Genomic DNA, 120,906 nt, shown 5'->3' on the forward strand with positions numbered 1-120,906 from the left:
AGGAATAATACCGTGTGGAATGGCGGTGCAGGAGCAATGCCACGTGGAATGGCGGTGCAGGGGTGATGCCACATGGCGGTGCAGGAGCAATACCGTGTGGAATGGCGGTGCAGGAGCGATGCCAAAGGGTGCGGTGATGCAGGAGTGATGCCACGTGGAATGGCGGTGCGGGAACAATACCGTGTGGAATGGCGGTGCAGGAGCGATGCCAAAGGGTGCGGTGATGCAGGAGTGATGCCACGTGGAATGGCGGTGCAGGAGTGATGCCAAAGGGTGCGGTGATGCAGGAGTGATGCCACGTGGAATGGCGGTGCAGGAGTGATGCCAAAGGGTGCAGTGATGCAGGATTGATGCCACGTGGAATGGTGGTGCAGGAGCGATGCCAAAGGGTGCAGTGATGCAGGATTGATGCCACGTGGAATGTCTGTGCAGGAACGATGCCAAAGGTTGCGGTGATGCAGGAGTGATGCCACGTGGAATGGCGGTGCAGGGGTGATGCCACGTGGAATGGTGGTGCATGAGCGATGCCACGTGCAATGTCTGTGCAGGAACGATAGCGTGTGGAATGGCGGTGCAGGAGCGATGCCAAAGGGTGCGGTGATGCAGGAGTGATGCCACGTGGAATGGCGGTGCAGGAGCGATGCCAAAGGGTGCGGTGATGCAGGAGTGATGCCACGTGGAATGGCGGTGCAGGGGTGATGCCACGTGGAATGGTGGTGCATGAGCGATGCCACGTGCAATGTCTGTGCAGGAACGATAGCGTGTGGAATGGCGGTGCAGGAGCGATGCCAAAGGGTGCGGTGATGCAGGAGTGATGCCACGTGGAATGGTGGTGCAGGAGCGATGCCCTATGAGTGGTACCATGTAGAATGGTAGCTCAGGAGCGACGTCCAGCACCCTGGGTAGCAATGTTAGTCTTTATAACTATATGGCGAAGCTCTCAGCCTTTCTGGCTGCCACCTTCTTCATCGAACACATCGTACAGAACTTTTTGAATATTAACTCCCCTTCCTTCGACCTTGATCTACTTGTAATTCAGTTTGCTGAACTTTGCATATCTATTTTTAATTAAAGCTATGCCTGAGATAAGAGACCTTTGTGTAGGCAAATGCCATGGTGTCAGCCTGCACCAAATCAAGAGCTGCAGACACTGCAGGAAGATGACAATCCTAACATTTCTGAACAAATCATTGACCTGCAATTGGAGGGCAGCAAAGGGGCTGCTATCACTCTGGAGGCTGCAGGAAGCACGCAGCATAATCTCTGAAGGATTCACTGGCGTAACAGCCCCTCTATTTGTCATGGGAGAAACTAGAACTAAAGTCACTGTGCAACTCCTGCGTTTATTGCCTAAAAGATCAGAAAATCCATCAAGCACTGATACAGCGTTCACTGCAGTGTGCAAAGCTTCAAGGTCCTGTTAGTGCCCCTACTTGCTTTTCAAAGGGGCCCAGAGTTAGACAACCCATAGGCTTTGAAAACTGACCCCATCGCATTTTAAGTGTCCCCACCCTAAAGAGCTTGAAGTCCACTTTTGAGCTGAGGGGATTTTAATGACATGGAGGTCACAATGAGCAAAGGGACTTAAATCTGATTTCAGGTTTCTAGCTTTGTGCTGTAAACAACATGAGGATGCACACACTATTGGCTCAGTTTCAGGATGGGCTTTTCTCCTGAGCCCTGGCTACTTCTGCTAGGACTATGTGCATCATGAAGACACAAAAGCGTGCGAGTTGTATGGCCAAACTCTCACTGAAAGGAGAGAAGAGAGAATCCAGAGACTGTTTCTCTGTTAAGAGCTCACACCTGCCACGCTCCAGACCAGAAAGGTGAGTTTACTATCTGGGAAGAATCAGAACGTAAATGGCAGTATGTAAATAAATGTGAAAGGCCGAAGACAGAAAAACAGTGACATTAAAGGGGGTGCTGGCTGAGAAGCTGCCCCCTAGCATCCTAAACTGCTGTGTATGCAGCAAGCTGGGCACCAGAGTCCCCAAGGTCAGGTAGGAATTGTTTCATACACACAATACACATTTCTAGTTGCGGTACTAGCAGTCCTTAGAATATTAAATGGTAGAGCTGCTGATGCTGGCAGTGGCCAGGGACGGATTTAGGGTTTTTTGCTGCCCCTAGGCACTTTTGGCGGTCAGCCTACTACCTCCTCTAGTAGGAGGCTACTGAATAAAATTCAGCAGAGGTGGAAGGCTGAAAATCTTCAGCCTAATGTGTGTCTATGGAGAAATCCAGGCTGGCAGTGGCTCCGATAACACAACGGACTGTAAGCTCTTTGGCAGAGGGTCTCCCCTTACGCCTGTCGTTCGTTTTCCTCTAGCGGTTCCTCACCACCACCAGCAGCAATCTTGTCAGTCAAGGACAATTGTCCTGTTTTTGGATATTTATTTTGTGTAGATTTAGCTCATGCCTTTTTCATTGGTAACTCAAGGCAAGTTACATTCAGGCACTGTAGATATTACCCAGTTCCCCGAGGGCAAAAGCACAGAAGGGCAGAAAGGAGGTGGTAAATCAGACCTAGGGTGAAGTGACTTGCCCAAGGTCACAAGGAGCGGCAGCAGGATTTGAAGCCTGCAGGCCATGCCTCTGCTTCAGAGCAGGATGGGTGGTCCTGCCAGGCTGATCGAGGCCTCTCTTTCTCGCCCCATGCATGCACGCCAGGATGGGTGGTCCTGCCAGGCTGACCGAGGCCTCTCTTTCTCGCCCCATGCATGCACGCCAGGATGGGTGGTCCTGCCAGGCTGACCGAGGCCTCTCTTTCTCGCCCCATGCATGCACGCCAGGATGGGTGGTCCTGCCAGGCTGATCCAGGCCTCGCTTTCTCGCCCCATGCATGCACGCCAGGATGGGTGGTCCTGCCAGGCTGATCCAGGCCTCGCTTTCTCGCCCCATGCATGCACGCCAGGATGGGTGGTCCTGCCAGGCTGACCGAGGCCTCTCTTTCTCGCCCCATGCATGCACGCCAGGATGGGTGGTCCTGCCAGGCTGACCGAGGCCTCTCTTTCTCGCCCCATGCATGCACGCCAGGATGGGTGGTCCTGCCAGGCTGATCGAGGCCTCGCTTTCTCGCCCCATGCATGCACGCCGCAGGAAGCTCCTGTTTTTTTGTACTAGCAGGCTTTGAACTCCTGGCTGGAAGCGCTGCCATAAATAAACCAAGCCTACACGTCTGTGCATGCGCTGGGGCAAACTCAGGCCTGGCTTAAACCTAGGTGAGGCGGTGATGCAGGGGGCCCTCGGTACCTACGTCCCTACTTGCACTTTATTCCCCTATTTTTGGTTCTTATAGTTCACTTCCTGCCATTATAAACTCGCATTTCGGCTTCCATAATAAGGAGCCTGTATCACACTCTCGAGGCAGGGCCTGAACGACTTTCTAGAGCCCAAAGTGCGTTTTTTGAGCGACATGGCCTTAACCCAATGAGAAGGGCCGAACTTTGATAGATATGGTATTGCACCAATCGCTGCGGCCGCGCTGGGCGGGCGAGTGAACCCCCTGGAGAAAGGCTGTCCCCGAGAAGACGGGCAAGGCCCAGAGCCAATAGACACGGGGGCCGCCGGAAGGACAGGGCAGCAGCCCTACCGCGCGAGGGAAAATGGGCGGGGCGTCCCGCCCACCGCCCAATCAGGAGGTGCACTCCCGGGCTGACGAGGTGGGTGGGTAGCAACAGTTGCCCAGGTGAGGACGGAGCGCCATAGCCACGGTAGTCCTGGCGACAAGAACCCGGCAACGAGAGTCAACAACAACAACAACCGAGCGACCGAGCCGCCAGCCCGCGAGCCGGGCGGGGGCGGCGAGCGGCGGGACCCCCCGGGGCGGGGGCGTCGGCCGTGCCGGCGCCGACAGCAGGTGACGCGGCTTTCGCCGAGGGGCGCGGGGCGGGCAACAGGAGAACTGGGCGCCGCTCTCTGGCCCGGCCCGCGCTTTCCGATTCCCGCCGCCTTCAGGCCGGTTGTTATGGCGATGGCGAATGGGTGACAGGCTTTCAAAATGGCGGGCGGGGAAAGGCCCGTCCCGCGGGCTACAGGCCGGAGGTCGCCGTGGGAACCGGAGGCTTGGAAGGGGAGGGGGGGTGGAAGGGGCGGTGCCAAGCCCAGCTGGGGAGGGAGCCGCCCGGCCAGACCCTGTTATGCAAATGAAGGGGCGGGGTCGGCCGGCCTACCAGCGCGAGGCCGCCAACGGCCGAGGGGGTGTGGTTATCCTGTGCTTGCCGGTGAGAGGGGGGGGGAGGGTGTGATGTCACCGTTCCTGCCTGACGTCATCGATCAGCGATGACGTGTGCGGGAGGCCGGGGCTGGCTCCACCCTCCTTCCCCTGCTGGACGCAGGCGCCTGATAGCAGCGTCAGCACGCAGAGAGGAGCAGCCCCCCAAAGAGTTTCCCTGTGCCTGTTGCACCCCGCGAGCGCCAGAAGGAGGCGCTGCACCCCCCCTGGCTCATGAGTTGGGACCTTCGTTCTCAGTTTTTATATCTCCTGGGAGCGAAATTTGCAGGGAGACCCTTTCCTAGGCCCCACTCTCTTACTTCCTGTCCCTTAATCTCCAGCTCCATCCGTGCATCTGGGGCGGCTCTGCAGGGCTGCTGCTGCTCTATGTGATTCGCCCAGATACCTCAGTGTCCTACCTACTGATTTATGGGTTGTTTTTATGAAACCCCCCCCCCCCCCCTTTTTCCTATTTTGATCTGTTTTCACCAGCCCCTAAAATCTTGCCCGGCTTCATGTTTGGAAGAGGTGTTGCTGGATATGAATGTGCTCTGATAGAAACATTTTATTTTATTTATTTGCGTTTTTTCTATACCGGCATTCATGGTTAGAAACCACATCATGCCGGTTTACATGCAACAAGGGGTGAGAACAAAGAACGGAACATAAACAAGTGCAAGGAGATCAAAAGTTACATTACAACAAACATAAGACTGCGGCGCCCGCCTCTTCTGGATGCCACTGCTGCATCCCCCCCCCCCCCCCCATGCTTAAAAAAAAAAAAAGCCAACCTGCCAGCCGGTGCAAAATATGCTTTCCAGGTCACAGGCGTTTTTCCTTCCGGCTGGGAGAGGGCTTGCGACGTGCCCAGTGCTGCCGCGTGGTGCTGGGCGGCACAGGCACTACCACGGAGCTGTGCGGGAAGGGTTGGGACTCCTGCTGTCATTTTAGGGGGGGGGGGGGGAGAGGGAAAAGATGGCTAGGGAAGAGGCCAGAAGGGTGGGGGGGTTGTACAGTTATATTTACATGAAAAGAGGCATTAGAAGCAGAATTCCCAGTTACCCCGGCATCGGGATTGCAGCACAGGAAACCCCATTTGGGAATAGCGTGAAGGCCTGTGGCGTGTAACAGTCCCTGTTGGAGTTCAGGAAGTTGGGCCGAAGATGTGGGTCTTAGGGGAAGGCCTGGCAGAAAAGCCGCGCCTTGGGTTTTTTTTTTTCTTTCCTGAGCTTAAGGTAGGGCGCAGGGGTAGTGGGGCTTTGTTCCGCCGAGATTCAGGTCATTATGAGATCAATGATCTGGTCCTGGATTTCTAATGCCCACGGTGTGGGACAGAAATCGCAAGACTGATTTGGGAAGAGCATTAAAACAATCTCCTGATATTTGCTTGGCAGCCCTGAGAGCTGAGCCTTCTGTGTCTGAGCTTTGCCACGGTTGTATGATTTCGGCTTTTTTCTTCTGTCAGTCGCTGTTGCAAAACATTGCGTCACTAACATCCACCCTGCTTCGTAAAGCATTTGGAAATGGGAGCTCTTTCCTCTCGCTAATTCATCGCCGTTTAAACGTCAAGAAGGCTTCAATTGCTGAAACACCCAAGAGACTTCAAACATAGTTTGGATTGTTTTATACAGGGAGATTCACTCAAAACAGGCCCCAAATATTCTGTTGTAACTTCTGTTAGGACGAAGCAATCTGAACCAAAAAAAACCCCACCTTGACGTATGCGTACGTGCGATGCTGGAAGTGATTGCCGTTTTCCGCCAGACGCGTTTCGACGAGGCGCTGCGTGTTCCTGAACCTGTCTGCGAGCATGTCGGGGGGGGGTGGGGGGGGGAATAGCAGCAATTTCACGCTGGATGTTTCCCTTCCCATAGACCTTTCCTTCCAGGATGACCCGAAAGCCACAAGCCTGGTGCTGTCGGATCCCGGTGACCGTGCTGGCCAAAGCCCCTTTGAAATTAACCCCGTTGCTCCGCTGTTTGCCGACGCGCGACGCGTTGCTCCATCTTGCAAACGGAGGTTAAACGTCGCGACGGCCGCCCGGCACCTGCCTCACCTCTCCCACGCGGGGGGGGGGGGGGCGTCCTGGCTTGTTGGAAGCTCCATAGACCGAGGAGCACATTGCGCGTCGTTTCGTTCAGACTGCTTCATCCTAGAGAGTTAATTACAGAATATCCGGGGCCTCTTTCCAGTGAATCTCCCCGCGCGCAGTCCCGGAGACCGTATCACAAACTAAATAGAGATAGGATGGAAACGCGTCCAGAGAAAGACAAATGCTGGGCTCTGCACTGGAAGGCATAGATGAGACGAAGTATGTGGTACAGACTTCTTTAAATGCCTGAAAGGTATTAATAACATACATTACCCAGATCAGTCCAGACCAGTGGGTTTATTTATTTATTTATTTAGTTAGTTAGTCACTTATTCATCCCTTCCAGCAGATGGCGTCAGAACAAAACTTGGAGGCCCTGCTTCTTCACTGAGGGCGCCACCTGCAGGACCTCAGTATTTCTCTGACACCAGAAGATGCTAGAGCTGCACCTGCAGGCTCTTAGTTAAAAGGAAAAAGAGAGACTTTTTTTTTTTTTTGGTTTTACAATAGTTTTAGGTTCCAGATCATGGTGCTAGGCATCTTCGTGGGCCGTCCCTCAGGTGGAACCGGGCTGCCGCGGGGGGTTGGATACCCCTGACTGGGTTCGCCCGCAGCGTATCGGACGGTCCGATAGCCAGGGGTCCTGGCTCCCTCGACCTTCCGAGGCAACCTCTCGCCCTTCTTCCTCTGGACAGGGAAGTACCCACTTAAAGTTTCTTTGTTTAAAAAAATAAAAGAAGCATACAAGAAGCAGAAGAGCAGAGCTTAGCAGGGACTTCAGGAGGGAGGGTCTAGTCAGCGGGAGCTGTCAGCCAGGGCCTGGAGGTGCAGGACTGAGCGGTAGTTGACTGGCTGATAACCCGGAGGACCGGGGGTTCGCAGTCGATTGTGACACTAGTGCCGGGAAGGAACCACAGTGCCTCATTTCTTGTGTAGTCCTGTGCTCTGGTGGGGGCCAACTGTCAGCGGGAGACCTCACGGGGGAGCGCCGCAGGGCGCGAGCGGGAGACATGGCGCTAAAAACTAAAATGGCCGCCTGCCGAGTGTGCAGGAAATCGCAGCAGGAGGTCAGCAGGGTCTGTTCCTCTTGCTGCGGTGGAGGCAGTGCAGAAGACCGCAGGGCGATCAGGTGATTCTCCCCAGCTCGTTCCCCGGTCAGGCAGGATGCCTCAGAAGGAGAGGGTGAGGTGGCTGACAGTTCCCCGGGATCAGGGGACTTTCCCCCAGATTTTATTCTCCATAAGGCCTACCTGGCTAAGAGAAGTGGAGGAAGAATGCGGGCAGGGCAGTCTAAAGTGGCTTTTCGGTGGACTGGCGATTTATTCTTATTTTTATTTATTTATTTTATTTAGAAACTTTTATATACCGGTATTAGTGGGGACATCATACCGGTTTACATTTGAACAAAAAGGCTTGAAAATACATGTTAACAGGGAAAGCGAACTGGGAAGGGGATAACGAGGAGCAGCGTGGAAAGAAAGATTAACATAACAGCAACAAAGCATAAGTTAACAGTATAATTAGTTCCTTAATATAAGGAGGTTGTGATCACCATGAGGCGGTGCAGGGTTGGGGTGGATGGGGGATCTATCTATTCTTCAGCGCTGTGTGGCTGCAGAGGCTGGTCCCAGAGGCACTGAGGAGTCAGATCAGTCCCAATTAGACCCCCTCGATGCATGAGCTGACCCGGATGCGCCGCCGACCCCTGACGCAGATGGGGCAAAAGATGACCCTGATCCTGATGAGTTCCCGTTCCCAGAGGGAGACGATCAGTGGGTAGTGCATCTGGGGATGAACTGTGCCCCCTCATCCCACAGGTGCTGGAGGAATTAGGAGTGAAGGTCACTCAGGAAGAGTTGGATAATGAGGGTGTTAACCCAATCCTGGATGGGCTGAGGGGACCCACTAACGCTTTTCCGTTGCCCAAGAACATAAGAAAGCTGGTGAACCAGGAGTGGGACTCCCTGGATGCTGGCTTGAAGGTGGGCAGAGCAATGGCCAAGCTTTACCCCTTAATGGAGGACTTCCTGGAATTGCTGAGGATCCCGAAGGTGGACGCGGCTGTCTCGGCGGTAACCAAGAAGACTATGATCCCGATGGCCGGGGCAGCGGCCCTGAAGAATGTCCAGGATTGTAACTGGAGGTGCAATTCAAATGGATGCTTGAGATCTCAGCTTTGAGTCTGTGCCAGTTTAGTGCAAAGGGCCTTTCTCTGTTGGGTTCAGAAGGGCCTGGTGCATACGTCCATGGCGGACTGCGGCACGTTGCAGGCCACATGTCTGGAGGCAGGCATAGCCTATGTGGCAGATGCTTTGTATGATTTGGTGTGTACGTCAGCTCGCTGCATGGTCTCCTCGGTAGCAGCTCATAGGCTGTGGTAGGTATGTAACTGGTCAGCTCATTTATCGTCCAAGGTCCGGCTCTGTAATCTTCCCTTTAAGGGAAAGCTGTTATTTGGAGAGGACTTGGATTAGCTGATGAAGGTCCTGGGAGAGACCAAGGGGAATAGATTGCCGGAGGACAGGAAGCCCAGTAAAAAGGTATTTCCTTCTCGAGCTCGTTTTGAGGATTCCCATCTGTTTCATTCCGGCAAGTCCTCGTCTGTTTCCGTCTTGAAACAGGGCAGCGGGTGCCAACACTCCTTTCATGGAGTACAGAGGGTGGTCAGAGACAGCGTCGGGCAGGGCACTGGGAGCGGAAAATCAGCCCAATGAAGTCAGTGGTCCCCTCTCCTCCATAGAAGCTATAGGAGGCAGATTGTCCAGCTTCTACGAAGAGTGGGAAAAGATTACTTCGGACCGTTGTGTGCTGGAGGTGATATGAGAGGGCTGCCTGCCTTGGGAGACCTTTGTGGGGTGTGATCTCTCGCATCAGGCAGGAGGCAGTGTTGGGGACTCTGCAAAGGCTGCTTGCCCTAAAGGCCATTGTTCCCGTCCCTCTGGAGGAGCAGGGTCAGGGAAGGTATTAGGTTTACTTTCTGGTGCCAAAAAAGGAGGGCTCCTTTCGGCCCATTCTCGATTTGCAGAAGGTGAATCGGTTCCTTCAGGTTCCGCGCTTTCGCATGGAGATGCTGCGTACCATGATGGCAGCTGTGCACAAAGGAGAATTTCTCGCCTCCCTAGACCTGATGGAAATGTACCTGCACATCCCCATTCTACAGGAACATCAGAAATTTCTTTGCTTTGAAAGTGTTGAGTCAACATTTTCAGTTCAGAGCCCTCCTGTTCGGCTTGGCGATGGCCACACATTCACCAAGGTGTGATGGTGGTGGTGGCTGTGGCTCTTCTCTGGGAGGGAATTTTGGTCCACCTGTATCTGGACGATTGGTTGATTCGAGCGAAGTCCAGGGTGGAATGCGAGAAGTCCATCCAAACAGTGATGTCCACCTTACAGTCTCTCGGTTGGGTTATCAATGTGCACAAGATCAGTTGGAGCTGACTAAGTCGCAGGTTTACTTAGGGGCTCCCTTCGACACTCAGTGAGGCAGGGTTTTCCTGGCAGTGGATCGTGTGTCAATGTTGGAGTCTCAGGTCAAGCATCTTCTTTGTCTTGAGGTGCTCAAAATGTGGGATTATTTACAGGTCCTGGGGTCCATGGCATGCACATTGGATTTGGTCCCATGGGTGTTGGTGCCCATGAGACCACTGCAACATGCGCTATTGTCCAGGTGGAGTCCCTGCTTGGAGGAGTTTCATCTTCCCTTGCCTCTGCTTTGGAAGTCCAGGTTCATTTGCTCGTGGTGGCTGTCTCATCCCAGTTTAGAGAAGGGGATGGATCTGGAGCCTTCGGACTGGGTGGTGGTCTCCAGGGACCAAGCCTCTCCAGCTGGGGAGCAATGTGCTTGGGCCGGTTGGTGCAAGGTCTGTGGCGACCGGAGAAGTTCTGGTCCATCAAGCACCTCGAGACGAGGGCGGTCTGTCGAGCCCTGGAGGTTTTTCTGCCCCTAGTTTGGGGGTCGCATGGTTCGAGTGTATTCAGGCAACGCAACGGCTATTGCATACATCAAATGGCAGGGTGGCACAAGGAGTCATGCAGTGGCATTTGGAGGCCCGGAGATTATTTGCCTGGGCAGAGCATCATCTCGAAGGCCTAGCCGTATCGCACGTAGTGGGAGTAGACAACATGCAGACGGACTTCCTCAGCAGGCAGCAAATGGATTCTGGGGAGTGGGAGTTGTCCCCAGAGGCGTGGAACCACATCTGTGTGAGGTGGGGCACTCCTCAATTAGATCTTATGGCAACGCAGCTCAACTCCAAGACAGAGATTTTCCAGTCGCTGAAAGGAACTTGGTCTGGTGGGCCTCAATGCTCTGGTGTGCCCTTGGCCGATGGGAATTCTTCTGTACATCTTTCCTCCTTGGTCCCTCATAGGTTGGGTCCTCGGGTGCATAGAATCACACCCCGGGACCGTGGTTCTAGTGGCACTGGAGTGGCTGCAGAGACCGTGGTTTGCAGATCTGGTGCAGCTTGCAGTGGAAGGTCCTCTGTCTGACTCATCTTCCAGACTTGTTGTGTCAGGGTCCCATATTTTCGGATCGGGAGGATCGCTTTTGTCTCGCAGTTTGGCTTTTGAGAGGCGGCGACTTTGATTGAAGGGTTACTCCGAACAGGTCATCTCCACTCTTCTTCAGTCCAGAAGACTGGTGACCTCTATGGCATATATTAGGGTCTGGAAACTGAAGCTTGGTGTCTTCAGAGTCGTCTAGATCCTCTGGTGGTGGAGGTGTTGCATGTGCTGGTTTTCCTGCAGCAGGGGTTGTTCAAGGGTTTGGCTTACAACTTGCTTCGTGAGCAGGTGGCTGCCTTGGATGCGCTTTGAGGCAGGTTTCAGGGTAAAACTCTCTGTTCATCCAGTTGCTGTTACGTCCTCCGGTGCAAAAGATCTGCCTGGATTGGAGTCTCAACCTAGTACTTCGTGTCCTTTGCAGATCCCCCTTTGAACCCTTGAGAAGGGCCACCCTGAAGGATTTGACTCTGAAAGCGGTCTTTTTGGTAGCTATTTGTTCAGCTCGAATGATTTCGGAACTTCAGACTCTGTCATGTAGGGATCTGTTCCAAGAATGGAGAACAGTGCCTTCCTTTGTTCCTAAGGTGGTGTCTGCCTTTCATGTTAATCAGGCGGTAGATCTTCTGGATTTTCCAGAGTAGTCAAAAGATGCTCTCCTCAGGATAGAGAATTACATTTTCGGATGTACGGCGGACACTACTTCGCTATTTGTAGGTTACTGATGCTTTTCATCTCTCAGATCATCTGTTTGTCCTCTTCAGTGGACTGAAGAAAGGGGACAAAGCCTCTAAGGCTGCCATATCTCGTTGGCTTAGGGAGGCCATTTGCTCGGCTTACGTCTGTAAGGGACGACAAATTCCTGTTGGTTTGCGGGCGCATTCCACTAGGGTACAGGCTGCTTCCTGGGCTGAGTGTCAACCTCTGTTGCCACAGGAGATTTGTAGGGCAGCGGTGTGGTCCTCACTTTATCATCTGGGTGTTAGGGCACAGGATGAGCCATCTTTCGGAGAGTGTCCTGCGTGTGGGGTCTTTTGGGGGCCCGCCCGGTTTAGGGGTGCTTGGGGTCATCCCACTGGTCTGGACTGATCTGTGTACGTTCATGAGAGGAAACTTGGTTCTTACCTGCTAATTTTCGTTCCTGTAATAGCACAGATCAGTCCAGAGGCCCTCCCGTTTGATGCCGGAAGACTGATTTCCTGCCAAGTTTTGCTGCTTAGCACAGAATTTTCTGTTTTCTCTTAGAGGGCAGTTACGGGATTCACTTCCTTGTCTTGTTTTGTTCTTGACTAACAAGGTTTATAGTTCAGGGGTCTCCACCCTTTAGTTCCCTCTCTCTGTGTGAAGGGATTTCTAAAGTATCTTGGCTTGGCTACAGGTCAATAGTGAGGGACTGCAGGTGCGCACTCTCAGTTAAGAAGCAGGGCCTCAAAAGTTTTGTTCTCTGACTCCATCTGCTGGAAGGGATGAATAACCCACTGTGATCTGTGGTATTACAGGAACGAAAATTAGCAGGTAAGAACCACATTTCCTATAATCAAACCTTTTTCCAATGGAAAGGAAGCCATGACTTAAGCTCCCAGGGGGGAGAACCAGGAACAATGTCAGAAAATATTTTTCCATGGAAAGGGTGGTGGATGCCTGAAATGCCCTCCCGGAGGAGGTGATGAAGACAAAGTCTGTAATAGGATTGAAAAGGCTATGGAATAAACCCAGGAGCCCTAGTGGCAAGAGGATGGAAGGGAAGCCCTTGGATAACGTAACTTTTCCGTACTGGGGAGAGCCCGCAGGGCAGGGCGTGGCACATTGCTGGGCAGACTGCTCTTTATGTGCTGCTACTACACTTTAGCATATTCTGTCCAGGATTGCTCTCTCTGTGCTCTTAAGTGATGTCTTTTTGTAAAACCTGTGAGACAGCACAAAGAAGATTGCTGTTCTAGGAAGACCCTGTAGAGCTGGGCGATTTGGGTTTTATGCATATTTTGTTCCAATCCTCGCTGGACAGAAGGGATTCTTTGGAATATAAAATTGTATAAAGAAATGAAGAGGGAAGCCCTGGTTACAGAGATCTCAGTGCCACATAAGTCCCAGATACAGGAAGCTTTGTGTGGGCTTAGACCGCAAGGTATCGGCTGGGAGGTAAGAGTCGGAGAACGACTGGCAGCTCACAACTGCTTTAACCCAGCCGCTCCCATGAGCAGGCAGTGTCTTGGTGGGTCCCAAAAAAGGTGTCGCATGCTTCAGCAGTTTGTGGAAGGAGCCTGTGTCCCGGCTCTAAGGCTCTAGAGCTTCACTGCTGTTTGTATCTGATGTCACTGCAGACATCACAGTCCCCATTCTCAGAAGGAAGCTTGCATCCTGCTGCCAGATGAGATTTAAAAGTGAGTGGCATTTCTGGAAGCGCTCTCCTGTCATGCGCTGCACCAGGACAGACGGCTTGTGCTTCTCCCCAGCACACCAGTAGTGGCTGCAGGTCTGTTAGCAAGCTTCAGGAAAGCTCTGCATTTTGCACTTTGCATGCGAGGGCAGCAGTAGAGATGGGGATGGTGGGGAGCCAGAATACTGGTAGACAACCAAATGCAGCTGAAAATGTCCCTACATTTAGATGATCACAAGTTGGCTGCCCAAGTGAGGCACTGAGTGCTCTTTGAAAATTGATCCCTAGGCAGCTGAAAATCTGGGCAGTCTTGGGTTTGGGAAGCCTAGGATTAAATTTTGCCACAAGCTACCTGACCGTTCTGGGTTCATTCTGCGCGGGGGCCTGCACTGGAAGTTACCTGAGGAGCCTGTCACCTGCATGACACAGGACTTAGCCAATGTAAACGCACTCTGAGTCAGCGCGTCTCACTTAGACGCCTTTAGCAATAAGAGCATAGAGCAGACAATAAACAAAACCAGACCATACAGAAGATTACAACCGCTAAAGGGGTCTGGAAGTCTTCCTCTCTCGGAGTTTGGTATCCGTTACTTGCTTTTTAGCATTTCACAGTGCAGAGCTGTAAATATGAGTTCACAGAGGTCTGAGTGAACTTCCATTACACTGCCCCAGTGGCCCCTCCATCCCCTCTCCCACCTGCCCCTGAGAACCTCTCATCCTCCCTTTCCAGTTCCCAGTGCTGACTGGCCTGGGATCCAGCATTCCTCTGATAACGGTGTCACTGGGTGACTTTTGGGGGCACTGGGAGGGGAGGATGGAGGAAATTGGGCAGATGGTGGTGGTGGGGATTGTGAGCTGTTGCTTCAGACTCTTTACATTTAAGACTGGGTGAGAGGGAAGGGGGATCAACAACTTTGGAGTGGTGGTTTAGCTGGCTAGCAGTGATTTTCAGAGCTGGCTGGCTCCCACTTCAGACTGGCCTGACTAGATTTAGGCCGATTGTCAGCCAAACACCTTGGTGGCTTAAGTTAGTCGATTACCTGGGGCCACCGTGCAGGGTAGGCTGTCCCCTGGTCAGCTTCATTGTTTCTGCCGAATGTTTTATACCATGTTTGGGCTCGTTTCTTTATGTATGTGCATTTACTTCTCCTTCATATGTAAGATGTCACCATTGGGCCTTTTGTTTTATAAAAAAAAGCCATTCAGAATCTAGCTGGAGCTTTCTGCAAACCGACCCTGCTGTGAGCAGGAATTTGGGGGCTAAAGCTGCCTGCTGCTTTCCGCTTCTGCAGTGTATGCAGCACTTTATTTATTCAGTTTATATTCTGCCTTTCGGCCACTTCAGAGCGGACTGTAGGTATGCAGAGGGTCCCTGCTCCATGGAGCTTACTACAGTCTGCACGAGCCACATTACATTTCTGTTCATCACTTAAGTAGTCCGGGAAAGCTGAGGGGTTTTAGATTTAAGAGCAATCTCAGAGGTGGGTTTCTACGATGGACTTGAGTACTGCCAAAGAGGAAGGCTGTTTTAGGTGCCCGGAGCTGGCACAGATTGGATGTAGGGGCAGTGTGAAGCTGCAGAGTGACTGCACTTAAGGAGCCAGTACGGAGCTGGAGAAGAGGGGTAACCTATAATTGGAAGAAGAAGAGAAGCTTATGCAGCAGGAGCAGGATCATAGCAGTGCGTTCACAAAGGAAGCGATGAATTTTGGGGAAGTTATAAAGCAAGAAATGAGACGTTTTGGGACCAAGGCTGCGGTGCTGGACAGCTGCGGGACTCGTCCTTCCTTCCTAAGAGGATCTTTTCCGCCTCAACTTGCCTGACGAGAGAAGCAGGGAGTGGACGTCCCTTCCAGCTGCCCTGAACCCTTTTCGGCACACGTTATTGCCTTCTGCTCTCCATCCAGCACTAGTGTAGGCTTCCTTTCCTTGAACAGACTCAGATCAGTGCTTTCCGTCCACATTGGAAGTACAGGGGTGGGTAGAGAGAGGATGCTGTTGATGCCCTGCTGGTCAGATCCCAGGCATGAGAATGTGACAGGAAGTACCTCCACCCTCAGGAGCAGAAGTGGTGAATTTCACATCGCTTAGTGTGGGAACCGGGCTCATTCTTTCTCTGAGGACTTGCAGATTGTATGAAAGATACTAAACCATCTCTGGGCAGAGATCAGCAGATCCAAGATTTCTTCCCTTCAGAATAGCTGAATGAGAAGTCTGATTACCAAATCTGAATCTACTGAATTTGTTTTGCAATCTGTTACTGTTCAATAAAGATTTTCAAATATAAAAAGGAGATCCCAGGAGATGATGCTACTGTTTTGATGCAAAGCAGCATTAAAACCAGATCATTAAGCAAAGGGCAGCGTTTGTGGTTTGGGATAAGGAAAAATGGAGGTTCCCTGTACGTACCAGGATCAGTCCAGACTGCTGGGTTATGCCTCCCCTCCAGCAGATAAAAACAGACAAGTTATTTTCAGCTCCACTTTGTTTATGAAATAAAGAAGTACCTTAGGAGCTGTCCAAGCACGGCTGGTGCTCACATGCTGTGTACTGCCCCCGTGCTCAATGCCTGTTCCCTCTACCTGCAGGAGCTGTCGGAGCATGACTGGTGCTCACATGCTGTGTACTGCCCTCCTCCCCCCCCCCCCCCCCCCCCCCCCCCCCCCCGTGCTCAGTGCCTGTTCCCTCTACCTGCAGGAGCTGTCAGAGCATGGCAGGTACTCACAGGATGTGTACTGCCCTCCTCCCCCCGTGCTCAGTGCCTGTTCCCTCTACCTGCAGGAGCTGTCAGAGCATGGCAGGTACTCACAGGATGTGTACTGCCCCCGTGCTCAATGCCTGCTCCCCCTACCTGCAGGAGCTGTCAGAGCATGGCTGGTGCTCACAGGATGTGTACTGCCCCCGTGCTCAATGCCTGCTCCCCCTACCTGCAGGAGCTGTCAGAGCACGGCTGGTGCTCACAGGATGTGTACTGCCCCCATACACAGTGCCTGCTCCCTCTACCTGCAGGAGCTGTCAGAGCATGGGTGGTGTTCACAGGATGTGTACTGCCCCCATACACAGTGCCTGTTCCCTCTATCTGCAGGAGCTGTCAGAGCATGGCTGGTGCTCACAGGATGTGTACTGCCCTCGTGCTCAGTGCCTGCTCCCCCTACCTGCAGGAGCTGTCAGAGCATGGCTGGTGATCACAGGATGTGTACTGTCCCCGTGCTCAGTGCCTGCTCCCCCTACCTGCAGGAGCTGTCAGAGCATGGCTGGTGCTCACAGGATGTGTACTGCCCCCGTGCTGAGTGCCTGCTCCCCCTACCTGCAGGAGCTGTCAGAGCATGGCTGGTGCTCACAGGATGTGTACTGCCCCCGTGCTCAATGCCTGCTCCCCCTACCTGCAGGAGCTGTCAGAGCACGGCTGGTGCTCACATGCTATGTACTGCCCCCCTCCCCTGTGCTCAGTGCCTGCTCCCCCTACCTGCAGGAGCTGTCCAAGCATGACTGGTGCTCACATGCTGTGTACTGCCCCGTGCTCAATGCCTGCTCCCCCTACCTGCAGGAGCTGTCGGAGCATGGCAGGTACTCACAGGATGTGTACTGCCCCCGTGCTCAATGCCTGCTCCCCCTACCTGCAGGAGCTGTCGGAGCATGGCAGGTACTCACAGGATGTGTACTGCCCCCCTCCCCTGTGCTCAGTGCCTGTTCCCTCTACCTGCAGGAGCTGTCAGAGCATGGCAGGTACTCACAGGATGTGTACTGCCCCCCTCCCCCGTGCTCAGTGCCTGCTCCCCCTACCTGCAGGAGCTGTCCGAGCATGGCTGGTGCTCACATGCTGTGTACTGCCCCCCTCCCCCATGCTCAATGCCTGTTCCCTAAACCTGCAGGAGCTGTCCGAGCATGGCTGATGCTCACATGCTGTGTACTGCCCCCCTCCCCCATGCTCAATGCCTGTTCCCTAAACCTGCAGGAGCTGTCAGAGCACGGCTGGTGCTCACATGCTGTGTACTGCCCCCCTCCCCCGTGCTCAGTGCCTGTTCTCCCTACCTAGAGGAGCTGTCAGAGCATGACTGGTGTTCACAGGATGTGTACTGCCCCCGTGCTCAATGTCTGCTCCCCCTACCTGCAGGAGCTGTCAGAGCATGGCTGGTGCTCACAGGATGTGTACTGCCCCCATACACAGTGCCTGCTCCCTCTACCTGCAGGAGCTGTCAGAGCATGGGTGGTGTTCACAGGATGTGTACTGCCCCCGTGCTCAATGCCTGCTCCCCCTACCTGCAGGAGCTGTCAGAGCATGGCTGGTGCTCACAGGATGTGTACTGCCCCCATGCTCAATGCCTGCTCCCCCTACCTGCAGGAGCTGTCAGAGCACGGCTGGTGCTCACAGGATGTGTACTGCCCCCATGCTCAGTGCCTGCTCCCTCTACCTGCAGGAGCTGTCAGAGCATGGCTGGTGCTCACAGGATGTGTACTGCCCCCGTGCTGAGTGCCTGCTCCCTCTACCTGCAGGAGCTGTCAGAGCATGGCTGGTGCTCACAGGATGTGTACTGCCCCCGTGCTGAGTGCCTGCTCCCCCTACCTGCAGGAGCTGTCAGAGCATGGCTGGTGCTCACAGGATGTGTACTGCCCCCGTGCTGAGTGCCTGCTCCCCCTACCTGCAGGAGCTGTCAGAGCATGGCTGGTGCTCACAGGATGTGTACTGCCCCCGTGCTGAGTGCCTGCTCCCTCTACCTGCAGGAGCTGTCAGAGCATGGCTGGTGCTCACAGGATGTGTACTGCCCCCGTGCTGAGTGCCTGCTCCCCCTACCTGCAGGAGCTGTCAGAGCACGGCTGGTGCTCACAGGATGTGTACTGCCCCCGTGCTCAATGCCTGCTCCCCCAACCTGCAGGAGCTGTCAGAGCACGGCTGGTGCTCACACGCTGTGTACTGCCCCCGTGCTCAATGCCTGCTCCCCCTATCTACAGGAGCTGTCAGAGCACGGCTGGTGCTCACACGCTGTGTACTGCCCCCGTGCTCAATGCCTGCTCCCCCTATCTACAGGAGCTGTCAGAGCACGGCTGGTGCTCACACGCTGTGTACTGCCCCCGTGCTCAATACCTGCTCCGCCTACTTGCAGGAGCTTTCAGAACATGATTGGTGCTCACATGCTGTATACTGCCTGCATGAGCTGTCAGAGCATGGCTGGTGCTCACAGGATGTGTATTTTTATTTATTTTATTTATTTTTTATTTAAAAATATTTCTATACCGTCTTTTCAAACTAGTTTGATCAAGACGGTTTACAGATTTCGATTATATAGAGCCATTAACCAAAGAAAAAAAAAAACAAAAATAAAAAGTAAAATAAAATAAAACATCAAATTTAAAAAGTATAGATAAGAAATAGAAAGAATAAAATACATTATATTGTCATAATCCCTACTCATAAAATAGATATACTAATTTTTTAACAAAAATAGTCAAAGATAGAAAGGAAATAATAAATCTAAAAATATAACTCATATAAACCATATTCCTTCAAAATGTGTAATTGAATAGTAGATTGCTACAAAAAATGTGGCTTAAAAAAGTGAATTAGTCAATTTTCAAGATGAGCATATGCAATCTTAAATAAATAAGTTTTAACTGCCTTCTTAAATTCACTATGACTAATAATTTGCCTTAAGGTGTTAGGGAGAGAATTCCACAACAGCGGTCCTGCCACTGAAAAGGCCCTCTCCCTGGTCATATTGAGTCTTGCTATTCTAACTGTGGGAACATCGAGCAAATACTGAGATGTTGATCGAAGGTGTCTCATTGGTTTATACAACCGTAAAGATGTACAGAGCCATGTGGAATCATGGTCATGAATTAGTGAATGAATTATAGAGAGAACCTTATATTTTACTCGATATTTAATTGGGAGCCAATGAAGTTTATATAAGATAGGGGAAATATGATATCTCATAGGTAGTCCTACTAAGAGACGAGCGGCTGAATTCTGTATTTGCTGCAATGGTTTTATCGCAGAGTCTGGAAGACCCAGAAACAAACTGTTACAATAGTCTAAACCTGAGAACAGGAGAGACTGAAGTACAGTTTGAAAATCATTTTTGAAAAGTAAAGGTTTTAGTCGTTTCAAAGTGTGCAATTTAAAGAATGAATTTTTTACCAGATTAGAAACATGATAGGATAAAGATAGATTTGTATCCATTTGAATTCCCAAATTGCGGGTAACTTTCTTAACTTTGATTATCTCATTACCCAGGGTGATCAATGAAGGAGGACCATTTAGAGAGTCATCTAGAACACTCAGATAGAGAAGTTCTGTTTTTTTTGTATTAAGTTTAAGTCGGCTATGACTTAGCCACTGTTTAATTGTATTAACATACAAGTTGCATAATGAAATTGTATCAGCCCAGGAAGATTTATAGGGGACATAAATTTGGATATCATCCGCATAAATCTTAAAATGAACATCTAGTGCAGCTAGAATCTGACATAGTGGGAGAAGGTAAATGTTAAACAGTACTGGTGACAAGGATGAACCTTGCGGAACCCCTGTATTTTGCGTGTAAATTGTCGAGGATTTGCCCTCGTGCTCAGTGCCTGCTCCCCCTACCTGCAGGAGCTGTCCAAGCATGACTGGTGCTCACAGGATGTGTACTGCCCCCGTGCTCAGTGCCTGCTCCCCCTACCTGCAGGAGCTGTCAGAGCATGGCTGGTGCTCACAGGATGTGTACTGCCCTCGTGCTCAGTGCCTGCTCCCCCTACCTGCAGGAGCTGTCCAAGCATGACTGGTGCTCACAGGATGTGTACTGCCCCCGTGCTCAGTGCCTGCTCCCCCTACCTGCAGGAGCTGTCAGAGCATGACTGGTGCTCACAGGATTGTACTGCCCCCGTGCTCAATGCCTGCTCCCCCTACCTGCATGAGCTGTCAGAGCATGGCTGGTGCTCACAGGATGTGTACTGCCCTCGTGCTCAATGCCTGCTCCCCCTACCTGCAGGAGCTGTCCGAGCATGGCAGGTGCTCACAGGATGTGTACTGTCCCCGTGCTCAATGCCTGCTCCCCCTACCTGCAGGAGCTGTCCGAGCATGGCAGGTGCTCACAGGATGTGTACTGTCCCCGTGCTCAATGCCTGCTCCCCCTACCTGCAGGAGCTGTCAGAGCATGGCAGGTGCTCACAGGATGTGTACTGCCCCCATACACAGTGCCTGCTCCCCCTACCTGCAGGAGCTGTCAGAGCATGGCTGGTGCTTACAGGATGTGTACTGCCCCCGTGCTCAATGCCTGCTCCCCCTACCTGCAGGAGCTGTCAGAGCATGGCAGGTGCTCACAGGATGTGTACTGCCCCCGTGCTCAATGCCTGCTCCGCCTACCTGCAGGAGCTGTCAGAGCATGGCTGGTGCTCACAGGATGTGTACTGCCCCCGTGCTCAATGCCTGCTCTTCCTACCTGCAGGAGCTGTCAGAGCATGGCTGGTGATCACAGGATGTGTACTGCCCCCGTGCTCAATGCCTGCTCCCCCTACCTGCAGGAGCTGTCAGAGCATGGCAGGTGCTCACAGGATGTGTACTGCCCCCGTGCTCAATGCCTGCTCCCCCTACCTGCAGGAGCTGTCAGAGCATGGCTGGTGATCACAGGATGTGTACTGCCCCCGTGCTCAATGCCTGCTCCCCCTACCTGCAGGAGCTGTCAGAGCATGGCTGGTGATCACAGGATGTGTACTGCCCCCGTGCTCAATGCCTGCTCCCCCTACCTGCAGGAGCTGTCAGAGCATGGCTGGTGCTCACAGGATGTGTACTGCCCCCATACACAGTGCCTGCTCCCTCTACCTGCAGGAGCTGTCAGAGCATGGCTGGTGATCACAGGATGTGTACTGCCCCCGTGCTCAATGCCTGCTCCCCCTACCTGCAGGAGCTGTCAGAGCATGGCAGGTGCTCACAGGATGTGTACTGCCCCCGTGCTCAATGCCTGCTCCCCCTACCTGCAGGAGCTGTCAGAGCATGGCTGGTGATCACAGGATGTGTACTGCCCCCGTGCTCAATGCCTGCTCCCCCTACCTGCAGGAGCTGTCAGAGCATGGCTGGTGCTCACAGGATGTGTACTGCCCCCATACACAGTGCCTGCTCCCTCTACCTGCAGGAGCTGTCAGAGCATGGCTGGTGCTCACAGGATGTGTACTGCCCCCATACACAGTGCCTGCTCCCTCTACCTGCAGGAGCTGTCAGAGCATGGCTGGTGCTCACAGGATGTGTACTGCCCCCATGCTCAATGCCTGCTCCCCCTACCTGCAGGAGCTGTCAGAGCACGGCTGGTGCTCACAGGATGTGTACTGCCCCCATGCTCAATGCCTGCTCCCCCTACCTGCAGGAGCTGTCAGAGCATGGCAGGTGCTCACAGGATGTGTACTGCCCCCATACACAGTGCCTGTTCCCTCTATCTGCAGGAGCTGTCAGAGCATGGCTGGTGCTCACAGGATGTGTACTGCCCCCATACACAGTGCCTGTTCCCTCTATCTGCAGGAGCTGTCAGAGCATGGCTGGTGCTCACAGGATGTGTACTGCCCCCATACACAGTGCCTGTTCCCTCTATCTGCAGGAGCTGTCAGAGCATGGCTGGTGCTCACAGGATGTGTACTGCCCCCGTGCTCAGGGCCTGCTCCCCCTACCTGCAGCATTGGAGTCAAGAGGCAGGAAACTTCCTCAAATTAAATTCTCTGGAAGATTTTTACTTGAGAGAATCTGAATGAAGGACTTTTCTTCATCTTAGTTCAGATTTTGCAAGCAAGGATGGTAACAGTGCCATTTCCCCTTTTTACCTGCAGAACTGACCCACTCCGTAAGTGCAAATGTCAGCATTGCAGGTATTTTTCCCCGCATTTCTTCAGATGAATTCCCAGGGTGTGGCTTGGTTTGGGGAAACATATATGGATGGTTTTGAATGATCAAAATGAACCCCCTGCCTTAAAAACGTACCCATGTAAATGGCAGGGGACTATTTGTATGGGTATTTTTCACGACAACCCACAGAAGTGCGGGCAGTTTGATTGCCTCCAGGTAAATGTTTCCTCCTGGGTCAGGAGGCGGGAGGGTGGCCAGGGTGTGCGCTGCTGCCCTTCCCTCCCTGACAGCCCAGGAGAGCCTGTAGTGGTCTGAAGCCGTGAGCAGAAGTAGTGCTCATATGTAGCACATTGCGCTGGCCGCAAGGTTTCTCTGCACTCTCCGTTACTTTATAGTTAAAATGATTTCTGTTGCATGGTTTTCAGATGTTTTCCAGACTTTTTCTGTGCATCTCCTTTTCTTTTCTACGTTTCTTCCTCTGTTTTTAAGCTATCTTTTCTTTCTCTTTCCATTTTTTTTTTTACAATTTCATTCCTCTTCCTTTCCTTTCTCTCCCTGTCAGACCCTGATGCAGCAAGGAGTTAGTTCTGTGTGCACAGGTTAGCACGCCTCCATTTAAATTGCATGTTCATGTACGGAATGAGCTCTTGCTCGCCAGTGCAAAGAGGTGGGTAGGATTAATGCTGGAAATGTTTGGTGCTGCAATCCTGTACTAAATCGCAGATTGCATATAAAGCATGTTGTATGCGCAGATTGTTTTATGTGGAGAAGATACTTTTGTGCACACAAAATATATTTTCTAGAGCAGTTTCTGCCCCCATCAGCTGGAAGGGAACATAATCCCAATGTCCTGGACAGGTGTAGCAGGAATAAAGGAAAGGAATAAGTAACTCTGCATTTCTCCTTTCTGTGCACTTGTTTGGCTTTTTGAAACTCTGGATGTCTTATTGTAGCATTTGGTTTACTCTCTCTCTCGCCCCCACCCATTTTCCATCGCGCACACTATTCTTGCACCAGTGAGTCTGTGTGACTGCCCCACAGCTGAGCCGTATGGGCAGCAGTGGTGCTGGCAGTGTCTGGCCATAGAGCTGCTTCACTAGGCCTCCCATACAGACTCAAATACTGAGATGGCGATAAGGTATGGCTTCCATCGGATAAGTGTGCCAAAGATTAGAAGAAATGAGTGAGAACCTGGGGAAGATGTAACAGATAAAACTCTTTAAAGAGCTGGACCAGCAGAGAAGAGAAAGCAAGTGGCAAGGGAAACATAAAAACGTTAACTTCAGTGAGCCCCTGACCAAGGAATGGCTAAACGTAAAGGAGAGATCCAAGAGACGCAATGGGAGAGAAGAAAGGTTCCTGTGCATTGGGCAGCACCGGCCTGATTAAAAAGCATCTCCTGTCCATATTACATCCTAGGAACGCCAGAAGGAAGCTTGCTTTGCTACGTGCACGTAGTAAGTTTGAGATTAGAAGCAACATAGCCTGACTTAAGCCTGAGGTCCATGTCTCTCATGGGATTGATACTAACCCTACAGAGCAGGGGGATGGTTGGGTGGGTGGGTCTGTATGAATTATTGGAACAGTAGCAGGCAGCTGAACAATTTCTTTCCTGCAATTCTGTGGCAAGTGTTAATACACAAAATTGTCTATACGGCTGGGTGCTACTTTACATCTGTACATTCCCCTGCGCTCTCTGCGTTAAGCTAATAGTGGCCTTCCTCACTTAGGGCAGGCCTGGGGCCGGGAAATACTTTGCACCTTTAAAGAGGCATTCAAAACGTGGCTCTTTAAAACTGCACTACAGCGATAGACACCAAATTCAACACTTTCGTTGCTTCTAAATGGGAATCTGCTGACATTTTATAACGAGGGGATGGTGTTTCTCCTGTTGAGTTGGTCAGATGATGTAGCAGCAGATTGTGACTCAGACTACATACGTGTGCTATTTCTGCATGAATTGTCATTTTGGTTATGTACGTTCTGTTGTGTGGCTAAGGAAGTCTTTTAAATGAATGAGGCCTAGAATCTGTGTCCAGAGTAGGATCCAGCAGCTCGCACCTGGAGTCACAGGATTTGTTAGAGCAGCAGTTGGCGCTGGGTCAGTCGCTAGTGGTATGTTTTTGTGTTAGCTTGGGGAGGAGATAGAGTGACTCAGTGCTGCCATGTGCTTACCATAAAACGTCAGGGACATTGGGATTAACATAAATGGCCAAAAGGTTTTGTCTGGCTTTAGGCTGCCATCCATTAAGGGCCGTGTTCTGCTGAGCTCATGATGCTTCTGGAAACGATAGCTATCATGGCAGATAAGGAAGGACAAAGAATCTGACCAGGAGCAGAAAGGAGAATCGCTGTGGCCTTCTGCTGAGAGCCTTTAATGGAATTAATTGCAGAGGGGCTTTAGAGAAGGAGAAAACAGCCGGAGAGGTGTTCTTCCTGCCTCTGCATCTCTGTCTGTCTGCTTCAGATTTCCAAATGCAGGATGAAGTTATCAAGAGCTCCTGTAACATTGGTAACTAATCCAAAAATGGTAAAGTCAGATCCTTCCATCACTGCAAACTCTTTCCCCCTATATAGTCAGCTGGATCCTGCCATCTGGAGCTCTCGGACAAAGGAAACTTCCTTTTCTTACCCCAAAATTGATGGCGCTTAAGGACCAGATGAAGAAACCATTTTCCCTTTAGAAGATTAGGCCCTAAGAGATCCCTGATGTAAGGCAATGATGTGACTCTCTTTTCTCTCATTGTTGAGGTAGAAGAGGGTGGTGGAGGTGGCCGGTCAGGGGTGCAAATGTGCGGGAACACCTCCTTTTAATCCTAGCTAAAAGGATGATCACGGAGGAAGCCCCCATGCGCTTTTAGCTGGATTGAGGAAGATGGTTCTGAGTCAGGCCACTTTACCTGGGGTGAAGGACTCAATATGATTTCTAAAAATGGAATTGCACAATACTGAGAAAAGCAGTGGGGAGTAATCTACGGATTCAGTAGTTCAGAGGTAGCTGCTCCGTGGCGCATAAAGTTATCTGCTTAACTTTCACCCCAGCCTGACTTGTCTGCCTATCTTTAGCCAGAGTGTGCTGAAAACCAGTGCTCTCCGCTAACCCTGCCTCCTCTTATGCGATTACATTTTTGTGTAGGCAGTAATTTGCTTGGACGATATTTACCTGCCCAGAAGACAGATGGGTGGCATATACATTATTTTTAAATAAGAGATAAGATGTATCCAGGTAGCTCGTGAACTTACTCTGACAAACCTTTTGAATATAGACCTCGGATTGGGGCCTTCCATTGAATGTGTAGAAGTAAGGCTCGATGCCAAGTTGCAGACTGTTTAGGCCAGACCTTTTTACTGGACTAACAGTCCATCTGTGATGAGCTTTCTAGAGCAGAGGCCCGGATGAATGCATTAGCCCAGTAGTAAGATCTCGCCTTCTTCCAGGGCCGAGTTTAAATGATGCCCTGTCACTGGTTTTCATCCTAGAGGTTTTGTAATATTCTGTGCACAATTTCCAAACTGTCCGCTTTAATGTAAAGTCTGTGGACTCTGCATTGGATTTACTTGTGTACTTTCCCAATGCTGCTTTAAGTTTTGCACCTGGAAAATCGCGCACGAGGATTTTAAAATACAGCCTATGCAGGTGATCTTCCGAACGCACCCCAAACTGTCGCATAAGCCCGTATGGACATTCAGCTGGATTGAGGGAGAGCGATGTTCACCGTGTAAATGGCTTTGAAGATTGTATGAGGTCCTTTTTACTGCACACATTTTCTAGCCACTTTTGCAAAGCAAAACTACTTGGTTTCCCTTCAAACATTTACAAGTGAAAAGGACGCACGCTCAAGCCCCCATATAGATGCCAAGTTTGCCTGCTGTTGTGTTCCCCCTCTGGAGCGTCCCCTCTTTAATGCAGCTGACAGTTTGTGCATTGTGAACCCTGTGCATACCTTTTATCCACTCTGAGGAGGTGAATCGCTTTTCACCCATATAAATGGTTAAAATTGTCCGTACTAGAGGTGATTATTTTGCTTTGGACTTTTTGCCTTATGCTTTGTGGTATGCGTTGCTATTTCTGAAAGAATAATGCCTGTATGTAGTGCCAGTGTATACCCTTTCCTGCTTTTCCCAGGCACGATGCCTTGTCTACATGTTTCAGGCATGCTATAATGGATTCATTCTTGTTTCTTCTGTCTCCTTCTCTTTTTGCCACTAAAGGAAGCAGATCACCATCTCCCCCACTGCTGACATGGCAACACAGGCTTATGTCACAGAACTACAGGCTGCTCCGCCACCACCACCACAGGCAGCGCCACAGCAGTATGGAGCAGAACTGCAAAGCGCCTCCCAGCAGCCACCACCACCACAGTCCTCTCAGAAGCAGTACGTGGCAGAGATCCAGTCCCCCCCAGCCTCAGCCATCGCCAGCAGTTGCGGCACCTCAGCAGTACATTGTGGTAACAGTGTCCGGTGAGCACTGGCAGGCCTACTGTCTGTCTCTTTCTGTATGCTTTAGAGAAGGTGCCCAAGCTGTCCCTGTCACTGCTGCTGACCAGACCTGAGACACCCAGATTTCCTGTCTAGCATAGGCTTGCTTAGTATGGTAGAAAAGACAGGTTAAGGATTCTGGGGCAGGTCTGTTACTGATGCTGGAAGTCTTCTGAGTTTGCAAGGATTCCGCCTCAGGACAGACACTGCCCTCAACTGAAGGCGGATGCTTCAGATTGATTTGTGGAGCTTCTTTTATTTTTTTTTATTTTCAGTTTACTTACGTTTCTTCCTCCCAGATTCATTTATTGTATATGCAAAGGAACCCCGACCTTTCCTTTCACATCCAGGCCCCAAATTGAGCTGCGGGACATTGTAGTCTTTCTGTGTCCTTTCCTTGTGCCATGGATGAAACAAGCAGCTGTAAGAAATCTGTTTAAAGAGAGATCAGGCTTTTCTAATTAGCTTTATGGAGAGAAACAGTGAGGCAAAGTGACTTATGTAAAATGTTTACAAGGCTTTGGAAAGCATGAAATTTCAGCATGCTTTGGAAAGCAGGAAAGCTCAGTAACTGTGATAGTAATCTGGTACCTGCCTTCCACAACGTCAGAAGCCAATGGACTCTGGCAGTCTCTGTTTCTCCACTTGAAAGGGTATTATAGGGCCTGGTATCCTATTCCTTCATTTCTATCCAGCTGGTGGCAAAAGCAGTGCATCCTGATGTGGGCACTAGTAAACACCGAATACCAACAGCCCAAATATTTTTCTGTTTTATTGTAAGATATCTCATAATAGGAGCATAGTGTAGCTTACCAAACAATGCAAAGTAAACCCCTAGCTCAGATTTCCCAAGCCATTCCAATCAGTTAAAATGTCACCTCCCCTAAACTTACTCCCTAATGGTTTAGTTTGTTTGCATAACATTTTCCAACTGTTTGGCATTATACTTTTATCTCATATATGTTAATAAGGCTGGATTTTTGTAAGTCATATAATTTCTTGTAAATTGAGCCCAGAAGGCAGAAATGAAGTTAGCGCTGACCTTTAGCATACTTTTTAGCCTTTCGATGGACTTGAATAGTTTACAAGTCTGATCAGTGTAATTTCATTGTGCTGTAATTATCTTCATTCTTTACTGCCACCAAATTAGTCTGACTTCATAGAAAACCTTCTCAAAGCACCCTTACAATCTGATCATGGAAACGTGAGGCGCTCCCAAATACTGCCTGCACACATGCTTCCCAGTAAAACACTCGCACTAACACTGCATCCCTTCCTGGGGATGTAAGATGCTTCCCTACACTGCTGGGGAAACGAGCATGCATGTAAATGTGAAGGACCTGGGCAGGCCAAAGCCTCAGAGGCATTCCCGAGGACAAGGCTTGGCTTTTTACCAGGCCAGCTTGGAGATTCCAGAAGGTACAGGGTATGGGAAGTAGTTGACTTTCCAACCATTCAGGTTCAAGGGAGGGAACCAGTCCTTGGGCAGGGGGGGGGGGGGGGGGGGGGGCTAGAAAATCAAGACCCGAGACAGCTGATTCAGCAGGGGCGAGTTGTGCTCTCCAGTGAAAAATGGCAGGTTCCCTTCTTGGTGCATAAGCTCAGACTAGTGGGTTTTCGAAATTGCACAGTATGGTTATACCCTGGAACTTGTCCTCCAGTACCACTTTTCCCTTTATCAGGGGAAGAAACTGGAAAAGAGCTAGCCTTATCACCCTGATCTCCAATCTGTTGATGGACCAAGAAGCCTCCTCCTGAGACCTTAGGCCTTGAGCTACCTACAGAGTCTAGCACCAGAGGGTACCCAAAATCCTGCAATGACCCAGAGGTATGCTGCTTGGAGGGGCTCAAAATGGCGGCCTTCCCCACCAAGAACTGCACCTCTGAGGCCTCACCTAATCTGCCTTCAAAATGCGATGACACGAGTACTGCTGTTAATTCAGGTAGCTGCCCAAAAACCTTTGAAGTCTCCCCCAGGAACATCTGCGTTGCAGATATAAGCATCATATAGGAGACGGGAGGCCTTCGCAGATCACTTTACATCCGCAGGTCCTGCAGCCTGATTTCTCTGTGCATGCCTTGAAGAAACCAAACAAATCCTCCTCTGGAGATGTGAGGCCTGAAAAGTCCTGCACTGCATTTAGCGGAGTTCTTCCTTGCTGGCAAACAAATCGCCTCTGCTCTATCAGTGCTCCAAGAAAGAAGCTGGTCTTCAAATTGTACTTTCTTTTAAAGCACCTCACAACATGGACCAGGAGCAAGGGGAGGGCCGAACAGACACAGAAAAACTTTTCCTCAAAAGTGAAGTTTGTTGGTACTAGATTCTTTTTTTTTAAGTGCCTAGAAGGAGGACCATCCCCAGGCTCAGCCGAAACCTCACTGAGTCTGGGAAGCACAAAATGGGCTCGCTAACCTGGGAGAACCAGCTGCCTAGTCTTTTTATGCAAGCCAATGCCTAAATCCCTACAGTGGGAGCCAAGCCGAAAAGAAATCCTGTTGCATAACCAGTTGGCCTACCATTTTTTTTGGAAGCAGAGAATGCTGGGTTTCTCTGTGCTATACTACCTCTATATATTGGCGATGATGTCATGGAGAAAGCTATGTATGTGTTCTGTCTCCTCCTGCTGGTAGAGGGACAATCTTATCTATCTGGACTGGTGTGCCAGGATGAAATGGAAACTAGCTTTGTTTTGGGCTGCACCACATGAACATAGTAGTGATGATGTCACAGAGAAAATTGTGCCCTCTGTCTCCATCTGCTGGTAGGGGGAAATAACCCATTTGTCTAGATTGGCATGGCAGGGATTTAATAAAAGGAAATTATCAGAAGCATACATTTCTCCATAAACACTATGGCTGTCCAACCATGGGAGTATGGTAGGCTCCCAAACACTATGTCTAGTTTAACCAGGATTTAATAATATGCCATGTTCTTAATGGCATGGTGTCGGAAATTATATGCCAAGGTGGGATCTTGCTGGTGTTCTTGGCGGTGGATGTAAACTCCTGTGTGGCCAATCCTGTGTCATTAGAAGTTTACCGTCCCCAGAAGCTGGCTGTATCATCAGAGGGGTCACCCTTCCCCCAGGTCAATTGCAATTTCAAAAGAGAGGATTCCCATCTGCTTAGGGTGCCATTTATCCCAGTGACTAAGTACACTGTTAGCTTTCCCGGTCGATTTCTTACATTCACTGGTGATCATCTTAGGTGATTACTCCTGGATATCTTTCTTGTTTCCCCTTTTCCAGTTCTTGTCCTAGTTCTTGGACAGCAGCAGCCTAGCTAGTTTTGGCAGCTGTTTAGATCATTATAAAGCTTGAAGATGAGTCATGGAGGGGGGGGTGGTCTGTCCGGTGTTGGATTAAGTATGGGATCTCGTATGCTCTTCTGCTCAAGATGATAGAGAACCTGTGAGAAAGACAATAAAAGCTATACTGAAATAGGAGAGAGATCCTACAAGTGGTCCCATTCTATGGCTGGCAACTGGTATATATCCTTTCAGTACGGGCAGGAATGACTGGGGAGGCCAATGGGTTTCTTCCTGCCATCATCTTCTATATGTTACTGTATTTAATAATGACTGATACTGCTTTAATTAGCATCAGTGCTTGTATAACTAGCACTGGTTCTACTGTAATTAGTACTGATATATTTATGTATCTCTAGCTAGAATTGATATATCTGTACTTAGTACTGGTATAGCTATAACTAGTATTCATATTGTTATAACTAGCACAAATGCTTCTTTAACTAGTAGTACTAGCACTGTAGTTGGCACTGGTGCTATTACTAGCACTGGTGCTGCTCTAACTAGTGCAGTTAGCACTGTAGCTGGCGCTGGTACTGCTATAACTAGCAGGGTGCTGCTCTAGCTAGCAGTATTAGCATTGTAGTTAGCACTGGTGCTATTACTAGCACAGGTACTGCTCTAACTAGTGCAGCTAGCACTGTAACTGGTGCTGGTACTTATGTAACTTACAGGGTGCTGCTCTAGTTAGCACTGCTAGCACTGGTACTGCTATAACTAGCAGGGTACTGCTCTAACTTGCACTGTTAGCACTGGTACTGCTATAACTAGCAGGTGCTGCCCTAGCTAGCACTGCTAGCACTGGTACTGCTATAACTAGCAGGGTGCTGCTCTAGCTAGCACTGCTAGCACTGGTACTGCTATAACTAGCAGGGTGCTGCCCTAGCTAGCAGTATTAGCACTGTAGTTAGCACTAGTGCTATTACTAGCACTGGTGCTGCTCTAGCTACTGCAGCTAGCACTGTAGCTGGCACTTCTGTAACTTACAAGGTGCTGCTCTAGCTAGCACTTCTAGCACTGGTACTACTATAATTAGCACTGCTATCACTGGTAGTTTATAGTTTATTATTCTTTATATACCAACATATCAGGGTTCCATCATATTGGTTTACAATAAATAAACATAAGAAGCAAAAACAACACACACATTAATTTAAAAATTAAAAATACAAATCAGCACAGTAAAATAACAATAAATAAGTACTAAAATTCTAATGCTAAAACTATAATAAGTACTTACAATAATTAACACTATAACTAGCAGGGTGCTGCTCTAACTAGCACTGCTAGCACTGGTACTGCTGTAACTAGCAGGGTACTGCTCTAACTAGCTCTGGTACTGCTGTAACTAGCAGGGTGCAGCTCTAACTAGCACTGCTAGCACTGGTACTGCTGTAACTAGCAGGGTGGTGCTCTAACTAGCACTGGTAATGCTGTAACTAGCAGGGTGCTGCTCTAACTAGCACTGGTACTGCTGTAACTAGCAGGGTGCTGCCCTAGGTAGCACTGCTAGCACTGGTACTGCTGTAACTAGCAGGGTGCTGCTCTAACTAGCTCTGGTACTGCTGTAACTAGCAGGGTGCTGCTCTAACTAGCACTGCTAGCACTGGTACTGCTGTAACTAGCAGAGTGCTGCTCTAACTAGCACTGCTAGCACTGGTACTGCTATAATTAGCAGGGTGCTGCTCTAACTAGCACTGGTACTGCTGTAACTAGCAGGGTGCTGCTCTAACTAGCACTGCTAGCACTGGTACTGCTCTAAGTAGCAGGGTGTTGCTCTAACTAGCAATGCTAGCACTGGTACTGCTCTAACTAGCACTGGTACTGCTGTAACTAGCACTGCTAGCACTGGTACTGCTATAATTAGCAGGGTACTGCTCTAACTAGCACTGGTACTGCTGTTACTAGCAGGGTGCTGCTCTAACTAGCACTGCTAGCACTGGTACTGCTCTAACTAGCACTGGTACTTCTGTAACTAGCAGGGTGCTGCTCTAACTAGCACTGCTAGCACTGGTACTGCTATAATTAGCAGGGGTACTGCTCTAACTAGCACTGGTGCTGCTGTAACTAGCAGGGTGCTGCTCTAACTAGCACTGCTAGCACTGGTACTGCTCTAACTAGCACTGGTACTTCTGTAACTAGCAGGGTGCTGCTCTAGCTATCTCTGCTGCTGCTTCTGATGGGAAGGGAAGCCGTAGCCTCTGATCCTGAATGACTGCAGCCTTTCGCCTGCCCCTGCCTGCTGTGTGCAGGTGTCTTGCTTCTAGCCTGCATTTGTTGGGGGATTAGCTCTCCAAGGTCCCCAGGTATAAAGGGAGCAGCCTCTGCTAGCCGCTCAGTGCCAGCACCATGTTTTATGATTGTCTTTTCACTGCTTCCTATCATCGTAAGTATGTTTTGTGTTTTATCAGGGATCGCATGTTGCAGAGATTCTCCTCGTTTAAGTCCAGTTTTCTCTTTCTTTTGGCTGCAGTTATAGATTTGTCTTTCTTTTGGTTTTGGTTTTTTGAAATGTCACTTGTGATTATAGAAATCGTCTGTCTCACTGTAAACAGTTCTAATCTCTTGCTTTAAATGAGAACTTTGTCTGCTATTCCACGGATATCTGAGATCGTTTTTCCCTACTGAACCTTTACGAGGTGGTTTGGGGGTCTCTTGGTGGTTGCAAGTTAACCAGCCTGTCTTTGCTTTCTATATCCTGCACATAAGTAGCAGGTGGGCTATTCCAGAAGACCTGCAGACTTACTGGCTGCCAAATTATTTTTACTTTTCTTCAAAGAGTGAGAGAAGGCGTTAGGGTCTGACTGACTAAGCTTTTCCTCTGTAGATGGAGAGTGGGAGAAAAGCTTTCAGAAGCTTCAACTGGCTTAACTTCTGGTTAAACATCTGCCTTTAAAACCTTCCTAGATTCACAAGAGACGGCTCCAAGGGCCTGATTTATAACCTCTCCAACTGAAAGCCTAAAGTGATGATCTCACCCCCTCGGCAGATCTTTCCGAACTGGCTCTTAATCTTCACTGGGATCTAGTTGCCTCATGAGGGAGTTGGATGGCCAGATCTCACAGGAGATACATTTTCCCTCTCGCAGCAGCCAAATTTAGCAACTGAAAAGATAGCCAGCCCCTGCTGTGTTCCCGGGGTAGGCAGAGATTTAGCTGTCCAGCAGGGATTTTCAGCTACAGCTCGCTGTTTTGGCTGCCTGCAGTTAGGGTTATTCTCAGCTGCAATTTTGTATGGCTCAGAATGAGCCTAGGATCTCCGCCTAGGTTTCAGCTGCTGATCTTAAGTGCTCGGGGGCCACCTGAAGATCAGCTTCTTTGTATTTTACCTTCGCTCACGTGCTTCAACAAAAATCTGATCTCATTATGCTGCCATGGGCCCCTTCTCTGGAAGAATTCTCTAACCTGCTTTTCCCAGAACAACATAAACTCACGAGAAACCAACGGCGAGTGCACTGTGCCCAGCCCGCAGTAAGCGGGGGTAGACCTCACGCTATCTGCCACGTCCCTGGCATTGCTCAGACACTTCCTTCTCTTCCATCACTCACTATTTTAGAAAAATATTGCCCGGTCTGCTGTTTCTCCAAAGCGGGGCCCAGTTCAGGAATTCTTTGTAATGTCTCCCCGCAGGTCCAGCCTAGGCCGAGGCATTGCATTATCCAACAAGGGCAGGGCATTGAAACTGCCCGGGGTTTACTTCTTGTAACTGGGGCTGTGATGAGCTCTCATTTCTCCAGTCACACAGATGCTGTGATTTCCACTACGGGACAAGAAAGCAGAATGGCCGATAAATCATTTCACTGCTTTTCAGCCCCAGGGGCTAGACAGCTCCTTCGACAGACAGACGCACATTTTTGTCTTTCCGAAACATCCTAATCGTGACGAAGGGAACGTGATCAGTGATTTGGCACAGGTCCGGGAAGTTCCCAAGCAGGAGGCCCTTAAGCTGCCTCAGCTCCTGTTCTCACAGATTTGTTCTCTGTTACAGTTCCTGTTCCCAAAGGAAGAAGTGATTGGGCGATCAGATCACCTGCGGTAGCAGCTCTGCACACACCATGTGATCAAGCACCTCAGTGGGGTGCGCTCACGCGGCCCTCTGGGGTCTGCAGAGGGCCTGAACACGTGACGTTGCTAATTTTATTTAAATATTTATTTACTTGCATTTATAAATCAAAGCTTTGTCCAGAGTTTTAAATGCAAGTAACAAAGAAATAGAATATATCAGAAACGATATATAATCACCACATATATTGGTAATCATTACAAAATAAGAAAAAGTGGAAGGAAGCAAAGAAAAATGAGGAGAGTATAAAGCAGCTGTAAAGAAAAGGCCACAGCACAGAATTATTCTCCTGCCTAAACAATATGCAAGCTTTACTGATCCACTCAGGTCAGGACATTGCTGATTGTTGGGCTGGGCTTTCCCCAGTCACCAATCACCGAGCCAAGGTGGAAGATTGGACACATTTTGAATGATTTGTGTTTGATCTAGTAATGAGTGCATGCATGTATTCCAGTGTCGGATAAGATCTGGTGAGATGCTGAAACCACTTTTCATGTCCTTTCTGCTTTCACCCTCTGTCTAGATGGTCCCTTGAGACCTAGCGATTCGGTCTCAGAGTCCAGCCCAGGTCCGACAGCTGCACAGGTTGGTGTGCCAACACAGGTCGTTCAACAAGTCCAGGCCGCACAACAGGTACGCTCTGTCTACAACTTGTGGCTGCAGGAGAAGGGTACTAGAATAGCACGGGGTGCTGCAGGGCAGGAGGGGAGGTGCATTGGCAGAGCTGTGTGTGAGGGTCTCAGTACTAGAATAGCACGGGGTGCTGCAGGGCAAGAGTGAGGTGCATTGGCAGAGCTGTGTGTGAGGGTCTCAGTACTGGAATAGCAGGGGGTGCTGCTGGGCAGGTGCATTGGCAGAGCTGTGTGTGTGTGAGGGTCTCAGTACTGGAATAGCAGGAGGTGGTGCAGGGCAGGTGCATTGGCAGAGCTGTGTGTGAGGGTCTCAGTACTGGAATAGCAGGAGGTGGTGCAGGGCAGGAGTGAGGTGCATTGGCAGAGCTGTGTGTGTGTGAGGGTCTCAGTACTGGAATAGCAGGGGGTGCTGCAGGGCAGGAGTGAGGTGCATTGGCAGAGCTGTGTGTGTGTGAGGGTCTCAGTACTGGAATAGCAGGAGGTGCTGCAGGGCAGGAGTGAGGTGCATTGGCAGAGCTGTGTGTGAGGGTCTCAGTACTGGAATAGCAGGAGGTGCTGCAGGGCAGGAGTGAGGTGCATTGGCAGAGCTGTGTGTGTGTGTGAGGGTCTCAGTACTGGAATAGCAGGAGGTGCTGCAGGGCAGGAGTGAGGTGCATTGGCAGAGCTCTGTGTGTGTGAGGGTCTCAGTACTGGAATAGCAGGAGGTGCTGCAGGGCAGGAGTGAGGTGCATTGGTAGAGCTGTATGTGAGGGTCTCAGTACTGGAATAGCAGGGGGTGCTGCAGGGCAGGAGTGAGGTGCATTGGCAGAGCTGTGTGTGAGGGTCTCAGTACTGGAATAGCAGGAGGTGCTGCAGGGCAGGAGTGAGGTGCATTGGCAGAGCTGTGTGTGAGGGTCTCAGTACTGGAATAGCAGGGGGTGCTGCAGGGCAAGAGTGAGGTGCATTGGCAGAGCTGTGTGTGTGTGTGAGGGTCTCAGTACTGGAATAGCAGGAGGTGGTGCAGGGCAGGTGCATTGGCAGAGCTGTGTGTGTGTGAGGGTCTCAGTACTGGAATAGCAGGAGGTGCTGCAGGGCAGGAGTGAGGTGCATTGGCAGAGCTGTGTGTGTGTGAGGGTCTCAGTACTGGAATAGCAGGGGGTGCTGCAGGGAAGGAGTGAGGTGCATTGGTAGAGCTGTGTGTGAGGGTCTCAGTACTGGAATAGCAGGAGGTGGTGCAGGGCAGGAGTGAGGTGCATTGGCAGAGCTGTGTGTGAGGGTCTCAGTACTGGAATAGCAGGGGGTGCTGCAGGGCAGGAGTGAGGTGCATTGGCAGAGCTGTGTGTGAGGGTCTCAGTACTGGAATAGCAGGGGGTGCTGCAGGGCAGGAGTGAGGTGCATTGGCAGAGTGTGTGTGTGAGGGTCTCAGTACTGGAATAGCAGGGGGTGCTGCTGGGCAGGAGTGAGGTGCATTGGCAGAGCTGTGTGTGAGGGTCTCAGTACTGGAATAGCAGGGAGTGCTGCAGGGCAGGAGTGAGGTGCATTGGCAGAGCTGTGTGTGAGGGTCTCAGTACTGGAATAGCAGGGGGTGCTGCAGGGCAGGAGTGAGGTGCATTGGCAGAGCTGTGTGTGTGTGAGGGTCTCAGTACTGGAATAGCAGGGAGTGCTGCAGGGCAGGAGTGAGGTGCATTGGCAGAGCTGTGTGTGAGGGTCTCAGTACTGGAATAGCAGGAGGTGCTGCAGGGCAGGAGTGAGGAGCATTGGCAGAGCTGTGTGTGTGAGGGTCTCAGTACTGGAATAGCAGGGAGTGCTGCAGGGCAGGAGTGAGGTGCATTGGCAGAGCTGTGTGTGAGGGTCTCAGTACTGGAATAGCAGGGGGTGCTGCAGGGCAGGAGTGAGGTGCATTGGCAGAGCTGTGTGTGTGTGAGGGTCTCAGTACTGGAATAGCAGGGGGTGCTGCAGGGCAGGAGTGAGGTGCATTGGTAGAGCTGTGTGTGAGGGTCTCAGTACTGGAATAGCAGGAGGTGCTGCAGGGCAGGAGTGAGGAGCATTGGCAGAGCTGTGTGTGTGAGGGTCTCAGTACTGGAATAGCAGGATGTGCTGCAGGGCAGGAGTGAGGTGCATTGGCAGAGCTGTGTGTGAGGGTCTCAGTACTGGAATAGCAGGGGGTGCTGCAGGGCAGGAGTGAGATGCATTGGCAGAGCTGTGTGTGAGGGTCTCAGTACTGGAATAGCAGGAGGTGCTGCAGGGCGGGAGTGAGGTGCATTGGCAGAGCTGTGTGTGTGTGAGGGTCTCAGTACTGGAATAGCAGGAGGTGGTGCAGGGCAGGAGTGAGGTGCATTGGCAGAGCTGGGTGGGGGTGGAGGGAGGGTGCATGAGATCAGAGTTCAATTTCTCAGCCTGGCTTCTGTTTTCTGGGCTGGTCAGGAGAAAGTAGGGTGTGGAGGTGGTCTTCACAGGGCCCGTGTCAGCCACTGTGAATATAGTGCCAGGCTTGGGGAGGGAGCTGCAGTATCTGGCCCCTGGCAAGACAGACTGTCACTGGGTAACTAGGGAGGGGGACGGTATGAAACCAGGCTTATAGTGGTTGGTTCCAGTTAAGCTGGAAGAGAACTGTCAGCATTTCTCCTTTCCTTTCCCATGCACCATTGCTCTCACATATGGCAGCTGGTGCTCATGCTTCTGTAACTCAGATTTCCCTGTACGTACCAGGATCAGTCCAGGACACCTGGGTTGTGACTCCGCACCAGTAGATGGAGACAGACTAAAACTTGTGGGCGGAGCCATATATAAGCCCCTGTGTCAGTCACAGCCCCTCAGTCTTACTCTGTCTCCAGTAGGTGGTGCAGGTCCGGTCACAGCCTCTGCCTGCACTGATTCTGGTAGTTAGTCAGGTTTTCTGGAATTTTTCCTTCTTTATTTTGGTTTTGGGCAATTTTTTTCTTCTAAGTAAAGAAGAATTTAGTTTTGGCCTTTGTTCATCTGAAGAAAGAAGACTCCCTCGTCCTGAGAGCCTCCCAGGGGGGTTGGGAGGTTCTGAGGGGACCATCCCCCCCTGGTAGAGGCCGCTGCTGAGGGTCGAGGACCTGGCCCTTGCTGGCAGCAGCGTCGGGGGTGACACCGGGGAGCCCGGTTCACTCACCCCCGCTGGAGCAGGCAGGTCAGGACCAGGGACAGCGTCCAAGCGGCAATCGCAAGTAGTAAAAAAAAAAAAAAAAAAAAAAAAAAAAGAAAAAGGTCTGTTTTGTTTTGTTGTGCGGCTTCTTCGCCTCGCCGGCTCTCCGTCCTTCGCGGCTTCGTTCCGGGGGGGGGGTTGACTTTAGTGGAGATCCCTGGGCACTTGCCGGTCGCGGGGGGGATGCCACGTGGAGCCTCCTGCCGCGCACGCCTGTATAGGGGCGGTCAGAGTCAGGTCGGGGTACCTTGTTTGCGGTCAGCGTCGGGGCCGCCCTGCAACGAGCAGGCAGGGATAGCGCTGCTGTTCCGTGCGCGGGAACGGCGGCCATTTTAGCTGCAGTTTGTCCAGACCACGAGACAGGTCTTAGCAAATGGAGGTCTCCCTCCGGCGTTTTTCCCGCAGCAGCGAGCCCCCGGGGGGGCCTCCCCGGGGTGGAGGGGCTGCTTCTCTGGTTGAGGTCAGTGCGGAGGGGGCCTCCTATGTTTCGGAGGCCTTCTTTCTTCGGTTTTCGCGTTCCTTTTACGGACGGTCCTGAAGGGCAAAAGATCTAGGCAGCAGAGGGGGAAAGCTGGAAAAGGATCTGGGAAGCCCTCCGATCCTCCAAAGCAGTAATGTCCGGTGCGGGGCAGACCGCAGGAGACGGACTCAGGAGCCCTCCGACCCTCCAAAGCTGAAGTGCCCGGTACGGGGCAGACCGCAGGAGACGGACTCAGGAGCCCTCCGACCCTCCAAAGCAGAAGTGCCCGGTGCGGAGCAGACCGCAGGAGAAGGACTCCGGGTCCTTCTGTTCGGAGGACACAGCCCCGGACGCAGCCCCGGCTGGGGGGGCGCTGATGAGCCGGAGGTAGAGGGGTCAGGCCTGCCAGGTACCAGCACAGGTACAGCAGTGGATGGAGATGACCCCAGGGTAGTCCGCTCGTTCCGGAGGGAGGCGTTGGCTCCCCTTATTCGGGCCATCCTGCAGGAATTGGGAGTGGAGGCCCCACAGGTGGAGTCTAGACCGGGAGCCAGGCTGGATCCGGTCTTTTCCAGCTCTCCGGCCCAGCGGTGGCCTTCCCGTTCCTCTGTTCGGCTGCGGATATATTTTCCGGGAAGGGGATTCCCCGGAGCTGGACCTGAAAGTGAGTAAAGCCGTGGACAAGTTGTATCCATTGCCAGAAGATACCCTGGAGCTTCTTCGGGTTCCCAGGGTGGATGCAGTGGTGTCGGCGGAACCTGAAAGGTCAATGGTCCCGGTTACAGGAGCGACCGCTCTCACGGATATCCAGGATAGGAGGAGGGAACTCCAGCTGGAGCAAGTGTTTTCAGGGGTCGGCCTTGATTTGTAGTCGCTTGCGCTGCGTGTTGGGTTCCGTGGGGCTCGGGTGTTCCAGGCCATCGCGGATCGGTCGGAGGAGAAGGCGCGGCAGGCGGATTGCCGCAGATGCTTTCTATGACTTGCTCCGGGCGGCCGCCAGAGCTATGATCTCGCCAGGGTCAGCGAGGCGCCTCCGACAATCGTATAGGTCTTCCTCCTTCCGTACCCCGCAGTGGCAGCGGCAGTTCCTTTCGGGGGAAGCGTTTCGGAAGACAAGGCGATCACAGGGGCCAAGTCTTCGCAATGAAAGCTGGTCGGCCCACCTCCCACCGCGGCCTCAGCTCGCCGTCCCCAACGTCGGGGCGCGGTTGCTGTCATTTTTACGGGAGATGGGCCGGTGTAACGTCGGACCGGTGGGTCCTCAATGTGATAAGACACGGCTACGCGTTAGATTTGGCTCGTACCCCAGTGGACAAGTTCCTTGTCTCACCCTGCAAGGCCCCAAAAAGAAGGCGACGGTGCTAGACACCATCCAACGCTTGGAAAGCTTGGGTGCTATTTCCCCCGGCCCGGTCAGCCAACACGAGGGGCGTTACTCCATTTACTTCATCGTCCCAAAGAAAGACGGCACGTCCGGACCAATTTTGGATCTCTAAGGGGTAAACCGCTGTTTTCGCGTTCCTCACTTCGAACTGGAGACGATTCGTTCAGTCATCGCCGTGGTACGGCCCGGCGAGTTCCTAGCCTCCCTGGACCTCTCGGAGGCGTATCTTCTCATAGGCAGTCTGCCGTCGTTCCAACGCTTTCTCCGGTTCTGCATTCTAGGATGGCATTTTCAGTTCGAGCACTCCCGTTTGGGCTCGCGACGGCCCCCCGTACATTCCCGAAGGTAATGGTCGTGGTGGCGGCGCAGCTGCGCCGGGAAGGTCTCCTGGTCCATCCGTGCCTGGACGACTGGTTGGTTTGGGCGCAGTCCGAGGATCAGTGTCAGGTGGTAGTGGCCAGGGTCCTACTTCTTCTGCAGTCCCTAGGATGGGTGGTCAACTTCAGCAAGAGTCATCTGACACCCACGCAGACCTTGGAATATCTGGGAGCTGTTTTCGACACGAAGCAGGGCACGGTGTTCCTATCGCACGACCGGGTGTGCAAACTGCAAGCCCAAGTACGGCGCTTATTGTCTCTCCGCCAACCGCGGTCTGCGACTACCTTACGGTCCTAGGGCCTATGGCTTCAACGCTGGCGCTGCCTCCCTGGGCATTCGCTCATCTGCGACCTTTACAGTCATCCTTACTATCCCGCTGGAAGCCGGTCTCGGAGGGATTCCATCTACCGCTTCCTCTAGCGGGCCACGCGAGGTCCAGCCTGCTCTGGTGGCTGGATCCCAGTCGTCTGTCCTCTGGAGTCTCTCTTCGGGTGCACAATTGGACAGTGGTGACCACGGATGCCAGCCTTTCCGGTTGGGGAGCGGTCTGCCTGCGGAGCTCGGTCCAAGGCCTATGGTCAGCGTTGCAAGCCCAGTGGTCTATCAATCGCCTAGAGACCAGAGCGGTCCATCTGGCCCTGCAAGCCTTCCTACCGTTGCTGCGGGGAAAGGCAGTCCGAGTGCTATCGGACAATGCGACCACCGTGGCCTACATCAACCGCCAGGGCGGGACCAGGAGCCCCCAGGTGGCGGAAGAAGCTCAGCGCTTGATGGCCTGGTCGGAGCAACATCTCAGCAACCTCGCAGCGTTTCACATTGCGGGAGTCGACAACGTGCATCTCAGCAACCTCGCTGCGTCTCACACTGCGGGAGTCGACAACGTGCAGGCGGACTATCTCAGCCGTCATCGTCTGGATCCCGGAGAGTGGGAGCTGGGGGACGAAGCGTTTCTTCTCATTTGCGAAACGTGGGGTGTGCCCCACATGGATCTGATGGCCACGTGGCACAACGCGAAGGCCCCGCGATTTTACAGTCGACGTCGAGAGCGGGGGGCAGAAGGCGTCGATGCGTTGGTGCTTCCCTGGCCGACGGATGTGCTGCTCTACGTGTTTCCCCCGTGGCCGATGATCGGCAAGATTCTACGGCGCATAGAGTTACATCCGGCCAACTTGATCTTGGTGGCACCGGAGTGGCCTCGCCGGCCGTGGTTCGCAGACCTCGTACAACTGGCAGTAGCGGCACCCCTTCGGTTCCAGGGAAGGGCGGCCCTGCTCCATCAGGGCCCCGTCTGTTTGGAGGATGCGGATCACTTCTGTCTCGCGGCATGGCTTTTGAGAGGAATCGACTGAAGAGAAAAGGTTATTCAGATGCGGTGGTGGCCACGCTACTGCGTTCCAGGACGCAGTCGACGTCCTTGGCCTACGTCCGTGTCTGGGTGGTCTTTGAGAACTGGTGCGTGCAGCGTGGGGTGGACCCCACTTCGGCTTCCGTCTCTGATGTTCTGGCGTTCCTCCAGGCGGGTCTGGCCAAAGGTCTGGCATGCAGTTCCCTACGGGTCCAAGTGGCGGCGCTGGGGTGTTTGCGAGGTAAGGTCCGTGGTACGTCTCTGGCGCTTCACCCGGATATTGCTCGTTTCCTTCGGGGTGCTAAGCACCTTCGCCCCCCGTTACGTCTTCCTTGTCCGGCTTGGAACCTCAATTGGGTTCTCTCCGCTCTATGCACGGCGCCGTTTGAGCCCTTGAAACGCGCAACTCTTAAGGATCTCACTTTAAAAACGGCATTCTTGGTGGCGATTGCCTCGGCACGGCGTGTTTCCGAGTTACAGGCCCTGTCCTGTAACTTCCTTGCGTATCTCTGATTCGGGGGTTTCCTTACGGACGGTTCCTTCCTTTCTTCCGAAAGTGGTCTCGTCGTCTCACGTAAATCAATCGGTGGAGTTGCCCGCTTTTGCGTGCAGAGAGTCCTCTGTTCCAGAAGAGAGGGAGTTACGGAAGCTTGACGTACGGAGATCCCTTCTCCGATATCGGGAGGTCACTAATCCGTTTCGGGTCACAGATCATCTGTTTGTCCTGTTCTCTGGACCAAAGAAAGGAGCTGCAGCGTCCCGCACAACGATCGCTCGTTGGCTCAAGGAGGCCATCAGTTCGGCGTACTTGGTGCGGGGGAAAACCTCTTCCCGTGGGGCTGCGGGCTCACTCGACTCGATCTCAAGCAGCGTCTTGGGCGGAAGCTTCTCAGGTGTCGCCTCAAGAGATTTGCAGGGCGGCTGCCTGGAAGTCGTTGCATGCCTTTATCAGGCATTGCCGGTTGGATGTCCGGGCTACCGAATCCGGAGGGTTTGGAGAGAGGGTACTCCGAGCGGGACTCTCTGCTTCCCACCCTCAGTAGGTTGCTCTGGTACATCCCAGGTGTCCTGGACTGATCCTGGTACGTACAGGGAAAGGAAAATTAGTTTCTTACCTGATAATTTTCGTTCCTGTAGTACCAAGGATCAGTCCAGGATCCCGCCCGCAGTGCTGCGCTGAAGTAATGGAGAGTCCGCTCTTTGTTCTGAATTACTCTGTTCCGCTTGTTTGGCTCTCTCGATTGGAGAGTCCGTTTCCAGGAGGGGTATTTCTTTCCCCGTTCTATTAGCGGTTTATAGATAGTTTAGTTCTCTGGTTGTGTTCTACTTTGACATTCCGTATGACTGAGGGGCTGTGACTGACACAGGGGCATATATGGCTCCGCCCACAAGTTTTAGTCTGTCTCCATCTACTGGTGCGGAGTCACAACCCAGGTGTCCTGGACTGATCCTTGGTACTACAGGAACGAAAATTATCAGGTAAGAAACTAATTTTCCTTTTGGTGTTTCGGTGCACAGAGGCTGTTGGTCCAGGCTAGTGTCCAGCCTAAAGGAACTATAGTGTCCCCTCTGCAGCTCACAGGAGTGCAAGTACCTCACCAAGTATGTGTGTGTCTGCTGTGTCCCAGGAGGAGCCTGGGTTCTTGTCCATGTTCCCATTAGATCACTCTGTGTAGTTGCTGTGCATGACTCTTTTGCATGTGTATGTAATGTCATCATCTTGTCTTCATGTTTACGATAGCAGAGCAGGGGCTGCCGGCCCAGTCCCTGCAGTCTGCAAACTTAGATTTCATCAGCATGAGAATCTGCCATGTGTCTGCTCTCCCAGAGCTGGAGCAGGTTACAGTAGGGGGCAGGATCCTGCCACACTCTGGCAAGCATTGCTGAGGGAGCATCAGTATGTGGGAGCACACCTGGGTAAGCTCAGCATCGCTGGCCATCTCAGTACAGCACTGGGATGCATGGGGATCAACAAAATGGAACCCGATTTCTTAGGAATTATTATTTTTTTAATGATAGAACTAAAAGCTGTTTGATTCAAGTGAGCCTGTGGCTTGACATGGGGCAGAACCTGCCCAGGAGCTGCATTTTCTGTGGCCAGTTGCAAGCAAACTCTGCAGCATCACCCGAGACTGAATTACTGAGGACGTGTTTTTCCTCTGCTGTGTGGCCCGAGCTCTCCCTGCATGGTTTCTGCAACAAAGCTTTAGAAAAAGAAAGATTCTGGACTGCTTTTATTGTACAGAAACGAATTTGTTGCTATTGGTTAGGAATTTTGTTGATCCCTGTGTATGAATGAGGATGGATTAGTAGGGTCAGTGAACCACGTCTGTTCCTACTCTACTGTGTCCAGGTGCTTAGGGGGGCCTCCTTGGTTAATAAGCTGTGCATGGTGTTTTCTGTGTTTTGCAGCGTCTAGTGGTGCAGAGCACATCCCAGGCTGGGAAGGGAGCACAGCTGGCTCTAACAGTGCATGCCCTGCCACAGCAAGTTCATTCTCCTCCTGAGGTGGGTGGCTTCAGCGTCACGTCTTGCATAGCTCTTCAGCACAGTACTCACTGCGGCCCTGGGCCCTGAGCAGCCTCAGGATGCTGGAGCTCCACCAGGGTACTTAGAGCTGCCATTTTGAAAGAAGATGTGTTGTGCACTGAACTCTGGTGAAGAGGGTCTGTTCTCCATTCCTAAGAGCAGGTTCAGGCTGTCCCCAGACGGAAGGCTCTGTGTAATAGGAGAAACAGCGTCTTAGCTTGCTGTGCAGACGACCTGCCCTTCTCTTTCTCCTTCCCAGACACTGAAGGACCCTCTTGTTGTTTCAGAGATCCCCTGTTCAGACCAATAGCACAGCCCCGAAAGCAGGACAAGTCCAGGGGCTGCAGATGCATGGAGACCAGCAGGTGCCCGTTGTTCTCACGGGTCGGGTATGGCTCAGCCTGTGCAGGCCTTAGCCCAGTGCGCTTTACCCGGTGAGGGATAGGGTACCTGGTTACATGAGAGGAGAAGGACCCCCTTACTTCAGGCAGATTATGTAGCTTTCCTTTCATCCAGCCAGACCAGTTCAGACCATTGGATTTTGCCCACTGACCAGCAGGTGGAGACAGAGAGTGGCAGATTTGTTGATGGCTCCCCTTATAAGCATCAAGCCCGCGGGTGTTCTCTGTATGCAGCAGATGGTAGACGAGTATCCTGTGCTGTGTGCTAAGGCCTGCTTAGACTAGGTGAATTGCACCTTGTAGGAAGCTCTGGAGGAGAAAGTTGAGCACAGTCTTTGGGCTAAGGATCTAGAATTTGGAGTAGGTGGCACCTGAGGTGAAATCCTACATTCCCTCCCTCAGCTGTGTGTAGCTGGAGCCAGGAGGTTATCAGTTTTCTTAACACTTGGTATCCCTTTCCCAGACGGGGTCTAGGTGGTCTTTCCTGTTTAAAAGAAAAAAAAAATTCTAAGGCCCTGCATCGGTAGTGCAATAAAGTTAAAAAAAAATAATAAAATAAAGGCCAAAGAGAGGAGCTAGAGGCAGCAGTCAGGCAGGAAGGTGGCTGCCTGAAGCAGTGCTCACATCGCAGGGTGAGTTTAAACTCTTATCCTCTTCGGTCCTGGCTGCGGTGGTGAGTATCCTGCTCTGCAAATTGTGTGGGACTCAGAAGCAGCTTTGCCTAACCCGTGCCGCTCCTATTTAGAGATGGATGATTCTGGGGCAAATGGAGCCAGAGAAAGAGGCTCTGCAGGAGTGAAGAACATCAGCAGGACAGCTGCAGGGACACCAGTTTGCAGGCAGCACTGATCTCTTTCCTGATGGAAGCCGATTTTAAAGTGCAGGCGTGCAGTCTTTTCTATGGGATAGTCCCTAAATCCACTCTGGGTGCAACTAGAAGAAGAGGTCTCCAGAGGAAGCCAAACACCAAATAAATTTCCTGGAGCTACGAGCAATCAGATATGCTCTCAGGGTATTTCAGGATCGCCTCTCCAATCAAGTCATCCTGATCCAGACGGACAACCAGGTGGCCATGTGGTACATCAACAATCAGGGAGGGACGGGCTCCTACCTTCTGTGTCAGGAAGCTGCGCAGATATGGGCGGAGGCCCTCTCCCACTCGATGTACCTCAGGACCACCTACTTGCCGGGAGTGGACAATGTGTTGGCAGACAAGCTGAGTCGCACCTTTCAACCACACAAGTGGTCTCTCAACCCCTCAGTAGCAAACTCGATCTTCCAACAATGGGGTTATCCTCAAATAGACCTCTTTGCGTCATCTCAAAGTCGCAAATTAGACAACTTCTGCTCTCTCACTCGCAGCCAGCACTATCAGCCAAGAGACGCGTTCTCTCTATCATGGTAAACCGGTCTCCTATATGCATTCCCTCCACTTCCACTTCTCTCAAAGACTCTCGTGAAGTTATGTCAGGACAAGGGAACCATGATCCTGATAGCACCCCACTGGCCGCGCCAAGTGTGGTTTCCAATACTTCAGGATCTCTCCATTCGCAGGCACATTCCCTTGGGAAAGGACCCGCTTCTAATCACTCAAAACTACGGGTGCCTTCGCCACCCCAGTCTTCAAGCCTTGTCCCTGACTGCATGGATGTTGAAAGGTTAATCCTTCAGCCACTTAACCTTTCTGAACCAGTTTCCCGTGTCCTGATTGCTTCACGGAAGCCTTCCACAAGGAAATCGTATTCTTACTAATGGACCAGGTTCACGTCATGGTGCTTTTCTCAATCCCTTGACCACTTTACCTGTCCAATCCCAAGGTTTTTGGACTATCTCTGGCACTTGTCAGAGTCAGGTCTCAAAACTTCCTCCATCAAAATTCATGTCAGTGCGGTAGCCGCCTTCCATAAAGGTGTTGGGGATGTTCCCATATCAGTACAACCCCTCGCAACACGTTTTTTGAAAGGCTTGCTTCACCTCAAGCCTCCACTGCGCCCTCCAGCCCCTTCTTGGGACCTCAATCTGGTTTTGGGTTGGCTCATGAAACCACCATTCGAGCCTGTTCAATCCTGTGACCTTCGCTATCTCACATGGAAAGTGATTTTCCTTCTGGCAATCACTTCAGCTTGCAGAGTTAGTGGATTACAGGCCCTAGTTACCTATCCGCCTTACACTTAACTTCTGAAGGACCGGGCAGTACTCTGCACTCACCCTAAGTTCTTAGCTAAGGTAGTATCGGAGTTTCATCTCAATCAATCCATTATACTACCCACCTTCTTTCCCAGGCCCCTTTCCAATCCAGGTGAGCAGGCTCTACATACTCTTGACTGTAAACGGGCTCTAGCTTTCTACCTAGACCGTACAGCTGCTCACAGGGAAAACACTCTCTTTCCATTCCACCAAATTGGGGAACACTCTCTTTCCATTCCACCAAATTGGGGCAGCCTGTGGGTAAGCAGACTCTCTCCTCCTGGTTAGTGGACTGCATATCTTTTTGCTATCAGCAAGCGGGCATCCCTTTTCAAGACCGTGTTAAAGCGCACTCTGTGAGGGCCATGGCGACATCAGTAGCGCACCTACGATCGGTGCCGCTTCCTGACATTTGCGGGGCTGCCACCTGGAGTTCCCTCCACACTTTTGCAGCCCCACTATTGCTTGGACAAAGCCGGAAGACAGGATTCCATCTTCGGCCAGTCTGTCTTGCGCATCCTATTTACAATGTGATGTACCAACACCCTTCCGCCTGCCCGGTGGGGTTCAGGATGCCCTCTACCAAATTCCGCCCTAGTTCTTGGGCTTATTGCACGTCTTTGGGTACATTTGGTGCTGTTCGGACATCCTCAGCTCGGTACTCACCCATATGTGAGGACTACCATCCTGCTTGTCCTGAGAGAAAGCAAATGTTGCTTACCTGTAACAGGTGTTCTCACAGGACAGCAGGATGTTAGTCCTCACGAAACCCGCCCGCCGCCCTGCGGTGTTGGGTTTGTAACGTTTTCTTATTTTATTTTCGGCACTACCTGTAGCTTTTTAACAAGAAAGGGGGACCCCTGCTGGCTGCAGGGTCAATGCATTGCTGGGCTTGCCCAGTAGGGACCAGTCAAAGTTCTGGAAACTTTGACAGATGTTTTCCGTGATTGGGCTCCGTTCTGATGATGTCACCCATATGTGAGGACAAACATCCTGCTGTCCTGTGAGAACATCTGTTACAGGTAAGCAACATTTGCTTTCCCTCTCATCCAGTATCTGGAGGCCGAGCTGGTCCTACTCGGGCATGATTTTGATCCTGAATAGGCTGCCCAACTTCGAAACAACAACAGTCTTCTTGCTCCAACTGTGAGTGCTATGAATTTAGGTGCTAGCCTAATAATACCATATAAACCAGCTGACAGGTAAACTGCAGTGGATTCCAGCTTAGCAGAATTATCAGCTAAGTAATGCTCTGGAAACATAACTTGAGCATATAGCCTTCTGAAGTGAATCGAATAGATGACTTCTCATCATCTCATGACTGCAGGTCTACTTCCTCTCCCACACTATCATCATTTTATTAACAATGGAATATAATCAGTAGCCACACTGCTTACATTAAGGTCATTTTGTATTAATTTGCATTGGATTCTCATATTGTACCTTGGACTGGCTAGATACATTTTCAGGTTTAGTCTGCAGGGCATGGAAGGTCTGATGCAGGAATTTAAAAATTCAGGAGTGTAAGAAAAATGCGTTCCCTGTACGTACCCGGATCAGTCCAGACAGTGGGTTGAGCCTCCTGTCCAGCAGAGGGAGACAGAGAAAAGCTGAAAAGGTATCCTGTATCAGGACAGTGCTCACCCTATGTCCCTTCAGTATTTCTCTGTCTCCCAGCAGAGCCAGGCAGTTGAACCTGCGGTTCCCTGATGGAAGCAAGATGGCTGCCGCGCCCTTAGCAACTGTTGAGCAGCTGGCCTCAACGGTCTTTCTAAGTAGAGGAGCTGTCTGTGCTGAAGTTTTTTTTTTAATGCATTGGCTTCAAAGAGGCTTTTTGTGCTTCAATAGAAGTTGGTTTTGATGAAAAGCCTGATTTTGAAGAGCTTTTTAATAAACCCTGAACAGGAAGTAAATAAGCTGAACAGGAAGTGCTAAGAGAGAAACCCACAGTGACCCATGGGCAATCTGTTAATGCCGACAACAGCTCCCTTACCGGTGCTTACTAAACCTTAAACGAGGAATAATATAACTCTCTATGCAGCTATGTGACTGAGGCTTGCCAATCACTAAAGACGTGATCCACCCTACAAAAAGGCAGGCAGAGAGCCGAATCCATTTGAGTGGCTCGCTGCTCTGCAGGAGATCTGATCTGCAGGTGTATGGCATTTAGATCTTTGGTTAACTCTGCAGTCAGCAGAATAAGCATATTATCTCAAGTTAAAATTAGAATTAAGCAGGAAATCCTGAGTTATGTCTTGACCGACTGTCCTCTCAGTAGCTGGAGGCAGAGAACCCTGCCATGTAGGATTCTAGTGATAACTTATGTAGGGTTGATGTCAGAAAGAATCTGCCTCCAGATGAGAGGGAACGTACCTGCATGTTTTTGCCTGGTGTGCAGAAGTTAGCGGGTAGGGCATAATTTCACCTTTTACCTGATAACATGGCATAGACTTAGTTTTTGGGTACTTGCCAGGTTCTTGTGGCCTGGATTGGCCACTGTTGGAAACAGGATGCTGGGCTTGATGGACCCTTGGTCTGACCCAGTATGGCATTTTCTTATGTTCTTATGTTCTTACCTGCTGATGATTGATTTTCCTTGAATCCAATCAGACCAGTCCAGAACCCCCTGCCTGTTCTGCTGCCAGTGTGGCTTTTGCCCTTCAGGCAAGTTACAAAGTTTAACTTGGCAGTGTTTTCCCTTTTATTGTTTTCTTGGCAGTGTTTTCCCTTTTATTGTTTTCTGGAAAGCCTTCTGGTTGCAAGGGGATTCAATTTTGGAGCTAATTACTGGCAGGCTGAGGTCAGCACGGAAGCCTATAAGAGGCGACATCAGTGAACCTGTTATTCTCTGGCTCCACTTGCTGGCCAGTGGGCATAGTCTGTTTGCCTGGACTGGACTGACTGGATTTCACAGCTGATAACATTTGTTGGGTGTGTATCATTGCTGTCTGACACTGGACTCCATGCTGGTGTTTTTCTCTTTTTCTCTTAGAGGTCTGTTGTGCAGTCCACAGCACAGGCTCCTAAGACCAGCCCGGTCCAGCAGCTGACAGTGCAAGGCCTGCAGCAGGTGCATGTGACACAGGAGGTATGTTTCAGGCTTACTCCTATCCTTCTGCGGCTACTGCCCTTGTGGGTGTAATAATCTAGCAGCACTGCGAAGTCATCTGGATCAGGCTTTTTCTTTGTTCTACTACAGATAGCTCTTCCCACTTTTATCTGCTGTCCAATGGGAAAGGAATGCATAAACCTAACTGCAGAAGCTTACAAAAAGCTGAGAAAATCGTTCTGCTATCTCTTGACTGCAGCTGTAGAGTCCCCTTGGCAGCATGAGGCTATTTGGTGTCAAATTAGCAGAAATGCAAGTAGCACCGACATATCCCCATGAGGACCCACATAGCGTCCTCCTGTCCTTCATGGCTTACCCCATAGCTGAGGATCCCTTGTGCTTATCCCAGGCTTTACCCCTCACAGCTAAGGATCCTCTGGGCTTATCCCAGGCTTTACCCCTCACTCCCCCACAGCTAAGGATCCTCTGTGCTTATCCCAGGCTTTACTTCTCACTCCCTCACAGCTAAGGATCCTCTGTGCTTATCCCAGGCTTTACCTCTCACTCCCCCACAGCTAAGGATCCTCTGTGCTTATCCCAGGCTTTACCCCTCACTCCCTCTCACAGCTAAGGATCCTCTGTGCTTATCCCAGGCTTTACCCCTCACTCCCTCTCACAGCTAAGGATCCTCTGTGCTTATCCCAGGCTTTACCCCTCACTCCCTCACAGCTAAGGATCCTCTGTGCTTATCCCAGGCTTTACCCCTCACACTCCCTCACAGCTAAGGATCCTCTGTGCTTATCCCAGGCTTTACCCCTCACTCCCTCACAGCTAAGGATCCTCTGTGCTTATCCCAGGCTTTACCCCTCACTCCCTCACAGCTAAGGATCCTCTGTGCTTATCCCAGGCTTTACCCCTCACTCCCTCACAGCTAAGGATCCTCTGTGCTTATCCCAGGCTTTACCCCTCACTCCCTCACAGCTAAGGATCCTCTGTGCTTATCCCAGGCTTTACCCCTCACTCCCCCACAGCTAAGGATCCTCTGTGCTTATCCCAGGCTTTACCCTCACTCCCCCACAGCTAAGGATCCTCTGTGCTTATCCCAGGCTTTACCCCTCACTCCCCTCACAGGCTAAGGATCCTCTGTGCTTATCCCAGGCTTTACCCCTCACTCCCTCACAGCTAAGGATCCTCTGTGCTTATCCCAGGGCTTTACCCCTCACTCCCCCACAGCTAAGGATCCTCTGTGCTTATCCCAGGCTTTACCCCTCACTCCCTCACAGCTAAGGATCCTCTGGGCTTATCCCAGGCTTTACCCCTCACTCCCCCACAGCTAAGGATCCTCTGTGCTTATCCCAGGCTTTACCCCTCACTCCCTCACAGCTAAGGATCCTCTGTGCTTATCCCAGGCTTACCCCTCACTCCCTCACAGCTAAGGTCCTCTGTGCTTATCCCAGGCTTTACCCCTCACTCCCCCACAGCTAAGGATCCTCTGTGCTTATCCAGGCTTTACCCCTCACTCCCCCACAGCTAAGGATCCTCTGTGCTTATCCCAGGCTTTACCCCTCACTCCCTCACAGCTAAGGATCCTCTGTGCTTATCCCAGGCTTTACCCCTCACTCCCTCACAGCTAAGGATCCTCTGTGCTTATCCCAGGCTTTACCCCTCACTCCCTCACAGCTAAGGATCCTCTGTGCTTATCCCAGGCTTTACCCCTCACTCCCCCACAGCTAAGGATCCTCTGTGCTTATCCCAGGCTTTACCCCTCACTCCCTCACAGCTAAGGATCCTCTGTGCTTATCCCAGGCTTTACCTCTCACTCCCTCACAGCTAAGGATCCTCTGTGCTTATCCCAGGCTTTACCTCTCACTCCCCCACAGCTAAGGATCCTCTGTGCTTATCCCAGGCTTTACCCCTCACTCCCCCACAGCTAAGGATCCTTTGCACTTATCCCAGGCTTTACCCCTCACTCCCCCACAGCTAAGGATCCTCTGTGCTTATCCAAGTTTTTCTTGAATTCTGTTCCTGTTTTTATCTCTACCACCTGTCTGCAGAGGTTGTTCTATGCATCCACCACCCTTTCCCTGAAGAAATATTGTCTGATGTGACTCTTGAATTTGTGGAAAAATATCTGCATGAATTCAGAGAAAGAAAATGTTTATAATCATGGTCCCAATCTTTTTAAAATTTTCAATTTTGCAGTGCAAGCACTTGTGTCAAAAACAAAAACTAAATGCTGTACTTCCCTTTGTTATATCGTATTAACGCTTTTATGAAGACACAAGGGACGTGATTTGTGATCAGAAATACGAGAAATGGAAGAGAACAGTCCTGAAGCAAGAACCGAAACGTAGCTGTGTCCAGCGCAGGCTTCAGAAAAGTCTTAAGACGATTTGACAAAGGGAGTTACGGTGTTTATTTTTTGTTTTTGACACAAGTGGTTGCACTGCAAAATTAAATTATCTAAAAAAATTGGGACTCTGTTTATAAATGGTTTTTTTTCTTTGAATGCGTGAGAGAGGTTTCTCACATGCGACTGTCAGGTTTCTGTTATTAACTTGGAGCTGATGTTTGTAGTTTTTGCTATCTTTGGCTCCATTGGCTGTATCCAGATTAGATTTTTAAGAAATGTTGACTCTGTCCCATGTGGGAGGGAGTAAGATAGACCAGGGTTTATATTTTGTGTGCAGTACTGGAGTCCTGAGGAAGGACAATGTGCAGGTCGAACATGTAACCCAGAGCTTGCCTGGCCTGTTCCACTCTCAATTGCTGGAAGAGATAATAGAAAGAAAATCCCTAGTGTCTTTCCTTTTCTGTGCAGTCCATAAGAAGGACCCATGCTGGAGCACTCACTTCAGAGAGCCTTAGTTTATTCACGCTGATGGCAGTAGGAAGTGCCATTGGAGAGAGGGTGGTGGCACGGATAATGAACAGTTTGGAACAGCAGACTTCCCTCTTAGGGGAGACCGTGAATGCAGTTACTGAGCAAGGCAGGCCGGGTTTGGCTGACCCTTGCTAAATTGCATGATAGGAGTTTGAGATATTCATCCCGTGGAAAGGAAATTAAAATGAGCTTTGCCATCAGACTTGGTTGCCATTCCCAGACTCTGCCTCCTTTGCTGTTTCTCTTCTTTTCATATGTCTTGTTTATTAAGTTTTAAAGAAATAAGTAACAAGCACATTATTTATAAGAAAATAAGGTAGCGCATAATTAAAGGTAACTCCAACACATTATTTAGAAACAGTTAACAAGGAGTGACAGCAGCTGTCTATGAAATCCTCTTCTTCTTTCTCCTTTTCTCCACGTACAAGCAGGAACAGTACAGCCAGCCAAGTGGGTGGCATCTGAACGCACTAAGGTCGGTCTCGCTCTCTCGTAGCTCTGAAAGGCAAATAAAAGAGCTTTGAGCATACGTGGAATTTTTTGCGCTATTGCCACTACGCGCCTTCCCTATTTTTGTCCGCTTTGCAAACAGATTGGTTACTGTCTGTCTTGTGTCATCGCTTTGATTTTAAGCATTTAAATTTGAATTAAAAACGTAATATTCTCGAGAAGAAGAAAGAGGCATAGATCCCCCCTCGCTGTCATGATTGACTTCAAAGGAGAGATGCACTGATCGTATGATGCATCAAAAAACGTATGTCAAAAAAATAATAGCCTCAAGGAACCATTGGTGCAGGAAAAATCGTGTGCAGACGAAACATTTAGTGCTGAAGCCCGGCGCTAAAGCTTCATCGGCATGGAAAAAAGAAAAACCCATGGTGCTGAGAAACAGCGCTGAAAGGGGCAATCAGCACCAACTAAGTGATTCATCGCAAAGCAATTCAGGCCGACGGTGAATGTCACTCTTTTGTGCAAAGACATATATGAAGGAAATACCGGAAAAAGCAACGAGGTTTTTTTATTTACAACCAAAACTTTAGAAGTTGGCAAGGGAGATCAAGTTGCAACCATTTCTATCAGATTCTCAAGAAAAGGAAAATTCTCCCTTCTCAAGGTCCATCTGATATATACCAATAACGCAAGTGTGTTGTAATAGAGATGTTCAAATGGTCCAAAAAATAATTTTTAACAACAAATAGGAGCAGATTTCTAAAACTGCGCGCTCGGGGTACATTTGTGCGCGCTACCGGCGTGTACAAATGTATACCCGATTTTATAACATGCGCTCGCTACCGCGCGCAAGGGGGTGCACACTGGTGCACCTTGCACGGGCCGAGCCCTAGGGGAACCCCGATGGCTTTCCCCGTTCCCTCCAAGGCCGCTTTGAAATCGGAGCGGCCTTGGAGGCACAAATAGAACACATTGTTAAACAGTAAAAAAGAGTGATTGCAGTGACTTATCATTGGATACGCCTGCCTTCTATTGTGGGCACATAAGATCCTATTACCATCAACGAGCAGAAAATCCTCTAGTTATAAATGGAAAAGATTTTCATCCTGGTGTCATTAGTTGGATTGAGGATCCCTACTTTTATTACGTTCCATGCCTTCTTTGTTACCTTCTACATCTTTGATTTTGGTTTTAAAAACAAATCCAGTTAGAGTGCGCTTAAGGTTTGCCAGTTTCAAAAGAACCCTTGGTTACATGGTTAAAGGGCTATATAATTGGAAACCTGAAATAAAAGCATGGCCACCATAGTGAGATTTAAACATAGCACTGTTTGAGCCGATGGCTGCAGCACACGTGAAGTTTGTCACATGGTAGGTTTTTATTTCTAATTGCTATTACTTCAGCAAGAAAAGAGAGCACGTTACAAGCATTTGTTAGCTACCCACTGTACACTCAAATATTCAAAGACAAAGTGATGCTCAGTTCCCTGTACGCACCCGGATCAGTCCAGACCGTGGGTTATGCCTCCCTTCCAGCAGGTGGAGACAGAGAAAAACTTGAAAGGCACCCAGAGTTAATAACATTTCATTGGCAGCTTCAGGTACTGTAGTGTTTCCCAATCTACGTGCCCAAGATCAGAAAGAGCAGCAGTGGGCATCGAACTCTGGCTCCCCGCCTGCTGCGCTCACCACTAGGCCATTGCTGCCGTCCTAAAGAAGCATCCTAATTCCATCTGAACCAACGTTTCCCAATCTACGTGCCCAAGATCAGAAAGAGCAGCAGTGGGAATCGAACTCTGGCTCCCCGCCTGCTGCGCTCACCACTAGGCCATTGCTGCCGTCCTAAAGAAGCATCCTAATTCCATCTGAACCAACGTTTCCCAATCTACGTGCCCAAGATCAGAAAGAGCAGCAGTGGGCATCGAACTCTGGCTCCCCGCCTGCTGCGCTCACCACTAGGCCATTGCTGCCGTCCTAAAGAAGCATCCTAATTCCATCTGAACCAACGTTTCCCAATCTACGTGCCCAAGATCAGAAAGAGCAGCAGTGGGCATCGAACTCTGGCTCCCCGCCTGCTGCGTTCACCACTAGGCCATTGCTGCCATCCTAAAGATGCATCCTAATTCCATCTGAACCAACGTTTCCACATCTACGTGCCCAAGATCAGAAAGAGCAGCAGTGGGCATCGAACTCTGGCTCCCCGCCTGCTGCGCTCACCACTAGGCCATTGCTGCCGTCCTAAAGAAGCATCCTAATTCCATCTGAACCAACGTTTCCCAATCTACGTGCCCAAGATCAGAAAGAGCAGCAGTGGGAATCGAACTCTGGCTCCCCGCCTGCTGCGCTCACCACTAGGCCATTGCTGCCGTCCTAAAGAAGCATCCTAATTCCATCTGAACCAACGTTTCCCAATCTACGTGCCCAAGATCAGAAAGAGCAGCAGTGGGCATCGAACTCTGGCTCTCCGCCTGCTGCGCTCACCACTAGGCCATTGCTGCCGCCCTAAAGAAGCATCCTAATTCCATCTGAACCAACGTTTCCCCATCTACATGCCCAAGATCAGAAAGAGCAGCAGTGGGAATCGAACTCTGGCTCCCCGCCTGCTGCGCTTACCACTAGGCCATTGCTGGCGTCCTAAAGAAGCATCCTAATTCCATCTGAACCAACGTTTCCCCATCTACGTGCCCAAGATCAGAAAGAGCAGCAGTGGGAATCGAACTCTGGCTCCCCGCCTGCTGCGCTCCCCACTAGGCCATTGCTGCCGTCCTAAAGAAGCATCCTAATTCCATCTGAACCAACGTTTCCCAATCTACGTGCCCAAGATCAGAAAGAGCAGCAGTGGGAATCGAACTCTGGCTCCCCGCCTGCTGCGCTCACCACTAGGCCATTGCTGCCGTCCTAAAGAAGCATCCTAATTCCATCTGAACCAACGTTTCCCAATCTACGTGCCCAAGATCAGAAAGAGCAGCAGTGGGCATCGAACTCTGGCTCCCCGCCTGCTGCGCTCACCACTAGGCCATTGCTGCCGTCCTAAAGAAGCATCCTAATTCCATCTGAACCAACGTTTCCCAATCTACGTGCCCAAGATCAGAAAGAGCAGCAGTGGGCATCGAACTCTGGCTCCCCGCCTGCTGCGCTCACCACTAGGCCATTGCTGCCGTCCTAAAGAAGCATCCTAATTCCATCTGAACCAACGTTTCCCAATCTACGTACCCAAGATCAGAAAGAGCAGCAGTGGGCATCGAACTCTGGCTCCCCGCCTGCTGCGCTCACCACTAGGCCATTGCTGCCGTCCTAAAGAAGCATCCTAATTCCATCTGAACCAACGTTTCCCAATCTACGTGCCCAAGATCAGAAAGAGCAGCAGTGGGCATCGAACTCTGGCTCCCCGCCTGCTGCGCTCACCACTAGGCCATTGCTGCCGTCCTAAAGAAGCATCCTAATTCCATCTGAACCAACGTTTCCCAATCTACGTGCCCAAGATCAGAAAGAGCAGCAGTGGGCATCGAACTCTGGCTCCCCGCCTGCTGCGCTCACCACTAGGCCATTGCTGCCGTCCTAAAGAAGCATCCTAATTCCATCTGAACCAACGTTTCCCAATCTACGTGCCCAAGATCAGAAAGAGCAGCAGTGGGCATCGAACTCTGGCTCCCCGCCTGCTGCGCTCACCACTAGGCCATTGCTGCCGTCCTAAAGAAGCATCCTAATACCATCTGAACCAACGTTTCCCAATCTACGTGCCCAAGATCAGAAAGAGCAGCAGTGGGAATCGAACTCTGGCTCCCCGCCTGCTGCGCTCACCACTAGGCCATTGCTGCCGTCCTAAAGAAGCATCCTAATTCCATCTGAACCAACGTTTCCCCATCTACGTGCCCAAGATCAGAAAGAGCAGCAGTGGGCATCGAACTCTGGCTCCCCGCCTGCTGCGCTCACCACTAGGCCATTGCTGCCGTCCTAAAGAAGCATCCTAATTCCATCTGAACCAACGTTTCCCAATCTACGTGCCCAAGATCAGAAAGAGCAGCAGTGGGAATCGAACTCTGGCTCCCCGCCTGCTGCGCTCACCACTAGGCCATTGCTGCCGTCCTAAAGAAGCATCCTAATTCCATCTGAACCAACGTTTCCCCATCTACGTGCCCAAGATCAGAAAGAGCAGCAGTGGGAATCGAACTCTGGCTCCCCGCCTGCTGCGCTCACCACTAGGCCATTGCTGCCGTCCTAAAGAAGCATCCTAATTCCATCTGAACCAACGTTTTTCCCAAACCATCATCCAGCATTAGCAGAACTGCTCTTCTACTTAGATAGAACAAAACCCTGCAGAAAGTCATTTCAGCTGTTAGGATACGAACAAAAGATGGCTTTTTCAACATATAATCTCCTTGTTAAAGAACTGTTGATCTCAATCTGTCACAACCAATAGAAGCGCATCAGATCAGAGCAGTCGCCACCTCTGTGCTGCATTAGAACTCTGCATCCAAGCTATTTGATCATCATTGCATATATTTGCAAAGCTTTATTGTTTAGATCAAGAGTCATGCATGGACAGTAGCTTTGTTCAAGCTGCGCTGAGAAACATCTTTAACTAGAATTTCCTGCTTAAAAAAAAACCCCAAGCTGCAGTACACTACAGCTGTTCTTTAAAGATTCATTGCACTCCTCAATTTGGATGTCCCCACATGTGTGGCTGTATTGTTCCTGCTGGTCTACAGAGAAAGCAGAGTTGCTTACCTGAAACAGGTGTCCTCCGTGGCCAGCAGAACAAAGAGCCCCCACGATCCCTCCATCCCGAGCAAGTTGAAATTGACTCGGTTACAGGCTGAGGGTCTTCTATTTGCTTTCCTGAGCTGTGAGAGAGCGAGCCTGACCTTGCGCTGTTCGATGACATCGCCCGCTCGTGTAGCTGTTCTGCAGTCCATGGAAAATACCTGTTACTAATAAGCAACTTTGCTTTGGATCTGTTATGTATTGGAAACTGTGATGGCAGCTCTTTTCTTCCTTTCTATTTTAAGGTTCTCATTTGGACCTGCTAATAGAAATGTGCATGAAGTTATGTAATAGAGGATAACTTAACATGCTGGAAAGTGTGCGTGTATCCTCCATCACTGACTGTGCACCTGTTCTGCTTATTGGATATGTTTTGTTTATATTCACCAATAAAATCTACCTGTGAAAAAATGACAGAGGCAGTGCCTAAGCCACAGCAGCATTTCACAGGGAATGAAGCAGAAACCAAAAAAAGGAAAGGCAAATAATAATTTTGGCTTATTCCTTGTGAATGGGATGGAGAATTGCCCTGCCAGTTTTCAGAGCAAGCAGCAGGATTGCAGATGTTTAGATGTGAGCCCCAATGTCTTCAGTACTTGTGTTTATCGTTTAGAGCCCAGGCAGTCAGTTGTCCGTTCCTGCTAGGAAAAGTCAGCATCAGCCGCAGGAGGAGCAGAAGCAGCAGAGACAGTCAGAGACTGATCATCCTCCCAAATTAGACGACAGGATGGAAGCAGAGAGGTTTGAGTGCGCTGGAGCACGGCTGCAGTACCTGCAGTCCCTGCCCTCAGGGGCCAGCTCTGAGCACTGGGTGGAGCTGGTGCGAGTCCTCCCTCAGCAGCTCTTGCTGCCGCCGCAGCAGAAGGTGGTGCCGGACCAGCAGCCGTTTGTCCCATCCCACCCTCAAAGTCCTGAGGAGAGAGTGAAGGTGCAGAGAGTCCCTCAGGTGCTAGTGTTTGGAACAGCAGCCACGGCTCTGAAAGTAGGTCACTGCAAGGTCGGCAAGGGGTCTGCTCTGGGAGGGCGAGAGGTGCTGTTGGGAGCATTGTAGCAGAGATCCATACTACTACTTAACATTCAGTCTACATTCACATCCAGTACAGGAAAATGATCTTCTATTAAACACAAGAGAGGGGGGGGGGGGGGGGTGTGACATACAGATCCCTAAGGGCTGTGGAGAATGCAGTGAGGATGAGCGTGGTTGACCTGCTTCCGGTCTATTTCATTCCCTCTCAGGTTCAGCAGCTACAGCAGGTGCCAGTCCAACATGTGTATCCTAACCAAGTGCAATATGTGGAAGGTGGAGATGCCAGTTACACGGCGAGCACCATGTAAGTAGAACCATGCGGGAGGCCCACATTCAGCCATCCTTGTCCAGAGAGTTAACGCGACCACAGCTAGGCTGACTTACCCCAGCCGATGATGAATATCCATGTAAAACCCACGCCCCAGGACTTCTTCACTATTGTATTTTTTAAATTTCTTTTTACCTGGAGAAATTTTACTCTCGGAGCAGAAGGGGGAGGGAGTAAAAAGTCGGGGTTTGTCCATCTAATTCAAAAAGTTGGCTAACCCTTTCAATGGGGACCTCAGTGTGACTGTTACATGATGAGCACCATGTAAATACACCCGGATCTTGTTCATACCTCAGATCAATCCAGACAAGTGGGATTCTGCATCCCTTCCAGCAGATGGAGGCAGAGAATAAAAGCTTTTCAGGCACCTGCAGTCCCTCAGTATTTCTCTGTCTCCAGCAGATGGGAGAGGTGCAAACCTGCAGTCTGGAGTTTAATTAAAAAAAAAAAAAAGTGGTGCTCCCTGAGGTGTTAGGTTCCTTCATGGGCCTTCCCTCAGGTAGAGCAGAGCAAGCGGGTGGTTGGAGATCCCTGATCTGGCATGCCCTCATCTTCCGAGGGAAGGAAAGCCAGGGGTCCTGGTTCCCTCTGAAGCCTTCTCACCTTCAGCCGACAGCCAGGAGCAGCCAGAAGTAGGGAAGTATATCTTTCTCTTTCTCTGGGCTTCTTTGGTTGCTATATCTTTTTTTTTTTTTTAAAGAAAATAAACAGAGTGGAGCAGGGCTGATTGGGCATCTGTATCGGGGCGATAAGGCCAGTAGTGAAGGTGAGAAGGGATGCTCGAGACTCAGCGGCAGCACCAGGGGTTCCGGGTTAGCACCGGCAGCCGTGACTCAGCGTCACGGCACTTGGGTGGTTATTTTTACCGTTGACCACGGCATAAGCATGATGCCTCCTGCTGAGCGCGGGAAAGTGTGTCAGACCTGTGGAGTGAGGCGATCATGCCTCAGTGGGGCCTCTTGTGCTGGCTGTGCCTCTAGAGAGGAAGGGACCTTCTCAGTTTAGGAAGTGGTCACTGCACGCATGCTTCAGGTCCCATTCAAAAGGCCCCAGGGGGGTCAGAGGAGACGGCGGCCATGTTGCCTCCACGTGGCAGGAGGCTTACATCTGCTAGAGAGTTCAGGGACTCCCCTCCCTCGCTGTTGCCAGCAAAGCAATGACCTGAGGAGGATAGAGAAGGGCAGGGGAGCCAGATGAGGATGCCGTGGAGAAGGGAGCCAGTGGTTCTGAGGATTTTTCCCACAGATTTTTGTCCTGATACTCCATAAAGCCTATTTGGCTAAGAGGGAAGCAGCAGTTAAGCATTTGGCCACTCAGAAGTCCCAGCGCTCGGCTAAGAGGCCTAGAGCAGCTAAGCAGGCAAGATCAGGGGGGCTTCTTTGGCTCCTGGGTCTGGGACACCCATTGGGTGAAGAGAAGGAGACCTGAGGATTCAGAAGATGAAGATCTCAGGAAATCCACAAGGGGACCCAGATGTTGATCCTGTGGATGCAGTGCTGGGTAGTGGACCTTATACGGAGGAGGTTCCTGTCACGGAAGGAGATGATCCTAGGGTGGAGAAATTATTCCATAAGGAAGAATTGCGTCCTCTCATTCCCCAGGATCTGGAGGAACTGGGGATCAACATCATGCAGGATAACTGACATTAACTCTGGTACTGTTGTTGCAATTATCAGCATTTTGGCATTTTACGTTAAATTGTATGCCCTTCTGAAGAGCCATGTTTTTAGTTCACACTTGAAATTCTTTCTGTTAACTGGCGTTATCTTTCTGATGAGTGAGCAATATATAATGAATGACATAAAGGGTATTGCTAATAGAATTAGAATTTGGCCTACGCGGCCACTTGAATCTGGCTTTGCACTTCCTGATTAACCTCATGAGGAGCCGAAGAAAGATACACGGCAGCAGCAGACCATGGAGAGGAGGAGTTGGTGTAGTCAGCGCTCCGGGAGTAAGAGAAATGACTTCAGCCAGCGGGGACGGCGTTGCTCACCATCTGTCCCTGCAACAACTATCACATCTGGACTCACTACTGGCGTTGCGGCAAAAAAAAACCTTGATCCGGGGTTGGTGAGAGTCCAGCAAGGGAGAGCTAGTGGTGCTCTGCCTTAATTTAGCTTTGAGCTTAATATGAGGCATTAGTAATTAGCAGAAATCAGGAAAACCAGGAAATTGGAGGGAGAGAGTTCAAGCCGATCCTCTCAGTTGGCGGCCATCTTGGCTCCCTGAGAAAGATTGAATTTGTTACAGTTTTTTCTTAGCTTGTTACAGGATACTGGCAGGCTGAGGTAGGCACAGGATTCTATATATAGTTATGTCAGAAAGTCTGTTCCCTGTACTTACCCGGATCAGTCCAGACTGTGGGTTATGCCTCCCTTCCAGCAGATGGAGACAAACTTGAAGGGCACCCTCTCTTAACCTGGTCTGCCGCCAGCATCCCCCCAGTATTTCTCTGTCTCCAGCAGATGGAGGTGGTGCAATCCCTGCAGTCTTGCCCTGCTCCTGGGTTTAAGACACTTTCCCTTTAAAAAAAATAAAAAGCAGGTTAGAATTTCTCTTCAAAGAATCAAGCAAAGCAAAAAAAAAAAAGTGAACTGAGACATCGATTCCTCCCAGGGGGTAGGTAGGTCTTGCGGGGCCGTCCCCCCTGGTTGTAGAAGAAGGAGCTGGGGTTGGTTACCCCACGGGGCTCCAGGCAGGTAAGGCGCCAGAGTAAGATACCGGTGGTCCTGTCCCTCTTCTCCCTACGCTGTTTAGCCCGATTGAAAAAAGGTTTTTTTCAAAATAACTTCTTTTGAAAGCAGCCTGGTTGTTTCCTTTTTTTAGCGGCTGCTTTCCGTCCAGTTTCGGGCACAGTTCAGGCGCATTTTACTGAGCTCTGACTCCCTGCCGCTTCCCTTGCTGCCACACCATTTTTTTTTTTTTTTGGCTATGCCGCGGCCATCTTTGTGCATTGCCTGTGGAGAGTCTTCGACCAGGCTCTCCCGGGCAGGCCTCTGCTCGCGATGCCTGTCAGGAGGGGAAGGCAGTTCTCTCTTGCTTGTGGGAAGCACTTTCAAGCCCCAAGGTGCAGTTGAAAGATCAGCACCTTGGGAGCCTCGGGCTGGTCCGTTTCCCCTCAGCGTGGGAACGGCGGCCATTTTGAGCTCTTTTCAAGAAGCTCAAGCCAGAGCAATGGAATCAGGAGAGCTCCCACCCGATCTATCTCCTGTCTTTGCCAGTCCTGGGGATCAGTCTGATCCAGACCAGGACAATTTTGATGATGTGCCAGAACCCCCGGGAGGAGATGAGGCTGGCTCTAATAATTTTTCTTTGGACTGTGCGCCTCATGCACAAAGCCTTTTTAGCGTCCCAATCTTCCCCAGGTTTGGCTTCTTTTTTGAGCCATCCTTCTGAACCTCCTCCTGGACCACCCCACAAGGTGGCCAAGCGTCTGGATGCACCAGCTTCTCTGTGGATCGCTAAGTTGCAGGGTCCTTCTCCTGCATCTGGATCTGCTATTCCACATGCTGCGGATGAGGGAGCTACTGACGCACTATCTGTCAACTTCCCCATGCCTGGCATGGGCGGAGCAGGGACAGAGGAGGATCTGGAAAAGCAGGCTCCCCTAGATGGTGACATAAGAGCATAAGAAATTGCCATGCTGGGTCAGACCAAGGGTCCATCAAGCCCAGCATCCTGTTTCCAACAGAGGCCAAACCAGGCCACAAGAACCTTCTTTTTCATAGGGAAGAGTTGGACCCTCTGATTCCCTCAGTTTTGTCAGAGCTTGGCGTGGACCTTCCTCAGCTTCCTCTCTCACAGGATTCCGTGGACCCGGTCCTAGCAGGGCTAAGGGCTCCCACCAAAGCTTTTCCTCTTCATCCCATGCTCCAGCAGTTGACACGGGAGTGGGATGTTCCAGATGCCGGCTTGACAGTCGGTCGGGCTATGGATAAGTTATATCCCTGGACTGAAGAGTCTCTGGAGCTCTTAAGGTCCCCTAAGGTGGACGCTTCAGTTTCGGCTGTCACCAAAAGGACTACAATCCCAGTTGCAGGAGCAGCAGCACTCAAGGATCTTCAAGACAGGAAACTGGAAGTTCTCCTCAAGCGTATCTTCGATGTGTCCACTCTGGGCATACAAGTGGCGGTGTGTAGTAGCTACATGCTCCGGGCAAGCCTACGCTGGATCCAACAATTGTTAATGTCCAGAGATCTCCCTCCGAGTGAATCTGAGCAGGCAGAATGGTTGGAAGCGGCGGTAGCATATGGGGCTAATGCTCTATATGACCTTCTCCATACCTCATCTCGCACCATGTCTTCCTCTGTTTCGGCTAGGCAGCTCCTTTGGCTGCGTAACTGGGCAGCGGATGTGTCATCCAAAGCTCAGCTGGGTGCATTGCCTTTCAAAGGAAAATTTCTCTTTGGTGATGACTTAGAGCAATTGATTAAATCATTGGGAGAGAACAAAGTCCATAAGCTCCCGGAGGACATGCCAAGACCTTCCAGAAGTTTTCCTTCCACCCGCTCACATTTCCGTGGCCACAGCCTCTTGGACAAAGGCAGCCATCGACTAGGCCGCAGTCCTGGTCTTCCTCCTTTCGAGGGAGAAGACCCACTCATGACGGTAGCACCACTCCGGCAGTTGCTTCCAAGACTTCTCCATGGTCTGCTGCTGCCATGTAGTTTCGCCACAGGAAATTTGTCGGGCAGCTACATGGAAAACACTTCATTCTTCTGCACATCACTACTGCTTGGACGTTCAAGCTCCAGATGTCCGTAAATTTGGCAGTGGAGTTCTTCGCGCGGGACTGTCGTTGTCACACCCTACATAGGGAAGCTTTGGTACATCCCACAGTCTGGACTGATCCAGGTATGTACAGGGAAAAGACAATTGGTTCTTACCTGCTAATTTTCATTCCTGTAGTACCATGGATCAGTCCAGACACTCCCCCCAAAGAGGCTCCTATAGTCCGCGCTCATATAACGTTTTTCATTGCAGAAAGCTAAGGAAGAAAACTACAGGTTGCTTTCAAGTTCAAAGTTCTATTGTTCTTAAATATTCACGTTTTGCTTGATTCATTGTTATTACTGCTTGGATAATCTTTATACTGAGGGGATGCAGGCGGCACACCAGGTTAAGGGAGGGTGCCCTTCAAGTTTTTCTCTGTCTCCACCTGCTGGAAGGGAGGCATAACCCACAGTCTGGACTGATCCGTGATATTACAGGAATGAAAATTAGCAGGTAAGAACCAATTTTTCTTTTATTCTTTGTCTCTATCTGCTGGTTGGCTGGCATAACCCATGCATCTAGACTGGTTCTGGCTGGATTCTGACATATGTTTCTTCTCGGTCGCCTTTTCTGTGTGAGATTCTCCTTTTTTTTTTTTCTCAAAAACTGTTGGTGGAGGTTTTGTTTAAAGGTGTTTTCTTATCCTTTCTAGTATTGTTTGTGTGAAAGAGGTTTCCCCTTCATGATTTGTTTTCTGAGGTTTGCTCATAATTTCTGCACAGAGGCATGACATTCTGGTATTATGGGTTGTTGTGGTAGAATGTCTGGACTTGAGACACTTCCTGATGTCTGTGGCAAAGACATGTCTCGTGTTGATTCTCTGTCTCTCTCGTCTTTTTCACGCTTTTTCCATGGCAATGCTCATTGTTGAAGAGCCGTCTTTCAATGTCTGAGGGAGGTGGCGCTCATATTTTGGGGCCAAGTGTTCTGCGCTATGACTTTTTGACACAGGCAGATCTCGCTGTCTTGTGTTTTTGGCATGGATTAGATAAATCCAGTTTTTCTCATCTTCTGTCCTTACTCCAGTCTGAGGAGCTCATTTGCTCATATTCGAGTCTGAGTTCTTTGGGGACATTCTGCCACAGGGGCCACAATTGGCTATATCAGGTCCAAGCACAGGCCTTTAAAGCATAATGAATGTGACATTTTATGGACTTTTCCCCTTCCTTTCTGAAGATGGTTTTAGTTGACATTTTGAGTATGTTAAGCGGTTTGACATGGTGACGCTGGAGAGAGAAATTATTCCGACTGTTCGTGAAACAGACAAAAATAGACTGAGGGAGATGTGCATACGGGGATGCCAGCACAGGAAGTCCCGTGCATGCTTAGAAGGGTAGCAGCCTGATCATTTCTTCAGTAATTAGAAACCGTAATTAAGCTCACTTCCCTTATGTCCCCTTTCGATAAGCAGTGCAGCCTTGAGTCTGTTTCTGCTGGGAGTTGGCAAAAGATTTACGAGGATTTACAATGCTGGGGCACAGATCTGCTCTTATAGTGTTCTTGCCTCTGTTCCTAACAACTGGGGCTTGGTACAAGGATTTATACTGCGCAGCACACAGACGTGCGCAGTTCCAAGTTTTCTTGCTTCAAGTTGTCATAAGCTATAAATTCCACTTCCTGCTCGCGCTGTTCCACTTTTCAGGGGGACTGGCCTAGGAAAATTCTTCATATCCGTTGTCCCTGACCTAATGCGAGAAGGTAAAGTGGAGTGGAGGAGTAGCCTAGTGGTTAGAGCAATAGGCTGCAAACCAGGGAAGCCAGGGTTAAATCCCACTGCTGCTCCTTGTGACCTTACTTCACCCTCCATTGCCTCAAGTACAAACGTCGCTTGTGATCCCTCTGGGGATAGGGAAATACCCATAGTACCTGAATGTAATCCGCTTTGAAGTGCCTGAAAGCTGGAATATAAATCAAAAATAAAGTTAAACTTTCTGAGCTATGACAAAAAGGACTCGGTTTGGTGCCATCATATGATGCCACCCATCTTGTGTGGCTGTATTGTTGTGTTTGCTCATGGAGAATGAGGCAATAGGCTCAGTATATATTTCCAAGGGTTCATCACTACCCAGGGGCCATGGTGGAGGCCTCATTGTTACTACTGGAGACTTGCAAAGTGGCTATTTGGGCCTCCTTGAATTCTTTCTCAATTCTCATCTGTATGTTCGAGGCAGGAAAGATGCTGCTTTTAGCTCAGGTGTCTTCTGACGGTGTCGCACCCGGTATGAGAGAGAGAGCTTGGGTATATCCCATGCATCTGGACTGGTCTGGCTGGAATCTAGGAAGGAGACATTTACTCCTACCTGATAATTTTCTTTCCTTGAGTCCAGCAAGACAAGTTCAGGACCCTCTTGGGCTGCTAGAAGTTTGCTTTTATTCTGATAACTTGGGTCCATAAATTTCTGTGTTGTAGTTGGCCTGGTTCCATAAATGAGTCTCCTCTGATTGAGGTGCGACTCAGTTTTATCTCCTGGAAGCCCCTGGATAGAGAGGGTTTAGGGAAGTGTTTTTATCTGGTTACAAAGAATAATGGTAGGCTCTCAGCTCAGGACCCTAACTGGGTGATAGAACAGGTTTGCTGATGTCTTCATCTGCTGGTAGGCGAGCATAAACCCATTCACCCATACTGGTCTGGCTGAGCTCATGGAAATGAAATTCCCTGTACGTACCCGGATCAGTCCAGACTCCTGGGTTTGGCCCCACCTCTAGCAGATGGAGACAGAAGTTTATGAAATTAGCAGCTCAAACTAAATTTCTCCATAGTTATTTATTTATTTAAAAGTGTTTGTATACCGTCTTTACAAACAGTGTTTAATCAAAACGGTTTACATAACTAAATAAAAAAACAAATGTAAATAAAGATTTAAATTTAAAAGAACATAAAGATTATCAAATTATAAAAGCTCAAAATTACAAAAATATACAATAAAAATAAAAATCTAAAACAATGAATAGTTTACATAAAAAATAAATCAATATATAATATAATATATAATAATGCCGGCACCCCATCTTTCCCAATCTAAATAGCTAGCACTGCTAGTATGGCTCTTGCCTGAACATTCAGCTTCCTAGGCCACCTGTGTAGCCTGTCAGACAAGGCCTTCCTACGTGAGTGCCTGCATTTCCACCAGGACTTCTACTATTTCTTATTAACCGCTTTGCCATTCATTCTGACAGCCCCAGTGCTCACTGGTGAATCAGGTGAGCCCAGCGCTTTGAACACTTCAACGTGTGCCACTGCGTCCTACTTTCTGCTCTGCTAAACTCCATTATTGTATTAGGAACCACCACCCTTTCTGTAAGAAAAGCCAGGGTAGGAGGAAGTCTCATTTCTTGTAACCGTAAACAAGCCTGTACCTACCCGGATCGGTCCCGCGTTGCTTTACTATTCTGCTGTCATTTCCTCCTGCATTTCTTGTGCATTTGCTGTAAGGTTCAGCCGTGAGTTCCCTTGGAGCACGATGGGAGAGAAAATATTCAGAAGTGATATTTCTCTGCTTGCCTTTCAGCCGTTCCAACACCTATCCATACACAGAGACACCTCTGTACACCCAGAATGCGGGAACCACTTACTACGAATCCCAGGCTACCCCAGCCCAGGTTAGCACACCTGCCACTTCCCAGACCGTGGCCAGCAGTGGATCCGTACCTATGTACGTCTCTGGAGGGCAGATTATCGCCAGTGCAAGTGGAGGAGGAGGAGGAGGAGGAGGTGGCACAGCAGGAGCAGGGACCTATGTGATTCAGGGCGGATACATGCTTGGAAGCTCAAGCCAGTCTTACTCTCACACTACACGTGCCTCTCCAGCAACTGTAAGTCACTGATGCATTCTGGAGCGGAGGGTGGGGTGGGGTGGACAGTCTGACATCAGCAGGGGAGGCGGGGGAGATGTATCTGGAGGGGCCACACCCTCACAGCAGCTGAGTGTTATGATGATAGATGATGCTCTTGTCACATCTCCCTGTGTGTTTTGCAAAGGTGAGGAGATATCAGCTCTTCTTCCTAGGTGCAGTGGCTTCTGGATAATTACGAGACTGCAGAGGGTGTCAGCCTGCCCCGCAGCACCTTGTACTGCCATTACCTGATGCACTGTCAGGAACAGAAGCTGGAGCCGGTCAACGCCGCATCCTTTGGCAAGCTGATCCGCTCAGTGTTCATGGGACTTCGCACTCGACGCCTTGGCACCAGGTAGTGTGTCTCATGCCTTCGGCAGTCTCCCAAGCTTCTGCTGCGTCTGCCTAAGTTTCCCAGTGCTAAGAGTTACTGAGCCGAGGCTGCATCCTCATGCATCAGTTTGAGATCTGTCTCCTATCAGGAATCTGCTAATGTGAAACAGTCGGGCTAGAGAGAAGATGGTTCGTAATCTCTGCTCAAACCTTTTAGTACTTAACCTGTATTCTGAATTTTTTTTACAGAGGCAATTCCAAATACCATTATTATGGCCTGCGCATCAAGGCCAACTCCTCCCTGCTGCGCCTGATGGAGGATCAGCAGCACCTGGCCATGAGGCAGCAGCCCTTCTCGCAGAAGCAGAGGTAGGAACACTGGTGGCCCGGGCACAGAGCAGAGAGGAACGTTGGAAATCATTTAGAGGTTGTAGGATGGGTGGCAGACTCAGTTTATCTATTACATTATGAGCCATAAAACTATACGGTCACCTTTCGATCACCCATCAACATCCTCCTCGCCTTTTACTCATTCAGAGGAAGAGAGGGTTAAGAAATGAATTAAGTTAGTACAATAAAAAGATCTCATTTGATATATTTTGTTTTTATTTTCCTTTAATTCCTGTGCATTCAGGTGAAGTAACAAAGCAGCCGCACTAGTTTAGCCAGTGACTGATATCAGCGCAGAGCACAGTTAATCATACAATCAGAAATGCTATACATAAATATTCTTCAGTCATGTTTAAGCAGCTTTATTTGATGGTTACTGAGTCACACTCTGCAAAATCTGGCCACTAGCTAGTGCTGCTGCCTGTGTGAATCAGTTTCCTGACTGTGATGGCTGGGCAGGGAGTTGGGAGTGAACGCTCACGGTGTTGTAGCCTCAGCAGATTGCTGTCTTATAGAGCAGGAGAATGTTGTCTAGTTTAGCTGAAACAGAGCAGCTGCTGAGTCCATGCTCCATGCCCGCAGATCCCAGCTCTCCCCCTCTGTGCTGTTCTTTCTTCGCAGGCTGAAGCCCATTCAGAAGATGGAGAGTATGACCAATGGGGTGGGAGTTGGCCAGCAGCAGGCAGCAGGCCTCTCTGATATCAGTGCCCAAGTGCAGCAGTACCAGCAGTTCCTGGGTAAGAACACCTGCAACAGAGACGGATCGCTTGCTGCCTACACATGGCCGCCAGTACAACATGTGCCCACGGGCTGGGAGTATGGGCAGAGGTTTAACAATGCAATCTGTGCCTGTATTTTTCCTTCTCTGCCATCTCTTCTTAAAGCACCTAAAAGTGTAGAGAAGTGAAAACACAGCCTGCGCCTGTTCCTGGCTTGATCACCCTCCTCAAGGTTAGCTAAAGGAAGGATGCCCAGACCCTGAGCCACTACGAGGGCAGGCCTCCGCCATTTAATGCCTGTCCTTTGTCCTTGGAGGGGGCAATAATCAACCTGAGCACTTTACTGCAGCTGCCGCAAGTCTGTTTTTACCACTAAAATATGCTCACTTTGCTTTGATCATTGCCCAACAAAACATGTAACCACACAGATCTTTTTCCCACATAAAACTACAGGCGTTACCTCCCATAACCCAGGCCCAGGCAGAGCTCTGCCCCATGAAAACCACAGCCAGGGTGGGTAATTTTTCTGGGATACAACACTGGTCTACCCTCAGCAATAACTTTGAATATAAAAAAATTAAGTATTCAATCTTTATTAAGCATCAGTGAAACAGAACAAAACCCGCACTTTGCTCCAGAATGTTTTCCCTTTTTATTTGTTGTTACTGAGCCTTCCTCCCAGGGGTCGGGGTTCCTCCTGAGGGATTCCTACCCTGTTTTATTGAGGTGGACGGGCTAGGGGTTGGTGACCCTTTTGTACGCCCAATCCAGGGGTTACCATGAGGTATAAATCTGGTGGTCCAGGTCCCTCCCCTTCACTAGGTCACTTAAGTGATTGGATTTTTTTTATTGTATTGGACAGCTCTCTTCAGTGTTTGGAGCAGGATCGGGACCGCTCGGGTCTGGGCAGTTGCAGACCTCTTCAGTTGCGCCGCAGAACACAGCAAGCGTCAGGGGGCTGCGTTTGCCGAGTATGGCCTGCCACCCGGGGGCGCCGCTCTCGGGGAGGCGGATTTGGACGTGGCGATCCGGGGCTGGCGGTGGAGGGTGATGACCCCAAGATTCTTCCACTGTTCCGCAGGGAGGAACTGGCCCCGCTCATTTCCCAAGTTTTGGAGGAGCTGGGTCTCCAGCCTCCACTTGGCGACTCTCAGAAGGATGGAGAGGATCCAGTATTGGAGGGCATGCGGAGCCCTCCTTCTGGGTTTCCGTATCATGAGTCCATTAAAAAGTTGGTGGACCAGGAGTGGAATAACCCGGACGCAGGATTGCGAGTCGGCAGGGCTACGGCCCAGCTTTATACCTTGCCAGAGCAAGCCCTGGAGCTATTTGCGCTCCCTAAGGTGGACGCCGCGGTTTCGGCCGTCACAAAGATGACGACCATTCTGCACACAGGATGCTCAGGACCGCAAGCTGGAGGTCCATCTCAAGCCGATTTTTGAGGTCTCTGCTTTGAGTCTCCGCGCGGCTATTTGTTCCAGCTTCATGCAGTGGGCATGCTTACGCTGGGTATAGCGTTCCCAGGAGGGTCAGGCATCCGGTGGTACGCAAGGTCCTCAGGCGGATAGGTTGGGAGCTGAAATCACGTTTGTGGCAGATGCCTTGTATGATGTGGTCTGGACGTCTTCCCGCATTATGGTGCTGCAGTTTCCGCAAGGCATCTCTTGTGGCTCCGCGGATGTTTCGTCTAAGAACCAGCTGGCGTCTTTGCCGTTCAAAGGTCGACTCTTATTTGGGGAGGAGCTGGATCAGCTCATGAAGAAATTAGGTGAAAGTAAGATGCATCGACTGCCGGAGGACGAGCCTAAGGGCAGACGGTGTTTTCCTCCGCGTCCGTGCTTTCAGGACCGCGGAGCGTGTCAGCGACACAGAGGCCTTTTTTGTCCTTTCGAGGAGGACGTCGACCCTTCGGAGCCTCCATCACTGGAGGATCCTCAGGTTCCAGATCGGCATAATGAGGCGAGGCCGGCCCACCCTGCCGTTCCGTTTATAGAGGGTCGGCCGGCTTGTTTTTACGAAGAGTGGGCCAAAACCACCCAGGATCAGTGGGTACTCAGTGTCATAAAGGATGCTTACGCCTTAGAATTTGCTGGGCCCGCCCGCAACTTATTCCTAATGTCCCCCTATGGCTCACGGTGCGGGAGACTTTGCACAGGTTGCAGCGCTTGGGGGCCTCTGAACAGGTCGCTATTCCATTTACTTTGTGATCCAGAAGAAGGAGGGATCCTTTTGTCCCATTCTCGACTTGAAACGCGTGAATGCGGCATTTAAATACCCCAATTTCGCATGGAAACGTTGCGGTCGGTGATAGCGGCTGTGTGTACCCAGGAGTTCCTGGCATCGCTGGAGGGCCACAAGGATCCATAAGGTTGTTGGTCCGGCGATGCAGGGGACCGCAGATGAATTTTCCTCTGAGGAGTCCGACCAGGGGTTGCCCTCGGGAGATGGTCTCCTCAGTGTCTCTCTTCCCAGCAGCCATGACCCAGGTCGTACATCTTAAGAGTCCATCTTTTCTGTAATGATATACAGGTTACTGTTAGAGGACATTCTGCTACTTGTACAGGTGCTTGGAAACGGAACAAAATGTGATACAAAAAAGAAAACCAATTGCCACCCATTGCTCTGCAGAAGAGCTTTACGCTTCTATTTGGAAAGAAGAAAATCCCATAGAAGTCCTCAAACTGTTTATTTCTTTTTAACCCTTTTAAGCCGGGTTTCCCAGTTACAAAGAGGACCTTATGGTTTTGAGGCAGTAAGAGATGCAGTCGATCAGTCATTTAACATCTTCAACGTAAGGTGAAAGCCCATCAAGTTCGGGCGACAGCAGCTTCCTTGGCAAATAGTAAGAAGATTTGGTGTCAAAGTTTACATACAGATACCCCCTTCAAACATAGCACACTGGGAAGAACAATGGTGCTTGTCAGGCAAGGCCTGGAGGATGTAATGAACTGGATGGTCAACAGCTGACTGCTGATAAATAGACAAAAAACAAAATCCTCTGGGTGAACAAATCACCAGGACCAACTAATGCTTCCCCCCCCCCCCACCCCCACCGCTGACCCTGCCTGCATGGTAGCAGAGGGGCAGTGCACTGCTTTTCAGATCCCACCGCTGACCCTGCCTGCATGGTAGCAGAGGGACAGTGTGGTGCTTTACAGATCTCACCACTGACCCTGCCTGCATGTTAGCAGAGGGACAGTGTGGTGCTTTACAGATCCCACCGCTGACCCTGCCTGCATGGTAGCAGAGGGACAGTGTGATGCTTTACAGATCTGACTGCTGAGTGTCCCAGGGCGACAGTGTGGTGCTTTACAGATCCCACCGCTGACCCTGCCTGCATGTTAGCAGAGGGACAGTGTGGTGCTTTACAGATCCCACCGCTGACCCTGCCTGCATGGTAGCAGAGGGACAGTGTGATGCTTTACAGATCTGACTGCTGAGTGTCCCAGGGCGACAGTGTGGTGCTTTACAGATCCCACCGCTGACCCTGCCTGCATGGTAGCAGAGGGACAGTGTGGTGCTTTATAGATCCCACCGCTGACCCTGCCTGCATGGTAGCAGAGGGACAGTGTGGTGCTTTACAGATCCCACCGCTGACCCTGCCTGCATGGTAGCAGAGGGACAGTGTGGTGCTTTACAGATCCCACCGCTGACCCTGCCTGCATGGTAGCAGAGGGACAGTGTGGTGCTTTACAGATCCCACCGCTGACCCTGCCTGCATGGTAGCAGAGGGACAGTGTGGTGCTTTACAGATCCCACCGCTGACCCTGCCTGCATGTTAGCAGAGGGACAGTGTGGTGCTTTACAGATCCCAGCACTGACTCTGCCTGCATGGTAGCAGAGGGACAGTGTGGTGCTTTACAGATCCCACCGCTGACCCTGCCTGCATGGTAGCAGAGGGACAGTGTGGTGCTTTACAGATCCCACCGCTGACCCTGCCTGCATGGTAGCAGAGGGACAGTGTGGTGCTTTATAGATCCCACCGCTGACCCTGCCTGCATGGTAGCAGAGGGACAGTGTGGTGCTTTACAGATCCCACCCCTGACCCTGCCTGCATGGTAGCAGAGGGACAGTGTGGTGCTTTACAGATCCCACCGCTGACCCTGCCTGCATGGTAGCAGAGGGACAGTGTGGTGCTTTACAGATCTGACTTCTGAGTGTCCCAGGGCGACAGTGTGGTGCTTTACAGATCCCTCTGCTGACCCTGCCTGCATGGTAGCAGAGGGACAGTGTGGTGCTTTATAGATCCCACCGCTGACCCTGCCTGCATGGTAGCAGAGGGACAGTGTGGTGCTTTACAGATCCCACCGCTGACCCTGCCTGCATGGTAGCAGAGGGACAGTGTGGTGCTTTACAGATCCCTCTGCTGACCCTGCCTGCATGGTAGCAGAGGGACAGTGTGGTGCTTTACAGATCTCACCACTGACCCTGCCTGCATGTTAGCAGAGGGACAGTGTGGTGCTTTACAGATCTCACCACTGACCCTGCCTGCATGGTAGCAGAGGGACAGTGTGGTGCTTTACAGATCTCACCACTGACCCTGCCTGCATGTTAGCAGAGGGACAGTGTGGTGCTTTACAGATCTCACCACTGACCCTGCCTGCATGGTAGCAGAGGGACAGTGTGGTGCTTTACAGATCCCACTGCTGACCCTGCCTGCATGGTAGCAGAGGGACAGTGTGATGCTTTACAGATCTGACTGCTGAGTGTCCCAGGGCGACAGTGTGGTGCTTTACAGATCCCACTGCTGACCCTGCCTGCATGGTAGCAGAGGGACAGTGTGGTGCTTTACAGATCCCACCGCTGACCCTGCCTGCATGGTAGCAGAGGGACAGTGTGGTGCTTTACAGATCCCACTGCTGACCCTGCCTGCATGGTAGCAGAGGGACAGTGTGGTGCTTTACAGATCTGACTGCTGAGTGTCCCAGGGCGACAGTGTGGTGCTTTACAGATCCCACCGCTGACCCTGCCTGCATGGTAGCAGAGGGACAGTGTGGTGCTTTACAGATCCCACCGCTGACCCTGCCTGCATGGTAGCAGAGGGACAGTGTGGTGCTTTACAGATCTGACTGCTGAGTGTCCCAGGGCGACAGTGTGGTGCTTTACAGATCTCACCACTGACCCTGCCTGCATGGTAGCAGAGGGACAGTGTGGTGCTTTACAGATCCCACCGCTGACCCTGCCTGCATGGTAGCAGAGGGACAGTGTGGTGCTTTACAGATCTGACTGCTGAGTGTCCCAGGGCGACAGTGTGGTGCTTTACAGATCTCACCACTGACCCTGCCTGCATGGTAGCAGAGGGACAGTGTGGTGCTTTACAGATCCCACCGCTGACCCTGCCTGCATGGTAGCAGAGGGACAGTGTGGTGCTTTACAGATCCCACCGCTGACCCTGCCTGCATGGTAGCAGAGGGACAGTGTGGTGCTTTACAGATCCCACCGCTGACCCTGCCTGCATGGTAGCAGAGGGACAGTGTGGTGCTTTACAGATCTGACTGCTGAGTGTCCCAGGGCGACAGTGTGGTGCTTTACAGATCCCACTGCTGACCCTGCCTGCATGGTAGCAGAGGGACAGTGTGGTGCTTTACAGATCTGACTGCTGAGTGTCCCAGGGCGACAGTGTGGTGCTTTACAGATCCCACCGCTGACCCTGCCTGCATGGTAGCAGAGGGACAGTGTGGTGCTTTATAGATCCCACCGCTGACCCTGCCTGCATGGTAGCAGAGGGACAGTGTGGTGCTTTACAGATCCCACCGCTGACCCTGCCTGCATGGTAGCAGAGGGACAGTGCACTGCTTTTCAGATCTCACCGCTGACCCTGCCTGCATGGTAGCAGAGGGACAGTGTGATGCTTTACAGATCTCACCACTGACCCTGCCTGCATGGTAGCAGAGGGACAGTGTGGTGCTTTACAGATCTGACTGCTGAGTGTCCCAGGGCGACAGTGTGGTGCTTTACAGATCCCACCGCTGACCCTGCCTGCATGGTAGCAGAGGGACAGTGTGGTGCTTTTCAGATCTCACCGCTGACCCTGCCTGCATGGTAGCAGAGGGACAGTGTGGTGCTTTACAGATCCCACCGCTGACACTGCCTGCATGTTAGCAGAGGGACAGTGTGGTGCTTTACAGATCCCACCGCTGACCCTGCCTGCATGGTAGCAGAGGGACAGTGTGATGCTTTACAGATCTGACTGCTGAGTGTCCCAGGGCGACAGTGTGGTGCTTTACAGATCCCACCGCTGACCCTGCCTGCATGGTAGCAGAGGGACAGTGTGGTGCTTTACAGATCCCACCGCTGACCCTGCCTGCATGGTAGCAGAGGGACAGTGTGGTGCTTTACAGATCCCACCCCTGACCCTGCCTGCATGGTAGCAGAGGGACAGTGTGGTGCTTTACAGATCCCACCGCTGACCCTGCCTGCATGGTAGCAGAGGGACAGTGTGGTGCTTTACAGATCTCACCGCTGACCCTGCCTGCATGTTAGCAGAGGGACAGTGTGGTGCTTTACAGATCCCACCGCTGACCCTGCCTGCATGGTAGCAGAGGGACAGTGTGGTGCTTTACAGATCCCACTGCTGACCCTGCCTGCATGGTAGCAGAGGGACAGTGTGGTGCTTTACAGATCCCAGCACTGACTCTGCCTGCATGGTAGCAGAGGGACAGTGTGGTGCTTTACAGATCCCACCGCTGACCCTGCCTGCATGGTAGCAGAGGGACAGTGTGGTGCTTTACAGATCCCACCGCTGACCCTGCCTGCATGGTAGCAGAGGGACAGTGTGGTGCTTTACAGATCTCACCACTGACCCTGCCTGCATGTTAGCAGAGGGACAGTGTGGTGCTTTACAGATCCCACCGCTGACCCTGCCTGCATGGTAGCAGAGGGACAGTGTGGTGCTTTACAGATCCCAGCACTGACTCTGCCTGCATGGTAGCAGAGGGACAGTGTGGTGCTTTACAGATCCCAGCACTGACTCTGCCTGCATGGTAGCAGAGGGACAGTGTGGTGCTTTACAGATCCCACCGCTGACCCTGCCTGCATGGTAGCAGAGGGACAGTGTGGTGCTTTACAGATCCCACCGCTGACCCTGCCTGCATGGTAGCAGAGGGACAGTGTGGTGCTTTACAGATCTCACCACTGACCCTGCCTGCATGTTAGCAGAGGGACAGTGTGGTGCTTTACAGATCCCACCGCTGACCCTGCCTGCATGGTAGCAGAGGGACAGTGTGGTGCTTTACAGATCTGACTGCTGAGTGTCCCAGGGCGACAGTGTGGTGCTTTACAGATCCCACCGCTGACCCTGCCTGCATGGTAGCAGAGGGACAGTGTGGTGCTTTACAGATCTGACTGCTGAGTGTCCCAGGGCGACAGTGTGGTGCTTTACAGATCCCACCGCTGACCCTGCCTGCATGGTAGCAGAGGGACAGTGTGGTGCTTTACAGATCCCACCGCTGACCCTGCCTGCATGGTAGCAGAGGGACAGTGTGGTGCTTTACAGATCCCACCGCTGACCCTGCCTGCATGGTAGCAGAGGGACAGTGTGGTGCTTTACAGATCCCAGCACTGACTCTGCCTGCATGGTAGCAGAGGGACAGTGTGGTGCTTTACAGATCCCAGCACTGACTCTGCCTGCATGGTAGCAGAGGGACAGTGTGGTGCTTTACAGATCCCACTGCTGACCCTGCCTGCATGGTAGCAGAGGGACAGTGTGGTGCTTTACAGATCTGACTTCTGAGTGTCCCAGGGCGACAGTGTGGTGCTTTACAGATCCCAGCACTGACTCTGCCTGCATGGTAGCAGAGGGACAGTGTGGTGCTTTACAGATCTGACTTCTGAGTGTCCCAGGGCGACAGTGTGGTGCTTTACAGATCCCACCCCTGACCCTGCCTGCATGGTAGCAGAGGGACAGTGTGGTGCTTTACAGATCCCACCGCTGACCCTGCCTGCATGGTAGCAGAGGGACAGTGTGGTGCTTTACAGATCTCACCGCTGACCCTGCCTGCATGGTAGCAGAGGGACAGTGTGGTGCTTTACAGATCCCACCCCTGACCCTGCCTGCATGGTAGCAGAGGGACAGTGTGGTGCTTTACAGATCTCACCACTGACCCTGCCTGCATGGTAGCAGAGGGACAGTGTGGTGCTTTACAGATCTCACCACTGACCCTGCCTGCATGGTAGCAGAGGGACAGTGTGGTGCTTTACAGATCTCACCACTGACCCTGCCTGCATGGTAGCAGAGGGACAGTGTGGTGCTTTACAGATCTCACCACTGACCCTGCCTGCATGGTAGCAGAGGGATAGTGTGGTGCTTTACAGATCTCACCACTGACCCTGCCTGCATGGTAGCAGAGGGACAGTGTGGTGCTTTACAGATCTGACTGCTGAGTGTCCCAGGGCGACAGTGTGGTGCTTTACAGATCCCACTGCTGACCCTGCCTGCATGGTAGCAGAGGGACAGTGTGGTGCTTTACAGATCCCACTGCTGACCCTGCCTGCATGGTAGCAGAGGGACAGTGCACTGCTTTTCAGATCCCACCGCTGACCCTGCCTGCATGGTAGCAGAGGGACAGTGTGGTGCTTTACAGATCCCAGCACTGACTCTGCCTGCATGGTAGCAGAGGGACAGTGTGGTGCTTTACAGATCCCACCGCTGACCCTGCCTGCATGGTAGCAGAGGGACAGTGTGGTGCTTTACAGATCCCACCGCTGACCCTGCCTGCATGGTAGCAGAGGGACAGTGCACTGCTTTTCAGATCTCACCGCTGACCCTGCCTGCATGGTAGCAGAGGGACAGTGTGGTGCTTTACAGATCCCACCCCTGACCCTGCCTGCATGGTAGCAGAGGGACAGTGTGGTGCTTTACAGATCCCACCGCTGACCCTGCCTGCATGGTAGCAGAGGGACAGTGTGGTGCTTTATAGATCCCACCACTGACCCTGCCTGCATGGTAGCAGAGGGACAGTGTGGTGCTTTACAGATCTCACCACTGACCCTGCCTGCATGGTAGCAGAGGGACAGTGTGGTGCTTTACAGATCTCACCACTGACCCTGCCTGCATGGTAGCAGAGGGACAGTGTGGTACTTTACAGATCTCACCGCTGACCCTGCCTGCATGGTAGCAGAGGGACAGTGTGGTGCTTTACAGATCCCACCGCTGACCCTGCCTGCATGGTAGCAGAGGGACAGTGTGGTGCTTTACAGATCCCACCGCTGACCCTGCCTGCATGGTAGCAGAGGGACAGTGTGGTGCTTTATAGATCCCACCGCTGACCCTGCCTGCATGGTAGCAGAGGGACAGTGTGGTGCTTTACAGATCCCACCGCTGACCCTGCCTGCATGGTAGCAGAGGGACAGTGCACTGCTTTTCAGATCTCACCGCTGACCCTGCCTGCATGGTAGCAGAGGGACAGTGTGGTGCTTTACAGATCCCACCCCTGACCCTGCCTGCATGGTAGCAGAGGGACAGTGTGGTGCTTTACAGATCCCACCGCTGACCCTGCCTGCATGGTAGCAGAGGGACAGTGCACTGCTTTTCAGATCTCACCGCTGACCCTGCCTGCATGGTAGCAGAGGGACAGTGTGGTGCTTTACAGATCCCACCCCTGACCCTGCCTGCATGGTAGCAGAGGGACAGTGTGGTGCTTTACAGATCCCACCGCTGACCCTGCCTGCATGGTAGCAGAGGGACAGTGCACTGCTTTTCAGATCCCACCGCTGACCCTGCCTGCATGGTAGCAGAGGGACAGTGTGGTGCTTTACAGATCCCACCGCTGACCCTGCCTGCATGGTAGCAGAGGGACAGTGTGGTGCTTTACAGATCCCACCCCTGACCCTGCCTGCATGGTAGCAGAGGGACAGTGTGGTGCTTTACAGATCCCACCGCTGACCCTGCCTGCATGGTAGCAGAGGGACAGTGTGGTGCTTTACAGATCTCACCGCTGACCCTGCCTGCATGGTAGCAGAGGGACAGTGTGGTGCTTTACAGATCCCACCGCTGACCCTGCCTGCATGGTAGCAGAGGGACAGTGTGGTGCTTTACAGATCCCACCGCTGACCCTGCCTGCATGGTAGCAGAGGGACAGTGTGGTGCTTTTCAGATCCCACCGCTGACCCTGCCTGCATGGTAGCAGAGGGACAGTGTGGTGCTTTACAGATCCCACCGCTGACCCTGCCTGCATGGTAGCAGAGGGACAGTGTGGTGCTTTACAGATCCCACCGCTGACCCTGCCTGCATGGTAGCAGAGGGACAGTGTGGTGCTTTTCAGATCCCACTGCTGTCTGTCCCAGCCTCGAGGAGGTGGACAGTAAGGTGTCATATAGATTTGACTACTACCATTCCTGCCTGATAATTGTTGCTCTTCTCCTTGCAGATGCCTCTCGAAGCCTGCCGGAGTTTGCAGAGATTGATTTACAAGGGAAGGTTTTGCCTGATGGGTTGTGTGCAGAGGAAGTAAAGGCATTTCAGGTGCTGTATCGAGAGCACTGTGAGGTATGCATGAATTGGGCTAAGTATCTTCTTTGCTTCTTCCAGCAGCAGCGGGGGAATTCAGGGTAAAAGAGCAGAACTGCACTGCTTTCTGGCAGTGGTGCCACACGCCTGCACTAAGGGAATAATTTTGTAACATTGTGCCATAAAATAACTCACACACATATGTCCACTTTGAAAATGATGCCACTAAATCTACCCACACAGGACTCACCTGCTAAAACAGCCACACAAACGTCCTGAATGTTTATTTAAAATCTAAACCCCTCCCCACTTCCACCCTTACTCAGTCTGCACACGACGCTTTCCTGCATGTCAGGGAGACAGTTTTTTAGCAGGCGATTTCTGTATGTAAAGCACAACAGCCAGCTCCATAAGGTGGATGAAGTCATCAGGTGCAGAGTCGGATCACTTTTCTCTAAAAGCCCAGAAATGCCTTCCCGCGCTCGCACCCCTATGCATGACTTTTCTGTGCACAGTCTCTCACAGCATCACCACATCCATCTTCAGGATGCTGGCAGAAAAAGAATCGACTGATAGGAAAGGTTCAAGAGTCCTTTTAAGAAATGTAAATAATGTGGACATAAATTCTCCATAGTGGATTTACATTCCCTTTGCCTTAAATGATATAGCTAACTGTGGGACCTGTGGACAGATGTCCCCAAGGGAACGTCGTCTGAAATATGAGCAACTGCACTCATCTGATCAGAAAAACAGTCAAAATAGACAGATGGTGGATGCTTAATCCTTGTGGTATCCCTTTCCTTGCTGTCTCCACAGCTGCTGGAACGGCAGTGTTAATTTTCTGTTCCCTGTACGTACCCGGATCAGTCTAGAACGCTGGGTTTTGCCTCCCTTCCAGCAGATGGAGACAGAGAAAAACTTGAAGAGCACCCCCTCTTAACCTGGTGTGCCACCTGCATCTCTCCAGTATTTCTCTGTCTCCAGCAGAGGGAGGTGGTGCAAAACCTGCAGTCTTGACTGATTCTTCGGTGTTTAATTAAAAAAAATTTCATACAAAGATCAAGCAGGACAAACAATGGTGCACAACGGAGCTGTGTGTGGATAGGAGGGTGGCAGAGTGGGAGTGATTTTCTCCAGGTGCCACTTGTAAGGTTGGCAAGAGATTCCCTTGTGCTTAGAAACTCTGCTCTTTTTGGCAGGCGATTGTGGATGTGATGATAAACTTGCAGTTTACGCTAGTGGAGACTTTGTGGAAAACCTTCTGGAGGTACAACTTAAACCAACCCACTGAAAGCACCTCCTCTGCAGTAATGTGAGTACCCCACCCCCCCCCCTGCGTGGCCTGCTCATACCTTTACAAAGTACTGCGGAACGGGCACACACGGGCACAATCAGTCTGAGCAACGCTGCAGCACATTCGTGTTACGAAAGAACAAATAGCAACCGAACCACCAAGCAGGTCCTGACTGCTGTGGGAGTTTAAAAGCACAGAGTGACCAAGAGGAGCCCAGTTATGACTCCAAGCGAATGCTTCTCTATTTCACTTTGGTTTGTTCACGTTTTGTTTACACTTGCACTATTTCCTAGTTGCCTGCATTTCTACTATGACTTCTAATGTTTTGTTAACATCAAAATGTTTAGAAATCTGGTCAGACCGGCATACAGTGATGATCAGTAACTAGCAGCTGGGTCAGCCTTGCAGGCAGCAAGAGCAGAGAGAACCAGCCAGGTTTGTCTGCCAGATTGCAGGCCCCAAATGCTCAGGCAACAGGCACGCTAGTCTTGATGGCTGTTTAGGGGAGGGGTGCTGGATGTGTGCTTGTCCGTCTCGAATAAGGAGCCATGGTATGTGGCTGGCAGCTGGGCGAGATCCTAGTAGTGTGGTCAGGAATAACTGGCCAGTAGTGATGCATTAATCAGAGAAGCTCTGCAGCAGTACTGATCAGATACACGTAGAGGTGTCGGGAGAGGCCAGAGCCATCGTTCTGTTATACCCCCACCCTATATAAAGAAATGAGGCATCTCACTGCTGTATCCCCAGACACGACGAGGCAGAGAAACGGCTTCCTAAAGACTCCTTGGTGATTCTCTCCAAGTACGAGCCAGTGCTGAAGTGGACGAAAGACTGCGATAACAGCCTGTACCAGGGGCTGGTGGAGATTCTTATCCCCGACGTACTGCGACCCATACCGAGTGAGTGCACTGGCGTCACTGGCAGGGGGTGGGAGGGGAAGAGGTCATCAGCCAGGGCTAACAGTGATAGGGAGTCCTGAGTGATGGAGGGAAGAGCAGAAAGGCAGAAGCTGGAGTGGAGGGCAAGAGGGAGGCAGTCAGCCAAAACCCCAACAGGATGAGAGAATGGGAGAATACAAGCGCAAATAGCACTGGAAGGAGGAGTCTCTCATTCTGATTCTTTCAGGTGCCTTGACACAAGCAGTCCGCAATTTTGCCAAGAGTTTGGAGAGCTGGCTCAGCAGTGCCATGATGAATATCCCTGAAGAAATGGTTCGTGTGAAGGTGAGATCTTAAGTGTCACCGTACTGCTCCCCTGCCGCTCCTGCCCGTGCCCATATGAGGCTGTCAGGCCCGGGCTTTATCCTTGCTGTACTGCTCCTCCTGCACTGGCTGTTGCCTCTCATGAGAATGGGCTCAAGCCTCTCTATGATCCAGACTACTGGGGAAGCAGATGAAAAAGATTCCTTCCTGCTGCCTGCCTCCTGGATGAGTGCCCGTTTGTCTGTCTGAACTCACCACTTTTGTCCTGTCTGTTTTCAGGTGGCAGCAGCGAGCGCCTTTGCTCAGACACTGCGACGGTACACCTCCCTGAACCACCTGGCACAAGCAGCCCGGGCCGTGCTCCAGAACACGGCACAGATCAACCAGATGCTGAGTGACCTCAACCGTGTGGACTTCGCAAACGTACAGGTAGCATATCTCCCCCTCTTTGTGTCCATACAGCAGCCAAGAGAGAGGTGAAAAATGTTCTTCCTGGAATTTGGATCTCAGATCAGCTCAACTGAATAGCAAAAAAAATCAAGCAGAGGCTGCAGCCGCGGCCACAATACTCAGTAGCTGTATGGAAAATGTGTAGGGCAGCAGGGGGCGCCGTCTCACGTCACCAGGAGAGGAGGGTGCGACGCTTGGCCGTCTCTTAGCTGTGCTTCTTTCTTTGCTCAGGAGCAGGCCTCTTGGGTGTGCCGGTGTGAGGACAGGGTAGTGCAACGGCTGGAGCAGGATTTCAAGATGACACTGCAGCAGCAGAACTCCCTGGAGCAGTGGGCAGCCTGGCTGGACGGCGTCGTGAACCAGGTTCTGAAGCCTTACCACGGAAATCCCAGCTTCCCCAAAGCAGCCAAACTTTTTCTCTTGAAGTGGTCCTTCTACAGGTAACTCTCTCAGTCCTGTTGCTTCACATTGTCTCCTCATGTCTTGACTTTCTAAGCAATGTAGACTCCTTGGATTCTCTCAGCTCCATGGTCATTCGGGATCTGACCCTGCGTAGTGCTGCAAGCTTTGGATCCTTCCATCTCATCCGCCTTCTCTATGATGAATACATGTATTATCTGATAGAGCACCGTGTTGCCCAGGCCAAAGGAGAGACGCCCATTGCAGTCATGGGAGAGGTGGGTACCAGCAACTGACTTGTGTCACCTATGCAAATGAGTTTCTCTCTCTCTCTCTGCCTGCTAACAGTCAGATGGAGACGGGGACAACAAAAGCTCAAAGCTGACTTCAGGAGTCTGGTGCTGCCTTCAGCTCTTCAGTACTTCTCCGCTCCAACAGATGGTGCAGACGTATGGACTGGTGCCGCAGCTACGAGTATGCTGCTTCCTGGAAGGCTTTAGGCCCAGGCTCCTGGTGGAGCGTAGGTCAAGCCTTGGGGGCTCTCTGGTGGGACAAGTTCTCCCTGGGGTACTGACTCAGTAGGGATCTGAGTTCCTGTACAGTGGGTCAGGTACGGGGTGGTCCCTGGTGACTTGTTTCCTTACCCATACGTGGAGCAGGGATTTGTACAGTGCTGTGCACATCTAGTAGCACTTTACAAATAAGTAATAGTAGTATTACATACAGCCAGTCAGCTGCAGGATCTGTTTTTGAATCATGGGCAGTGTATGTTCACATTTGGTCCTGCTACACCAATCCAGTTCAGTCTCAACAGGTGGGTTATGTCCCCCTATCAGCAGATGGAGACAAAGCACACTGTTCCTGTTCATACCCCAGATCAGTCCAGACAAGTGGGTTTTGCATCCCTACCAGAGAATAAAATCTTTTCAGGCACTGCTACATAACAGAGAGAGTACTACCCTGCAGTCCCTCAGTCTTTCTCGCTCTCCAGCAGATGGTAGAGGTGCAAACCTGCAGTCTGAAAGAGAAGTATAAAAAAAAATATCTTTTAAGGCCGTAGCACCCACCACCGGGGCAGTGGTATGTCTGGTAACAGCAGAAACGGAAGAAACCACCTTGGGCATCTTCAGGCTATCCAAGCAGTCCTGAGGTAGGGGATAGCCCTGCCCCCTCTGAGTCCTGCCTCCGGGCACTCCCATTCCCGAAGAAGCATAAGCTTATGCATGGGATGGAATGGAAACGTACGCGCAGGAGCCCCAAATCCCGCCAGGAGAGGGTCCGCGTTAGGAGGCATAGCAGCCATGACAGTGTCCTCCGGAGGAACCTCTACTCCCCAATTCTTGCAGAACAAAGGAATAAGAGGTTCCAGCTCTGCAGAGTACGCGTGGGTCGTCCCCCTCTAAAAGGAGGAGCGGAGAGAAGAGGGTCAGGATCCGGAACAGAATCAGGAACTTAAGGAGGCTGCGGCGGATCTGGGGGTGGAAGGACCCCGGGGACCACTCTAACCCGAACAAACTCCTGGCCCTCTGGCTCCCTAGGCTGCGGAGAATAAAAACGCGGGGCCTTAGGTGGAGGAGATCCAAAAGGGGGATCTTCTTCTTCCTGCAGACTGGGGAGATAGGATTTGTGCATAAGAAGCACAAATTCTGTATAAAAAGCAGGCTTAGACTTCCTGGGGGAGGAAAAGCTCAAGTATCCCATGCGGAGAATGAGGAGGGCTCAAATCATGGGACTCTGAAGTTAAAGGCGCTGAGGAGGGACCCTCTCCGCCGAGTACAAGCCTGTTCGGGAGAGCCTTGTGACAGGCTCTGCACAGGCAGTGCAAGGATTAGAGCGAGGCATCAGCTGCGAAGAAACAAGCGGAGGCAGAGACTGGAGCTGCCCACGTTACTGACATAAAAAAGGGCAAGGCTTGAAATGAATCAAGAAATACCTCTCTTCTTTCTGCTGAAGTAATTTCAAAGGGCACAGCCCCCCTGGACCCCCAGGAGATACTGTCTCCTAGTTAAAAGCCAGAAAACTTTCAAATAAATATAAAATTAAAACACTGGTTAATGCTTGCTTGATCCAGAGAAACAATAAGGAGATGAGAAGGGGAAGCAGGGGTGCAGCTGCCTGCATCTGCTGGGAGACAGACACATGCTGAAGGCAGCAGGGGAGGGTCTGTCTCCATCTGCTGAGCAGGATGCACAACCCAGGGTCTGGACTGATCCGGGTACGTACAGGGAACACTGGTTAATGCTTGCTTGATCCGGAGAAACGATAAGGAGATGAGAAGGGGAAGCAGGGGTGCAGCTGCCTGCATCTGCTGGGAGACAGACACATACTGAAGGGAGCAGGGGAGGGTCTGTCTCCATCTGCTGAGCAGGATGCACAACCCAGGGTCTGGACTGATCCGGGTACGTACAGGGAACACTGGTTAATGCTTGCTTGATCCGGAGAAACGATAAGGAGATGAGAAGGGGAAGCAGGGGTGCAGCTGCCTGCATCTGCTGGGAGACAGACACATACTGAAGGGAGCAGGGGAGGGTCTGTCTCCATCTGCTGAGCAGGATGCACAACCCAGGGTCTGGACTGATCCGGGTACATACAGAGAACACTGGTTAATGCTTGCTTGATCCGGAGAAACGATAAGGAGATGAGAAGGGGAAGCAGGGGTGCAGCTGCCTGCATCTGCTGGGAGACAGACACATACTGAAGGGAGCAGGGGAGGGTCTGTCTCCATCTGCTGAGCAGGATGCACAACCCAGGGTCTGGACTGATCCGGGTACATACAGGGAACACTGGTTAATGCTTGCTTGATCCGGAGAAACGATAAGGAGATGAGAAGGGGAAGCAGGGGTGCAGCTGCCTGCATCTGCTGGGAGACAGACACATACTGAAGGGAGCAGGGGAGGGTCTGTCTCCATCTGCTGAGCAGGATGCACAACCCAGGGTCTGGACTGATCCGGGTACGTACAGGGGACACTGGTTAATGCTTGCTTGATAAGGAGATGAGAAGGGGAAGCAGGGGTGCAGCTGCCTGCATCTGCTGGGAGACAGACACATACTGAAGGGAGCAGGGGAGGGTCTGTCTCCATCTGCTGAGCAGGATGCACAACCCAGGGTCTGGACTGATCCGGGTACGTACAGGGGACACTGGTTAATGCTTGCTTGATAAGGAGATGAGAAGGGGAAGCAGGGGTGCAGCTGCCTGCATCTGCTGGGAGACAGACACATACTGAAGGGAGCAGGGGAGGGTCTGTCCTATTATGGGATGCCATCTGTCTCCATCTGCTGAGCAGGATGCACAACCCAGGGTCTGGACTGATCCGGGTACGTACAGGGGACAGATTAGATGTTTTTGCTGGAGGACACAGCTTATGGAGCTGCAGTTTTCAAGGCAGTCCTTGTTTCTTCCCTAAGTAGTTGGACTTGGGTAATTCTCATCTTTTGGGACTGAAATAGGTGGATTCATTTTCTTTCCATTAATCCTGCTACACTAATCAGGAAGCTGGGCCAAACAAACTGGAAGCAGTAGCAGAAGATACATGCATCTATTTCCAGGGGTCCAGGCCTGTCTTCTCCCTGTACTGCTGCCCCCTCCCATCATTTTGGTTTATTCTTGTTCTATTTCTCCTCATTTCTGGGACAGGTGAATGATTTGAGAGGACTTACTTAAAGTTCATTTATACTGAGAATAATAGTTTGTTTTCAGTGCCTTGGGTGCTCCTCTCTGCTGCACCATCATCCCAGGAGAAATCTGTTAGGAGCGGGGCATAACCCATCTGTTGGGCCTGAATCGGACTGGTGTAGCAGGATTGATGGAAAGAAAAAAACTTACACATAAACATTTCTTTGCTTTCCAGTTTGCTAACCTGGCGAGTTCCTTGAATCCTCTAGACCCAGATAAAGGTAGGAATATCTACTTCCTCTTTGGGGCTTGGATCTTATTTTACAAGAGAGTAACTGTAGCACAGAGGGGAAGAGCACTGGTAAAAGAGAGAGGTCCTGCAAAGCTATAAAGGAACCCAAAGGCACATGCCAAAAGATTGACCGTAGCCCGCTGACAAACCAAAAAGGCAGAGGACTCGCCCACAGAAGGCACTCGGCACGGAAGTTGCTGTTATCTGTGCCCTTCTCTTCCACTGCCAACTGATTCTGGGCTTGAGACGTCCCACGTCAGTGCAGAAGAGACTGTGAGTGTAGCCAGAGAGGGATGCAAAGTCACCTTTTAAACCTTGCCCACTTCTGTAGAATAATTGTTTGTCTGGACTAGACTAAGCTGCAGGGAGCAGGGACTGTCTGTTGCGCCTCTGTACAGTACTGCATGGGTGTAGTAAGACTTTAACAATAGGCAGCAGCACGAGCCCAGCATGGAAGGTGCAGGTAAAGACAGTGCGACTGCCAGTGCTCAGTGTATGATGGGGCTAAGGTGGGACAAGGGGTGTAATCTGTGCTCTCCCCTGTTCTCATTGTGTGCCTTAGATGAAGAGGAAGAGGAGGAAGAGGAGAGCGATGAAGAAATGCCACAGGAGCTTTCCCTCCATTCTGAGTCCACAACACTGACTGCTGACCCCATGGAGCCCCCCTCTAAGCTGGCCCGGACTGGGGGGATCTTTGTGCAAGCACCCCCTTCCACCTAACCTCTTGGGAGTCTGACTGCCGCACGGAGCAGGGAGTGACCGGGCCTCACTGCAGGGATGCTGCTGCTGCCGCCACTAGCTAGAGCGGGAGAGTCCCATCTCCCCAACGCTTGTCCCTACAGTGATTGTCGAGTGATGACTGGAAGAGAGGAGTCCCTGCACTGGTTCCTCCCATCAGCCACCCTTAAACAATGCACACCAAAGGCTTCTTTCAGAGAACGGCTCAGCTCACCCTCATTAGCATAGCCGTAGGGGAAATTCTCTGGGAGCACGTGTATATATGTCTATAATGTGATTGACGTAAGTATGGCATATGTACATAGACAACTAGGATTGCCTGAGTGTGTATATATATATATATATACTTGTAATTACAGGAGCGTGGCACCTTTATGCACATCACAGGATGTGAGCGAACGTGTTGTCCAGAGAAAGCCTTACATCATTCACTCCCATGTGTCCTTTACCCTGCACCACACTAGACGCCTACAAATCAAGTCCACAGTCGGCTTGCTGCATGAGTCAGTCATGCTAGGAAGGATGAGAAGTGGCTGTAAGTGACCGTGACAGCCACAGGTGGCAAATGTGTGATGTGACTGGCACTAGGCGGTTGTCCTGCACCTTTTCTTTGCTTTGATTTCAGCACAAAGTTGAGGCCCCTGAGAGAGTCCCACTGTTAACCAAGCCTAGAAATGCTTTGTCTGGCTGAGGGATTCTCCCATCCTCTTTCCTCACTTGGGTGCAGTTTGGGTAATGTTTAGGCTGATCCAAGGGTGGGCGGGCAGGCTCGCTCTCTAGGTTCTTAGGTGCCTTAAGTGCTGCACTATCATGATCTTTGAGCACAGCGTAGCATTGATATGACCCTTCCCCAAAACAAACAAACTGACACCCCCAGGACACCTGCAGTTGGCTATTAGCTTGACTGAGTTTTTTGTCTGTCATTCTGAAAAGGGGAAATTTCAGACCCTGCTAAAAAGAGCTTGCTAAGGTGCCAGACTTAATGCCAAGAGTTCAGATCAAGGGAGCCCAGCGCTCCAGCTCCATGAGAGAGCGACAGCACCCGAGCCCCTACCCTCAGTAGAATCTCTCAGCATGCTGGGTGGAGGGACAAACCGGTGTGACCACCTTCAAAAGGTCAAACTATTAAAATTGGCAAGACCCTACGGGGGTTCAGGCAGCAAGGACCCTCCTGCTACCCCCTCTGTCCAGCACGGCTGTCCCCTCCCCCTCACGTTTGGAAGACTGTGCTTGTGTAGCTATTACCAATCCTTGCTCTAGTAATGAGATGAATATTGTGAGATTTGTGATGATAGAAACAACTTCAACATTTGGAGGTTTTCCCAACCATCATGGCCTTATCTGTTCAATTTTTGCTGTGTTTTTAAGCTGTGCCCTAGCTGTTGCTTGTATTTTGGCCCCTGCTCCTCTGCGTGGCCTTTTGGAGTGGATCAGCTTTCAGTGCTGGACGTGGAAACGTGTCTCCTTTTCTACCTTTTGTAGTATTTCTTAAATAAATTCTGCTGTGTTCTTTGCTTAGCCAGGAGGCTGCCAGCTTCTTGTAAGGTAGAGGAGTCAGAGCTGTAGTTTCTGAAATTGTTTATTTATACACATTATGAGAGAAAACAACAAAAAAAAAAAAAAGTACAAAGCAAACGTTTCTAACATTGTGATTGCAATTGAGTGATCGGAGATTTGGACAGCTTGTGCTGCACCCAACAGCAAAAAAAAAAAATAGTGTTCCAGCTCAGTCACCACTCAGAGAAGGAATCCAGGCAGTAAAGAGTGCAGACTGATTCAAGAAGTTCTAAGCGAGAAAGCAGCTTGGGAAAGGGATGGTCAGCTTCAGCGGGATCCAGTCAATATGTTCTCTGACACAGAGAAATGAAGCCCAAACAGGGACTCGACGCCTATGAAGGCCAGCCTTGACCATCCTCCCTAGGACAGAGACGACCTTCAGGATATTCCAGATGCCATCGCTTACATTGTGTGTAACAAAAACAAAACAAAAGGGCCCAGTCGGAACCAAGGCGGTAGTGTTAACTCCTGAACTTACAGTAAAGGAGAAAATGCTTTCGTTCACTATAAGACAATCCACATGTATCGAACGTTGTCAGCTAAAACCTTCAGGGAGCAACCTGGAAAAGAAAGAGCACCACCAATTAGGACACCTCCTACAGGGTCCTCAGCAAAGGGCAGGTTGTGGGGTTCCATGCTGCAGGTACCTTTGTGAAGGGCTTCATTTGTCATCCTGTTCACATATCGACCACTGCTTTCCGGCACCAACCATTTCATCACCATATCAACACAACTCTTGCGATAAGAGCTCCAGACACTGCCACTGCAAGAGAATGAGATGAAAGAAAGGAACCCAAAACTTGACAAACAGCAAGCATGACCTGTCGCATACTATGCGCTCCTATCCATGCTGCAGTACTGGGACCTAGCTCTAAGACTAGAGGCCATAGATTAACCTCAACAGCAGCACAACGGATGAGAACCAGCTCTTCAGGTGGTTCACTTTTACACCTCCATTAGGTCACCCCATCCCCTCACCCTGTCTACCTTTACGCCTTTGTGAGGTCTCCACACCTCATCTACCCAGGTACCTCAATAAGATCGCCCAAGTTCACAGTCCCCACTCCTCCATAAAATGTCACCCCAAGCTCATGATCCCCTCACCTTGTCTGCCTTTGCATCTTTGAGATCACCCACGTGGGTAGACAGACAATTAAATCCCCAAGCTTATTGTCCCCTCTACTCCACAATAACCCCTCCTCTCAGCTCACCTTGTCTGACCTCGCACCTCTGTGAGATCCCCCACACCGACTGTGACAAAAATGCCGGTGTTCAGGTCCCAAGCTACTTTTAAACTTGTATGATACGTCTTTGGTCTGAAAATGAGAAAGAAAAACCATCAATCATTTTTAAGTGTCACTAGCAAGACACCAGTGAATCTGTTAACCTGCAAACACTCACCTTAGCTGGCCCTCCTCAGCAGGAGCAGGGAAAGCCAAGAGCAGTAAACCTATGTTAATTATTACTTTGTTGGTTTCAGAACACACCTGAAGGAAACAAAATGTAAGGTTTGATCAGCGAGGATTGGGAGGGAAGGAGAAGGAATGAATGAAGAGAGGTTGCTTACCTGTTTCAGGTGTTCTCCATGGCCACCAGAACAGCTAAGCTACAAGGGGGGGCGGGTGATGTTATCCAATAGAACCAAAGAGATACTGCTCTCTTGTAACTCAGAAAATTAAAAGTAAAACTTTTCTGAGCATGTACAGGACCTTCCCGTGCTGCTGCCGTGCACCCTCCCCTCAGTCTACTGGAAGGAACTGGGTGGCATTTCATTCTGCTATCTACAGAGAACACCTGTTATAAGTAAGCAACCTGACAAGTGGGAACAATAAACCCTCACAAGCTGAGGGTTGCAATCAAATCTGCGCTCACATATGGTTTCAGCATGCGGTAAGTTGGAAGTTTTAAATTAAAATATGTTTCAGCACAGCTTGACTAAATTTACTGTCCATGTGTGACTTGTTCCAACCAGTAATGATTGATGAACATATGTATCGATGACCATGTAGATGCTTTACAGATGCTGAATTAAGACACGCCATCAGGGTGGCAACTGTTGACTTGATGTGCTTTTATTGGATGGGATAGCTGGAGGTCTATGGCTTTGTAACAACGAGATACACATTGAGTTAGTCATCTGGACAATTTTTTTTTTTTGGACTGGATTTCCTTATTTATTTCGTATGATATAAACAGTTGTAATGGACTTCCTGTATGATGTCGTTCTGTCTGAATAGAAGAGGAGAGCCTTCTACAATCCAGTGGATGCAGATCTTGTTCTGTTTGCGTTGGATGAGGTTTTGGAAAAAATGTTGGTAACAGTTTAGTTCAGATGAAACGAAGTTACTATTTTTGGTAAAACCTTTGGACGAATCCTGAGCATCACTGTTTTTGAATTGGGTATATGGCGGGCAAGTTAACTAGTGCTTGTGGTTTGCTTAATCTTTGAGCCAAAAAAAAGTATCACAATTTGAAACAGTATTTTCCACGTTACAAGTTTCATTTGCACTGTCGTCTGTTTTGGCGCTATATTTAAGTCCCTTTGTGGTGGTGACTTTAATAGAAGTTTTAGATTATAAAGCCTTTTAATAAGTTTAGTTACCAAATGGTCTTGCAAGATTAAATGACCTCTATTTCTGGTAGGCAACAATAGCACTTAAATGAACTCTTACTGAATTTGATTTCATACCCAAGTCTGCCAGATGTAGTACATAAGAAAGTCATGAAATGGGACAAGAAAAGGGACCCTCCTCCTGGGAACATCTTGAAAGTCTCTTCCATTTACACTTATATGATTTTCTTGCTGTTAACAAAATCTTCTTTACTTTTGGTGGGTCGTAATCATTTGGCCTTCAATATCCATGCTGTTAATGCTAGTGACTGAAGACGGAGGTGAAGGTCTGAGCCTTTGAATTGGCAATAGTGGTAGACACACTGTCAGCCTGTGTAGCCATGGAAACCAAATTTGTTATAGCCAGTATGGAGCTATTAAAATCATTGCTTCTTTGTCTTTTTAGTTTCAGAATCGGTGGAATGGGCGGAAATACATAAGTTAGACCCGTGTTCCATGGAATGGCAAAAAATCCACTGTTATAGCATTTTAGGATGATCTCCTGGAATAATCAAGTAGCTTGTGATTGAATGGAGAGGCAAAAGACATCCACAAATGGTGACCCCTTCCCAGATGGTAAAGAAGCTGGGTTGCTTCATATTCCTTCTACTACTGTTATTCGTTTAGAAGTCACCAGGGAATCTTCATTTAGTTTTCAGGCTGCATCATTATGGAATGCTTTAACCATCTGACATATGCTCGATTTTGGATTTTATAAATTTTAGGAAGGCCGTGAAATCCTGGGGTTTTTTTGTTTTTTTTTAAATAAGGTATTTGATAATGTCTGTATTCTGTTGAGAAATTGTTATATTATGTAGGTTAGGCGCTTAAGGATGGAATTGTAAATTTATTTTTTGTGCATGTGGCACACTGAGTTATGTACAGCGTTAGTGAACTGTCTCCATCTGCTGGCAGGGAGGCAAAACCCAGGAGTATAGGAAAATTGGTTCTTACCTGCTAATTTTCATTCCTGTAATACCACAGATTAGTCCAGACTCCTGGGTTTTGCCTCCCCTCCAGCAGATGGAGACAGAAGTTTTTGACTGCCACCTGCAGTCCTTCAGTATTGAACTGTACCCAAGCCAGATGAATAGGAACACAGCCCACACTATGTACAATTTCCCCCAATCGAGCAGAAGGAAAAAGAAAATCTTGGAAATTCAATAAGAACCCTTGCCCACACAACACACCTACACAGGACCAGAACTGAAGCCAAACACTGATCGAGCAGACTCTCAAATTCCCCTATCCCAACCTGGGTGGGACTCTGGACTGATCAGTGGTACTACATGAATGAAAATTAGCAGGTAAGGACCAATTTTCTTTTCCCTGTACATACCCGGATCAGTCCAGACTCCTGGGATGTACCAAAGTTTCCCTACACTGGGTGGGACCCTGAGTCCCGCTCAAAGAACATTGTCTCCAAAACCCCCAGTTTCTGGGGCCTGGAAATCCAGATGGTAGAGTCTGGCAAATGTGTGCAAAAACTTCCAAGTAGCCGCCCTTCAGATCTCCTGTGGCAAAACCTGCTAACATTCAGCCCAAAAGGCCACTTATGATCGGGTAGAATGAGCATGAAGTCCAACAGGCACCAGCCGACCTTTAGCAATGTACGCAGAGCTGATAGCCTCCCTTGAACCACCGAACAATAGTGGACCTAGAAGCCTTATGCCCTCGCCTGGGGCCACTCCACAGCACAAAAAGATGATCGGAGGCAGAAACTGTTGGTAACCTCCAAGTAACGTAACAGAGCCTGCCTCACGTCCAATCTTCGCAAATCTCTGGACTGAGGAGTGGAAGAATCTGAATCCGGGAAGGAAGAGAGCTCCACACACTGATTCAAATGAAAAGATGTTACCACCTTAGGCAGAAAGGAGGGAACTACTCTCAAGAACACTCCTGTATCTGTAATCCTCAAGAAGGGTTCTATACAGGATAAGGCCTGAAGCTCCGACACCTGCCAAGCTGAGATAGCCACTAGAAAAATAACTTTCAAAGTAAGATTCTTTAGCATCGCGCACTTTAAAGGCTCAAACGGCGACATACACTTAGCCCTCAAAACTAGATTGAGGCTCCAGGAAAGACAAGGATTCCGGACAGGAGACATAAATGTTTCACCCGCTGAAGGAAGCGCATGACGTCCGGATGTGCCATCAAGCGAACCCTGCGCACTCTACCCCAAAGACAACCCAAAGCCGCTACCTGAACCCTCAGGGAATTAAAGGATAAACCTTTCACCAGACCATCTTGTAAAAAGGCCAACACATCACTCACGGAGGCACAGGTGGGGTCCAACCTGTGTTCCACACACCAAGACTCAAAGACATCCCACACCCTGACATATTGCCAGGGAAGGAGAAGTTTTTCTGGACTGCAAGAGAGTAGCAATCACTGCATCCGAATATCCCTTAGGTGCTCCCTCTCAAAAGCCAGGCCACTAAGACAAAAGCGATCTGCCTCTTCCAAACAAAAACGGGGCCTTGATGGAGATTTGACAGGAGCTGAAGCCGCAAGGGGCCATCCACCACTAGGTTGACCAGGTCCGCAAACCACAGCCGCTTCAACCACTCTGCTGCTACGAGGATTATGTCCCCTCGGTGGACCTCTACTCAGAGCAACACCTTGCCGATTAGCAGCCACGGCGGAAACACTTATAGCAGAACATCTGAGGGCCAAGGGAGGATCAGAGCGTCCACACCACCTGCTCCTATCTCCCAACAGACTGAAGAACCTTGGGGCCTTGGTGTTGAGGAAAGTCGCCATCAAGTCTATGCAGGGCTGGCTCCACCTCCTGCATATAAGGTGAAAGGTTTCCTCCAAAAGCTCCTACTCCCCAGGATCCAGCTGGAGACTGCTCAGGAAGTCCGGTTGAATGTTGTCCAAGCTTGCAATAAGAAACGCTGCTGAAGTAAAGAAGTCACCCGGAAACTTTCTTCCACGATTTGGCCCGGATCAACCAGTCATCCAAGTACGGGTGCACCAGGATTCCCTCTTTTCTCAATGCTGCTGCTACAACCACCATAATCTTAGAAAATGTTCTGGGGCGGTGCCTAGGCCAAAGCCCAGAACTTATAATAGTGACCCAGTACCACAAAGCATAGAAAATGTTGGTGTTCTTGACAGATTGGACCATGTGGGTAGGCCTCAGATAGGTCCAGGGAGGTTAAGAACTCTCCTGATGGTACGGTCATTACCACGGAGCGTAGGGTTTCTATGTGGAAATGATTCATTTGTAGATGTCTGTTGTCACTCTTGAGGTCCAAGATGGGGCACAAGGAACCTTCCTTCTTAGGTACGATGAAACAAGATGAAATAATGCCCCATATTTTCCTGGGGCGCAGCTACTGTCAAGGAGCCTTAGAAGAGTAGTCTCCCCTGCCTGCTTCTTGTGCTGGGAGTGGCAAAGAGACATCATGGCTATGTCCCAAGGAGTGCTGTGAAATTCCAGCACATATCCTTCTCGTATGACATCAGTACCCATTTGTCCGAAGCGATCTTGACCCAACTCTGGTAAAAGAGGGACAGTCGACTCCCTATCCTTGTTCTGAGGGTGGGTCGGCAAATTTTCATTGGGTGTTCTGGACGAACCTGAATCCGAGCCTGCTCCTCTCCTGGGCTGTCGACTACAGAAGGACAAAGACCTCTTAAATGTTGAGTTTTTGTAGGGGCGAAAGCATTGGGATCCTCTGGATCAATCCCTCATAGGTGAGGGGCACTTTAACAGCATTCTCTTATCTTCTGGTAGCCGGGGAACTGGAGATTCGCCCCATTTACTGGCCAGTTTTTCCACTTTGCTTCTGCCTTGAAGGTTGTTGCGTCTGTTGACCAATTCCGCAGCCATAGCTGTCTTCTGGCCACCACTACTGAAGCCACTCCTCTGGCCGTACAGACTAGATCTGAGCCCGTGTCAACAGCGGGTTCCATAACAGCTCTGGAATTCAGCCCAGAGGCACAACAAGAAGTAATCTGTAAGATCATTGCTACTGCGTCAAAGGCCTATTAAAGGATGCACATGATAGACAGATGGAATCCATCCTTAAAGGCTGCTCCTCCCTCCACTGGGATAATTATTCACTTTCAGGCACAGACCAGCACATCAACTTTAGGGAAATGCAAATGCTCTCTCACTGCCGGATCCAGTGGATATAAAGCTTCAAATGCTTGTCCCCCTTTAAAACTTGCTTCTGAGGCATCCCATTCCAGGTCAGTCAACTCCTGGATGGCTTCCAGTACTGGAAAGTAGCAAGAGGCTTTCCATAGGGAAATCAGAATGAGGTTCTTTGGTTCCATCTTAGAGTCCGTCCCAAGAACTCCCAGCATCTTCAGGGTCTGGGAAACCAGGGCCGCAATTTGTGTCTATGGAAAAACCGTAACATGGTCCAATATGGTTCTAAACCAGGGGAAATTTCCCCATCTTCCAAGGAATCCGTATCCTCTTAGTCTGTGCCATCCAAGTCCCTGCCAGGAATACCCTTGGTGAGGCGAGGCATGCCTCGAGGTCTGCCGATAGGACTGGGAGAGGGAAGGCTTACCTGCTGAGGTTCCAACCTGACAGGGGCAAGTGAGGTAGCAATCTGTGCCTGTATGAAGACTTGAAGGCCGTGGAAGAATTCCACTCAAGAGAAGGTAGCCGGGTCCATGCCTACCACAGGAGGTACTGGGGTAAGTACTGTTGAATTTTCCTCTTCCATAGATGACCCAGTCCCAGGAGTACTCAGATCTGGGGTACTTCCAGTTAAGGCTGTGGCTAACCCATCCTCTGAATGAGAGGAGCCAGGCTTAGCAAAGTCTGGAGAGGCCAATCCTCCCTCATAGTGTTGCCATAAGTTGGATTCCAGGTCAGGCTGAAACCTTAATATGACAAGTAGTTCAGAGAAAGGCACTTATGTTTCTTGGCTGCCGGAGTCATTGGCGGTGATAACTGCGTTCTGTTGGCTCACGCTTAAAAATGTTATGCCCTTAGTAGGTTGTGCGTATATGTATGTGTGCCCAGAGGAGATGTACTGCGTGCACTGACATTCTATGGAGGGCAATACGGCACACACAAAGATGCGCGCAAGATTGCACCGCCACAGCCTACCACGCGGTGTGCTGACTAAGCCTAAAGCGGGGCCTAGCTCACCAGGGGACCGCTCAACCTGCATGGAAGCTCTCTTCCCCTTACCCCAACAGGATCGGGAACATCATCGGTATGGCATGCTGAGCTAGGAGACCAGAGGAAGTCTTACCGAAACCCCTCCAAATGTCTCTGAATCGGGAAGTGAATCTTCTCTTTTTTTTTTTAAACTTACCTGGGCTCAGCGCTTACAGGCTGAGTACAGATATGGCCTCCGGCTGCAGGGGGCGAGGGCTTTGGCAGTCACCGCTGCGCTCAGCTTTCTGCACCCGTTGCTTAAGCAGCAGAGTCCATGCCAGGAACCGGCTACCGAACCAAGGCTCCCCTCTGAGGGATCTCTGAAATCACCTCAGGAATTCTCAACTGGGGGAGGGACCTTTTAGGTATCACAGCAGGAGAGCAGGGCTCAGTTTTTTCTCCAATTTAAATGTAGAATTTCTTTTCCAAAAACTAAAGCAATCCCCATAGGGAGAGGCACATCCACCATCTGCTGGAGACGGAGAAATACTGAAGGGCTGAGGTCACTGCAGGGGTATATGTAGAGTGATGTCAGCTTTGAAATATGACTCCATCTCCATCTGCTGGCAGGGGAGTACAACCCATTGGTCCCGAGTCCATCTGGCTATGCGCTAGGAAACTGCTTTTAATCAAGCTGACTTAGGGAATAGCCACTGCTATTAATTGCATCAGTAGCATGGGATCTTCTTAGTGTTTGGGTATTTGCCAGGTTCTTGTGGCCTCTGTTGGAAACAGGATGCTGGGCTTGATGGACCCTCAGTCTGACCCAGCATGGCATGTTCTTATGCTGAAAAGATGTCTCTTGGCACCGGAGCACACTTATGTGCCCGTGGAATATCTGCACAGATGGTTTGTCCTCCACCACACTCATCCTCTAGCATGGCTCTAGGACGCCTCACTGCCGAACAGCACAACATCTCCCTCTTTAGAAGAAGAAAGAATGGAGCTGGCAGCAAGCACGAGAGGAAATGGCCCAAGGTCCCTCAGATAAAGGTGGTTTATTTTTCACCCCGAGGTAGAAGTGGGGAGAATCCAAACAACACATAGCCCCTCAATCTTCTGACCCTGGTGAACGTGCAAGTGCAGGCAGCTCGATTAAACGCATCATGAGAAGGGCTCACACGCCTGACACATCAGTCATGTTGGATGGTTAAGGACATCTCCGGAAGCCCCTCAATCTTCTGACCCTGGTGAATGTGCAAGTGCAGGCAGCGAGATTAAACGCATCATGAGCAGGGCTCACACGCCTGACATCAGTCATGTTGGATGGTTAAGGACATCTCCGGAAGCCCCTCAATCTTCTGACCCTGGTGAACGTGCAAGTGCAGGCAGCGAGATTAAACACATCATGAGCAGGGCTCACACGCCTGACACATCAGTCATGTTGGATGGTTAAGGACATCTCTGGAAGCCCAGTTTCTTTGACATCTTTAAGACCTTGAAGCTAGGCCAAACAATTCTGAACACTGAAAAGTTAAATTCTATACAACTAATTATTTTTTTTTTTGGAGACTGGCAACAGAATAAGAAGGAAAAAAAACCAAAACTAAAAAAGGACGAGTGGCAAGATAGTGCAAAATGTTTGTTCACAGGATCAGAAGAAAAAAAAAGCCTGAGGAGATTCAAAGGAAGGTCTACCTGCTCAGAAAACCTTCTCGGTCTTTCAGAGCTCTGAGGGAACATTTCAGATTACCCATTTGTATGGCCAATGCTTGTCCACAGAGAAAGAAAAAAAAAAGCCACCATTCAGCATGAGCATCAAGATCAGAGAGAGTGAGTTTTGGATTTAAAAACAATTCTTAAGTAGTGAATCATCTCTTTTTCCATACATCTGTCTCATAGCCATCCCCTACCCTATATCCATCTCACTCTCACCTCCATGCATCCTCCTTCCCCACCAATTTTGTTCCCTGTTCTAGCTTTAGCCCACGTGTCGTAGCTGCCTGCTGCCGACTCACCTCTAAGATGACAATATCGTAATCGCTGAAAGAACAGAACTGTTTGCACCAGGATGCATCATTACGGATCACCTCATTGATGACATATTCGAAGTCCAGAGTCAGCTGTTCCACTGTAAGATAAGGAGCCTGAAGAGGGTCAGAGAGACCGGGAGAGCCTGTTACTGCTTGATGTAGGTGGAAATACAGCTGCACAGCTCGTTTGTTCTCTGCTGTATCCCTTCCTGCTACAATACAATACAGCACACACCCAGAGGAGCTCCCACATCACGGAGGATCTTCTGTGCTCATCCCACCAAGGATCCTCCATGCCCGATCAGGGCTTTACCCCTCGCTCCTGCCACTACTAGAGGAGGATCCTCTAAGCTTATCCAAGGCCTTACCCCTCATTTTCCCCACAGCTCGTTTAGTGCTTATCCCAAGCTTTACCCCTCATTTCCTCACAGGAAAGGATCTTCTGTGCACGTCCCAGGCTTTACCTCTTAATCCTCCCACCACTGGAGGATCCTCTATGCTTATTCCAGGGTTTACTTCTCCCTGCCCTCCCCCAGAGGATCCTCTGCGCCCTTTTCAGGTTTTAACATTCACTCCCCCACTGCTAATGATTCTCTCTGCCTGTGCCAGGTTTTATCCCTTGTTCCCCTGCCAAAGATGCCATGAAGAAATTATTCCTCCTATTTCTCTTACGTCTGCCCCTCCAGTCTCATACCTCAAGCTAGAAATTTTCAACAAGATGCTCAAAGAGCAGCAATGTCAGTCACCTGAAGACATGTCCTCTCTTTCATGGGCTTCAGATTCCTTCCTCTCAGGTCTGTGACCACAAACGGCAGAGAAATCTTATCATCCTCATACTCTATTTAAAAAAAAAAAAAAAAGAAAGACGTCAAAGCTACCTGGGCAACACTACGAGGTGCTAATATACTCACAATCCAGGCCTTGCACATCCTTCTGTCTGCACTTTCCTACTGGTAGAGGACTCAGCATCCCCACATGAATGCTTATATTGAATTAAAAAGCCCCCTCCCCCAATTCTACAGCAAGAAATTAAGAAAAGTCATTCCAGAGGTTAATGATGAAAGCTGGGACAGGAGGAGCAGCTTCAGAATCTGCCCCAGCTTCTCCGAGGGGGTGGCTGGGGAAGGTTTACCTTGAGGGGGTGGGGGGAATAGAAAAATTGGTTCTTACCTGCTAATTTTCGTAGCTGAAATACCACAGATCAGTCCAGATGCATGGGTTTTGCTTCCCTATTAGCAGATGGAGACAGAAGAAAAGATGTACTGACACTGCCACCCGCAGCCCCTCAGTATCAGCTGTACCCAAGATGAGATGAGACTGAACCATAAAACGTCCCCACCCAACACAAGCAGGGGAAAGATTCAGCCCCCAGTCTTTCAGTCTACAGAGAAGACTAAATACTCCCAAACTTAAAACAATGTTACTATCTACCCACAGAATAAAGAGCGGGGCTCTGGACTGATCTGAGGTATTCCAGGAACGAAAATTAACAGGCAAGAACCATACCCCAGATCAGCCCAGATGCACCCCCTAAACTGGGTGGGAATCTGAAAGACTGCCAAAATCCAGCTGCTTTCAGTACCTGAGCATCCAGTCAATAATGCCTTGTGAAAGTATGTAGAGAAGAACAGGTCCCCGCCTGAAAGATCTCCTGCAGGGAAACCCAACGAACACTCAGGCCAGGACGCCACCTGTGTCCTAGCAGAATGGACTCATAGTCCCACTGGGATCGTAAGTCGACACAATGGCCTCCTTTAGCCATCATTCAATGGTTGCCTTAGAAGCTTTACTCATTCTACCAAACAGAACGAATAGGTGATCAGACCTTCAAATAGCAAAACAGGACCCAATGCACATCACAGAAGTGAAGTTCCTTCACATATGGAGACAAGAGTCCACATTTCAAAGAGCGGGAAGCTTCATTTGACTTAGGTGAAAAGGAAATACCACTTTTGGTAAAAAGGAAGGTACCACGTGCAAAGATACCTCATCCTCTGAACCCTGAAGGAAAGGGTCCCTATGACACAATGCTTGAAGCTCTGAAATCCACCTGGTAGAACAAATCGCCACTTGAAAGACCATTTTTAGTGTAAGGCTTCACTGAAAGACCTTTCTCCACAGCTTGAACGGAGGACCACAGAGAACCTGCAAAACCAAATTAAGGTTCCAAGAGAGAAGCACCCGCATCACTGGAGCCTGCAAAACTGCAGGCTCCAGTGATGCGGGTGCATCACTGGAGCCTGCAGTTTTGAAGAAAACTGACCACATCCAAGTACAAAGCCAGGTATAACTTCTGCAGCTTACCTCTAAAACAGCCCAAGGCTGGCACCTGGACTGTTCGAAAATTGAATGCAAGCCCTTTCACCAAACTGTTCTACAGAAAACAGAAGAATGTGAGAAACTGATACACAAAAAGGCACAATACTCTCCCTGAGGCACCAAGTCTCAAAATATTTCCACCCCCTGACATCTGTCAATGAAATGAAAGGTCTCCTAGCCTGCAGAAAGACAGACTATTCAGGGTAAGTCATTACAATTGCAAACATTCCTTTCAAAAGCAAAGTCACGAGACAAAAGCAAATAGTCTGATCCAAGATTAGTCCTTTAAGCAACCTGGGAAGATATCGGAGCCTTAGAAGACCGTCCAGTTCTAGATTTATCAAATCCATGAACAACTGATGCAGCCATTCCGGAGCCAAGAGGATCAGCTTCCCTGGGTGAAGCTCAATGCACCTTAGAACCCTTCCTATTAGGGGCCAAGGAAGAAACACAATAAAATCCCAGACGGCCATGGGCGAACAAGCTCTTTGAGGTTTTCTGCTTCGCCCTCCTACCTAGGACTGAAAACGCAACATGCTTTGGTGTTCTGCGTCAACGCCATCAAGTCCAGCTGGGGAATGCCCCACCTAGTGCGAATGAGTCACTGCCTCTTCTGCCAGCCCCCATTCTCTGGGATCTAGCACCTGCCGGCTGAGAAAGTTGGCTTGAACCTTGTCCACCCCAGTGACATGATATGCTGACAGAACTACCAGTGTTGTTCTGCCCAGTGGAAAAGCTCCTGGGCCTCCCGAGACATCATGAGGCTCCTGGTACCCTTTGGCGGTTGATATGCGCTACCATCATCGAATTGCCCAATAGGACTGCTTGATTGCACAATTGCAGGAGAAAAGAAAGCAATACCTTGTGAACTGTCTTTGTTTTCAAATGGTTGATAAACCACAAAGCCTCTTCCACTGACCCTACACCGTTTGCTCCTCACAAATGGCCCCCCCAGCCTTTCAGTCTGGCATTGCTGGTTACTACCACCCAATCCGGGATCTCCAATTCCACATCCAGCTCCAAATTGGTCCGAGAAAGCCACCAGAACAGACTGGACCTAGACTCTCTTAGCAAGGATAGTTGGATCTGAAAATCCTCTGACTGAGGGTTCCAACAGGACAGAAGCACCCTCTGAAGAGGCTGCATGTGTGTGAACAACCATGAAATTAGATCAAGAGTAAACATCATAGAACCAGGACCTGCAAATAATTCCAGAATTTGTATCAAAAGTCTCAACCATTGTGGGACCTGCACCTGCAACTCCAACACTCTTCTCTGTGAAAAACACTTTGCCTAGGCTGGTACAGAAGCAAGCTCTAAGGTACTCCAGCGACTGGGTCAGAACCAAGTTTTTTTTTTTTTGCCAGATTTTCTACCCAACCCAGGGTCTGGAACCTCTCTGTATGACTCGACAGTTCCTTCAACTTCACCTGAATGAGCCAGTCTAGATAAGGATGCACCAAGATGTCTTCCTTCTGTAGCACTGTGGCCACCATCACCTTGGTAACTATATGAGGCGCTGTCGCTAGACCAAACAGGAATTGAAAATGCTCTCTTAACACGATGAAGCGAAGGAATTTCTGATGTCCCACCCTGATGGGAATATGTAAAGAGTGTAGTCTCTCTATTTAGGCATGTGGAACTCTGAGCCACATTCACCTTCTTCAAATTTAGAATGAGCCGATAAGAGCCATCCTTCTTCGAAACCACAAAATAGATGCAGTACCTTCCTTTGCCCAGCTCCCCTATGGGTACAGGGACTATCCCCTCCAGGTGTCATAGCCAATCCAGCAGGGAGTGAACCACTTCTTGTTTGACATGGGAGGCACAAGGGAAGATCTTGTAAGCTTTGTGGACTTGTCAAACAAATTCTAGGGCACAGCTTACCTTATGGTTGTCAGCACCCACTGGTCCATGGTTATCTTGGTACACTTTTTTTTTTTTTTTGTACAAAAAGAGGCCAACCACCTACCAATGATCTCTGGGGAAGAGTGGATCACCCATATCATTGTGCGGTTTTACCTCCTCTTGCTCCCTAACCAGAGGATTCCCAGGTGGATCTACATGATCCACAGAAAGGCTGTGTTCTGCCAGACCCCTGTCTCTGGGAGAAGAAGCAGCCCTGGCCTGAGCGATTTCTCCTTACTTCCCTGTACTGCATTCTGCTTGGAAAGCTCTTCTTCTCTATCAGCTGCTCCAGGTCTTCATTAACACAAAAGCCTGCCTTGAAACAGAAGACTGCCCAGCCGCGACTTGGATCAAACATCTGCTGACAAATTTCACAGTCACAGGAGTCTCCTGGGTGAAACTGCAGACACGTGCAGCAAATCATACTATGCATCCGCAACATAGGCTATCCCCGCCTCCAACTGTTCTGCCTGCTTGGCAGGGGCAGACGACACTGCTCCCTTCACCTGAAGCTGTTGAATACAGCACAAACAGGCCTGTGCCGTGAAGCTACTGCACTCAGCAGCCCATATGCCTGCCAAGACTTCGAACATCTTCTTGAGATGTATCTCCAACTTCCGGTCCTCAACATCTTTCAGAGAAGCTGAACCTGCCACCAGAATGGTGGTTTTCTTGGTCACTGCCGAGACAGAAGCTTCAGGAGCTCCAACGCATCCTCTGGCAGCAGAAAAAGCTTTGCAATCCCTCTACCAACCTTCAGACCAGACTCAGGAGTATCCCATTCCCTGACAACCAGCTTCCTAACAGTCTGATGCCATCCCCTGAAGTCCTTCCATGATGGGGTCCACCCCGTCACAATCTGACTCTTTCTGCATCTCAAGCCCCTTCAAAACCTGAGGAATCAGTGGAAATAAGAGCTTAACCACCCTGAGGTCATCCCCTTCTGCTATCGGAACCTCAAAATCAGAGGCACCACTGCCCAATCATCCCTTGGAGGCTCCAACAAGGGACCCCCGTCCCCTCCGATGTGCTCATGGCTCGTTGCCTCTGGCTAGGAATGTGCAGAGGCGCTTTTGAAACATGTCATATCTCCAACCACCCTGCTCACCCTTCTCTAATAGGGGGACGGTCCTCCATGGCACCTAGCACCCCTGGGAGCAATTTTCCTCTTTTTTTCAAAGCTCAAGACTGCAGGTTTTACACCTCTGCCATCTGCTGAAGACAAATACTGAAGGACTGCAGGTGGAATGCTGGCAGTAGAGGTTGTCATTTGTCTGCGTCTGCTGGAAGGGAAGAAACACCCATGAGCCTTAAAAGATCTAGGGTATGAACACGAAGGACAAATGGGCAGCTATGCACTGCACAGAGATTGAGCTGCTGTGTTAAACGTATGCGAGAGAGGAGTGGTCCTGTCGCGGTGTTCTCACCATTCTCCTGCTCCGCCGGGTCCCCTGGCTCCAGGGCGTAGTGCAGTTTGGTGTAATTTACATAGCCTGGCTCTGCAGGCTGGCTCTCTCGTGCAAGGCTGCCTCCCTCCATGGTCCTTCCTCCATCACCTTGCTGAGAGGATGGGCAGGGATGCCCCTGGGCAGTAACCCCCACGGCAGCCGTGGGATCCACCTCTTGCCCTCGGCAGGCACTGTCCTGCATAGTGTGCGAAGTCTCATCCTTTCTGAGCAGCGGAGCTCCCGCTGCTTCCTTGGCTCTGCGGAAAATGTCAGCCACAAATTCCTTAGCCTTGACCATGGATGGGGACAATTCCAGGGCCCTTCCACGATTCTCGCCGGGGGAGCTCCGGCAGGGACAGCTGCTTCCTTCCAACGTTTCCCCGAGCTCTGCGACACCTGCGCAGGCCTCTCGTTGCTCAGGCATCTTCTGTTCCTCTCTGCTGTACAGAACCTGGCAGTAATCTCCCATCCCTAGAACACAACAAAGGGGCAAAGGTTAGAGGCTGTGATGTGGCCCTCAATTCCCATCTGAGCTCATCTCTTCTACAGCACCTTATGGACTTTACCTCTTCCCTCCCATCATAAATATACGGATTACTACGAAGCACATCCCCCTCTCTTATCCTCAATAGCCAGATAGACCAAGGAGTCTCCACGCCATGCTTCTATTAGGACCACTAACAGGCGCAAGCTGAGCTCGAGTCACGGGTCCTGCTCTTGCCCAGCGCCTTTACCTGCTGCGTGCACGGAGACAGCGCAAGCTACCAAGGAGTAGCTGGTGTTCAGCAGCACCACCTGGTCCTTCTTGAGCTGGAAGGCCGGCTGGAAGGTGGGGAAAGGGTACACCACCTGGTACTTGGTGTGGAGCATGAAGCCATGTTCCAGACAGTGGATCTGTGAATCGCCTGGAACCGGGGTGAGATAAAAGCCAGAATAAGAAAGAAGTGATGAACATTCTTTTCTATCTCAGCACTCTGCCGCCCCCCACCCCCCCCCCCTCCCCTTCATCCACAGATCCTGCTCATTCTGTCCCTTTCCTAAATCTGAGCAGAGAGTGCTGCCCCCACGTGAGCCAATAGCAGCCTGGTCTTACCTGGGTGGGCCAGTGTTGCATCCCTGCAAGCAGCACAGTGCATGCCGGGAGGCATGGCCACAGTGCTGACGTAGATATCCCGGTGGTTCTCGTCACTCATCATGTTCATTAACATTCCATTGGCCGAAGTACTGTTAAGAAACAGGCGAGGCTCAATGCAATAACCTGACAGTGTCTATCAAGCTCCTCCTCCCCAAAATAACAAAACAGAGCCATGCACGGCACCTGCCGAACCTACTTAAAGCCAAAAACGATGATCTTGGAGGAATCACTGGGCCATTCACACACTGTCAGGTAAAGGTCACTGTAAATTTCCTCATCCTGAAAGAGACGGACTTCTCGGACCTGTGTGAGAGAGAGAGAGGAGGAGAGAGAGCTTCCCCGACTATGCTGCATAGTTAACTTTGCATCCACTATCAAGCCAAGCTGTCACATTCTGCGTTTTGTCCCCCCTTTGAAACCCAGGCCAGGAAAGTGCACTGGTCAAGTGATTAGAGCAAGAAACTTTATCCAAAAAGCTAAGACGGCAGCAGGGCACTTTTGCTGGAATCACTAAAAGAAGCAGAGTCCATGGCCTGGCCCTGTAGATAGAACACGCAGGAGAAAGCGGGGGCTTACAGACAGAGTGCCTGGCGGGAGAAGGGACGTACCAGTTTGAGCTTGCTGTGAACATTGAACTCCCACCAGTACAAGTGGTAGATATAAAAAGAGAAGGAGAAGTCGTCATCCAGAACTTTGCTGGTGTAGGACAGGACGTACCGACCACACTTCAGGAACCCAAGAAATATATGTCTAGGACGAAAACAGAGGTGGGGGGAAGTCAATCAAGTAGATGCAGAGCTTAAGGATTTTGAAGGGTTATGACCAGGCGGTGCGACAGGACCGCAGCCCTGCACCTGGGAAGGACGTGGGAGGTAGGACCGAGGCCACTTTACTCACCCTGCTCGCAGGAAATCTTCGTCCACAATGTTTTTCAAAGAAACACAGACCCGGGGTGGCAGCTTTCGGAAGAGCCGGGGAGAGAGCTGCCCGCTTATCTGGGAAGAGATGAAAAATGAGAGACTTGGTAACGTGACCATTCCCCTGGTTTACAACAAACTCAAAAGGACATAGAAGGACCACTGCTAAGGTGCTCCCATCTGTGTTAGCATTTTACTAAAAAACTCTTTCTGCACCAATACAATTCCTTTTAACCATCTAGAGCCCAATATTCAGCAGACAGAGGTGGCATCTAGATCCTCCTAAATAAAACAAATTCTCCGCTGCTCAGCGCCCATGTTTTAGGTGCCTCAGAAGATAAGTGCTGAGTCCAGAGTCTCAAGACCCAGTGCTGGGAGCTTAATTTTGGGCTGAATATTGGTGTCTAAGTTAAGACATATTACAGCAGCTGACAACAGGCATCATGTGAAACTCTGGTCAGAGACACAGTCCCAGAGCCCTTTCACCATGTAAGTGAGAGAATGGGAAGTTGAAGCCCAGGGACAGCATGGTCACCTGCCTGCTCACCCATCCCGCCAAACACTGCTTTACTATATACAGTGGAGTAATATGGTCGAGAGAACCAATGGAAGATGCTGGTCAGTAACTATTGAACCAGATACAGAATAAAGTATCCAACATGCTCCCTGCAGGGACCTGGCTGCAGTGCATCAGTCTGGTGTAGGGTGTGCTGGCAGAATCCAAATCACAATACAGCAGGAAGTACAACTTCTAACCCTGAAAAAGCAAATGCTAGCCAAACAAGTTACCTACTGAGCCAAGCGCTCTTACAGCTTACTCTATTACTACTGCAGAGATAACGATAAAATAAGGAAATCAGAAAGAAAGCCAAAAAGGAGCTGTTGCTAGGGATATAACAAGCATGGGCATTGTTTAAAAGTACCAACTTGGAAGCCCAGATAAAATGTATTCCACAAATTAAAAAAAAAAAGGTCAAAGACAACTGATTGTCTACCAGCACTGCTAAATGGTGCCATGAAAGGTTATCAAAGTCAAAAGGGCATATTAAAAAAAAAAAAGATCCAGAGAAAATATGAAAGAATAAGCACAGGCAAGTTAAATGTAAACCAGTAGTAGAAGACAGACCAGTAACCATACAAAACGTTTTCAAGCACAATGTACATCTTAAGCAAAAATCCTGCGAGGGAGTCAGCTGGGACGCTAGAGGACTACAGAGTAAGGGGTGCTCAGGGATGACAAGGCAATAATACAAAAACTAAAATTTGTTGCCTTGGTCTTTACTGAGGCAACGGTTGGGGATTCACCCGCACCTGAAACATTCTTTAATGGTGATAATTCTAAGCCAATAAGGAAAATCACTGTGAAAGTAAGTTCTTTGTCATCCCACCATACAGTACAGCACAGCACAGATGAGTGGAGGTTCATTTGCAGTCTCCCACACTGACCGAGTGGAGAGCACTCAAGGATCCAGGAGAGTGGGAACAGGCAGATGCAGCCTTTGCCTTGATAGTTCAAATAAGTGGGAAAGGCCATTTTGGGGATCTCATGGCAACACACAGAAATTCCAAGACCAAATTGTTCTTCCCTCAAAGAGAGACCAGGCACAGATTTCTGGTGGTTGTAGTGGCGCCGGATTGACCCAGATGCCCCTGGTACACCGATATAATACAGCTCAAGGGGGAAGGGCCACTTCATTTGGATCAGGTTTAGGATCTGCTACATCAAGCTGCAGTGACCATGGTCAATCCATCTCCCTTTTGTCTTGCGGCTTCGCTAGTGAAAGGAGAAGGTTGAAAGATAAGGGTGGTGGTGAAACTTTTAAAGGCCAAAAAGAAATCCACATCATTGGCTCACATCAACACAGTATGCTGCCACCCCTATAGGCACTGCTCTATGGGGGTCAGTCTGCCAGCTGGGAGAATCACTTTTCTTAATTGGTACATTGGTGACCGAAGATTACAGCCACATATTCAAGACTGTGCTAAGATAGTCCATTTTCCTAAAGGATTTGAAAACTCACATTATGGAGGTCAAAGGTGGCCCTCAGAAGTGGCCGGGAGAGATCACTGGCAGGTTCAGGTATTCTAATCAATCTGCAGTTAAAGAACTGCTAGATGAAATTAAAAAATAAAACGTTTTATTGTATTGGGAAACTGGTAAAGGAGAATGATGCATTAAGAGAACAGCACAATTTCTTAACAGAACAAAAATCAGCTGCTCATAGTAGCAAGTGTCTAAAGCAAAAGATTCAGAACTTAGATATCCAAACCAGGGCCATCAGCCTCCAGCACCTATCAAAGTATCCCTGACACCCCAACCAGGGCCATCAGCTGCCTGCATCTCTCAATATGCACTAGAGTGGTATTAAACCTGGCTATGGTGACAGTCCACCTGAGTAGACCCTCTATGTCACCAGATAACCCATCATACAGTAGAAAGACCATGATTTAGAACCCATAGCCAACAAGCCAAACAAATGGACTCAAGATTATTACATTGCATTTTGTGGGCAAGGGAAAAAGTTAACCAGTGGCTAGTTTTATATTTTTATTAATATTTGCTGATACCCCAAGCTTCTTTTCCTCCCATCTGTACAGGTCGAGGCATTTGATATAATTGCAGTGAAGTTGAAAGTGGTAAGTGAAGAGGATTCTTTAGAAGAGCATCCTGGTATATACTCCATACAGGTGACTTGGTTAGCCACAACATGGGACATTTTAAACACATTCTGACAAGGCGCTATGGATGCCTAAGCAGACTGTGACATCTGGTTGCTGTAATCCTCAGCGCTCTCGTGTATCCTCAGAAGCTCATGCTTTAATAAATTGCTTAGTGTATAAGGTGCCACTCGAGTACTGTCACTTAAGGTAAAAAACAGAATTCATCTAAGTGCTCCTGTAGATCTATAAAAGTGCATAGCCCCTTGGCCCCCACCCAATCTCTAATATGCATTCATGTCCTCGTCTTCCAGGAATGCATCCAGACCCCTCTTCCTAACACAAACCCTGGCTGCTGCCAGATCCCAAGCCAAGTCTGCCAGGCTGATCTGGTTGGGGGTTTGCCCCCATTGTACCTAGGGACTTGTAGTCCAGCCTTCCCTACAGTGAGAGATCAGAACTGCAATGGGGCAAAACCCCCAACCGGATCAGCCTGGCAGGCAGCAGTCCTGGCTCCAAGTGATGGGGAAAGGTTGGGTAATTGAATTCTGAGCTGCTGAAAGATGCAGGACCGGGCAAGGAAGACAAAATAAAAAAATAATTCTAATCCTCTCCTAAACTGATACTCCACCAGCACAGGAAGGTTTGAAGTGGCCACCACATCTACCAACCCAAGCAGAGACAGCACCAAGGGGTGCAAGGATACCCCTCCCCCCAACAGCTACCACGGGGGGGAGAAAAGCTAATCTCCCCCTCCCCTCCAGTCACCCCCGGGGTGGGGGAGAAGCTACCATCCTTTAGGGAAAGCAGATACGATAGGGAGGGGCGGGACAACCGCATGCGCCCTTCCTCCTACTACAAACCCCCCCCGGAGGCACAGACCCCAGGGGAGGGAGGATCGCGCTCCGGGACCGCCCCGTGCTTCACCGTCGGCCACTGCCCGGGGAATTTGGATCTCAGGCCCGCGGAGTCCTCCCCCCCCCCTCCTCGGCCACACCCATCCCTCACGGAAGAAGCAAGCTCAGAAGCCGCCGGTACCTTCACCCGTTCCAGCTGCCTTACGACGTGCTCCTTCCGCCGCCATTTCTTCCCGCTTCCGCCACCCCGCTCCGATTTCGAGCTGGGCGCCATTTTCACTAGCCCTCCGCTTCCGGAGCGTCCTAGCACTCGAGAGCCCGCCCTCCCGGCTCGCTGATTGGGCGCCTGGCTCCGGCCCAGCACTCTGATTGGCCGAGGTGGCTGTTTGCGCCCGGCCCTCCTTCTTATTTGAACCTTCCGCCGGTCCCCGCCGCTTCGGGAGCTCCGCCTCTGCAGGCCGCGGATTAAGAAACCGCCGAAGCGTCGCTGGCTGTCGAGTGGTTCCTACCACGCGTCAATCAAAATCGGCCGCCTTGTTCCGTCCCCCTGACATGACGCGATTGGCCCTGGCGCTGTCAGGTGCCGGGGCTCTCCGCCAATCACAAGCGGGGCTCTGGCGGCTGGTTTCCCTGGAGATGGAAGGGGGTCCTGAGGCGGGACTGGGCCCGGCCCTTTCCCCGCCAGGAGGCGACACGGAGGCTGGGTGAGTGGCCCCCCTCCTCCCTCCCCCTCATGTCCTGGGTGAGGTCCGCGGTTGCTTACCTGTGGCAGGTGTCCTGCGCGCGCACGCAGCGCCGTACAGTAACGCCACCGTTCCCCGTCAGGTGAGAAGGTTCTAGAAGTGCGTGCGAACACGTGAGGGCCCCCATCCCCTTCATCTTTCGCTAGGGCGTTAATATGGGGGGGGGGGGGGGGGAGAGAACAGGCGTTACAGGTAAGCAACCTTGCTTTCTCCCTGCACACGGGACATAGGAAATTGCCATGCTGGGTCAGACCAAGGGTCCATCAAGCCCAGCATCCTGTTTCCAACAGTGGCCAATCCAGGCCATAAGAACCTGGCAATTACCCAAACACTAAGAAGATCCCATGCTACTGATGCAATTAATAGCAGTGGCTATTCCCTAAGTAAACTTGATTAATAGCCATTAATGGACTCCTCCTCCAAGAACTTATCCAAACCTTTTTTGAACCCAGCTACACTAACTGCACTAACCACATCCTCTGGCAATAAATTCCAGAGCTTTATTGTGCTTTGAGTGAAAATTTATTTTTCCCTGATTACCCTGGGCAACAATGAAAGTGTTACTGACCTAAAAAGGGTCCTACTCTGTAGTATCTTGATGTGCTGAACACGAATATCACCATGAAAAGTTTTTATTGGCTCTCGTTTTGAAGATATTTAATATAGTTCGCTTTCTATGTTTAGTCGTGTAAATTTATCCAGGACTGTAAAAAAGCCTAGAACGATGTAATATTGCATCATATTGCATAATACCATCATGCACACATCATCCAGAGTTTATTACATCATTTTCTGATGCAATGCAGTTCTACTGCCATGCTGCTGCTGAGTAAGCTGACGTCAGCAGTGTACTATATGAAGCCCAGTCAGAAAGGGTGAGCATTTAAAATATTCATGGTGGCTGACTACTGCTGGACACTCCGCAGAGATGCTCTCGAACAGGTGTACAAGAGACAAGCAAAGCAATCTAAAACGTAGTCTATGACTTCATTTTTCAAACGGTATTAACCGTAGGTCTCCTACTATTGGCATACAATTCAAGATGTAATTATATAATTGCATATTACAAAAAAACTAGAGCCAATTTTGCATTTTCACATTCATGTTTAGCACATGGAAATTTATAAGAATTGACTAATTTCATTTCCAAAACATGACTTTTGTGAAAATGTGTTGCCCAGTGCGCTATTGGCATACAGTTCAAGATGTAATTATATTATTGCAAATTACAAAAAAACTAGAGCCAATTTTGCATTTTCACAGTCACATTCGTGTTTAGCACATGGAAATTTATAAGAATTGACTAATTTCATTTCCGTAACATGACTTTTCTGAAAATTTGTTGCCCATTGTTAGTCTTAAATGTGCTACTTGCTAACTTCATGGTTATCTGAATGCAATCCCCTTTGAAAGGTGGCAAATAGCCAAGCATGCTTGCACCCAGAGTGTTTTTCAGAGAGCTGGCCTGCTGCACCATGGGGAAGTTTTGTAGATATCTGAAATGGTGGCACAATTGTAGCAGGCCTTGATAGTCTCACTGCATCCCGTTTTGGGGTGTTTACTTAACTGCAAAGCCTCTTCTAGTGCCATCCTAGGACAAGAGCAGTGGTGCAGATTTCCCAAGTGCTATCCTTCTGTCCAGGTAGTACAAGAGAGCTCACCTACCTTCAGCCATATGCAATGGTTGTTCCACTGGCAAGTTGTGTGGTTTGGGGTAAGAAGTAAACAGCTTATAAGTTAGTTACCGATACTTGCAGCTCCCTTACTCGCCTTGCTGATATAATTGCACTTTACATGGAGGGAGCTTTAGTTGGAAAGAAACCATTGACTCAACAGACGTCTTGGTTGGTTGAAAGACCACAGTGGAGGCAGTGCTCTCAGTGGTGGTTTTATATTATTTAGGTGCTTGATGAAGCTGGACATGAATTGATGTCTCAAAATTGATAAGTCTGATGCAAGTTTCCAACCTGCTGCAGTGGTGCTTAACTCTACTTGTATTAAAATATTTAGGGACAGTGGAATGCAAGACACGTAGCTGTTAGCACATAAGGATAGCAGCTAGGGTCCCACATAAAACGGACACTGTCAAGTGCTATATATGAATCTATGCTTACAAGAGAACAGTATAATTCCATACATGAGATAACATTGCTTTGCGTATAGTGAACAAAATGAAAGCTGCTACAATGAAACAGTTTTAATTAGTCACACAGTGAAGAAATAATTATTGTTGCTTTTTCTTAAATAAGCATTTAACTTAATTGTTTCTGATGTGTAAGTATAAATGAGCATTGTGGATTCAAGAACGCCTTCTTATTGGGACCCTCTACCTAGCTTCCTGCAGGTCAGAGATATGAAAATGCTTTGAACTCATATTTGGCTGCTTCTAATGGAAAGACTGCTTTTACCAGAAAATGAGGAACTAGCAGAAAATTATATTCTGCTTTAGTAAACAGATGTAGCCCCTGGGCTCCCCTCTGTCCTTCCGGAGTTGACTCAGTTATGACGAAAAATTAACTGCACCTGTGTCAATAAGATCCCTCTTGCATCTTAAAAAAGAAAGCCAGACAGGAAGGAAGACGGAACAGATGGAAGAGACCATGAACTGATCTGATTCTCCACTGCTGAAGCCCTCACCTCCCAGTAGAGACAACACCCTACTCTCAGTGGGGAACTGGCGACGGGAGTTGCCATACTTGCTTGAAGAGGGCCAAGTGAGAGACCGGATCGCCTCTGCTTGCAGAAGACACATCCTTATAAATACTTTCGCTTCTGGGACCATTCGCATAAGCGGCCTGGTATAATGGATACGCTTATCACGCTATTGCTTCTGTTGCATTTATCATAACCCATGCTTTTTGTTATAATCATTGCTTTTACAAAAATACACGTACGTACGTACATACATATATTACTTCCACTGAGCAACAGCCAGCATGAAAAGGGCAAAAATATTTTATTACACTGCTCTTACCTCAGTAAACCTGAATTCGATCGAGAGAGTAGATAAGTAGGGACCTTTGGTTTTCGTTTCTATGTTGGTTCCTGGGAATTTCAAGGTGTTAAATTTTCATTCAGATTTCTTTTTTTTTTTTTTTTAATAATCTTGATAAACACAGGAAAAATAAAAGCTGAAAACAAGGGCGCCTATAGCTAAGTTAAGAGGTTTGCTATGGAACAAGTAAATGGATTCTCATTTTGGTTTTTGCCCCAGGGAGATTGGTGGTTATTACATCATCAGTTCTGGCAGGCTTTACTGCTTTGCTTTCTCAGTATTTGCAGAAGGCTGTAGTCCATGCTGAAAGTTTATGCCGGGTTCCTTTGCATGCTGGGGTTCGCTAGGGCTCAGCTCTATTGGCAACTTGTTAATATTTATGGTTTTTCCAGTTTGCCAGCTTCTTTCTACGGTAGGTGTTTGCTGACGAGTTGCAGTTCTTTGTATCTGTCGTGGTCAGTTTTGCAGAGTCGCAAATAATCTGGCTTCAGTTCGGGATTGTATGTCAAACTGTAACGTGGCCCTGCATATGAAAAAACCAGATTTTATATTCCTCAGATATCCCGTCTGAGCTGGCGGTGGAGGGCAGCATGATCCCCATTTCTGCACAGGTTTTGTGATTTAGGTTTAAGTTTTGTCTTGTCTTCCTGTCCTTCCAAGGTAAATGGTATTGATTTTTGGAGAAGTGATACCATCTGAGGAGCAGTATGCCTAACCGGGTCCCGTGAAGGATAAGAACATAAGAACCTAAGAAATTGCCATACTGGGTCAGACCAAGGGTCCATCAAGCCCAGCATCCTGTTTCCAACAGTGGCCAATCCAGGCCACAAGAACCTGGCAATTACCCAAACACTAAGAAGAACCCATGCTACTGATGCAATTAATAGCAGTGGCTATTCCCTAAGTAAAATTGATTAATAGCCATTAATGGACTTCTCCTCCATTAACTTATCCAAACCTTTTTTGAACCCAGCTACCCTAACTGCACTAATCTGAAGGCAATGCCCGAGTGTGATTAATGGAATTGTATGTATTGAATCGAAAGGACTCTGTGAGTCATCCGATAAAATGCTCTTTGGTTTGATTTCGAGCTTTACTTTTTTTCGTTGGATTGCTATTTTATTTTCTCGGGTTGGTTCCTGACGTGAGCTTTCCGTTCTAGGAAATTCCTTCATATATTTTTGTACAAAATTTGACCACAGTGTTGTTATCTGAAGAACTGGTGTAGGAGCAGCTGCCGATATTACGTCGTCTTGTTGGTGAATAGTGAGCTCCACCAGCTGGAGTTATTTCTTCACTATGTTAAACTTTAGCGCTGCGGGCTGCGTTTGTATGCAGTGGCCATTCTGGGGCCGTTACACTTCAGGCCAGTGGTTCTGTGTCCCGAGAACGTGTTTCCACACCTGCTAGCGCTGCATCCTGTCAGAGGCCATGGGTTTAGCGCTGTGGCTTTTCTGGGCTGAGCACATTTCAGCAGGCGGTAACATAAAAACATAAGAAAATGCCATACTGGGTCAGACCAAGGGTCCATCAAGCCCAGCATCCTGTTTCCAACAGTGGCCAATCCAGGCCATAAGAACCTGGCAAGTACCCAAACACTAAGTCTATTCCATGTAACCATTGCTAATGGCAGTGGCTATTCTCTAAGTGAACTTAATAGCAGGTAATGGACTTCTCCTCCAAGAACTTATCCAATCCTTTTTTAAACACAGCTATACTAACTGCACTAACCACATCCTCTGGTACCAAATTCCAGAGTTTAATTGTGCGTTGAGTAAAAAAGAACTTTCTCCGATTAGTTTTAAATGTGCCCCATGCTAACTTCATGGAGTGCCCCCTAGTCCTTCTATTATCTGAAAGAGTAAATAACCGATTCACATCTACCCGTTCTAGACCTCTCATGATCTTAAACACCTCTATCATATCCCCCCTCAGCCGTCTCTTCTCCAAGCTGAAAAGTCCTAACCTCTTTAGTCTTTCCTCATAGGGGAGTTGTTCCATTCCCCTTTATCATTTTGGTTGCCCTTCTCTGTACCTTCTCCATCGCAATTATATCTTTTTTGAGATGCGGCGACCAGAATTGTACACGCTATTTACCTGGAGACTTTCGGCACCCATATTTCTCGACCAAGGTTTACTTATTGTGGACAAGTCTGACAGAGAAGTGGACTTCCTTATCCACAAACAAGATTTTCTTTTTGATTAAATTGATAATTCGGATTTCAATTTAGGATCCCTGTAGCCTCGGGCCAGAGAGGACATTTTCAAGGTCTCATCCCAGTCACCGTAGGCCAGGATGGTGTAAGTTTCTCTTGCTGGCTGTCTTAGCATGCAATGCGTAGCATAGTTTAAAGGGACTTTTTCTTTATTTTTCTTCTGCTGCAGACATCATAGAGAGAATGCTAACCTATCATTTGCAATGCATTGGACTGAGGGGATGCTAATAGGGGAAGACCCTTGCTGGAAACTTCTGAGCTGGGAGCGAATGTATCCCGATCTCACAGCCTCAGATAACATCCCCTAACTTGTGTGGCTGTATTGTCCTGCTCTTCCACAGAGAAAAATACTTCCAGATTAAAGAGTAACAGGAGGCAGGAGGCTGGATTCCAAGAGCTTCATTCTTCCCTCCTATGCCAGGAGGAAGCTGATCCTACAGCCCAGCTTACCTCCTCCCCTCATCTACCCATCTCTACCACCCAACTTATAGTCCTCACCATTCATACCACCCGCATTAGTCTCCCCCCTATAGGTCCAGGAACCCACCTTACCTCCCCCCCCTCCATATACACCCGGGAGTACAGCTTCTCTCCCCCCCCCCCCCATGCACATTCTATAGTCAGCAATACACCTCTGCTTACCCTGCCCTGTGTATACTCTAAATACACCCCCCCCCATATACACCATGCACAGCCATCCAAATAGCCCAACTTAATACCCCCTCTGTACATCCCCTTATATACATGCAGCAGTATAGCCATCCACACAGCCCATCTTACTCACCTACCATATACACCCCCTTCCATGCCTGCACGTATAAGCCATCGATAAAGCCCAGTTATCCCCTCATATACACTATATACAGCCATTCCTTCAACCCAGTTTAACCTTCCATGTGCTCAGCCCCCTTAAATACACACAGGTTTACAGCCATCCTGATAACGCTGCTTATCCCATCCATATACACCATGTGCAACTGGGCTTTATCAAGGGTTGTATACATGCAGGCATGGAAGGGGGTGTATATGGATATAGAATGAGCTCCCTGGATGAAATGTAATCCCGCCTCCCGCACGCCTCCATCACCACCTCTGTATCCAGCTAACTTCTGAGCGAGTAATGAGCTCCCTGGATAAAATGTAACCCCGCCTCCCGCACGCCTCCATCACCACCTCTGTATCCAGCTAACTTCTGAGCGAGTAATGAGCTCCCTGGATAAAATGTAACCCTGCCTCCATCACCTCCTCTGTATCCAGCTAACTTCTGAGCCTGTAATGAGCTCCCTGGATAAAATGTGACCCCGCCTCCATCACCTCCTCTGTATCCAGCTAACTTCTGAGCGGGTAATGAGCTCCCTGGATAAAATGTAACCCCGCCTCCCGCACGCGTCCATCACCTCCTCTGTATCCAGCTAACTTCTGAGCGGGCAATGAGCTCCCTGGATAAAATGTAACCCCGCCTCCCGCACGCGTCCATCACCTCCTCTGTATCCAGCTAACTTCTGAGCGGGCAATGAGCTCCTTGGATAAAATGTAACCCTGCCTCCCGCACGCGTCCATCACCTCCTCTGTATCCAGCTAACTTCTGAGTGGGCAATGAGCTCCCTGGATAAAATGTAACCCCGCCTCCATCACCTCCTCTGTATCCAGCTAACTTCTGAGTGGGCAATGAGCTCCCTGGATAAAATGTAACCCCGCCTCCATCACCTCCTCTGTATCCAGCTAACTTCTGAGCGGGTAATGAGCTCCCTGGATAAAATGTAACCCTGTCTCCCGCATGCCTCCATCACCTCCTCTGTATCCAGCTAACTTCTGAGCGGGTAATGAGCTCCCTGGATAAAATGTAACCACGCCTCCATCACCTCCTCTGTATCCAGCTAACTTCTGAGCGAGTAATGAGCTCCCTGGATAAAATGTAACCCCGCCTCCCGCATGCCTCCATCACCTCCTCTGTATCCAGCTAACTTCTGAGCGGGTAATGAGCTCCCTGGATAAAATGTAACCACGCCTCCATCACCACCTCTGTATCCAGCTAACTTCTGAGCGAGTAATGAGCTCCCTGGATAAAATGTAACCCTGCCTCCATCACCTCCTCTGTATCCAGCTAACTTCTGAGCCTATAATGAGCTCCCTGGATAAAATGTGACCCCCGCCTCCATCACCTCCTCTGTATCCAGCTAACTTCTGAGCGGGTAATGAGCTCCCTGGATAAAATGTAACCCCGCCTCCCGCACGCGTCCATCACCTCCTCTGTATCCAGCTAACTTCTGAGCGGGTAATGAGCTCCCTGGATAAAATGTAACCACGCCTCCATCACCACCTCTGTATCCAGCTAACTTCTGAGCGAGTAATGAGCTCCCTGGATAAAATGTAACCCTGCCTCCATCACCTCCTCTGTATCCAGCTAACTTCTGAGCGGGTAATGAGCTCCCTGAATAAAATGTAACCCCGCCTCCATCACCTCCTCTGTATCCAGCTAACTTCTGAGCGGGTAATGAGCTCCCTGGATAAAATGTGACCCCGCCTCCATCACCTCCTCTGTATCCAGCTAACTTCTGAGCGGGTAATGAGCTCCCTGGATAAAATGTAACCCCGCCTCCATCACCTCCTCTGTATCCAGCTAACTTCTGAGCGGGTAATGAGCTCCCTGGATAAAATGTGACCCCGCCTCCATCACCTCCTCTGTATCCAGCTAACTTCTGAGCGGGTAATGAGCTCCCTGGATAAAATGTAACCCCGCCTCCATCACCTCCTCTGTATCCAGCTAACTTCTGAGCGGGTAATGAGCTCCCTGGATAAAATGTAACCCTGCCTCCATCACCTCCTCTGTATCCAGCTAACTTCTGAGCCTGTAATGAGCTCCCTGGATAAAATGTGACCCCGCCTCCATCACCTCCTCTGTATCCAGCTAACTTCTGAGCGGGTAATGAGCTCCCTGGATAAAATGTAACCCCGCCTCCCGCACGCGTCCATCACCTCCTCTGTATCCAGCTAACTTCTGAGTGGGCAATGAGCTCCCTGGATAAAATGTAACCCCGCCTCCATCACCTCCTCTGTATCCAGCTAACTTCTGAGCGGGCAATGAGCTCCCTGGATAACATGTAACCCTGCCTCCCGCACGCGTCCATCACCTCCTCTGTATCCAGCTAACTTCTGAGCGGGCAATGAGCTCCCTGGATAAAATGTAACCCCGCCTCCATCACCTCCTCTGTATCCAGCTAACTTCTGAGCGGGCAATGAGCTCCCTGGATAAAATGTAACCCCGCCTCCCGCATGCCTCCATCACCTCCTCTGTATCCAGCTAACTTCTGAGCGGGTAATGAGCTCCCTGGATAAAATGTAACCACGCCTCCATCACCTCCTCTGTATCCAGCTAACTTCTGAGCGAGTAATGAGCTCCCTGGATAAAATGTAACCCCGCCTCCCGCATGCCTCCATCACCTCCTCTGTATCCAGCTAACTTCTGAGCGGGTAATGAGCTCCCTGGATAAAATGTAACCCTGTCTCCCGCATGCCTCCATCACCTCCTCTGTATCCAGCTAACCTGTGAGCGGGTAATGAGCTCCCTGGATAAAATGTAACCCCACCTCCCACACGCGTCCATCACCTCCTCTGGATCCAGCTAACTTCTGAGCGGGTAATGAGCTCCCTGGATAAAATGTAACCCCGCCTCCCGCACGCGTCCATCACCTTCTCTGTATCCAGCTAACTTCTGAGCAGGTAATGAGCTCCCTGGATAAAATGTAACCCCGCCTCCATCACCTCCTCTGGATCCAGCTAACTTCTGAGCAGGTAATGAGCTCCCTGGATAAAATGTAACCCTGCCTCCATCACCTCCTCTGGATCCAGCTAACTTCTGAGCAGGTAATGAGCTCCCTGGATAAAATGTAACCACGCCTCTATCACCTCCTCTGTATCCAGCTAACTTCTGAGCGGGTAATGAGCTCCCTGGATAAAATGTAACCACGCCTCCATCACCTCCTCTGTATCCAGCTAACTTCTGAGCGAGTAATGAGCTCCCTGGATAAAATGTAACCCCGCCTCCCGCATGCCTCCATCACCTCCTCTGTATCCAGCTAACTTCTGAGCGGGTAATGAGCTCCCTGGATAAAATGTAACCCTGTCTCCCGCATGCCTCCATCACCTCCTCTGTATCCAGCTAACTTCTGAGCGGGTAATGAGCTCCCTGGATAAAATGTAACCACGCCTCCATCACCTCCTCTGTATCCAGCTAACTTCTGAGCGAGTAATGAGCTCCCTGGATAAAATGTAACCCCGCCTCCCGCATGCCTCCATCACCTCCTCTGTATCCAGCTAACTTCTGAGCGGGCAATGAGCTCCCTGGATAAAATGTAACCCTGTCTCCCGCATGCCTCCATCACCTCCTCTGTATCCAGCTAACTTCTGAGCGGGCAATGAGCTCCCTGGATAAAATGTAACCCTGTCTCCCGCATGCCTCCATCACCTCCTCTGTATCCAGCTAACTTCTGAGCGGGCAATGAGCTCCCTGGATAAAATGTAACCCTGCCTCCCGCACGCGTCCATCACCTCCTCTGTATCCAGCTAACTTCTGAGCGGGTAATGAGCTCCCTGGATAAAATGTAACCCTGTCTCCCGCATGCCTCCATCACCTCCTCTGTATCCAGCTAACCTGTGAGCGGGTAATGAGCTCCCTGGATAAAATGTAACCCCACCTCCCACACGCGTCCATCACCTCCTCTGGATCCAGCTAACTTCTGAGCGGGTAATGAGCTCCCTGGATAAAATGTAACCCCGCCTCCATCACCTCCTCTGGATCCAGCTAACTTCTGAGCGGGTAATGAGCTCCCTGGATAAAATGTAACCACGCCTCCATCACCTCCTCTGTATCCAGCTAACTTCTGAGCGGGTAATGAGCTCCCTGGATAAAATGTAACCCCGCCTCCCGCACGCCTCCATCACCTCCTCTGTATCCAGCTAATTTCTGAGCCAGTAATGAGCTCCCTGGATAAAATTTAGCCGGGGAGGGAAATTTAAATTCTCAGCCTTGGTTCAGGTGTCTCCAAAAGTGACCCTTCCAAAGCCTTTTAAATATCGAGCTCTGTGTGTGGTAGGGAGGGGTGGATTGGCTGCACCCAATCCTCAAGGAAGAA

The 120,906-nt window shown here is 50.2% G+C and overlaps 2 protein-coding genes across 2 annotated transcripts; one reads left to right on the forward strand and one right to left on the reverse strand.

The window, feature by feature from the left end:
• The first annotated feature begins 1,687 nt into the window (after positions 1 to 1,687).
• RFX1 (regulatory factor X1) lies at positions 1,688 to 87,285 on the forward strand. The gene is given in 21 exon segments (XM_029585711.1): positions 1,688 to 1,829; positions 26,210 to 26,411; positions 26,413 to 26,461; positions 34,372 to 34,481; positions 42,717 to 42,800; positions 43,611 to 43,706; positions 49,308 to 49,403; positions 58,698 to 58,792; positions 67,102 to 67,405; positions 67,600 to 67,781; positions 68,009 to 68,128; positions 68,771 to 68,886; positions 79,236 to 79,354; positions 80,515 to 80,627; positions 81,357 to 81,508; positions 81,735 to 81,832; positions 82,091 to 82,240; positions 82,493 to 82,701; positions 82,785 to 82,938; positions 86,509 to 86,554; positions 87,128 to 87,285. Coding segments are annotated over 21 exon segments (2,781 nt in total). The 5' UTR covers positions 1,688 to 1,701.
• Positions 87,286 to 88,666: 1,381 nt separating this feature from the next.
• On the reverse strand, positions 88,667 to 110,288 carry DCAF15 (DDB1 and CUL4 associated factor 15). Its single transcript, XM_029585712.1, has 13 exons — positions 110,002 to 110,288; positions 106,286 to 106,383; positions 105,997 to 106,138; positions 105,585 to 105,691; positions 105,347 to 105,477; positions 104,988 to 105,158; positions 104,233 to 104,724; positions 99,325 to 99,416; positions 98,564 to 98,692; positions 90,262 to 90,347; positions 90,072 to 90,176; positions 89,508 to 89,623; positions 88,667 to 89,420 (listed from the first exon to the last, which is right to left on the reverse strand). The coding sequence occupies exons 1-13, from the start codon at positions 110,092 to 110,094 to the stop codon at positions 89,365 to 89,367; spliced, it is 1,818 nt and encodes a 605-aa protein (XP_029441572.1). The 5' UTR covers positions 110,095 to 110,288; the 3' UTR covers positions 88,667 to 89,364.
• Between the last annotated feature and the right edge of the window lie 10,618 nt (positions 110,289 to 120,906).

The sequence above is a fragment of the Rhinatrema bivittatum genome, chromosome 19 (genome assembly GCF_901001135.1).
Source record: "Rhinatrema bivittatum chromosome 19, aRhiBiv1.1, whole genome shotgun sequence".
NCBI classification, from domain to species: domain Eukaryota; kingdom Metazoa; phylum Chordata; class Amphibia; order Gymnophiona; family Rhinatrematidae; genus Rhinatrema; species Rhinatrema bivittatum.

Bases quoted from the DNA above. Each gene is read 5' to 3' on its own strand.
- DCAF15 (XM_029585712.1), bottom strand. From the start codon at position 110,094: ATGGCGCCCAGCTCGAAATCGGAGCGGGGTGGCGGAAGCGGGAAGAAA. The intron at 105,692-105,996 runs GTACGTCCCTTC...TCTCTCACACAG, and splicing joins TTCACAGCAAGCTCAAACTG to GTCCGAGAAGTCCGTCTCTT. The intron at 104,725-104,987 runs GTAAAGGCGCTG...GTTGTGTTCTAG, and splicing joins TGTCTCCGTGCACGCAGCAG to GGATGGGAGATTACTGCCAG.